The sequence below is a fragment of the Mesocricetus auratus genome, unplaced genomic scaffold (assembly GCF_017639785.1).
Source record: "Mesocricetus auratus isolate SY011 unplaced genomic scaffold, BCM_Maur_2.0 Super-Scaffold_100015, whole genome shotgun sequence".
Taxonomy (NCBI): domain Eukaryota; kingdom Metazoa; phylum Chordata; class Mammalia; order Rodentia; family Cricetidae; genus Mesocricetus; species Mesocricetus auratus.
Genome location: NW_024429198.1, coordinates 45,614,497 through 45,736,392, shown reverse-complemented (window position 1 = coordinate 45,736,392; position 121,896 = coordinate 45,614,497). Strand labels below are relative to the sequence as shown.

Below are 121,896 nucleotides of genomic sequence, written 5' to 3'. Positions count from 1 at the left end.
AGTTTCCCATTAGCACAGTGTCAGGACTAGCTCTACATTAGTTTGTATGAATTATCATGAATTAGTTGTTCATGTGATAGCTTCCTCACTTGACTCATTCTCTATGTGTTAGTATTATACTGCAAACCTACGCTCAGTTACACGACCTGGCTTCTTTAGTGCATGAGCTGACATATATGTTTGGGAAGATGGCTGCTTGAGAGCTTTTTTTTTAAGTCTCTTTTTAGCAGACTCCTGAGATTCCAGTCTCTTTAGCCCCCACTCCTCTGCCAGGCACTGCCCCAGCCGTTCTTGCAGAAGTAATCTTGCATTTTGGATGACCCTTTCTACCAATGCTTTGCAATAGATGTAATACAAAGGAACATAGAAAATATGTTAGTGTCAATCAAACACAGAAAATGCTATGGTTGTTTCTTGCATGGGGCCTTATCCTGCTACTCCAAGTACTAGAAGGCTAATAACCTATGGTCTGTAGAGTCCCTTCTTCTACTGGTAAGCTGTGCTTGAAAGTATCAGAGTCCTCCCTGGAATGCGACTTTTCAGATGTATCTGTTTTTCTTTTCAAAAACTGGAATGTAGAAATTCAGACAGGTGTTGGTTGGTTTGCCTGTAGGATTTCCACACTAGCTATCAGGCAGACACAAGTGGAGCAACAGGACTTTTTCAGATTCAGGTTTCCCCTCTGAAATACTGACCCTAATTACTAAGGTAAATCAGTCGTGGCCATCCATGCCAAGCATTGGACACACGGTGTTAGCAGTGGACAGTCACAGGTTACTGTTTGGCCTTCGGTGTGGTGCCATGAATCCCTCTGTATTACAGTGCTTTCCTTAGCTTAGTGAAAGGCAGCAAGTTAATTCCCAAGAGTAGTTACCATCATTCCGGAGGGAGAAGGTTCCACCCTTTATTCCTAGAATGGCCCAAGTCTTCATCCATTGCTGGTGAGCCATCTTCAAAGCCTAATCTTCACTATTCAGATGTCTCTTGCTCTTTTTCACAATGGAGTTCTCTGAGGAACTATTTTTTTTAATGTACTTAACTTTTATTTTATGTGCATTGGATTGGTATCAGATGCCCTGGAACTGGAGTTACAGACAGTTGTGTACCGGGAATTGAACCCTGGCGCTAAGCCATCTCTCCAGTCCTTCCTGTAGATCTCTTTAAATATAACGGGGTTTCCACCTTCAATCAGAGGAACAGCCCTGTAGTTCTGTCCTTGTTTGCTAATTGTTTTTGTTGTCTTTTCTATAACAGCATACTATCCTTGAGAGATTCCTGTCCACCTGTTCATGTCTACCACCAGCATTTCCAAACAGCAGGGCAGATCCCAAAAATCGCTGGATGAATTAAACTGACCTGCGAAATTTATTTGAAATAACCATTAAAACCGCGTTTTTCCACTTTATTAACAATTTACGCACTATTTTTGGAGCATCACTGATTAGTAACACAGCATATTAACCTTCCTTTTGTGCGATTGGGAAGTCTAAGTTTGCAGAATTAATCCGTAGCAACGCGTTCCTTTATTAATTTGCAGCTGTTGGTTTTATTCCCCTCATACTGACTGGAAGCCTGGCAGCTTGGGCCTAATTAACAAGCACTAAGTATTTAACTGGAAAAGAGGGTGCCTTTTCACAGCTTCCTTTGAAGGGCCCTAAGTCAGATCAAGTGGATCCACAAGTGTGGGAAGGAACTATCCCTAGGTAAGCTGCGGGCCGGGTTCCTTTCAACTGTTCGGCGAGACTTGGCGAGCGTGCGAGCGACTCCGAGGTGCGCACGTGGAGCGCAGGGAGCCATTTAAACCAGCGAATCCGCGTTCTCGGTGCTGACCCGGCAGACGCTCCCGAGACCCGGCGGCCCGGGACACCCAGGACGGACGCTCTTCCCCAGAGGGTCGCGGGCGCAGTTGGGGGCAGTTTGGCGGGCGGGCCCCGCGTTTCCTGTGACAGCGCGGCCGGGCGGCTCCCTCCCGCCGCGGCGGGACCATTTCCTGAGCGTCCGGGCGGAGGCGGCCGGCGCGGCGCTACCATCGGCGCGCGGACGCGGGGGGGAGGCCCGGCAGCGTGCGGGGACAGACAGCCGGGCGGGCGCCGGCGGGGCGCGGGGCTCGAGCCGTACCGGCCTCGAGGAGCTTTCCAGACGCCTTGCCCGGAGCGGCAGCTCCGCGCACAGCCCGACTGTGTCGGCGGTGGGCGCGGGCCCGGAGCTTCCTCCCCCGCCGCGCGCGGTGAGGTGGACCTGCCCGGGAGGCGGGCGTCGGGCCCCCAGCTCCGCGGCCCCCGGAGCGTTCCGGACTCGCCGATCGCGGGCTCGGTGGCAACATGTCTGTGGCGTTCGCAGCCCCGAGGCAGCGGGGCAAGGGGGAGATCACGCCCGCCGCCATCCAGAAGGTGAGCTCGGAGAGGCGCCCGAGCGCGGGCCGAGGCTGGGTGGCGTGGGGCGGGGGAGCGGCCCGGCGGTGGTGGGGGCGGGCGCCGGGCAGCCAGCGGAGCCCTTTGGCGCCTGCTCTGCCCGCACAAAAGCGCCGGCAACCGCCGCCCGATTTCCCCGCGGGCCGGGTGGCCTCGCGCCGCGGGGTGCGTGCGTGCGCTCGGCGGGGCCGGGAGGGGAGCGGCCCGCGAGACTCCCGCGTCGCCCCGCCCCGCCCCGCCCCGCCGGGACCCCACTCGCGGAAGCGGGAGCCCAGAGTGCTGCGCCGCAAACTCCTCGGAGTTGAGGCCCTCCCTGGAGAACTTGGGAACCTTCCGCAGAGGCTCGGGGCGAGCGGGGATGGACCCAGTGGGCACGGGGGTTCGCGGAGCGGCACCGGCGATCCGTCACCCTCTGCCCGGGATAGATGCCTCTGAGCGCGCAGGGCAGGCGCTGGGGTTCCGGAGGGCGAGCCTGCTCCCCGCCGCCCGACCCTAAGGCCGTCTACACCGACGGGCGGGCCGTTCGCATTGAGTCAGGGTAGAAGCGCTGGGAGCTGCGTCCTCAGAGGAGAGTGCCACCCTAGTCGCCGCTCTGGGACTGCCAACTGGGGACACAAAGGTTCTTTATTATCCCCTGAGCCTGTGTCTAAGAGCAAGGCACTGTTCTCGTTCTCGGCGTGGTAGACTTTGAAAAGTCGCTTGTTAAGTTTAACAGTTTGCCTGGAGTATTCCCATCTTGTCCCCTGCCCTAGAGCAAGGTTGAGGAGAGAAAGTCAACTTGTACCAATCAGGACACCCGTGCAGACCCGTGGGTTAATGGCCATCGGGTTCTGTTTACTGTCAGGGTCTTTGTAGTGTGGCGTTTGACATTTGCCCAACTGTTGCTTTATTTTCTTTGAAGAAACCCGCCTGACAGTGCCTGGAAACGCAGTTGCTTTCTCTAGTGGTAGCCTGGTGAACAGCCTCCTTACACACGTGCGGGAAGAATGTTTCTGGAGGGATTGGCGCTTTCTTTTTGAACTCTTGAAAGTCTGTCGTTTTCCTTTTTCTCGGTAGAGTTTTTCCTTGTGTGTCTTATTAGTTATTTATCGAAGATGCTCGCTGGTTATTTTTCATTCTCAGATGAGAAGTGAAAAATGGATTAAAACTTTATATTTTATGTGTTTGTGTGTGTGTGTGCCATGTGCACCAGATTCCCTGGAACCGGAGTCGCATTGTGGGTGCTGGGAACCAAACCTCAGCAAGAGCATTTAGTGCTCTTGTCATCTTTCTGGGCCATCTCTCCAGTCCCTCAAAAGTGGATTCCAGCCTAAGTTTTGTTTGCAGTGTCAGACATGGGTATTAGATGGAGACAGATGGTTGGGGTGGTTTAATGTGTCATGCTTTCCCTTGGTTTGAGTCTTGAGTCTTGAACTGATGACACTCAGGAGGCAGAGGCAGATGGATCTCTGGATTTGAGGTCAGTCTGGCCTAGTTCCAGGACAGCCAGGGCTATACAGAGAAACCCTGTCTCAAAAAGGAAAAAAAAAATATTCTTGGTATCCAGTGATCATATTTAAGAAGCACACCTTAGAGAAGTGTTTGCCCTTAGTAATGGAAGATTATGATAAATGTACAGGAAATACCAGTTAATGGCAGTTGATCTTTGTTTGTAACTGAAAGTTACACTAAATGATGGAGATGGTGGTTTTGGTGTTGTCGCGAAATCATGATAGGTGGGTTCAGGGTCAGCAGTACCCTGATCTTAAAGCTCCTATGAACTTAGGTGGTGTGCTGGGGCAGCATGCTGGCACTAAACTCTTTTCTGTAGGTCTCTTTGTCAGGCACCATTGGCACAGATGAATTATTTAACCCTCAGAGCCAAGGTTGCACGGATTGTTACCATGATAAAATGATAAATTTATGTATCTTATGGTTTTCTTGTTTTGCTTTTCGAGACAGGTTTCTCTGTGTAACAGCTCTAGTTGTCCTGGAACTTGCTCTGTAGACCAGGCTGGCCTGAACTCACAGAGATCTGCCTGCCTCTGCCTCCTGAGCACTGGGATTAAAGGCCTGGTGTAGCTTACATTTTTTTTTTAAACTTTCTGATTTACCTTATTTTTTATTATAAATATAAACTCAGATTCTATAATAAATGTATAGAGAACATTATGTGTTGTTCTAGAGAATCACAAATTATACAGTTAGAAAAGAAGGTAGCCTGTTACTTCAAGTCCCTGGGCAGCAGTATTGATATGTGATTTTAGTCTGGGTAAGGACAGATTTTTTTTTTCTTCATACTACAAAGCATTAGAATGCTCCAAAACCAATTGAGACTCAACTTTCAGCTAGTGGAAACTGTAGTTGCAGATAGCATGGGTAATTAAATGTTTCTGTATTCAAAAACAAAAACATGGGGCCTGGAGGATGGCTCAGTGGGGGTCAAAGAGAGAACCAATGCCACAGCGTTGTCCTCCGATCTCACATGCACCTTGGCACTCAGTGTGAGCACCGGGGTGTGTGTGTGTGTGTGTGTGTGTGTGTGTGTGTGTGTGTGAGCGCATACTCACTAGTGCTAAATAAAATAAGTGAAAAGGGACAGGTTTCCCTTCTGGTTTCAAGAAGAAGAGTAATTGGAATAGGTATTAAACATAATTGATTAAATGTGATACTATTCCAAATATACAAGGTAAAGGTTTTTTTTTGTGTGTCACAAGTTATAATCTGTGTATTAACAGATGACCCCAGTAAGTTCCGTTTCCATGTAGATGTGACATTTCTAGAAAAATCCAAATTACAAAAATCAGTTGTTGTAGAATTATCTATAGGAGTCACATATAGCATATTTTAGAAGTGATTTGTACATTTTAACAGTAATGAAAAACTTTAGCTGAGTTAATTCAATCTCATGAGTTATTGCTATAAACTTTAAAATATTTTGTAGCAGCAGGTAGACAAATAAGCAGGAAGTAATCCTAAGGGGTGTTGTTTTCCATGTCCATTTGGATGATTTGCAATCTGTAATGATGGCTTTGAGGTGCTTCTGTGTGTTCATACATTTCTTAGTTTTTCATCTTACTTCATGCACTAGATTTACAGTAAGCTCTTTCTTGTTTTTATTTCAGATGCTGGATGAAAATAACCATCTTATTCAGTGTATAATGGACTATCAGAACAAGGGAAAGGCGTCCGAGTGCTCCCAGTAAGACCCAAAAGAAGCTCCTTATATCTGCATGTTGTTGTTTTACTTTTCTTTTGAACAGCAGTTTTAAATTTTATTTGTAAGAGTTGTGGTACTGTCACCTCAGTCAGTTTGAGAAAGTTTTCATCTCTCCAAAGAGAAACATGTCTATTGGCCATTATAGAGGATTTTTTTTGAGACAGGGTTTCTTTTTTAGCCCTGGCTGCCTTGGAACTCACTCTGTAGACCAGGCTGGCCTTGAACTCAGAGATCCACCTGCCTCTACCTCCTGAGTGCTGGGATTAAAGAAGTGTGCCACCATTTATTAGTATAGACTCGAACTATTGGGGACCTTTTATACAAATGGATTCCAACAATGTGTGGTCGGTTTTGGCTGACTTCTTTCCCCTGTACTTTTTGAAATAGGGTCTCATGAAGCCTAGCTGTCATCAACCTCCTGGTCCCTGTCTCTGCCTGTCTAGTGCTCTTTAAGGGGTGCCAAGCACCCAGCTGATTGACTTTTCACACAGCACAATGTTCTCAAGGTTGATGGATGCAGGCGCTTGCATTCCGTATAATGCCAGACGATGTTCCATTGTGCTCTGACATTTGGGTTGTTTCCAGTTCTCCGTTCATGATACTGCTTCTGAATGTATATATGGCTTTGTGTTAAATGATTCTTTTACAAAAGAAACGCTCTTTGTGGTGGGAAGTAGGTGTCTTTTTTTCTATTTCTTACCCTATATTTTACAATAATGAGTTTAAACTTGTACAGTGCCTCATCTATAGAATAATAAAATCTTAGGTTGGCAGTGGTGGCACATACCTTTAATCCCAGCACTCAGGAGGCAGAGGTAGGTGGATTTTTGAATTTGAGGCCAGCCTGGTCAACAACAAGTTACAGGACAGCCAGGACTACACAGAGAAACCCTGTTTCAAAACACAAAGAAAAAGATAAGCAAAATATACTTTAGGTAAATGGGCGTTTCTGAAGGCACCTATCAGACTCCATGTTTGGACTGAAATCAAAATCATGAATTGAAAACTTCAAATCAAGGAGCCAGTTGCCTTATATGTAGAACACCACAACCTGGAATGTCTCACTAGGTACCCTGACCTTCTAACAAAGAGGAGGGTCCCTGGTATCTGTCTCCATTGCAAAGCTCTTTTCAGACTTTCCACTCCCCTGCCTCTGGTTTTGCCACCCTGGCTTTTTTTTTTTTAATTTAGAGACAAGCTTGCCTCACATGTCAATCCCAGCTCCCCCTCCCTCCCCTCCTCCTCACTCCTCCAGTCCTCCCCAGCCCCCTACCCAATCCCCACTCCGTTCCCTAGGGAGGGTAAGGCCCTCCATGGGTGATCTCTAGAGTCTGTCATTTTGTTCAGGACAGGGCCTAGGCCCTCCCCCAGGAGTCCAGGCTGAGAGAGCATCCCTCAGTGTGGGATGGGAACCCAAAGTCTATTTGTATGCTAGGGATAAATACTAGTCTACTACCCAAGGCCCCAAAGATTGCCTAGGCCTCCTCACTAACACCCACATTTGGGGGTCTAGATCAGTCCCATGCTGGCCTCTCAGCCATCAGTCTGGGGTCCCCAAACTCCCCCTTGTTCAAGTCAGCTGTTTCTGGAGGTTAAACCAGCCCAGTCTTAACCTCTTTGCTCATCACTCCTCCCTCTGTGACTGGGTTCCTTGAGTTCAGTTCACTGTTTAGCTGTGCGAGTTTGTCTCTGCTTTCATCAGTCACTGGATGAAGGTTCTAGCATGGCATATAAGGAAGTAGTCAAACTCATTATCAGGGAGGGGCATTTAAGGTGGTCTCTCCACTATTGCTTAGTTTGCCAGTTGGTGTCATCCTTGTAGATCTCTGGAAATCTCACTAGTGCCAGATCTCTCCTCAAACCTATAATGACTCCCTCTATTATGGTATCTCTCATCCTGCTCTCCTCTATTCTTCCCCCGACTCAGCCTTCCCGCTCCCCATGTCCTCCTCTCCCCTCCTCCTCTCCCCCTTTCTTTTCCCGGCTCCCTGAAACAGTGCTCATTCTTCCCTTCTGTCACATAGCCTTCACTGTCACCACCTCCCACTTCATTGGAGTTCTTAGTGTTGATTTTTTTTTACAGTTTCTAGAATTCTGGCCCCAATATGCATCTCCCGTCTGAGATACACAGCTAGTGCCTCAGGCCTTCAATACAATCACGAGAGTAGTTCTGAACATACTCGAATAGATGCAAAGGATTTTAGGGATTTCCTCATTCACTTGACCTGCTATTGTCTCCAATTCCCCATAAACTGGAAAGTGATTTCAAAACATCCTATGCAATAATATATTGTGCAATTTGTAAAACATTCCTTGCAAGCTCTTTGGACTGTCTGAGCTTAAAGTTTTGTGTTGCGATTTTATAATTAGTATTTTGATGCTGATGTCCTACAAGGGCACTCCCTACACCTCACAGAAAACTATCACGAAGTATAAAGAAGTGGTATAAGAACGCCTCGGGAGATTCTGGATGCTGCACCTGGTTGCCTTGTCTCCCTTTCCCTTACTCTCCTCTCTCCCGTGGCCCAGCTCAGTCTGGTCATGTCCACTCTGAACTCTCCCAAATATCCTGCCACTACCTATGCTCTCCCTCTTATCTACAGTAAACTTTCTCCCCCACCATAAAAAAAGAAAGAGAAATCTTAATGTATGTACTGCATTTCGTTAATTCTCTAGACACTGATTGAGAGAGCAAAACTTTATGTCCTAGAGAATTGATTGTCACTTAAAAGGACCAAACCTTTATTTTAAAGTGATCCCTCTGAAGTAAATGATAGATCCTAGTAGACTCAGATGTGAATCTGGGCATGGCCAGGAATCCCAGCACCTTCCATGCTAAGGCAGGCAAGTTCTAGATTCCTGAGTCACACCTCAGGACCCTGTCTTAAAACAACAAAACTCCAAAATGGATCAAATGAAGATGTGATGTGGTAGAATTGTCTATTTTGTCAAGCATTCAGAGTGGCAGTGTCCCGCAGATATGTGGGAATACAAGCCGCGTTTTCTAGTAGATGCTGTAACGAAAAAGAAGTGACATGAGTGCTTTACTTCATTAATTGTTTATAAAACACTGTCATCTGGATATATACCTTACAGCAAGGCATCAAGAGAGTTCCATCCTGAGCTGTGTGTCATTTACTATGTCCAGTGACTGCCGCACTGTAGAACATAGTTCTAAGAATGTGTCACTCAGCCATATTTTGAGGCCCATCCTTCCCTTGAGGTCTCTTGAGCCTATTCTTGGGATTTGCTTTTGTCTTTGTTGGACTTGTGCCCTCCACTGATACGCTCTACCCCTGAATTCTAGGTCTCTCTTTCCCTCTGTTCAAATTATCTTAAAAATAAAAACCTCATGTTCAGTATTAGAAAAATTTGGTAGTTATCTTAATTCCCATGATCTTACTCCCTTCTCTTTGTATTTATGTCAGTGCACATATACATCGTGATAGTCTAGTGTTCATAGAGTTATGTTTGTCCCTTGTTGAGCAAGGATCGTTTAGGATCTTGTTTCTGCTTGGCAAGTGCTGTCCCTGCTGAGCGACTGTCTCTAGTCCTAGGCTGCAGTTCTTAAATGCATCACTACACTATGTCATGGACTGTGCCCCATTGACAAACTAACCTGCTGAAATTCTATACATCTGATTGGTAAAAACTACCAGTTTCAAAGCATTTCCTACGTAATGAAAAAGGCTCAATGATAGTAATAGAAATTACTGCATGTCCTTTACTGAGATTCTTCAGACAGTAACAGTGCTCTCTCTTTGTTTCATAGACATTTGAGAGTGAGTGCAGATACTTTTTTTTTTTTGAGACAGGGTTTCTTTTTTTTTTTTTTTTTTTTTTTTTTTTTTGGTTTTTCGAGACAGGGTTTTTCTGTGGCTTTGGAGGCTGTCCTGGAACTAGCTCTTGTAGACCAGGCTGGCCTTGAACTCACAGAGATCCGCCTGCCTCTGCCTCCCAAGTGCTGGGATTAAAGGCTTGCGCCACCAATGCCCGGCTCGATTCTCTTACTTTTAGGAAGCCAGTTTTCCTACATTGCTTGAGTGTAAATTATTGAAGTGACTGGCGCAGTACTGTCCCCTCCAGCATTTTCAGGTTTTGCCAGTTGTCCCATTAGTGTTCTTTTCAGATTCCAAAGTGGGTCATATTTTGTATTTAGTGGGCACATCTTGTGGTACACTTTATCTTTATCTTCAACTACTCCTCAGACTCAGTGTTGACGGTGTTGCTGTTGCAGAATGCAGTTATTGTGTGGGATGCTCCTCACTTAGGACCCATCTATGTTTCTGTGTACTGAAGTTGACACGGTGCCCTATGGCATTGGTTACCAATTGGAAAGTGATGTCCTCCTGACTGCATCCTAGTTGAGCAACAGCAGGTTGGTCAGAGCTGGTGGTAGCTTTGACCTGCTGCTGCTTTAAGCTGGTGCCTGCTGTTTTCTCCACGAGTTAATCTTTCCTCTTTGTCCTTCATATGCATAACACTAGGCAGACACACATGTCCCTGTTCTCATTATACTTCACCGTACCGATTTTAGTGTCCACTAATGCTTTAACTCTCGTGGTTGTCAAATGATGAGCAGATCCACCACTCTTGATTTGGAATTGTGCTGTGAGGAAGTCATCTTTCACCCCTTTCCTGTATTCATTATTCCGGGTCTTTATATTTAGATGGATTTGTACATTCCTACTGTGTTCTCTACCTCATGCGCTGCTCGGATGCTTTTGTTTTCTTTCTTGGGTTGAGCTAGCTTTGACTACTGGGAGTTTTTCTGTCTGGCTTCTTGACATCTTTTCCCTCCCTTCCTTCCCTCCCCTCCTTCCTTTCCTCCCTCCTTCCTTCCAACAGAGTTTCTATGCGTAACCCTGGCTGTCTGGGAACTCACTCTGTAGACCAGGCTGACTTCGAATTCACTGAGATCCTGCTTATCTCTGCCTCCTGAGTGCTGGGATTAAAGGCGTGAGCTACCACCCAGCCTCTAATTTTATTTTTAAAGATTTTATTTATTTATTTCATATACAGTGTTTGTATGCCTGAATACCAGAAGAGGGCATCAGATCCTATTATAGATGGTTGTGAACTACCATGTGGTTGCTGGGACTTGAACTCAGGACCTCTGAAAGAGCAGCCATTGTGCTTAACCTCTGAGTCATCTCTCCAGCCCTTACTCTAATTTTTGAGCATTCTATTTTCCTGTACCTTGAAACGTTTTAGTTTTATCTTGTATTTCTTCTTGTACAAATCTGGAATCATCCATTGCTTTTTTTTTTTTTTTTTTTTTTTTTTTGGTTTTTACGAGACAGGGTTTCTCTGTATTGTTTTGAAGGCTGTCGGACCAGCCCGGCCTCGAACTCACAGAGATCCGCCTGCCTCTGCCTCCGGAATGCTGGGATTAAAGGCGTGCGCCAACAACGCCCGGCCATCCATTTCTTTAACACCAGATTGGCAGTTGTTTTATTTCTTTACATATAGGCTGAAGTGTAGAAACCAAACTTATCAGATTGTCTTCTTTCCTAATGACTTTTGCATTTTGTGTGACCATTTCCATTTATGTATTTTGTTTCTTCAATAGATTTTGCCTATATATATATTTGAAATTTTATTTTTAAAAAATAGTGGATCTATTTCTGTGGTTTTGCTGTGGATAGTCTTCAGTTGTGAGATCACCCCTGAAGCTAGGCATGGAGGCACTACTGGAGTGGGTTTTTTACCTAAGGCTTTTAAGAACATGGTGGAGCTGAAGGATTTTATGGTTTAGGACAGGTTTCCTTTTCGTGTATGGCCAGTGTTGTGGGTAGCGAGATGTTCCCAGCTGAATCCAGCTTTTTCAAGGCTGAGTCAATAGTTGGTACTGTTTTGTCTGTATTCACAGCTTTGTCATGTGTGTTTTGTCATCATGCACCTCTGGCTCTGTGCATGGAGATGGACATTGCAGAACTTTTTCTCCTCCATCTGATGTAACTGGGGCTTAGATTGATTTACGGTAGAAAGCTACATTTTACACTTTCTCATGAATTTTACAACTCCCACCTTTAATTAGAGGGGCTTTGCTATTTCATGTGGGGCTACCCTGAATTCTACGGTTTGGAATTTTATGTTTTTCAAGTTCATGTATTCTCTCACAGTTTCATACCTGTAATAAGTACTCTGGTGATATTCCCCCGTATGCTCTCTTACCTCTGTCTATCAAGCCGTTCTTCCTGGCAAGTCCCCTGCTTTCATGTCTTTGTGTGTGTGTGTGTGTGTGTGTGTGTGTGTGTGTGTGTGCGCGTGTGTGTGCATGTGTGTGCATGTTCCTTCCGTTTCAAACTCAGAGGCGCTTGATCAACAGGTCTGAGCTGCCAGCCCTGCTTTGATGGGTTTACCTTCCTTTTGACTGTTCTTTTGGTGTTCATTCTTTCTCAAGTTGTCAGTGCAGTTTATGAATAAAGAAAAAAATCTGCTCTCAATACTGACAAATGTTCCTGTATCCTCATGGTGGAAGTGAAAAGAAAATGTAGAGAAACATTAGTAAGTGTCAACTCTCTGGGAATTGATAGTCCCACTTTGATTAAATGCTTCCTTTGAAAACAGCTTCTTAGATGAAAAATATCTGTCCTCCACTGTGGGTGAGAGACTCTCTGAGGCCACTCTTTCTAGGACTGTGGCCAGGTGGCTGTGCTGGGAGAACCTCAGCTGGAAGGTGCTGAGTCCTGGTTCTCAGTGGTACAGCATGGGGAAGCTTCCCTCGATGGAGTAAATAACCCCAGCCTGCTCTCACACGCAGTCCTAAGTAATGCAGTGGGTCCCCAACCCCACTGTGAAAAAACCAGGAACTTGAAAAGTCACACACAAAAGAACACAGAAGGCTGAGGCAGGAGAATTGCCATCAGTTCAAGGCCACCCTAGATCATATGAGACTCTGTTAAATAAAAGTAAACCAAGCAAACCCTTACTGTATTCTAACAATTGACAGTGTAAGCCTTGTAAAAATATGAGATAATGAATGTATTTAAAACAAGACAGTGAACCCATCCTTACCAGACAGAATCTCAGTGGTGATTGTTCCCGTATGTGGCTGGCTGTGGCTGTCGCCATCAGAAGATACAAGCTACCTGTGTTGTTCCGTGTTATTCTCTATGTCAGTGGTCTGAAGCCGGTGGGAATAGGCTCATGTTCCTTACATGTGTTATCACATGTTTGAGACTTAGTGCTTCCTTCTATGTGGTGTGCATGCTTTCTAAATTGGTCCAGATCTTACTTTAATCAGCAGCCTCTTTTTGGTATTTTAGCATGGATACAACTATTTCAGGGTTTTTTTTTTTCTTTTTGGTTTTACGAGACAGGGTTTCTCTGTATTGTTTTGGAGACTGTCGGTCCAGCCAGGCCTCAAACTCACAGCAATCCATCTGCCTCTGCCTCCGGAGTGCTGGGATTAAAGGCATGTGCCACTACCGCCCGGCTATTTCAGTTTTATATACTTTAGCGCCAAAAATATTTGTCATCATTTAATGAAATTTTAGTTTAACTTACTGTTTACCAAGGTAGCTTATTCTGTAAACTGTAGCACCATCCAATAAGTATTAAAGCTATTTTTAAATTAAATCTAAGATTTTCAGATTATTATTACTATTTTTTTTTTTCTTTTTGAGGCAGGGTTTCTCTGTGTAGCCTTGGCTGTAGAACAGGCTGGCCTCAAACTCATAGAGGTCCACCTGCCTCTGTCTCCCAAGTTCTGGGATTAAAGGTGTAAGCTACTACTTCCTGGTTCATATTAATTTTTAGTAATAAACTAAGAGTGGCTGTTTTGCCTTGTGCAAGGTAGTGTGTTGTAACTTTTAGTGGAGTCTTTCGAAGCTGAGCTCTTTTAGTATTTGTATGTGTCTGTCAGAACTTGTTAGGACTGAGCAGTCATCAAGTGGAAGATTTTGATGGATCTTGTAACTTTGGCTAGCTCTCACCAGTTACCATTGTCACGTATAAGTTGTTGAATATGGCTGGGCAGTGGTGGCACACTCAGGAGACTCACTCTGTAAGTTTGAGGCCAGCCTGATCTATAGAGCAAGTTCCAGGACAGACTCCAAAGCTGCAGAGAAATCCTGTTTCCAAAAACCCCAAAACAAAACAAAAAGATGCTGAATGTGTTTGGTAATGTCCCATTAGCTTATATATTCAGCTTTCTTGTATTAGCAAGGTATGGTTACATTTAAAGATAGGAACAGCAATAAAAGGCGCTGCTGGCCAGTTTTGTCATCGTGTAAACATCACAGAGCGCGTTGCACAGGCTGAAGTGGCTTGGCAGGGTATTGTGGGAGCACCGGGTGACCTACTCCACTGCTGACTGAGTGTAGACCAGCGCAGACTTACAAGGAATGGTATTTATAGACTAGAAAGTGAAAGGTCTCAGGAAAATGTACTTTCATTCTGTAGTCTGAGCTGACTTCAGATTCTGTGGGGTTTTTTTTGTTGTTGTTGTTTTAATTCCATTTTAGGTCACTTACATATAAACTCAGAAGAGATGTAGAAAAAATATAAGTAAGCAAGTATTTGTTAATCATTTTTTGATACTTGTTTGGTCTTAAAGTAAGCTCTTTGATGAATATTACTTATTTTTCTTACTGCAGTTTTACTCCAGAGTTCCCATTACCCTGGTTGATTGGTATCTGCCAATAGTCTCAACACTCTGGAGATTGTGGCGAGCAGGTTACTAATCCAGACAGACCTCTGTCCCAAAATAGGAAACGATTGCTGAGTTGGAACCTAGTCTGATCTGTGTAGTCAGTCCTGGGACCAGCCTGGTCTATAAAATGGAGACCCTGTCTCCATAAAAGCAAAACAACAGAAAGAACTTGCTTTAGCACCCTCTTCCTATGTTAGGGAAAGGATTTGCAGGCAGTAGGGTGCATTGGAATGGGTGCTGTGATTGATGTTAGTGTCCTTGGGGTGCTACTATGGGCTATCCTGTTTGGGGATATTGATATTGAAGTATCATGTTTGCAGCTGACTGTTAAATGGTTATGGCGAAAAGTATGTGTGCATAGACACGAGACAATGATAGGACAGAGGCTATAAAGTACTGTTTGGAAATCTGGAAGAGAGATGTAAAAAGGTGTGTATGTTTCTGTGTGTGTGTGTGTGTGTGTGTGTGTGTGTCCCGCCCATTCCTGAAACTTCTGAAAATTGAAAATCGTTTCAACTTAATTAAAAATTAGATTTGATGTGGAGAGCAGGTAGATAAATATCTTGAAATTTTAGCTGAGCTGTGTTGTCTGTATAGACACTTAAAGCTACAAGGGGCTTTAAAGGTCTGCTCTAACTCCTATTACACAATCAAATTAATTGTGGGACACTGAGTGTCCTTCCAAGGCTGGCTAGGGATAATCAGCATAATAACCAAGCTTTGTTATGGTCTTGTGTAGGCAAAGTCTTCTTCAGGTTGGGCATTTTTATTTGCAGTGGTATAGTTGGTGTCCTTAGAAAGCTCACAGTTGATGATCATACCAACATACTAAAACTCAGAAAAAAACGGAGGATTTCAAGATGTAGTCTTTGAATTAAAAGTGGCTGCTTGGGCCTGCCAGCTTGCTCAGCAAATGAAGAAAAGTGTTTGCCATCGCCAAGCCTGGCTTTATTTACTCTGACCCCGCCCCCCCCCCCCCCGCCCACATGGTGGAAGGAGAAGCAACTCTGGTTGCAACTCAAGACCCCCATACTGCTCCCACCATCATGAATAAAAATGAAAACACATTTTGTGAGGGCTGGGCATGGTGGTGTACTCTAATCCCAGCACTCAGAAGGTACAGGCAGAATTGAAGCAGATCTCTAAGTTAGGCCAACCTGCTCTGTAGACTACAGAATGGGTTCCAGGACAGCCAGGGCTACACAGAGAAACCCTGTCTCAAAAAAGAAAAGGAGGTTCTTTGATTATTTTTGTCTAGGGTAAGATAGTGTTATGTTCTGTGTAAGATTTGTATAAAATTATGAAACGGTCCCAAGCACTGTTTGCTGTCAGTATTGTTTGAAGAATTTCAAAAACTTAATTAATCGTAATAATTACTTATTGGTCTTTGTTTATCCAGGGACCCTTGTAAAATATGGCTCCTGTCAGTTAGATGTATGTGAGGAATGGAGCTAGTTCAGGCTTCTTAGTAGAGGCTTGTCATTAGGAAGAATCAAGCCTTTCCTCTTATAGGAACGTGAAGATCGGTGGTTTATAACAGGGTTAGGGAGGTATTTCAGTTTGAACCTGAATTAGAACACCTCATTTATTTGAATAAAATTCTTTTGACAAATGCATTTTAAATTTATAGCTAGCATCTATAATAAATGATTTTGGCTTTTGAGACCTGGTCTTGCTCTATTCTAGCCTGTGTTTCCATGCTGGGTCACCGGCCTGTGCCACCATGCCTGGTCTCTGGAAAATGAAATCTTAAAACAGTGGTACATTTTGCTGTAGGTTTTAAATTTGTATGTATGGGGCTTGCTCTATTCATGTACTGAGACCAGACAGTGATTATATTACTGCCAGTTTTTGGTTTAATATGAGTTAACTTTAATTATCAAGTGACTCTAACTAATTATTAAGCAGTATCTCCAAGAGCCATTTTCTAGTTATATTTAACCATATAGCCCAAGTGTTAAAATTTGCGTTATTGTTTTAAAGTGAATTGTCAGTGCTTTTCATGTGCTATCATTTTGTGCACGTCTGCTCTTGGGAGGCAAAGGCAGGTGGATCTGTGTGAGCTTGAGGCCTGTCTGGTCTACATAGTAGTTCCGCCAGCCAGGGCTACATAGTGAGACCTTGTCTCCCAACAACCAACCACAGCAAAAGCAGAAGGAAGGTGGGGTGGGGTGGGGTTGGTAAGCATATTTCATTGAACTTCTTTTAGTTCCTCTAAAATCTAAAATACTGTATGTCTGATGCTGGACGTCAGTTATTCTCTTTAGTCTTGGACTCATGTAACTCAGAAGTCTGTAAGCCATGATTCCTCAGAGGTCAGGATAGAGTAAGAGCTGCTACTTCATAGTACTGGTGTACATATTAAGTGAGATAGGTGTCTGTAGACCATAACTAGATCATCTCTAGCTCATGGCGAGATTACTTTGTGCTCACCATTACCTTAATGTATTATGTGTCATTTGGAATTGTTTTGCAGAGGAAATAGGAAAGGTTGAAGTGCTACTGCTGTTCAGGTAACACATCTTTCATTAAGCTCTAAAAATAATTATAATGCTGCTTGTATTTCACAGATAGGAAGATTTTTTTTCTAATATTGGTATTTGTTTTATTTTAATAGGTATCAGCAGATGTTGCATACGAACCTGGTATACCTTGCTACAATAGCAGATTCTAATCAGAATATGCAGTCCCTCCTGCCAGCAGTAAGTGCCTGAACCCTTCAGTGTGTGAAGTCAATGATGTAATTTGTTTCAGTGATTTTGAATTTTGTCTTGTAAGCCCTGAATACCCTTGAGAACATGAGCCTATTCTATACTCTCTAAATACCTTAATGTTTTCACTCATCTTATTTGAATATTTGAATTAATTCACATAAAACACTCCCTTCCCTGGGAAGTTGTGTCCAGTCACCTGTCCACCTACCTACTTAGTTTTATTTTTAATTACTAAGAAAGTTGCTAATGGAGCTGGGGTATTTCACATCATTTTAGTATTAGGCACCTGTATATGAATCTTTAGCTATCAGGACTGCTATTCTTCACAGCAAAGTAAACTAGTTTCTCAACATCTTAGAATGTCCAATTGCTTTTCAATTTTCATCACTTTACTCAACAAACCTTTATTTGATTACCTCATGTCCAGACAAAATCATAATAGTTTTTAATATCTCCATTTATGTGTTGGGGACACTGAGCTACATGTTATGTTCTGAATTCTGTCTCCCAGTTTTATGACATGTCCCTGTATCTCAGTGGCACAAAGTGATAATTGGATGGCCTCAGAGCTGGGTTTGATGTTACTCTGGGTACTGTGGAGTTCCTCTTGATTGTGTCAGGAAGATATGGTTATCTTTTTTTTTTTTTTTCAAGACAGGGCTCCTCTGTAGCTTTGGAGGCTGTCTTGGAACTCACTTTGTAGACCAGGCTGGCCTCGAACTTACAGAGATCCGCCTGCCTCTGCCTCCCGAGTGCTGGGATTAAAGGCGTGCGCCACCAATGCCCGCCTGATATGGTTATCTTTTATGGCCAAGAAATAGAATTAGTTGTTTTCAAGGCGTTTTCGTTCACTTCCTCTTCATTTATTTGGGGATTAGTACTCAGAGACCAATTTGAATTCTTGGAAAATCCCTTACTACAAGATTTTCATGATTATTGAGCATTTTTAGTAGACAGAACCAGAAAAAATGGTTTTAAGAATTTGAGATATGTGGTATTTCTATTCCCATATATTATTTTAGTTATTTTATTTTATTGTGACAAGGTCTCACTGTGTAGCCCTGACTGGCCCATAATTTGCTATGTAGACAAGGCTGGTCTTAAACTCACAGAGATCCACCTGCCTCTGCTCCCCAAGGTGTGCGCCAACATGCTCACCCTCAGAAACTGTTTTTGCCTAAGTTAGATTTTGTCAATATGTCTTCTTCATGTACGAGTTTGTAGTCAATTGCTTTATAGTGAATTGTGTAAGAACATAAGAGTATCCCGACAGTAAGATCCTTGACCTTAAATTACATCCTGCTGGGGATATTTAGTATGTTTAATTTTGAATGCAAAGCAGTTTGTATGACTGTTTATATTCATTACCCTTGAGTTGATTTCTGCCTTCAGTGGGAGGAATTGGCCTGCTTCTGTTTGCGTCAGAACAGCTAGTTCTTCGTTTTAGCATCTTTGGAAATGATTTTTTTAAAATCTGGTTTCTCTGACCACCTGTATCATTTATCAAGTGTTGGTGTGTGTATGATCTGTGTTGGACCTCTGTTGTATTGGTTTTTCTAAATAAATTCCATGATCTTGTCATAGCTGATAATACAGCTGTTCCTCCTCCTCTCCTCCTCAAGAGTGCCCTGGCTGCAATTAGCCCTTCAGATGTCCTGTTGGGATTTTCATTATTACCTGGACTTTAAGTCACCTTGGGAAGAATTGACACCTTACAGAATTGAGTCTTGCAAATCAAGGTGTTTATACGAATCCCTTTAGTGTCTGAGTTAAGTTTCTGGCTTTCTCTCCTGAAGTACGTAATGCTAGGCACTTCATTCGGGGTGATCGAGTGCGCGCCACAGCACTCATGACGATCAGAGGACAGTTCTTGGTGATGGAGTTGAGGTCCCGGGCTTATGCTGCCGCCTGAGCACCTCTGTCTGTCTGTCCGTCTGCCTTGGTTTCACAGCTTTGCTCTAACTGCATCTGCCATCTGCATGGAGACGCAGTGGATCTTGAATCTTAGCCTCTTGGGCGTTGCCTTTAATTGCTGGTGTTTTGCTTTCTGTATGCACAGTTCTGTCATTTGTGAAAGGGAAGTCTGTCTGTTCCCTGCCAGTCCTGACACAGAAGTCTGTGGGAAAGCAGGGAGGCTGCATCCTTGTTTGGTTCCTGAACTTAGAGGGAGAGTTTAACTGCTTGAGCATTAGGTATGATGTTTGTTCTAGTATTCTGTAGATAGCTTTTATCAAAATAAGTATTTCTGCTTTGGTTTCTGGTGTGTTAATTAAGAGTTCCTATGTAGTGAGGCGAGCTTTAACTTTTCCTTTTAATCTGTCAGTGTGGTAGATTACACTGGGACATTCACCAGTGAATCCTGCTTATAGTTAACTTTCTTGTGTATAACTCACCTGATCATGGCCTTTCGGCTTTTCTGTTTTTTTTGTTTTGTTTTGTTTTTTGTTTTTCAAGACAGGGTTTCTCTGCATAACATCTTCCAGGCAGCCGGGCTGGTCCTAGAGTCCTCTTTGCAACATATGTTGTCTCTCTAGTCAGAGAGGGACTCAGCTTTTATTGCCTACGCTGGCAGGGAGGGGCCTGTGAATGTGCTCAGTTTCAGGGACTTCCTGAGTGTATTTTCAGTTGTTTGGCTCCATTCTTACTAAGAGCTTCCCTGCGGGATGGCATGTTTCAATCTAGGATGAGTGCCAACATACACATGCACACATGCAGGTAAAACACTCAGACACACACTGAATAAGAAAAATAATGTAATCCTTCATGAGAAACTGCTCTGGTAAATTTGAGCACAGAAATTAATTTTGGTGCTGTAAATCTCTAACTTAGAATATCATCTGTTGCTAAATTATAAATGCTTTTCTTTGCATTTGTTTTTAAAATTCACATTTTTCCTTATAGTTCAATTAGTATAGGAAATTTGCCCATATATTATCACATCTAATTTTTTTTCTTTGTTTTTCTTTTTCGTGACAGGGTTTCTCTGTGTTGTTTGGAGCCTGTCCTGGCACTCTCTCTGTAGACCAGGCTGGCCTTAAACTCACAGAGCTCACCTGCCTCTGCCTCCCGAGTGCTGGGATTAAAGGCATGCACCACCAACACAAGGTTAACATCTAATTATTATAGCTAGTAATGCATCTAATGTATTAATTTGCTATTACATGTTTAAAAATAGGAAAAAATCAGATTCATTTACCTGGACTCAACACTCCATATTCTGTTTTACTCTGCTATTTTGTATGTTTCATTATTTCAAAATAGTATTTTGCCTGATATCCATCAAAGATGAAAATAAAGTGGTATGTCCTTCTCTGTAGCCACAAGGGAGCTGGGCTGACGTGAGGTGAGGGAGCTGGGCTCACAAAGGAGGTAGGGTTTTGGGAAGAATAGAAATGAGTGTATCATTAATAGAATCAACAGAGGGGGTAAGCCTGTAAGAAAAAGGACACTTGAGTGTAATTAAAAACCATCCAGACACCTGGCGTGGGTGTGGGAGGCAGAGGCAGCTGGATCTCAGAGTTCAAGGCTGACCTAGTCTACACTGTGAGCTCCAGAACAGCCGGGGTTACATAGAAAGACTTCAAAAAACATAAACAAATGAGATATCACCCAGAAGGTAAACAGTTGCTTTGGATGTGATGTAGGAGGGAGAATGAATTTGGGAAGGCCGTGGTAACAGGACAATAGCTCCTGATACACTGGTACTGTGGTGCCTACCTGTAATCCCAGCACTTGGGAGATGCAGACGGGAGAAGCGATAGTTTAAGGCCAGCCTGCGCTACATGAAGCCCTGTCCGTCTCTGTCTTCGTCTGTCTCTGTTTCTCTCTGTGGTTGTTTCTCTCATTGTGCATTTCTCTGACACACACACACACACACACACACACACACACACACACACACACACAGCGTACGGTTAAATGATTTAAAAATTTTTGAGAGATCAACTTAATTCAACATAAGTTTCAAGTTTTTACTAGTTTTTATGGGGAAAATAGTTTTTGTTGCACTAGTTCATTTTAAATCGATAAAATCAAGAGTTTTAACATTGGAAAAAGCTTTTGGATATCCAATTGTCTAATATTTTCAACTTTGGTCACATCTCAGAATAATGCACAAGAGGAAATTACTTACTACTCCAAGTTACTAAGTTGTCTTTAAAGGCCTGGGGTTATTCTGAGGGCAGTAAGGGTCGAGAACTTTGTATTTCCATTCTGCTTAAGTGATGCATACGATGATATTGTGGTATAAGAAACTTCAGAAAAATGCAGCTCATACTCTGGCCATGTCAACTTCACTTGATGTGGTAAATTATGAATCATCTACATAGTCTGAGAAAGAATACTATGTAATGTTATGATGATGATTAAATATAGACCCCTAGTGTTTAGCATCTAGGAGGACAGTTGGTAGATGTTGATGGAATGTCAGTGATGAAGGTGAAGACAGTGTACAGCCAGAGCCTTCCTGAGACAAGGCATTGGGTCCAGAAGAGTTTGGAGTAGGATGGCCAGGGTGCAGTGACTCAGTGCAGGGTTGGGGAAGAATCTTTGCAACGGATACTCATTTACTAAGACTAGGTACACAAAAACCATTTTTGACCAACAAGACTGTGGGATACTCATTTACTAAGACTAGGTACACAAAAACCCATTTTGACCAAGAAGACTGTCAACTGCTGGCAGTTATTATCTTGCTTTTCATTTGATTCATTTTGGATACTAAGTTTCAAATAGTACAACAAAAAGTTCAGTAGTACTTTAACCAATTATATGTCTTAAATTTTAACTTCATTAAAGGTAGTTGTAACTGTAAATGATTTGTATACAAAGAATGAAAGATTGGTCTATGAATAAAAATTGAGTTAGAGTACATAGTCTTACATTTTAGATAATACCTTCATTTTCTAACCTGTAATTTTTGGGTGATGTTACATTTAAGATCCTGAAAAGCCTGTAGGTTATAATTGCTGGCTTTCCTTTTTTCCGAAAGCTTTAACAAGATTGATTTTTATTTTTTAAGTTCAACGAGTGTTCTGACAGCATCATTTAAAGCTCTCTATTACTAAATTTAACATAACTATTATAAGTACATCAAGTAAAGTGAAAGAACTCAGGGTGTTGCTGGAGAGTATTCTGAAGATTGCAGTGTGTGTATATGTGGGTCTGTGTGTGCGCGTCTGTGTGTGTGTATTTGTGTGTGTGTCTATATGTCTGTATTTGTATGTATGTCTATATGTCTGTGTGTGTATCTGTGTGTGTCTATATGTCTGTGTGTGTATTTGTGTGTCTCTATGTGTGTCTATATGTCTGTGTGTATTTGTGTGTCTGTGTATCTATATGTCTGTGTGTGTGTGTCTGAGTGTATTTGTGTGTGTGTGTGTGTATCACATCTCTTGTTCTGCTCTTTTCCATCTGCATTCTGCTGCTGAGGTGGCACCTCCACTGCCTTCTGCTAGCTTTTGTGCACTGCATGTGGGTACATGCACAGGTGCATATGTGGTGGGCAAGATCACCTTGGGCATCAGTTCCCTCTGGGGACTCTCCTGTCTATTGCCCACCTCCCCATGGGACAGCTGGGATTTTAGATGGCCATGATGCATCCAGATTTCATGCGTGTTCTGGGACTTCGTGCTTGAATGGCAAACACTTTAAAGGTTCTTGGCCTTGCCTTGCTGTTTAATTTGATATTAAAATGAAAGGCTTCCATTTTTCTCTGAAGTTAAGGAACAAAGTCTGAAGTATGAGAGTTAAGTCATGGCGTCTGTTAGACAAAATACTATTTTTCCTGATGTGTTTGTTCTTTGATTCCCTGATTTCTCTTTCTTTTAAAAATATGTGTATGTATGGATTTGTGCATGTGTGAGTCCAGGTGCCCACGGAGTCCACTGAGAGTGTCAGACTGCCTGGACCTAGAGTTGGATCTTTGTACACATTTTTAGCATGAGTGTGCATGTGTGAGTCCAGGTGCCCATGGAGTCCACTGAGAGTGTCAGACTGCCTGGACCTAGAGTGAGAGATCTTTGTACAGATTCCTAACATGAGTGTGAGAACTGAACTTGGGCCCTCTGTGAGAATGGTGCACAGGTTTTTTTTCTTTCTTTGTTTTTTTTGAGACAGGGTTTCTCTGTATTACTTTTGGAGTCTGTCCTGGAACTTGCTCTGTAGACCAGGCTGGCCTCGAACTCACAGAGATCTGCCTGCCTCTGCCTCCTGAGTGCTGGGATTAACGGCGTGTGCCACCAGCGCCCGGCATGGTGCACAGTCTTAGCACTGAGCCATCTCTGCCACTCTCTGTTCTCATCTTCTAACTGCTCGTGCACGTACCTTCCTGAGCATTTTCCAGTGCATGTGGCTCCTCAGGGAGTGTCGCTGCAGGGATAACCGGCACACTTGTTTATTGTAGAATTTACTTACAAGAGAAAATGGGCAACCCAGATGAGTCAAGTAGCTTTCCGCTACCGAACTGGAAGCCGAAAAGAGTGTGCAGCTCTGCTGCAGTCTTTTATAAGAACCTCTGTACATGCTTCTAGCCACGCCCCAAAGTGGGTGTGGTTAGTGGTGTGGTGAACTGCCCTATCATTACCACATCTGTATGCGCCTCTAGTGCGCCACATGGTTAATGGTGGAGCCCTAAGTCTCCTCCTGCAATTCCCCTCTTAGTCTAAAGAAGGTATTTAAACTTAAAACAAAACTAATGTGTCAATGAACAAAATGTCTCAAACATCTATCCCATCTAAACCTAAGCTTCTCTGAAAGAAATACCCAAGTCTGAACACCTCCTTCCAATCCCAACCTTAAAATAATTGAAAACTAACACTAACAGATGTAAACTATCCCACAATATCAATAGTAGGGAGAGGGGTCGTGGAATTCTCAAAACTACTTCCTGCTGAGATGGGACGATGACAGTCTCCTGGGGACCTGTGAGAAGAAAATGTTAGTGTAATAAAATCTTCAGTAGATTAGACAGTCTCTGTTTGGCAGGAGGTGCTTGATTGAAGTTCCTGACTGGAGTTCTAGTGTTGATTGAAGCTCTCGTCTGAAGCTCTGGCCAGATTGTAGAAGGTGTGCTGTATCAGTTCCCTGGTCTGGAGATGTGTCGAGTGATGTAGCTGCAAGCCGGTTTCAGGATGGTGCTTGTCAGGTGGAGTCGATGATGTGTTTTTTTGGCTGTTGGCTGTCTCTGCTCCATTCAGGTTGATTTGGCTGGTTTCTTGGTCCTTCTAGGTTGCTTGTGTTGTCTCAAGGCCTGCATCTTAACAAGTTTCCCTCCAATATGATGGTTTTAACCGGGGGACCTGCTATACAACAGTGAGATAGAAAGAAAAGAAACCTCCACAGCCCATTTTCTATTGCCAGGAAGGACAAGCGTGCTAGACTCCTGCTTTCTTCCTCCCGCAGCCTGATTTCCACGCCTCCTTTAGATGTGCAGTGGGAACATCAGATGGAAGAGACAGGAGCAGCCCTGTAGAGGAGGCATCTTTGAAGGGGCTTTTAGATTCCTTACAAACTAAAGCATCAGTATTTGTCTGCTCTTCTGTTCAAGCATTTCTGTTTTATTTTGTTTTTTTAGCATAAAAAAGAAAACACCATAGAAAGATTGATTTGATTCCTTCAAAACTGTAAACAAAAATTTACATGCCTTAAATGCTTATAACTGAAGATGGTTTCCATGCACATTCTATATAGAAAATTATGTATTATTGTATTAATACTGTGCATATTGAAGTATGTTTCAAACAGTGGATAAGATTACTAGTTCTGTGAGATTTAGGAACCACTTCATAAGGGAGCTGTTTGTGTTTGTGAAGGCAAATGTTCGTGCAAGTATTTTTATGTATTTATATCACATGTTAGTGCCATGTTTTTACCAACAAAAACATGGCATCTGTTGGACTTTGTAAAACTCAGAAACCTATGCAATTGAATCTAGATATGAAAGATTAGTTGTATCTTTCTGTGAATAGGTGTGTGTGTGTGTGTGTGTGTGTGTGTGTGTGAGAGAGAGGGGGGGGAGGAGGAAGTACCTTCCAAAGTATTGTTGGATTTGTGTTTGCGTCTAATTGGAAATAATGTTTCATTCTTCCCTATCTTGCTTCCCTATTGGCCTATTCAACAACCAATAAGATAAGCACATACACAGAAGGACTTCCCCTATTCTCCTGCGCTCCATTCAAGCTGTCAAGTTGGCATTCAGGATTAACTGCCACACATACCGTTTTTTCATTTCCTTAATGTATGGTACAGGTGTAGCTTGTTGGTTGAACATTTAACAGTCTGATATTCACAAGGCCATGAGTTAGACTGTAGCTTTTGCATTTGAAGTCATATACATTCTTAAGTACTTGGACCTGGAGAGGTAGCCCCAATGGGGAAAAAAGCTTGCTGTGCAAGCATGGTGTCTTAGTTACTTTTCTATTGCTGTGATAAAATGCCATGAGCAACACAACTTACAGAAGAGTTTACTGGGGCTTACAGTTGTAGAGGGTTAGAGTCCATGACCATCATGGCCGGGAGATGGGAGCATGGTGCTGGAGTCGTAGCTGAGAGCTTAAAGAAAGAGCTAGCTGGGAATTGCAGGGCTCAAAGGTTCCCGTCCCCTACCCTCTAATAAAGCCACCTAGTCCTTCCCAAACAGTTTACCAGCTGGAACAGATATTCAAATCTGTGACCTTTGGGGGCACAGTTTCATTCAGACCACCACACATGAAGATTTGGCTTTGGATCCCAGCACCCACAGGTAACCCAAGTGCTGTAGGGCAGGAGATGCAGGTGGGTGGCAGCCAGTCTACCTCCAGGTGTAAGTCCTCGAGGCACCGCAGTGACCAGATCTATCTGCTGAGGACCTCCAGCTGCCAGGTGTCACCCACAGACCATGGAAGTGTACTAACAGCTGGACCCAGCCCCTGCCCAAGCTCTGGACTTGAAATCCCACTAAGCCCACCCTGGAAAACTTCATCCTGAAAAGTTCCACCCCATCCCCAAGAAACTCCATATAAACCCTGCCTTCTGTTCAGTTTCCTGCTGCTTCTCAGCCTGAGCAGGGTCAGCCACTCTCCTGGTTTTTCCCCTTGCAGTAAATCTCTTGGGTGCGGTTTGTTGTATGGTGTGACTGTGGTATTCCTTGGCTCTGGACTGCCAGGATACCTTTCCATCCGAGCTGCAGTGATAAGACTATTTAATTTTCTGTGTTCTCAGGGATCAGCCCCAGAGCTTTAAATGTGCTGAGCATGCTTTTCCCATAAGCGTGTTCTCAGCCCTCAGCTCATTGTTTTGACGCATAGTCTAGAAAATATTTCTCCTGGAAAGAGGAATTTTGTTTCCCCTTATTTGCTTTCCTTATGTAAAATTAAGACACGTGATGCCTAATCCCAACACTTGGGAGCCTCACTTGGGACAGTCACAGGGTCCAGGACAATCTGGCCTACAAGAGTAGACTGTTCAGTAATTAGAATGTCGGAGTTGGATACACTTGGCTTGTCAGTGTGAAGTGTATGTAATATTTGGTTTGTTATACAGGAAATACTTGCTCTCATGAATGAGAGAGATTGAGTTGATTGGGAACCTGGTACTGAAACTGGGGAGAATCCAGTTAATAGAGTAAGTGCTCAGCCCCTAGGAAGTCTGGAGGATGGTCGTCGTGCAGATACAGGGGGAGCATTAACTGTGGAAGGCCATCCAGTCAGTTCTTGTAGTTAGTATTGATGTTTTTCGGTTTGTCTGTTTTTTTCCCCTAGCTTTCTAGTTGGGCAGTTAGGATGATTTAGTTATGGAAATTAATTGATGACATCTAACACCTGCAGAAAATTCAGTATTGCTTATGATGGCATCCAGATATTTCTTGTGAGAATGAGTGGATATGAGAGACCTTCCTAAATGTATGTGTATATATTATGTTGGATGAATATATGTACACACACACACATATATTCACTTTTGAGAGACTAAATTCGGACTGAAAAGTAAAGCAAGTATGCCAGTGGTGAGGCTGGCAGGTGGCCTGGCTCAGTGTGTGGCTAGGTTCTTGTTTATGGTCTAGCTTTTACCAGTTTTAGGCAGGTTTATGTGTAGTTTCTGTGTTATGTTAGCGCCCCCTTGTGGGAGCTTTTATTAGTGCCACTTACACTACGGATGAGGAAGCTAAAGATTTTGTTTTGTTGTGGCATATTTATATTTAAAGAGATATTGATGGTAATTTGATACACTGATTTACAGTTTTATGGCAAACAATGAAATTTTGAGCTCATTAATTTATACTATATATTGTTTACGTATGTCAGGCTGTATTAATTAGTACTTTTGAAGTGTCAGTGAACAAACAGCCAGAAACCACCACTGTCTTGGGCAAAGATCGTGTAGTGTTGAACGATGGTAATCTGTGGAGAGGGGAGAAAAGAGCAGGACACATGCGTTGGGGACACTGGCAGCGATTGCTGGAAGGGATGAGCAAGGTGTTAGGAGGCCGCACGTCACTGAGGAGTGGCTGGGAGACAGACAGGCCCTCGGACAATTGCTAGTACGGGAGGAGCACGCCAGCAGAAGATTGCTTCGCGGACCATTCTAAGGACTTGGGTCTCTACTCTGAAAATTAAAGCTCTTAGAGGCTTTGAGAAGTTGTTCTGATTTAAGGAGATCCTGTGCAGACTGGGAAGGATGATGCAGAAGAGGGTGGGTTGAAGGGAATGGGGGGGGCAGCTGTTACAGCAGACATGGTGGCAGCTGCACCAGGGTGATGGCTCGGAAAGCACTAGACGTGGTCACATCCCCGTGCAAAGTGGAGGCCAGAGGATGTAGCATGGATAATAAAAGCCAGAGACAGATACTGAGGTTCAAGCTGAAGATCAGAAAAGCAAAGCAGCCAGTTCTTACTTGTATCTCAAATTGAAAGGACAATCCTGCCTCCAGGAATCCTCAGTCTCCACTGCACTGAGCTGCCTTATATTCCTCTCTAATGCTGGGATTAAAGGGCGTCATTGTAGGAGTTTTTGAAATAAAAACTGAGCCTCAAACCCAAGGCCTTGTACATGATACAGTAAGTTTCTTGTATCTGCCTCTTTCACATACCTTCTACTTTGAGAATTGAATTGGATGAATAGTTCTCTGATGTAAATATTCATTTTCCTTTATCAAGGTTATGAAGATATGCCTATGTTTTCTTAAAGTCTATCCAACAGTTGATTGGATGCATGAGGTCCTAGGTTCAGTTTCTGGTAGGGTTGAGGAAATGTTTATCTATGATCTATTACATGTCACACTCTGTTGATTTGGCACCATTTATTGAAAAGTGTTCCTTGACCACTTAATGTTAGTTGGTTTTTTTCTTACTGTACATGTGAGTTCTCAATTCTCTGTTCTGTTTTCTGTTTATCTGTCCTTGCACCAGCCACATATTTTATTATTGTGCCTTATAGTTAAAGACTTCATATTTGCTAATGACTGTCCTTAAGATTGCCATTTTGATTCTGAACCCTTTGCATGTATGTATATGTTAGAATGAGTTTACGAATTCATGGGAAAAGCAAGCTATAGTTTTGATGGCATCTGTAGGTTAACACTAGGGAAATCCATTATCTTTATGCATTGAATTATCCTCAGTTGCTCTCAACAGCGTTTCTCTACAGAGATGCTGCACATCTCTTCTAGGTTAAACGCTGTCAGTTGATAATTTCACTTTTCAGTTTGTTGGAAACACACAGTAACATAGTTGATGTATGTGTTTACTTATTCTAAATGTGTGCACATGTGTATGTGCAGTCGACAGTGTGGTTTCCTTTCCAGGCTTTTGTTGTTGTTGCTTTTTTCCACTTCTGACATTACTTCGCTTGCTGAATCATCTTACTGAATATCGGTGTTAGTAAGTGTTGTCTTAGTCCCAAACTTCAGGGGCACGAGTGCAGATTTCATTAATAAGTTGATGTTGGCTGTAAACTTTTTGTGAATTATTATTGTTCCTTTTAAAAAGAATGGTTATTTTTGATGCAAATGGGAGGGTTGTGAGCACCATGGTGTGCTGTGGGAATTGGAGGTCAGCCCTGTGGGGTGTTTTCTCCTTCCACCGTGAGTGGGTTCTGAGGGTTGCGCTGTGGTCCTCAGGCTTTCCTTGTGGGGCTCAAGCACCCTGACCCGCTGGGCCACCTGGCCAGGTCCCTGCCTGTGCTTCATTGCGAGGACTTTGTGTGTGGTATTAAGTTCATTAAGTCCTCTCTCTTCATGAGTGTTCTATAGACTCCGCTTTGAGAATTTGGTGCTTTAGGCTATCTCCACGGTTGTACTGACCTGCACTCCCAGAGTGAAGTCCATTGCCTGTGATGTGTGGCGTTGTTGTTCACTGCTCTAGAACTGACTTGCTTGTGTTTTGTCCAGAGGTTTCTAGTGTCTGGAAACGTGTCCTGTGGTTTTTCTTCTGAAATACCTTGTCAGGGAGTGATGGACTCGTAAAGAATTGGAAACTGGTCTTATTTTTATTTCAGAAAGGTTATATATGGATTTCTATTTGGTATTTTTTTATTCCTAAGTAATTTACATATGTAACCACAATAAAAGTCCACAAGAGATTTCTTCAGGAAAGATTTAACAATCTGGATCAAGTTTTTTATAGACAATTTTTCAAATTTACCCCCCTCCCTTTCTTCCTCTCTTGGTGCTAGGAATTGAGTCCAAGGCCTTGCGCGTGCTGGTTGCCCCTCAGACTTGCTGTTTTTGGTGTCACTTTCCTTGAGCTGTGTTCAGATGCTCTGTTCCCGTCACCTGAATGATTTAAAGATGTTCTGAGAGGTCTCCTGCTGTCTCTTACTTAGGTATTGGTTGCTGCTTGTGCCCTTCTTTGCCCTAACTTTATGTATCTTTTTTTCTCGATAATTCCTGCCAAAGGTTGGCAGTTATTGGTACTCTCACAGAGCCAGAGTTTGCCTTTCTTTGAGCTACAAGCTATCATCTCGTGGTACCTCTGTGCCTCATGCTTCCTCGTCCTTCTCTTGTGAGCCAGGGTCTTGCTGCGCGCTCAGGGTCTCCCAGGCTTGCTTCTCCCTCAGCTTAGAATTCCATGTGTGCGCCTGTGCTGGACTACCACAGGGTTTCACGTTGCTTTTTTTTTGTTATCATTCAACTGAAACTTATTTCTGGTTTCACGTGGTTGCTTCCTTGAATAATACGATTTTGTTAGTGATTTGTAGTTAACTCTTCTGGCCTTCTGGTTTCAGCTGTTTTGATTTGCCATTTTGTTTTGTTTTGATTTTGACCTTTTGTAAGTTTCTGAGAGAAGTGTGTTGAGGGTCTGACTCTTCGTGGCTTGTTATTAGTTCTCTCAGGTTGCTTCTCAGATCGTTGAAGCTGTGATAAGAAGTGTACACACACACACACACACACACACACAACACACACACACACCCGCTGGCGTGGAGTGTATGGGTTCACCCTGGAGAGCATCCTCCTCTTCCCTCTGGTTCTGATGACTCTTCCCAGGGTCTTGTGCTCACTGCCGAGCAGCTATTCCCAGCCCTCTCTATGCCATCGTTAATAGTAATTTATGTCAATTGATAGATTTATTGATTCATTCCTCCAAACTCTTCCAAACTGTGCTCTTATATATAGTTATTTGCTTTTAAACAGTTTTAATTTCTTTTCGTATATGAGAGTTTGCCTGCATGTCCATGCACTATATGTCTGTCTGTTGTTCCAGAGGCCACAAAATTTGTAGAATCCCCTGGAGCTGGAGTTTACAGTGTTGGGAACAGAACTCAGGTCTGTACTGTTTAGCCATATCTTCAGACCCTGGTTATTTTCTAGTGAACCTCTTTCTTGTAACACATTATTGCTCACTTTAAGGAATTTTTATTGTACCTCCAGCTAGAGAAAAGGGTATTGTATCTTAGTATAGAGCACAGGCTGGTGTGTTACCTTCTGTGTGTTGTCTTAGTGCTTTAAAGGAGTCAGTTACTAGCTGTGGAAAGCTCATCCGTAGCCAGAATGCTCCTGCTGTGTTTTCTCTGGGTTCTGTAGCTCCAGGTAGATGATATGCTTTCATACTGTATGTTTTCCGTGCTGGGTCTCAGACTCCAGCCTCGTGCCTGCTAGACAAGTCCTCCCCGGCTCTGCCCTGGCCTGTGTGCTCTTTCTTTGGTTTGTTTGTATTTCTCTTCTACACCTCTGCATTTCTGTAAATCACTTCTCAGCTGTGGTTTGTTGTTTCTAACTATTGCTCTCTTAATTTCTGTCATTTTTATTTCTAGTTCAGGGATTTACACCTGACTCCTTTATTAGATTCCCAGGACTTTATAGAAACTCTCCATTTTCCTGGGTTTTATTTTTTACTCCCGTTCTTGCTAATATCAAGCATGGTTATTTTTAAGTTTTCGACAACCCCCAATTTGAATGCTTTGCATGTCTTTGTTATTGATAGGGTTATGGAGGTTGCTCAGCCTGGAGAGGTGCGTGCTGCCAAGCCTGACAGTGTGAAATTAATCCCCAGGACCCACATAATGAAGGGAGAGAGCCAACTCCTTCAAATTACATTCTGACAATGCCCCCCATCCCCGATGCACACATAATAAAAATAAATAAAAATTTAAAACTAATGTTACTAATATTCTCTATTGTTTATCCTTTTGGAGTGAAATAAAATTCATATATAACAGTCACTATGTTAGTCATTGTAAAGCATACAACTCTGACCTTTACCATTGTCATTTCAAAAACAAAACCGAAACCACAAAGCTTCGTATGTGCAGCTGGAGAGCTAGTTCAGTGGTTAAAAGCAGAAGCTGTTTTTGTGGAAGACCTGGGTTCAGTTCTCACAGCATCTGTAACTCCAGTTCCTGTGGATCCAGTGCTTTGTTCTGGTTTCCTTGGGTACCAGGTAGGCACGCGGTACACATATATACATATAGACAAAACACCTATACATTAAGAAAGAGAAATCTTAAAAAAGAAAAAATCCATATCTGATACCCCTAAATCTCAATTCTCCCTTCTACTCCTCACTGGGCAGCAACTAATTTACTCCCTGTCTGCATTTGCCTGTCCTGGGCATTTGTAAAAATGGAGTCTTTTGTATAGCCTCTTTCAGGGAGAGTCTTAAGACACTCTCTGTTGAGCATGCATCACAACTGTGATGTTTGTGTGTGACCAAATATCACTCCACTGTGACGACCCTCCTGTTTTCTTCATGTTTTCAGTGAACTGCTGGCAGAAAGTCCATTCATCTCACTTGGGTTCTTCTGAGGGATGCCTTGAATGTTTTATCTGCAAGTTTTACATAAATGTGTGTTTGCAACTCTAGCATGTGTACAAGAGTTGGAATTGCTAGATTCAGTGCTGACTTGAGAGGTGACATTTGCCATGGTGCCTGCACCTTTTTTTACATCCGCACCAGGGAGAGATTCTGTCCCTCTAGCGCTTGCTCATCTAATTTTTACTTTGATATTGGTACTGGTGTGTTGGATGTTACTCCTGTGTTTTATAATGCCCTGTGATTTTTTATTTATTTGTTTGTTTGTTTTTCGAGACAGGGTTTCTCTGTAATTTTGGAGTCTGTCCTGGAACTCTATAGACCAGGCTGGCCTCAAACTCACAGAGATCACCTGCCTCTACCTCCTAAGTGTTGGGATTAGGCGTCACCATCAACGCCTGGCTCATGCCCTTTGATTTTTAACAGAATGTCAGGATTGTGGCTGAACAGTTACAGCAGTACACACCCATGTTATTTTCTTCCAAAGGGAGTCATTTGCCCTCAATGTTGAAAACCAGGGATAACCTTATGTTTAGCAAGACTAGACTTGTGAAGGCCAGGTTTTGGGTTTGACTTCAGTCTAGAAGAACCTGTGTCCTCTCCAGTCTCCCATGAAGGCCCCTCTGACTTGGTGGCTCACACTCGAGCAGTTGCTGACCTCCAGCATCTGCTCACTCTTGTCACTTCATGTGGGTCTTCTCTTGATGCCTTGCACTTAAACTTTCCTTTTTCTGCTCGTCCTGCGCACAGTGCGCTAGAGGAAAGGGCTGAGGGAGTATGTGGTGTACGTTTGACCATCTTTCTGGAGGGATAGCCTTCAGTTCCTCCTTTTCCAGCTTCCTGTTGTTTCCCAGCACTTTATGACTTATTATCAAGAGTGTTTGTTTGCTATGCCTTGTAATAATAATAGTGAGCCAGGAAGTGTTATAGATTAAATTAAAAGTTAATCCGATTTGGAGGTGATATATATAATTAAGACTAAGCTGTGTGACCTATTTTTTTTTTTTTTTTTTTGGTTTTCGAGACAGGGTTTCTCTGTATTGTTTTGGAGGCTGTCCTGGAACTCGCTCTGTAGACCAGGCTGGCCTCGAACTCACAGAGATTCGCCTGCCTCTGCCTCCTGAGTGCTGGGATTAAAGGCGAACGCCACCAACGCCCGGCTGCTGTGTTGACTTTTTTAACAGAACTAAATTAAGTGTGTAAAGATGTAAGTTAGACAAAAACCTGAAGATGAGATTTTTTAAAAATTCTTACTAAAGATTAGTGATGTGGATTTATTAATACAGAAATTAAAAGTTTTTTTTCCTTTACAAATGGCACTATTAGCAATAACCAACACTGCCAGGAGATGGCGGTGCATCCTTAATCCCAGCATTTGGTGACAGAGGCAAGCGGATCTTTGTGAGTTCCAGGCCAGCCTGGTCTACAAACAAACAAAGAACCAATATTTCTGCAACTGTTAGTTTGCCAAGTGCTGCTGTGTTTAGATCTGGAAGCTACATAGTAATTAATTAGAGGTGACAAATATGAGGAGCTGCTGAAGTGGACAGCAGCAGGGCTGAAGGAGGAGGGAACGAAGGCAGGAGATGTGTGGAGGGTAACAGCTGTGTATACATGTCTTCCTACTCTGCGGACCGAAAAGGAGAGTTTGGAGAAAAACTAATCAACTATTTGTCTTTTCCATCAAAGAAGGGGGACAGGTATTAAAGACCATCTTTGTGTGTGTGTGTGTGTGTGTGTGTGTGTGTGTGTGAGAGAGAGAGAGAGAGAGAGACAGAGAGAGACAGAGAGAGACAGAGAGAGAGAGAGCGAGAGAGAGAGAGCAAGAGAGCGAGAGCGAGAGAGAGAGAGAGAGAGAGAGAGAGAGAGAAAGAGAGAGAGAGAGCGAGCTTTCATCCTTTTGTGAACTCAGATTTAGTGAGTAGTTTTCTTCAAAAGTTGATTAGGAAGTCCTTTAGAGGCCTCTGTCTGTGTGCCCTTCCAGGCCATCGTAGGGTTCCCAACCAGTGAGGACACAGAGATACGCTGAGCTGTTAAGCTCTTCTCCACTGCCGGTACTCACTCTCTAGATGAAAAAGACATCCTTCTTTGGGACTTCTTGCTCCTTTTATGTATTGTGACGCTGTTGTTACCTCCTTTGCAGGTACAAGTCTACCATTAGTAAATAAACATGTTTGTAATGAAAGGACACATTAGAGGTCATCAATAAATGAAAAATCTGTTTGTATAGCCTATTAGAAAATTCCATTTCACTGAGATCATAGGTTAGAACACACTTTAACTGTAGTTACTTTCCAAGGCACTTGAAATTATGAGGGATATTAAATGTGATATTAATAAGTCCATCATTAAATGCATCAGAAGGCATTGAAATGCATTTGCTGTTTTGTTTTTATCCAGTTTAGTAATGTAGACAGCAGCCCTTCCATGGAAATCTTTCATCCACGAGTCTGCTGTTTCTCTTGTTTGACTAAGCTGTCTTCTTTCAGCCGCCCACGCAGAACATGCCTATGGGTCCTGGAGGGATGAGTCAGAGCGGCCCCCCGCCCCCTCCCCGCTCTCACAACATGCCTTCAGATGGAATGGTGGGTGGGGGCCCTCCTGCCCCACACATGCAGAACCAGATGAACGGCCAGATGCCTGGTAAGTTTTCTCCTCCAAGACATTAACACCAGAGTTGCTTAGCAACTGAAACGACATGGGGGCTCAGGGGATACTAGATTGTTGATGACAAAACTGCTTTGAATGCCCCCGAGTCCAAGCTCTCTGCGAGTTTGTTAGCTACAGAGCTACGTGACCTGTATTCAGTGTTTATCAGGCTGCCCTTGGGCTTTGATGTAGCTGACACACAGCATTCCTCTGACGGCCAGAATTGGCTAAATTTAGTCTGTCTGGAACTATGCAGTACAGTTAGCTTTAGGAGCTTTTTGGGGGAAAGGAATTGTACCATAGCTTCAGAATTAAAACCTGTTCGTGAAAAAAGTACCAAGACGTTTACCTAAAAATGTATTGATCTCAGAAACAGGAACACTGCAAAAGAATACCTGGGAACAGGGACAGAATTGTCCCTGAAGTGCACGTATATTTAGTATTTCCTTGCAGTTATTTCTGAAGCTAAATCTAGGTTCTTATTAGTACAAACGTTTATAGGGTATCATCAATATGAAAATTGATGTAGAAGCAGTATTAAAAGCTGAAAATATAAGTGCCCTTACATATTGAGACATTGCCTTTTTCCATTTTAACTTTAGAATCAGTATAATAGTAACCTTTTTAGGCTATTTGGATGTTTATCTACTTAACCTTTTGCCAAAAAGAATCCTTAAACTGTTTTGTTTTTATAACAAATAGTCTATAGCGTAAGTTTTGGTAAAGCATGCTCTCTACCTTTCATACGAGAACATTTTTACGTTCCGAAGATTAAGATTATTTTCATTAGCCAAAAATAAAAGAGCACTGTTCAATTAGCAATAGAGTAAATTAAAATAATGGAACCATTTATATTATTAAGCTGGATGATTAGCGTGCGCAGCACAGTCTCTTTATTTGGCTGGTTGTACTGTTGATTGCACCGGTGCCCAAGGATGATGGCTTTAGTAAAGGAAACAAAGAGGAGAGCTCTGAGCAGAAGACAAGGTAGCCTGGTTTTAGAAGATTGATGCTCGCTGATAATGCAGGAGGTAAATGGTGTTTCTCTGGTTCTCTTCTGTGTCCTGCTAAGGTTCGCAGCATTGATGGCTCTAACAGCATGGAAGGAGGAATATAGGCATACTGTTTAGTTTGCAGTTAGGCTGTAGTTGAGCGAAAGCTGCTTGCCAAGTCCTTGTGTGGCTCTCTAGGGCACATGGCTTTAGAACTTCGGTACAGTGCTAGTCCAGGTTAGCCAGTTGGGAGCTCTGTGAGTTTGTGTTGATAGAAACTTCGGTTAGAACTTGTACTTTGCAGATTACACTGAGGCCCAAGAGCAAGGGAACAGCTGTGACGCGTCCAATCACTGTTAACCTGACATCTTGGTTTATATGTAAAGACGTTCTTTTTCATTCAACACTTGTAGATGCTTGTTATTATGGATGGGTGTGTGTGGAGTCAGAGGAAAGCTGAGGAGTTGGCTCTCCACCTTGCTGAGGCATTGTCTCCTTCCACTACTCACTGTGTACGCAGACTAGCTTCTGTGGATTTTCTTCGGTCTCTCTCCGTGTCCCTGTAGCAGTGCTGGGCTTTCAGCTGTGCGCCACCCTGTCTGGCTGTTTTATTGTGTAGATTCCAAGTGGGGAACTAGGTCAAGAGGCTTGAACAGAAGTTAGCACTTTACCTGCTAATGCATGCCCATAAATAACTTTTTATAAGCTAAGATTATCAACCAATGGTGAGGTTGTTTGGAATACTAAATACCCATTACTGTCTTCAGAGAAAGTTTACTGTTTGGTGTAAGAGAGAGATTGGAAAGCCAATAGCTTATATTGCTTACATTTGTTTTTAATTTCCTAGTGTAAGTTTTTTGCTATTGTTTGTTTGTTTCAAGACAGGGTTTCTCTGTGTCTTGGCTGTCCTGGAACTTGCTCTGTAGACCACGCTGACCTTGAACTCACAGGGATTCACCTACCTCTGTCTCCCAAGTGCTGGAATTAAAGACATATGCCACCACAGCTGGCCCCTAGCATTATATTTCAAGGCCAGTTACATCATCTGATCTTGGCCAAATAATCTCTCAGTCAGAGGTGTATTTTCTTTCTTTCTTTCTTTCTTTCTTTCTTTCTTTCTTTCTTTCTTTCTTTCTTTCTTTCTTCCTTCCTTCCTTCCTTCCTTCCTTCCTTCCTTCCTTCCTTCCTTCCTTCAAATTTTACCAATTTGTTAGTGACAATCTTGTTTTTATTTCTACTAAGCCTAGAAAGTAAAAGTAAGTTGACACACCTATGGAACCAAAATCAAAAGGCACAGATGTTTCTTTACTCTTGCTTTTTCAGATGTTTAGTTCTGGGTCTGGGTCTGGGTAGAAAGGAAAGGGGCTCCTGCAATTTCTGATTTCTTTCCCCTCCTCACTGCCCCCTCCCTCTCCCCAAGAAAACACCCTCTGCATAAGCTTTCAATGCAGTGTACAGACAGCTGTCTCAATGCGGTGCCGTGTCCCATCTTTTTATTTTAAGTGTATAGATGCTTTGCTTGCATTGCTTGTCTGTAACACGTGCATCGGTGGTACCAGATGAAGCCAGTAGAGAGCTTAGGATCTGCTGGGGCTATAGTTGGACAGCTGTAGGCTGTGGTGGGGGCTGGGTATCAAGCTGGGACTATAGTTGGACAGCTGTAGGCTGTGGTGGGGGCTGGGCATCAAGCTGGGGTGCTGTGGAAGAGCAGCCAGTACATTTTAGCTACCGAGCCATCTCTCCAGCCTCCCACCCTTCTTTATGGATGTGTCTAGCCTGCATGGCATTGCCTGGTGGGGGAAATGAAGTTTCTAGTGTTTTGTATGTCTGTGCACATGCATACATTTTTGCATCCATACACATGTGTACTCTGAAACTTTCTATGTGTAAAATTCCCAGAACTTACGTGATTGGATTACAAGCAGATTTTATGATGGGTGTAAAGTACATTTCAACCTGGGTGTAGTGGAGAATGCCTGTAATCCCAACCATCAGAGGCAGAGGCAGGAGGTTCAGCAGTTCTAGGTCATCGTTTACATAGAGGATTTGAGGTCAGTCTGTGCTACACAATATTCCTTGTCATAAAACCGGTCATTGCAAAGTGCCCTGTATGAAAACAGTACTTACCTTAGATTTGCATTCCTTCAGCAGTGTATGAAAGTGTTTCTTCCTAATGTGCTGGGTCAGTGTTTGAGACAGGTCCTAGACCTCACTGACTGGGCTAGGCTAGCTGGCCAGCAGGACCCCGGGGACTACAGGTGGGCCGTCTGTCTCAGGTCCTCATGCCTGCATGGTAAGCACTTTGCCAACTGAGCCAAGTCCCCAGCCTTTTTCTTTTAGTTTTTTTGTTAAGCTCAAATTTTTTTTATTTTATTTATTATGAATACAACATCCTGCCTCCATGTATGTCTGCATGCTAGAAGAGGGCACCAGATCTCATTACAGATGGCTGTGAGCCACCATGTGGTTGCTGGGACTTGAACTCAGGACCTCTGGAAGAGCAGTCAGTGCTCTTAACTGCCGAGCCATCTCTCCAGCCCCAAAATTTTTTTTCAAGGCAGGGTTTCTCTGTGGCTTTGGAGGCTGTCTTGGAACTAGTTCTGTAGACCAGGTTGGTCTTGAACTCACAGAGATCATCCTGCCTCTGCCTCCTGAGTGCTGGGATTAAAGGCATGCGTCAAATTTGTTTATATATAGCTAAATTTATCCATTTATTATGGCTCTGAGCTTTCAAGCATACTTAAGGCTTTACCTTTCCAAGATTATTTTCAAAGTATATGCATTGTTTTCCGCCAATATTTGAATTTTTATACATATAAAATTAGTTTTAGTGGAAGGAATGAGGTACTGATCCAGCCAGATGTTTTTCCAAATGGCCATCCATTTGACCCTGTCCTCTTTGCTGAGCTCTGACTCTGTTGCCATGGATATAAATGTTACCTTTGTTTATCGTTGGCTACATCTCCTGTTGCGATGTTTTCAAGCTCCTGTGCTGCGTTTACCTGTGGTCTGTTTGCTTGTGCCTGCCAGCATGCCAGCACCACACACTTGGTTAGTCCTTGAGTCTTTTTTTTTTTTTTTTTTTTTTTTTTTTTTTTGGTTTTTACGAGACAGGGTTTCTCTGTATTGTTTTGGAGGCTGTCAGTCCAGCCCGGCCTCGAACTCACAGAGATCCGCCTGCCTCTGCCTCCCGAGTGCTGGGATTAAAGGCGTGCGCCACCACCGCCTGGCTTAGTCCTTGAGTCTTACTGTCCTAGTAAGCTAGTGTTCCTTCTGTCCTCCTCCCAGACAGTTCCTGGCTTCATCTCTAAAATAGCATCCCTAAAAATCTGGGAAATTATCACCATGTGCCTTGTTGGAGATACCTGTTTAAACTGCACTTATTTCCTGTTGGCTAGGCTGTTTGTTACTACAGTAATGAAAAGAGACTTGTACTGTGCATCTCTTTAACTCATTTTCCATTCTGACCATTTCTCCTCGAAGGACCTAACCATATGCCAATGCAGGGACCTGGACCCAATCAGCTCAACATGACAAACAGTTCCATGAATATGCCTTCAAGTAGCCATGGCTCCATGGGAGGCTACAACCATTCTGTGCCATCATCCCAGAGCATGCCTGTGCAGAACCAGATGACAATGAGTCAAGGGCAACCAATGGGAAACTACGGTCCCAGACCAAACATGAATATGCAACCGAATCAAGGTAACTGTGCCCGCCACTCATGCCCCTCCCCCAGTTCATGATGTCCTTCTTAATTATTACTGCTGGTATGTGTGTGCGCACGAGTGTACATATATACACACATGCATATACAGCTTGAGTCCTTTTAGCATTGCTTGTGTTTATGGCTAACCAGTTGGGATCAGATAACTTATTTGGGAACTTGTATGCAGAGCAGCCTGATTTCTTCTCAATCTCTCTCTCTCTCTCTCTCTCTCTCTCTCTCTCTCTCTCTCTCTCTCTCTCTCTCTCTCTCTCTCTCTCTCTCTCTCTCTCTCTCTCTCTCTCTCTCCCCCTCCCTCTCCCTCCCTCCCCCTCCCTCTCCCCTCTCCCTTCTCTCTGTCCCCTCTCCTCGTTGACTACTTCTAGCTCTTTGGACTTTGGGATTTCCTCTGTGCGTATTGGCGTGTCTGCTGGTGGCATGCCAGTCTTGTATTACTGAGGTCTCCCATTATGTCTAGTGGACACTGTGTAGCACCAACTACCCTGGGTCTCTGGCTGACTCTTAAGGCATTGTGTTGAGAAGGGCAGGCTTTTTAAAGATAAATTCCCACTGTGCAGTCAGGCTGGCCTTGTTGGCTTGTTTGGGGGATTTAAGACATAAGACAGTCTCTGTCTAAAGTGTGAAGTGAGTCATAGTTGTGCTCATGAGAAAACAACATTGAGTTGAAGTCACCTTGAGTCTTTTTGTGTTTAGAAATTAAATTGCTCAATTTGCCTTTTCAAGATTGTTTGCCCTTTGTAGGATTTATTTGGAATTCTGTGTTGTTGAATTGTTTCATAATACTGGTCACTGGATAAGGCAGCATTTTTTTTTTCACATTAGAACACTGGAGTGTACAGTTTTCCTTCACAAGCACACTATCTTAAAAGTCACCAGCCTAGTCCTATTCACTTGCTGGGGGCACTTCTGGTGACTTTCCTGTTTTTGAGGCAGAGACAGCCCTTCTGAAGGTGTGGGTGCCTCTGTGCCCATAGCTAGCTACTTAGCATATTGGGATGCATGACATTATTATCAGTCTTAGTGACATTGTTTTCCATGTTTCTCTTTTAAATATCTTGTAAATAATCGCTAAACACCAGTAAGTGGCGCTCTGTTCTGCTAATTGCTGTGTTAAAGCATTTGGCACATTGCCACCTTAAAGTCATTTCATATACAAAATGTAGTGAGCCTTGATCTTGATTATAGAAAAAAAATCAAATCACTCAAAGATACTCAGATGAAGGAAGAATTGGTTGTGTTAAAATTATTTGTGATGAAATACTATAATTTCAAAATATAGTCTGGACTTCTATAATTTTGATTAGATGCGATCAAGTTAGTTATCTGGGTCTGTTGGATGAAAAGCTGGTCTGGCAAATGAAAGTTTCATTAAGAAGGCTTTGTTGTTGTTTCATCATAAAACACTGTAGATTTTATAAAAATAAGCTACATATTTTATTTTTTTCTGTTTAGACATAAAAACTTTGTAGATAGTCCTTTTTTAGAAAGCTTGAAAATTTCTAAAAATGGAAAGGAACTTTTTAACATTTTTACCTCTTAAAATTTCTCATAGGACCCAAAGTCCTGGGTCCAGCCCTTGGTACTGTTCTGCTCCCAAGTCAATTTAATATGGGTTGCATTTTCTGTTTTGCTTTTGTTTTGTTAGACAAGCCCTGTAGTTTCACGTGTTTATGTTTGTATCAGGAAGCACCAGAAAAATGTTTAAAGGTACTTGCTGTTGTTTTCCCTCTGGGGGCAGATGTTGCTTTGTTAAGATTTATGTTGTGTGTGTGGTGTCTTTGGGGGTCAGAAGAGGGCACCCTCTGGAGCTGGAGCTAATGGATAGTTGGTGAGCCATCTTGTGAATGCTGGGAACCAAACCCAGCTCCTTTGCAAGAACAAGTGCTCTTAACTACTGAGCCACCTCTCTAGCCCGTTAAGTTGTTTGGAGGTAGGATTTCCATGTGTCACCAGGCTCGCCTTAAACTTAGGCTCCTCAGCCTTCTAAATTCTGGGGTTACAGTCATGTGCTACCAGTTTTTAAATTTTTTTTTGAGTCATGGAAACTAAATATTGCTGAATTCTGAGGTTCAGCTTATGTTTAGGGGCCAGGAATATAACTCATTGGTAGAATAAGTATTTTGTACATGCAACACCCTGGGTTTGAGACCAGGAAAGAAATGAAGTTTTTTTTAAGTAAGTGAGTGAGTGAGTGAGTGTGTGTGTGCGTGTGTGTGTGTGTGTGTGTGTGTGTGTGTGTGAGAGAGAGAGAGAGAGAGAGAGAGAGAGAGAGAGAGAGAGAACACTGAATGGCAGTTAACTAGTGTATTGTATCATTTGCTAATATATTTGTGGTTGATGATGTTTGAACTGACTGATTATTAGATTTTCTTGCTGGGGTTGTACCTGTAGGTGCATACATACTGCATAAGTATCCAATCACCAAGCTACACCTCACTCTGCCCCTCTCATCCCCAGTAACAGTAGTTTATAAATGAGACCTGCAGGACAGAGTCTACATGCATTCATTCTTAGCTGTTACGCTCATGGCCCCCAACTCCCTTTGTAAATTGCTATAAGAATTCTGTTGTGCCTTCCCACATCTCTACTTTGAATGTTAAATTAATGGGGAAAAAATGAACTCCCAAATCTGTTAAATTAAAATTTTACTAGTCCATATGAAATAAATCTACTGTGAGATACTCTGTTCATCTTTATCTTTTAGATTGCTTAAGAAGTAGAGAAATAGTCTGCGAACCACTGATGCTGATATACTGAGGCCTTGCAGGATAGTAAGACAGTGTGGTAGAATTGTGGAATCGCTTTGAACTTTTAGTTCTTTAAAAAAGTATTGAGATTAATTTTATAAACAAGCATGTAAAGTACTGAACTCCATTATGGAATTGTCGTACATGTGTTTCATTATACTTTGTTCTAACTTGTCCACCTGCCACCTGCCCTCCTTGCGGCCAGCCCCGGCTGGCTGCCTTGCTTTCCTGCCATGTAGACTGTAGTCCTGTTTTCCCTGTAGGATCCCTAGCTCCCTCTCACGTGAGGTCCCCTTTCTAGTTGAACCTCATGAGTAAAAACTGGCCTTAGCTTTTTAATAGTTTGTGAAAAAGTTTAAATTGATGCAAAATTTTAAAGTAACAGAACATTAAAAAAAACATTGTTAAAATACATCATTTTAAGCAGGGTGGTGGTGGTACATACCTTTAATCCCAGTACTGGGAGGCAGAGGCAGGTGGATCTCTGAGTTCAAGGCCAGCCTGGTCTGCAAAGCTATACAAGGAAACCCTGTCTCCAAAGACCAAAACAACAACAACAAAAACCCATCATTTTAAAGATCTGCACCAAGCTGGGTGCCCTGACATCTGCCTCAAGTCCAAGTTAGCTGTGGAGGCTCACTAGTACCTAGCTAGTGGTATGAACAAGACTATTAGAAACAGACAAAAAACCAAAGTTCACCCGTTTATTTACTAATTATATTTTTTGCTATATTTGTGGTTATTGAAGTGAATATTAGGAACAATATTGGCTTTAGAAATTTTAAAAACAGCTTATATGTGATAGTCTTGTAATTGGTGTCTTAGTTCAGGTTGAGTTTTTTTGGGTTTCTTTTTGGGGGGGGTGTGGTTTGAGATAGGGTTTCTCTGTGGCTTTGGAGTCTGTCCTGGAACTAGCTCTTGTAGACCAGGCTGGTCTCGAATTCACAGAGGTCCGCCTGCCTCTGCCTCCCGAGTGCTGGGATTAAAGGCGTGTGCCACCAGTGCCCAGCAAGGTTGAGTTTTATATATACAGAAATAGAGAAAAATAAAGTCTTCTTTTTTAACTGATCAGCTAAACTATAGCTACAGAAGAATAGCCTCCTCCGAGCTCTCTTTGAGCAAACTTTAGTGTTGATTTTTCTTAAGCTTCTAGCTTAAGAAACGGTCTTATATATAGCAGGTAGCCCCTTGTCTGCTTCCCCATCTCGTTTCACTCTTGTCGGGATAAGTTCTCCCGCGATCACTTAGATCCTCTACTGTGGGAACTGTTCCGACCGGCTTAGTGCAGGGCGCAGTGCTTAAAGTCATGAGGTCTGTCTTCCATGACTAGGAACTGGAACTAAGTGTCATGTCATAATCTGGGAAGATGTCTAATAGAGCAGCGAATAGCCAGATTAGAACAGAAAAGCCTTTAGGTCCCACTGCACTTCTCTGCCCCAAAGAAACACGTGGATGCTTTATTACTATAAAACTGTTGGCCAATGGCTATGGTTTCTTATAGGCTAGCTCTGACTTAATTATTAACCCATGACTACTAATCTATGTATTTCCTCGTGACCTTTTCTTACTGGAGAAAAAGTCCAGGCCTCTTAACTCCCTTGGAGTCTACATCATGTCTGCTCAGCGTCTCTGTAGAGAAGAGAAAGACTAGAGCTATTTCCTGCTTGTCTTGCTCCTGTTTATATACTGATTCTGTCATGCTATGTCACTTCCTGCCTGGATCACATGGTGACTTCGCTTTACTACATTTCCCAGAACCCTCCTCAATTCCTAGTCCCACCTATCTTGCTTCCCTATTGGCCAATAGTGGTTTATTCATCAGCCAATAAGCAAACATATACACAGAAGACCATTCCCCATGAAGAACTGACTTCCAAAATTGTCCTCTGGAGGGCTGTAAAGATGGTGCCCCCGTTATGAGCCCTGACTGCTCTTGCAGAGGACCTGAGTTCTGTTCTTAGTACCCGCATGATGGTTCACAGCCATCCATAACTCCAGTTCCAGGGAGTCTGGTGCATAGATACATATGTGCAGCAAAATACAAATAAAATAATCTTAAAAAATAGTCTTTGACCCCCCCCCAATTTCTCTCATTACTAATGATGGTGATAAAAGATTAAGTGATTCAGTACGCATTTGCCTAATTTATATGAAACCATTTGGTCAAGTTTTTCAATCTTTTTAGATTATTAATGAACATAAAAACTGACTTTTTTTCAGTTGTCTTGTTGCAGCCATATCCTCTTAATTTATTTCTGGTCACTAAGACTCCTCATTTCTGAGTGGAGAGCAAATCTGAGGGCTTTCCAACCCTGTTGGGTTTCGTGATTTTTTTGGAAGAATTTGGGGAACTCTCCTGAATGCCATTCTGCACTCTGCAGACGCTCATCACCGAGAACAGAAAGTGCATGGGCGGCACCCTGAAGGGCCGCTGGGGACGCCTCTCCTGTCGCCTGTCTGAGTGTCAGCAGGCATCACTCACCTGCAGGGATGTGAGAAAATGCACACAGTGTACCTGTGCCCTTGGCTCTGTTAGGTGAACTTGAGTATAGATTACCCACATGATTAATCTACATCTCTAGTTATGACTCCTGCTCCGTGACTCCAAATCCAAACCAAGTTTAGGAATTGTAGGACTTCTAATTCAGAAATTAAAATAATTGTAGTATATGGGATTATGGGAGACTGTTTTCAGCACTGGCCTCACTGCAGTGGGGGGGCAGATCCCGAGTCATGGTTCACTCACTAAATTTTGAGAATAAAAATTGACAAACAAAAAGAGTTACTTGAAGTATTCCATGGGAATGTGTTTCGAGTGACTGAATCATTTATCTTTGTTCTTCCTCACCACCAAGACTGGTAAGTCTTAAGAATACTGCTGGTACTGGGGTTCCTGAGGTAAAGAGTTTGAGGGCTACTGTAGCCTTTAAATTGTAGTTCAGACCACATATTTTGTTGTATCATTTTCTAGTTATAAAAGTTAGCCTCTGTTAAATATAAAAACCCTGGAAGCAGTGTAAAGCATAGAACAGAAGCTAGGAATCACCTCCAGATTTGATACATGTTTTAAATTATTCTGTATGCATGCCTGTAGGTGCAGTAGCATACTTAGACTGTTCATAGAAATCTCGGTAGTTTTCATTACATAATTGTGTATTTTTTCCATCTGTATTCTTTGTTCAAGACACTAGGAAGCTGTGTTTTGCTTTGATCACACTGTATCATGTGTGACGTGTGTGACGATTAGCTAGTTAGCTATGCATCTTTTTACATAACATTAAAACCCAACATCCTTCTGTGGTATTGTCATCCATCAGCTGTTGTTTTTTTGAAATTGTAAAATAATTACACCATTTTCCCCTTCTCCTCCTTCTAAGCCTCATATATCTCTGTCCTTGCTTGTAGCCCAGGCTGTAGCTCCAGCTTCTTAGATATCTTGCGATGACCCTTAATTCTTTTTTTCCCCTATTTTTTTAAATTAATTTAGTTTTTACATGCCAATCCCTGTTCCCCCTCCCTCCTTTCCTCCTGCTCCCCCTACTCCTCTCCACTTACCATCTGCTCTATGGAGAGGGTAAGGCCTCCCATAGGAAGTCTACTAAGTTTATCCCATCATCTCGTTGAGGCAGGACCAAGGCACCTCTCCACCCCCACACCCTATGTCTAGTCTGGGCAAGGTGTCTCTCCATATAGAATGGGCTCCACTAAGTCAGTTGTGCATTAGAGTTAGTTCTTGGACTGCCAGGGGCCTCATATATTGTCTCAGTCACACCATTGTCACCTATATTAAGGGAGTCTAGTTCAGTCTTACTCAGGTTCCCCATTTGTCAGTCCTGAGTCAGTGATCTCTCACTAGCTCAGGTCAGCTGATTCTGGGAGTTTCCCCATTATGGTCTTGACTATTTTGTTCATGTTATCACTCCTCCCTCACTTTGATTGTACTCTAGGAGCGTGATCCATTGGTTGGTTAGTTTTGGATTTCTGCAACTGCTTCCATCTGTTTCTGGAAGAGGGTTCTAGCTTCTTTGGGGTTGTGGATTGTAGGCTGGATATCTTTTGCTTTATGTCTGGTATCCACTTATGAGTGAGTACATACTGTATTTGTCTTTCTGGGTCTGGGTTACCTCACTCAGGATGATTTTTCCTAGTTCTGTCCATTTGCCTGCAAATTTTAGGATGTCATTGTTTTTTACCACTGAATAGTACTCCATTGTATAAATATACCACATTTTCTTTATTCTTCAGTTGAGGGGCATCTAGGTTGTTTCCAAGATTTGGCTATTACAAATAATGTTGCTATGAACATAGTTGAGCAAATGTCCTTGTGTTGTGAATGTGCCTCCTTAGGGTATATGCCCAACAGTAGTTTTGCAGGGTCTTGAGGTAGGTTGATTCATAATTTTCTGAGAAATCACCATACTGGTTTCCATAGCGGCTGTACAAGTTTGCACTCCCACCAGCAATGGAAGAATGTTCCCCTTTCTTCACATCTTCTCCAGCATAAACTGTCATTGGTATTTTTGATCTTAGCCATTCTGATCAGTGTAAGATGGCATCTCAGAGTGGTTTTGATTTGCATTTCCCTGATGGCTAAGGATGTTGAGTATTTCCTTCAGTGTCTTTCCACCATTTTAGATTGTTCTGTTGAGAATTCTCTGTTTAGGTCTATGTACCCCATTTTAAAATTGGATTATTTGGTAGTTTGATGTCTAGCTTCTTGAATTTTTTGTATATTTTGGAGGTCAGTCCATTGTCAGATGTGGGATTGGTGAAGATCTTTTCCCAGTGTGTAGGGAGCTGTTTTGTTGCTTTACAGAAGCTTCTCAGTTTCAGGAGGTCCCATTTATTAATTGTTGCTCTTAGTGTCTGTGCTACTAGTGTTCTATTTAGGAACTAGTCTCCTGTGCCTATGCATTCAAATGTACTTCCCACTTTCTCCTGTATGAGGTTCATTGTGGTTGGATTTATATTGAGGTCTTTGATCCATTTGGACTTGAGTTTGTAAACGGCAATAGATATGGATCTATTTGCATTCTTCTACATGTTGACAGCCAGTTACACCAGCACCATTTGTTTTCTTTTTCCACTTTAAAGTTTTAGCTTCTTTGTCAAAAATTAGGTGTTCATAGGTGTGTGGGTTGATATCGGTGTCTTCGATTCAATTCCATTGGTCTAGCTGTCTGTTTTTATGCCAACACCAAGCTGTTTTCATTACTATATTTCTAGAGAAGAGCTTGAAGTCAGGGATGGTGATGTCCCCAGATGATCCTTATTGTACAGGATTGTTTTGGCTATCCTGGGTTTTTGTTTTTCCATATGAAGTTGAGTATTGTTCTTTCAAGGTCTGTGAAGAATTTTGCTGGGTATTGCATTGAATCTGTAGATTGCTTTTGGTAAGATTGCCATTTTTACTCTTGTTGATCCGACCTATCCAAGAGAATGGGAAATCCTTCCATTTTCTGACATCGTGTTTAATTTCTTTCTTTAAAGACTTGAAGTTGTTGTCATACAGGTCTTTCACTTAATAGTGGCTTACCCTGATGGTGGTGGCATGGGATGTGATGGCCCCTGCTGATTATAGGGTATCTTTACTGTGTGTATTGCAGCATTGGGAGCTTTGGCTTCCCCTGTCTTCTCACTTGGGAGAAACCTTACATTCCCTCTCCTGGTAGTTTTTAGGGAGGGGAGACAAGGAGAGGAGTGAGAGGGTTTTAGTTGTTTATTAAGAAGCACTGCAGTCCTGGAGGATGGAGAGATGCCTTGGATGTTCTTGGAAAGGACTCTGGTTCAGTTCTCAATATGGCGTCTTTGGGCATGCATACACATGCAGGCATACCACCCATATACACAAAATAATTTTAAAAAAACATTGTAGTCCGTTGATTTCAAGTTTATAAAGCTTGTAAAAGATTTGGGAAGAGGAAAGGTGTTTTTGAAAATTTGTCCTCAAATTGAAGTTTATAAAATTCAAATTATCTGTTTATGAAGTGCTTTTATAGGTTTCTACCTACCACTATTGAATAAATGTCTATTGAAAAGAATGAAAGGGTAGGGTCCGAGAGATGGCTCAGTGGTCAATGCTTGCTGCTCTCACAGAGGACCTAATTTCAGTTCCCAGCATTCATACTGGGCAGCTCACAACCACCTGTAACTCCTGCTCTAGGTGATCTGATGCCTTCTTTAAGCCTCATTTGGCTCCTGATGCCTGTGATGTGCATAAATCATGAAAGCTCACATACACACAAGCAAATAAATCTTTGTCCTCCCCTCTGCAGAAACGAGTGAAATGGAAACCCAGAAGTTTGGTTTCTTTTGTTGGTTTGAACACTGATTTGATATTGAACATTTGTGGAATTTATGTTTCATAGCTTTTCTTACACTGTAGTAAGATATTTTTGTCAAGAGAGTGGTATAGATAATAAGGTATAAAATGCATATGTTCAGGAAGAGGGTATTTATCTCCATTTTGACTTTTATAAAATGACTTCACATGGACCTGAGACTTGCTTGTTTTCCTTACTGGCATATGAATTTGGGCATGTGAGCTTTATGGAAGACTCATTTATACTTGAAATCAGCTTTCCTTGTTTGATTGCACATTTTGTGTATTATATTGTAAGATATTCTTGCATCTATCTTAGGATGTTGAAGTGTACTAGAATACTGTGTGTTAATGTTTTACATGTCCTCAGGTCCCATGATGCATCAGCAACCTCCTTCTCAGCAATACAACATGCCACCTGGAGGTGGGCAGCACTACCAAGGACAGCAGCCCCCCATGGGCATGATGGGCCAAGTTAACCAAGGCAATCACATGATGGGCCAGAGACAGATGCCTCCATATAGACCACCACAGCAGGGTGAGAGGCCATTTGGAATGTTCCTTGCTTAATGTCAATAACAGTCATTGAAAGGCTTTACATTTTAATGAACTTTTTATCTAGGTAAATCAGGGCTATTTTTGGATTCCCCCCACATTCCCTAAGGTATCAGGGTTTAGGGTACAGAAGGTCATGAGGCATAGGCGTTTCCTGGCACACAGCTTCCTTTTGTCTGTTATTTGCTAGGAAAATACCACATCATAGAGTTTTCTATCAAAATTTATTCATTTACAACAGAAAATGCCCCCCCCTTTAAAGAAGCTACTAAATTTATGACCAAGAACATAGTCAGTTTTACTTCCAAGTACTCTAATACTATAAAGTAAAAAGAAAGGAGTTTCCTACCAGCTTCAGCCCCTTCTGAAGAGGTTGGTAGTCTGAGTTGGTATTGTTTGATATTGTTTGTATGGTCTTATAATAACTTTGTAGATGTGACTTGTGGACCTGCTGTGTGTATATGTAAATGTGTGTGGAAATAATTGAAAGCATCAGAAGGGCCAGAGTATTGCAGGGGAGTCTACAGCTGAGAAGTAGTCTCAATAGCATGAGATTAGAAAACGCCTATGATGACATAGAGAACAAATGATTTACGTCTTGACTGGTTGTGGTTTTTCAGGCCCACCACAGCAGTTCTCAGGCCAGGAAGACTATTATGGGGACCAATACAGTCATGGTGGACAAGGTCCTCCAGAAGGCATGAACCAGCAGTATTACCCTGATGGTAATCTCTCCTAATGCTAACCTTCCCGTCTTCTATCCCTGCCCAGTATTGATGTAGACAGCATTTCACAGCCTTTTAATGAAAGGTGAAGAAACTACCACTTGTTTCTTCTTTTAGAGACACTTGGGTATTCTACAGTACCAACAGTAAGCGTATTTGTTTGTAATTAATTCAAGGTATATATATATATAGTTACTGTTAGTACCATCAAGAGTTGCATTCTGTCACTATAATTTTTTTCTCATGTAAAAGGAAGATCCTTTTATATTCAGGATTGTTCATTTGAACCCAGAACAAATGTTACTGATTTTTTTCTTTTTTGTAATATCTTTATAGAGATTTAACTCACATGCTATGAAGTTTCACCCTTTGGCGTAACGAATATGGGTCTCCAGAACTATAGAGAATATAATTCCTGAATATTTTTCATTTAATTGAATGTACACTCTTGTGAATGAACTGTGTTATGTTTTGCCTTGAGAAAAGATGTCCACAACACAGTCATAGACAGGTGCACTGACTAGTACTAAATAAACACGGCGTTTGGAGTTGTAGTTTAGGGACTTCCCCCGGCCCCTTCCAAAGGGAAGATGAATCATGAGAAGTTGTCTCTACCGAGGAAGTACTACACACTAAGGAAGTTCATACAGTGATGACCCAGGTACACAAGCAGATTTTTACTGTGCATTTTACAAATCTTTTATGTTTGAAAATGTTGTATTTTAATGTTAAAAAGATTATCTAAACATACAGAACTGGCTATATTACATAATTATTTTTCTTATAATGAAATGGTTGGCCAAAATGTTGGTCTATATAGTAAATTCCATTGTTATTTTGAATGTAAATTATATGGCAAGGAAACTTGAGGCTAAAATGTTAGGACCCCTCGTCTAGAACCTAATGCAAGGCAGCATGCAGATGGAGTTTGGTTTGTTGAAAAGGCATTTTCATCAGTTTTGAAGCATGAAGGTGTATCTGCATTAGACACTGACAGTCACCACAGAGGTCCCGATGAAGCAGAGAGAGCAGGCAAGCTCTGTTGAACTTCACACACAGTAGGCATTTTTAATAATGATGTATAGCTAGGTAGTTCTGATCAGAGCAGTGTGTTTTTATCTCATTTTCTTACCATGAAATATTCAGAATGTTGTTTTTTTCTTTCCTTATTTCTATGTAGATACATTAAGTCTTTTTAATTAAAAACTTTAATAAGATAATAGTATGTTTACAGAAAAATTTAACAGGTGACATCTACCTGGTAAATATAAGTAATCTGAGAATAAATGAAGTTTTAAAATCAACTTTAAAGTATATCCTAAGCAATTAAGTTGAATTGATGTTTTTTGGTCTTGAATATTTCCTCAAATGGGAAATTTGTCTTGTTTTAAACCTTTCTACTCAAAGTAAACACACTACCTTTACAAATATTAAAACTTAAAAGTTATTATAATTGTGCTAGTATGTTTTTAATTTAAATGGTATCATGTTTTCACAGGTGTGTAAGTATGTTTGTCTTGACATGTACAGGGTACTCCATTTATGTCAACAATTATATTTTATTAGACAAAATTAAGTATCTGTTTTCATGTCAAGATAAAATCTTGTCATAAACACCAGGGTGAGTAACTGGCTGTTTTCCCACGAAGGGCCAGGCAGTGAATGCTGTGGTCTTTGTGAGCCATAAGGTCTTGCTCTCAGATTGCAAACCCTGAGTGCGCTGTATAGTGCTTAAGGGCATGGCCATGCCTGGATCCCAGCGGACTGTAGATCTCTGACAGGCCACTGGTAAGCTGGGTGGTCACATCTGGCCACCCCTTAAAGTGGCTTGGGGCTTTCAAACACTAACACACTGAGGATAACCTTTATTTGTAACTGAAGTCCTTCCTCCTAATTAGGCCCTCCTGGAACATTAGTACCATGTTTTAGCAACTGAAACATTAGTTCCTATGGTTTTAAGAAGTGAAACTTAAGAGACTGAGAAAATGGTCTAGTCTACTGGTGAAAGTTACTGTGTCATAAAACTTAAAGTGTTCTCTAACATATTTTATAGGCTTTTATTTATTCAGGATACTCTAGAACTATTTCTTAAGTTACCTGAAAGGACAGCATTAAGAAGTGTGTTCTTACTTGGGCTGCACAGACAGGGGTGGGGGGATCCCTGTGTATTTGAGGCCAGCCTGGTGTTACCTAGAGTTTGAAGAACCTAGGGTGAGAGACCCTATCTTAATTTTTTTCCTTGCATCTAAAAATACTGTGAAAAACCCTTGTACTTGATGCAATGAAATGTTAAGAGTATTAAAAGAGTCTTTCAGGGGAAAGCCTGAAGGACCTCCTCTAGACTTTGTGCTGTTTTCCAGCACACGCTGTGGAAATGGTGACCAGCAGAACAGGGGATTGATAAAATGATAATCGCATCCTTCGTTCATTCTGATTTAACTTGATTTACCCACATGTAAGAGGCCTAAATGTTCTTATTTTCTTTTAAAAATAGAATATAAGGGTTTTTTTTTTTGCCCTCAGTGAGGATTATCAAAGTTAAGAGAATGAATATAACAGATCTAAATCTACTGCTCTTTGCTTTGAAAAAGTTTGCACGTTATCTCACTGAAAGTATTCACGTTGGTAAATACTTGCTAATGCAATTAAAATTATTTTTATGTATTTCCATTTCTTTTTCTTTCTTTTCTTCAGTTTTATCTTAAAGTGTAATTGTAGGGTTTTCACTCAGTGGCCATTAACGTTTCTTCCTGTCTCTTGTCGAATTGATGTAGGTCATAATGATTACGGTTATCAGCAACCGTCGTACCCTGAGCAAGGCTACGATAGGCCTTATGAGGATTCCTCACAACATTACTACGAAGGAGGTATCTATATACCTTCACACACGCACACATGCACACCCCTTCTGCAGGGATGAAGTTCTTGCATGGGACAGTGTCTTCCCATGCGAAGCTCTTGTAGAATACTAGTTGCTGGCTGTCTGGAAAGTTACAGGGCCCCAAAACAACCTTACAAATATTTAGAATGTAACCACAATGTGTCATTTCTAACAGCAGTAAAAACACTAAAACATTTAAAAATGCTTCTTTTGCTCCGTGGAAATTTCCTCTTTGAACATCCATCCATCGATTCCCCCGGTCCTCCCACCCCCACCCCTCGTGTGTGTTTGTACATATGTATTATTTACATCTCAGCATAGTGCCTTTGGGGAACAGCTTGCTGATCTTGTGTAGCTAGTGTGTGCTCTTGTAGCTGTCTTTAATTTTGTCTTTTTTATTTTATTTAGCATAGTCATGATCTTAGGACTGTGATGCTCCAGTAACTGTAATGCTCGTATGGCAGAGGCGCTGAAAGCTGCAGTTCAACCTTGCACAATTGGCTTTAACTGCAGTTTGTTTGGCCGAAACCCTTCTGTTTGGTTTGAGTTTTTCTTTGTTTTGTTAACTTTTAAAAATCAATATGGCGTTTCAGTTTGTTCTTGTATTGTTGGCTGTGCATCTTAGAGGAAAAAGCAGAACCATCAATTAGGCAGCCTTCTCAGTGCTCTGTTCTCCTCTTCTCCGTTTCTATTGTAGGAAACTCACAGTACAGCCAACAGCAAGATGCTTATCAAGGACCACCTCCACAGCAAGGGTACCCACCCCAGCAGCAGCAGTACCCAGGGCAGCAGGGCTACCCAGGGCAGCAGCAGGGCTATGGTGAGAGCTACTTTCTTCTACTTTCCTACCAATATACAAGTGATGTTTAGCGTCCATTTTATTTTAATTTTTAAGCATTGGTTGTGTGTGTGCGCGCGCGCGCGTGTGTGCGTGCATGCGTGCGTGTGTGCACACATGGAACACAGAACATGTGCAGCAGAAGTAGGATAACCTGTAGAAGTCACTTCTTTCTTTTCACCACATGTGTCCTTGAACTCAGGTTATCAGGTCTGGTGGCAAGTCCCCATACCCAGTGAATAATCTCTCTCTCCAGTCCTTAAAATTCTATAAGCGTTGTTTTAGTTCCGTGAATATTACATGTTTGTTTAGAATGTTTCTTTTAAAGGCATGGGGAAATAACTGAGTTGGTAAAGTACCACACAAGCATGAGGATTTGAGTCGGATCCCCAGCACCCACCTAAGAGTACCCATCCTTCCTGAGGGCACTGGAGAGGCGGGGACAGGAGGGCCCTTGGGCAGCATTGCCACCAGCCAGTTAGGTTTACTCAAGGAATCAGTTAGTGAGCGTCTACCTCAGAATAGAAAGCAGAGATTTATCATGAGCACACACATATGCGAACACACGCTATAAACACAGACACAAACATACAGGTGTTCCCCTTAGGCAAATTAATAATCCATTCAGAAAGCACACAGACTAAAGACAACTTAACGGTAAGGTGACATGAATTTGTGGGTCTGTTGGACATATATGAAAAGAAGTAACTTTGTATGAGCTTAGCTAAATGATAAGTAGGTATACAAGTAACTCTCAGTGGAAAATTACCTTTTTAGTGCAAAGGCAAGGATGACTCAAATCCATAAAGATGTGTCCTTTCAGTGAAAGCACTTTACACACATCTGAGGGAGTGTATTTACCGAATGTGTGCATCATACAGAGTTTAGGGGAAAATACAGCTGTGTTTCCTATGAACTATTCATAGCTTTGTCTGCTCGCTCTGCCCGAGGTGCACAGGCCCTGGATTTAATCTCTTAATACTTCCAACACCAAAGAGTCTATTGGAACGTCCGAGTCTAAGTCACTTTACTGGGCTATGCACTGTCTGTGTGTGTCTTGAATTAGGCTGCTTCCACCCTTTTGCATACAGAGAACGAGGTGGGCATGGCGCAGCAGTTGCTTGGCGGTGGAATGTGACCTCCTTTCCCAGGAGTGACGAATGACTTCAGCCTGTTGGTGGTCGGTTTTCTGACACCATCTTTGCTCATGGTGAGAAGTAGGAGCCCTAGCTGAGGCCACGACTCCCTTGACTACTCACCGTGTGCACAGCACTCTCTGCGGCCTCTGCCTTTTCCCAAGGGAGAGGAGTCTCATCACAGATATATGAGAAGTAGTTCATGGTTCTCTTCTCCTCCCAAAGATCTTTCTTGCCCTTCCTAAATGGCATTTCCTTTTCATGACTTTTGTATTTCAAATAAATTTTATTGCAGTTGAAAGAAAGTTCGATGTTACTAAATGAGCTAAATATACTGACTGGGAGAAGACAAAATTTTTCATTAAATATTGTTTTGTTGAGTACCAGGAACCCTAAAGGAGACCTTCCCATTGTGCTCCTTTATAGGCCTCCCTTGTCAAACTTCCTTCTAATTTAGAGTTTTAATTACTGAAATTGCAGTGATCGAATTATCTGGTAGAATTTATTTGAAGTTGAAAATTGATTATTCTCTCCTGACATTCTCTGCAGTCATTGTTTTTATGGTGGGTTTTAAGTGGCTGTAGGAGAAGACATTGAAGTGTCCAAGCTGTCAGCTTCTGCTTGAGAAAGCATTGTTCCCAGTAGTCACTGGTTGAGTTTCCAAAGCAGAAGCGCCTGCTGAGCAGGTGGGATCAGTCCTCTGCTGCCTCTGTTTGTCGTTGGTTTATGGGTGAAGTTAAGGTGTTAACAGTGATTAGTCTTAAGAGTGTAGTTTTCTTCTAAGATTTATTTAGTTATATTACATGGGGATGAGTGTTTTGCCTGCGTGTATGAATGTGTACCATGTGCATGTCTGGTATTTTCAGGAGGTTAGGAGAGGGCAGGGGATCCCTCGGAACTGAAGTTGGAGATGGTTGTGAGCTGCCACGAGGATGCTGGGAAACAAACCTGTGTCCTCTGCAAGAGCAGCAGTGCCCTAAAGTGTTGAGTCCTGTCTCCAGTCCTCACAGTAACTTACTGTTTTTCACATGCAGCTGTGGCTTTTTGTTTTAAAATACTGTGGAGATAAGTTTATTGATGGTGGTGTAATCCTACTTTTTTGATAATTTCAAATTTAAATTTAGTCAAACAATTAGGAACATCATTGATTTCCCCACCGTTATTCAGAAATTATGTCATTATTTGGACCTGCTTCTTGATTATACTGGCTAACTCACAAATGGATGTAGAAATTACTTTGTTTTATCATGGAGTTGCCCTGGTTTATTGTGTCTTGAGTTGGTCTTACCACCTCCCAGTGTATACATTTAGCACACACATTTCATTGAGGCAGCATTCCAATGTTTTCTCTTTTACTACAACCATTAACATTTACTTCACAGCACACCCTGAGAAAGTCAGGGTGCTAAAGTATCCTGTTTAGTTTTGACACAAGAATATAGTTATATCTCATTTGAAATCCTTGCTGAAATTGTGGAGACTCACTATAGCTTTACCTGAGCATTTGATGGTATGAACTGTCTTGCAGGTCCTTCCCAAGGCGGTCCAGGCCCTCAGTATCCTAATTATCCTCAGGGTCAAGGTCAGCAGTATGGGGGCTACAGAGCCGCACAGCCGGGACCACCCCAGCCACCACAGCAGAGGCCTTACGGGTACGACCAGGTAAGTTAGGAGTCACCACACTGTTCTGCGTCTCCAGGCACGTTGTTTTTGGTTTGTTTTCCTGATTTTTGAGGCAAGATTTCCCTGTGTTGTTCAAACTGGTTTTGAACTCGTGCTCTACGACTTCCAGCTTCCAGGAACTGGATTTCTGGCATGGCCCCCTTCTCTTGTTTGCTAGCCACTGTCCCACTCCAAGTAGCATAAATACTTTAAAATGTTTGAGAATGCCAGGACAGTTCAGTAACCGCTACTTGAACAAGACAGCAGCTCTCTGACCTTGGGGACACGGTCCATCAGTGGTTTCCTGAAGTCCCTCATGTTTGTTGAGAGTCACGGGGCCCATGTGTTTCTCAGCTCCCGGGAGGGGCAGCTCACCTGCATACTTTGCTGTCAGAGCTCTTTGCTTTTGAACTTCTCCGCTTAGTCTGTCACCAAGTGCTTATTCTCTACGCTTAGATTTCAGATGTTTTCTCTACACTTAGATTTCAGATGTTGAAATGAATCTTATCCTAAGATTCCCTGGAACCTAGTAGTATTCATCTAAGTTTTTCTCTTTTTAATCAAACTCCTCAGACTTGTAATATGTGCTGTAGGCTCATATGAATGCCCCTTCTCATGCTCACGTGTTACAGGAATGTTGTGGGTTTGTGAGGTGGATTCTCGGGGAGGACATTGATACGGGGACTTGTGAACATGGAACTGTGTGTGTATAGTTTTAAATGAGGAGCTGAGGCCAGTGTAGAAGGTCTCACTTGAACAGCCCAGACACCACAGTAACTAGCATTAGAGCCATAAGGCGGGCTCCCTTCCTGCCCTGTGGCACGCTCGCCTGCAGCCCGCTGTACTTCACTTCCCTCAGTAAAGACGAGTACAAGAGACTGACCTGGAAGGCTAAAGGTGCGGGCAGAAGCCGTGCCTGCTTCTAAGCTGGGCAGGGCGGGAGAGGGCATACACTAAGGTTTATTTTTTGGCTTATATTGTGTGTACAGGTGTTTTGCCCACGTGTGTGTCTATGCACCATGTGTGTGCAGTGCCTGTGAAGGTCAGAAGAATGCTCTAGGTTCCCTGGGACTGGAGTTGCAGACAGCTGAGACCTGCCATATGATGCTGGGAATTGAACCCAGGTCCTCAGCAGTGCTCTTAACTGCTGAGCCAAAGTGTGGATAGTGAAATCATTCTTGAATATTTGAGTTGACGTAAGATCTGCTGAGGGTACTAGGGAGATGGCTCACTGTTAAAGCCCTTGCTGCAATGGCAGAGGAGCCATGCTCAATTTCCAGCATCACGTCAGTGGCTCAAAGTCACCTGTGGTTCCAGCTCTGCCACATGTGCCCTGAATACATGTGTGTGGGGCCATACACATAAATAGTTAAGGCAGTGTTTTAAAAATGAAAATCTAATTGGATAATTTGATTGATTCCACATTCCCAACATTTTCAAAGGTGAGTCATGAGCTTATGTTTTTGACTGAGGAAAGACGACTTTTTCTAGTCTCCTCCCGTACAGTTCAGCACTGTGGGTTCACACCATGAGTCGCTTCCTCCTTACTGGTCTTTGATCACATTGGCCTCGTGCTTTTCTGGTAGACATTAGGCTACCTCAGAACTGTTTTGTTTGCAGCTCCCTCTACCTAAAACTCCCTCTACCTGCAGTCCCTCCCAATTGCTTTGTCAGATGGCTACAGTAGTGAATGCCTAAGTGGATTACTTGGTCTTCCTTGCTATATTTTGAAATAGGCAGGGGTAGGACCTGACACCTGTAATCTGAGTATGGGGGAGATTGAGACACAGTGGATCATGAGTTCAAGGTCATCCTTGGGTACATAGTGAGTTGGAGGCCTGCTCTATATCTGACTGAATCAAAAACAAACAAAATAGCTTTCTTTGTTTAACAAACCACTAATTACAATTGTATAGTGTAATATATTTTAGCTATATATGCCTATGAAGTCATCATCAAAACAAAAATAATGAAGTATTCAGTATGCCCCAAATTTCCCATGCTACTTTTTAAACCTCCTGCTGTATCCGTCCCCTCCCTAGAGTCCACTGATAGGCTTCCTGTCACTATAGGAGAGAAGGGAAACTTACATGTTATCTGACTTCTTTACCTTTTTACATAGTTTAAATTTATTTATTGTTTTGTGTATGTGTGTGTGCACGCACACACATGCTCCTGCAACAATGTGTGGAGGTCAAGGACAACTTGTGGTAAGGCTCTCCTTCTGTTTATGAGTCCTGGAAGCAGACCAGCTCATCATCACACTCGGCAGCAGGACTTTTCTTATTGGCAGTAATTGTTTTGATATTTGCTCATTTGTGATTATAAGCAATTCTTATAACTAGTATTTTGTGATAAGGCTTTCTACCATTTCAGTTAAGGTACCTGGCAGCCAGGTCTAAGTGTGTGGACACAGGCATTTGTTTTTTTCATCTAAATCCCTGAGTGTGGAAGTCACATGGTGGATGAGTAACGCCAGACTATTGGCTCCTTCAGCACTTCAGCCTGGATCTAGACAGTTAGCAGGTGTCATTACCTCCTAGGTCACAGCAGTCAGTGCGATAGAACAGCCCATGTGACGGCTTTCCAGAGCTTACACTGAGGGAGGGCATTAGAGAGCACTGGGAGCCTGCACTGTTGACAAAGCCAAGCGCTTTCCCAGCCCAGATAGGTTTGCCTCCTGGCCTGTACCCACCAGTCACACAAAACACAAGAAGCACTTGTACTCAGGACCACTGTACGGACAACACAGGACAGCAATCTCAGATGGGAAAAGCCAATTAGACGAGCCTCTGGAAACTGTTAGTGAATGTAGCGGGAATAAATGAATAAGGTCTTCTAGATAGAGAGAAAAGAAACAAAAATCTTGTTACACATTTCCTGGTGTGTGCACTCTCACGGGCAGACTGGCACCGTGGCACACCTGTGGCGATCAGACCATTGTGGGAGTTACTCTCTCCTTCCAACTCAGGATCCCGAACTCAGTCTCAGGCCTCATGGCAAGCCTGCTGAGCCTTCTCACCAGGCTCCTTCCCAACGATTGTGTACAATAAACTTCTACCTTTAGTATCCAACTTCACACATGCACAGGGAATATTCTTCACCAGCGTCGAGACTTATTGTGTTACAATTAATCAGTTAATAAGGTAACTTATTTTGAGACAAGGTTCACCATATTCTTGGTCTCAAACTGCTAGACTGACGCAGCCCTCTGGCCTCCATAGTCGCCTGGACTGCAGACATAAACCATGTCACCCTACTCACTGTGAAAACCCGTTCTCATGTCCTGTCTTGTTAGGGTCATAATAGTACAGCCCTGGATGGAAAGGAAATGGTGATCTTGAGCTATAGCTCATACTTTCTCGGTTCTTGGGTGAGGATACTGAGTCTCCGGGTATTTTAGGCAAGGACAAAGGTAGCAGCAGAGTTGGAACTTGAGTTCAGTGTTGGGCTTAGGTTCTGTAACGTTGAACACTGAACTACAGGACACCGTCAGTTTCCCTTTTAGAATGTTTTGCTGTTTAGTTATGTATATGCCTGTGTTTCACAGAACCCAGAACTCATTTTGACTCCACTGGCCATTAGATCTACCTGCTCGCCCTGCCCTCCCCTTCCCCAGCCCCCCAATCCTAGAGTTACAGGTGTGTGCCACCAGGTCTGGCCTTGAAGTACTAATCCTGTCTGTAATTTAGACTGTAAGGTTCATTTGCAGTTGAACATAATATCAGGAAAGTTAGAGTGATAATACCTAACACATAAACGTTTGGACTTACTGGATGTATAGTTGCTTTCCTGGTATGATAACGTTGTGAATTACATTTGTAATGTTCTGTCTTAAACTAACTTAGAAAAGCTCTTCTCTAATTCTGTTTTTAAATTTATCTTTTAGGGTCAATATGGAAATTACCAGCAGTGAAAATATCCTTACATTCCAATAGCCAGTATCTGTTAGCAGCCATACTGTCACAACTTGTGCCCTGTGGACACCTCCCTGCGAAGACACTTTCCATTTCGCCTACTTTGGGGAAAACCTTTCATAAGTGGCTGTGTTATCAGCAAGCAGCCATTGTGGGTTAGTTTGTAAAGGCTTTAGTAGCTACCAAATACACCTGATTTCACATTTCTACTCTAGATGGCAACATTGGACAGAAAATGCATTGACATAGAGTCATTTGCAGCGATTTCGGAACTGTGTTCCAAGTGGACTGTCACAAACTGAAAGGTGTCAGCAGCTTTGTATGTTTACGGAGGTTGAAGGGGGCTCATACTTTTTCCACAGATTATTTTGTTAGGGGAAGGGGGGGATGTATACTTTTTACAGCAGCAATATTTTGTATATTGTGTTTATTTCATGTGATGAATATGCAAGGCGGTACACTACACACTGGGCAGAATCAGAGATGCTGTAGATGTGGAGTGTGGTGGATGCTCGACCGTTGTGTGCTAAGTGAAGACACAGCTGAGGGAAAAGACAGACGCATACCACATGTACTTAGTTCTTATAGAATTCCACATCTCTTACCCACCAGGTTAGCAAGGGCACTGTGATACAGTTTTTGAGTACAAAGACTTTTTTTTAAGCCTTTCAGTTTTGTGCATTAATCCTTTTTGTAAAGATGATTTCTAATACTGTTTTCAAATGCAAGGCAATAATTATGTTGCATCTGTGAACGTTGGCAGGTTCGTGCAAGTGAAGTGTGAAGCCTCTCAAAATAGCAATAACTGAAAAGGAGTAAGCATTGGTTTTTACCTTGTTTGAGTATCAGGGAGTTTAGTGAGTACTGTCAACACATTCTAACCACACCAAAGAGGACTGACTCAGTGTTGATCTGATGATACGATTTTTTTAAACATTGGTATAATTGGTTCATGGAGCAGAGTAAGAGTAGTCCCAGAGACTTTACATGCTTATATTTGAATTTTCTTAATTGGATATGAGTAAAGGGGGCCTTCATGTTCTTCTCTTCATCTTAGTTGCTGTGACAGGAAAATGCTTCTGATGGGGCATTTCTCATCTCTATGGAAAGCGTTTTACGGTTCCTTGTTTTTAAGTATGACATACACAATCATTATTTGAGATGGATTATTTTAGGTCAATTCAGATATTGCACTGGGCAGGAAAGTGTGCACTGAGAGACTTCTGAACACATCTGTTCAAGCAGACTTTGAAACATCTAGCCCAGAGGTAAGCTGCTGTGTCCTCACAGTTGTCTGTACCCAGGGAATAGGGCATAGTCTTTGTAATTGAATTTGGTTTTGCCCCTTCTAGCTGGAGACAGAACAGAAGGGTACCACAAATTCGAAGAAACAGAGCACACCTTTCTCAGCATACTGTCATCAAAGGAGGGTTCACTCTGTCTGTGTGAGTGAGTGCATGTGTTTTAAGGTCAGAATAACTCGGTCAGTAGGAATAGGCATCAGGCGTGCGCAGATAAGGCATGGGAGGCCTTATTTTGACTGAAATGCTGACAGGTTCTGTGCCAGGTCCTCCACCACTGTGTGCTTTGTTGCTATTTAAAACTGTATCAACTCTAACGAAAGAATAAATTATTTGTGATTTTAATTTTCTCATTTGTTTCTTTAAATTAGATCTCTTTGACTCTACTGTTTTGTCTGGAGACTATACTCTGGGTTTTTATGTAAGTTAGTTCAGTACAAATAGACTATATTTGTATTCTAGGACTTGATCAAAATTCTCTTGCCATGCCCAAGTTAATTAGAATTAACTGTTCAGTAATCAGTGTGTTGTGTAGGCTGTTTGTTGCGAATTCTTTCTCTGAAAATGAAGTCCATGAGGCTATAATCAAGATGACTGAATTAGATAAATGAGTTGAGGAGACAAAATTGTGCTGATCCCAACCTGGTGGAGATACGTTATCTCATTTGAAATGAGCTCAACTGACATTAAGAAATAATTTGTCTTGCCATCCCATCTTCTGTTGTCTTATTCTCCTTTAATGGAAACTAAAATTGCAATTTTAATAAGCAGAATTTCCTCTAGGACTTTCCTCCTGGAGACTGGTGCATTTGCAAGGTTTAATTGTCTTATAACAGTCCTATTTCGTAAAAGTTTTTAATTGGTGGTGACAAAGATTTCCTTACTCCTTTGGTACCTAGTAAGAACAATAACTTTACCAGTAGCTTTTCAACCAAAGTTGACATTTCATACAGAAACAAGGTAAAACTTTCATTTTATTAAATGAATTCTAATGAATAAATATTACAGCATCACACAAAATCTTAACAAGAGTAGCATAGCCGTTGTAAGACTTTTCAGAATAATCAAGTGTGCTAGTCCATGTGTGCAGCTGTTCGCACTGTTCTGTAGCCTGTTTTGCTGGCCACTGTTGGGGCTTTGATGAACTTGCAAGGCAAAGGGCAGAGTCCAGTCATGTGCTCCTTGTGCGGTGACCCAGTTCATCTGCTGTCTGTATGCCTTCTCAGAAGCAGAGGCCAACACTGTCATGTTGTCATAAGTGTGTCAGTAAGGGCCTTCGTGACTCCTCCTTTTCACAGAATACCTTGGATTTGAAGGAATCTTCTCTTCTGAAATTCTTCATTTTCAACAGTAATGTTCTTAGACACCACCGTGGAATCTGTATGTTCAGACTGCTGCCTTTTCTTCCACATTAAATAAAACATTAACAAGTGCCAGACAGGGGTGGCGCATAGGCTTGATCTCAGCTCTCGGGAGCCAGAGACAGGTGAATCTCTGAGTTTGAGGCCAGCCTGGTCTACATAACAGGACAGGCTCCAAAACTACAGAGAAACCCTGTCTCAAAAAACAAAACAACAACAACGACAACAAAAAAAGATAAATCACATAACAGTGGGCATTTTATATAACTTTATCACATAAAAGACAACTTTTAAAAATCTGGTAGGCTTTTCTTGCTTGATTTTTGACATATAATGGACAGATATATTAATATATAGGCTCATTTTCTTTCCAACAAGAGAAGGATCATGCTTTCCTGTTTTGTGATTCCTTTTCTCTTTGTGTTTAAATTTAGGATGCTCCTTTCTGAGCTGCCTTTCATCTTTTTTTACTATTATAGAAACAAATTTCATAAAATACCCAGCAGAGTTTTTTGTATGTGCTTTGGGCTGTTTATGTAAACTTCATTTCTTATGTGCTGGCGTTATGTGTATGTTGGTCTTTTGTCTTTTTGGTGTCTTACACATCTTTTTATCTGTCACTTTAAAAACTTTTAATTCTGATGTCTTTCGCTGTTGAAAGTTGTCTGTACCCCCTCATAGTATCTTGCAGTCTCCTTAGCTTGCAAATTTATTAAGTAGTTCCTATTTGTTTCCATTTTAAAATTTTACTTGCTGTCATTTAGGGCATTAACTTTTTCCCTGTATAGTCAATTGTTTAACCACTTATTAAATATGTCATTTTCTTACAGTGATTTGAGATGCCATTTTACTGCTTTTGTAAAAATTTCATTATATGTAAGGTATATTAAATATTCCATTTTAAAGACTAAATAGATCCACTTAAGTAAAACTACTTAATTGCCACAGAGATAAAGTTCTTTTCCTCTGTATTGTTTTATTGGATGAAAGTTATTCGCAAACTTGCAAACAATGACTGCTTCTTAGTAGTAAGAATCATTCAGATATTTAATATGGACTGTGTAGAACATGTTAAAATTTATCCCTTGTTGAAATTTAGACATGCATTTATTTATTTGTTTGTTTTTTGCTTATTTATTTATTTACTTATTTGTGCCTGATAATTATCTCTGTAGCTGCCTCAAAGTGCCTCTATTGAATTACTAAGGAAAAAATTAAGGGATCAATAGAAAATCCTTTTTATTGTTTATTAGTCCAAGTTTCAGAAAATCTTGTTTTATTGTTTATGTAATTTTCATTACTGCAGTAGAGTCCAGTAAGCAGGGTGAAGGGGGGAATATTTTATGCATATATACATTTGTGCATACACACACATGCACATGTTTAATATATCTATGGGTAAATATGTTTTTAAATTTTAATGCTTAGGGGCTAGAGAGATGGATTAAATGGAGCGCTTGCTGATCTTCTAGAGGACCCAAGTTCTGTTCCCAGTCTCCATGCCATGTGGTTCACAACCAACTGTCTATAACTCGGGCTCTGAGGGATCTGACCTCTGGCCTCAGTGTAGACCAGTATGCACAGGACATTCACTCATACAGACGGGCACGCAGACACATAAAAAAGTAATCATAATAAAATCAGCCTTTGTGATGGCTTTACAGAGCTACAGAGTATTTTTTAAGTGGCTGTAGGTGGGCCCGCCCCAGCTGGTGCTGATGGGTTCTTTAAGAAAGCAGGCTGAGCAAACCAGGGGGGCACAAGCCAGTGAGCAGTATCCCTCTGCATCAGCTCCTCCTCCCTGCAGGTTCCCGCCTTATTAAGTTCTTGTCTGACTTTCTTGGGTGATGGGGAAATAAACCCTTTCCTGGTCAAGTTGCTTTTGCTCATGGTATGTGATTACAGCACTGGAAACCCTGAGACAGAAATACATTCTATTTAAGATAGCATCATTAACTGTGTCCTCATACAACAAGGTATTTATTGGCAGTGCATTTCAAATTCAAATTATTGTTCGAACAGGTGAATAAGACATCTAGAATATTCTGTTATCATTTGTGTTTCCGCTAGAGAATATTGACTATCCCCACTATCGTTTTCTCATCTTTAGCAAATATTACCCCCTGTTCTGTGAGTGTGTGTCTGTCAACCTCAGAAGGGTTAAAGCCCCCTTTTTCGCTCATGGCCACGTGACTTCCAGGCCTGTAGGATGTCAGCTGAGAAGCAGTGCTCCAGCCTCCTTAGCTAGTTCTCTGTGAATGAGCACTGCCAGTCTCTCCGTTCTGGTCTCTCTTGGCTGGAACATGATGCCTGGTTGTGTGGGGTGCCCCTGTAGGTTGGAAACTCATTCTAGAAGAGCGAGGCAACACTGAGAGTCAGAGGTCTCCAGATGGACTCAGTGATGCCTGCTTTTCAGCTTGTACTGTGACAGAAGGGAAACGACACCTGGTTACTAAGCAGTTTGTTAATATACAACCCCCAGTACAGGGCTGTGAAGTATAGTGAGCAGTCATGCTTCCCTATGACATGTTCTTTATAAAATTATTTCTTAAGAATGACAAGTAGAAGCCGGGCATTGGTGACGCACGCCTTTAATCCCAGCACTCGGGAGGCAGAGGCAGGCGGATCTCTGTGAGTTTGAGGCCAGCCTGGTCTACAAGGCGAGTTCCAGGACAGGCTCCAAAGCTACCCAGAGAAACCCTGTCTCAAAAACCAAAAAAAAAAAAAAAAACCATGAAAAAAAAAGTGACAAGTTAACATGTATAGTTTGCTTCCTGGTCATTAAGTTCATGTTCTGGACCAACAAAGTGGTCTTAGTATCTTCTAAGACCATCTTGTGCTCTCTGTCATTTGAGTGCGTAGGATCTTCACTTTATAGATTCACTCAATTTAGAAATACCGATACAAGCCAGGTGGTGGTGGTGCACAGCTTTAATCCCAGCACTCAGGAAGCAGAGGCAGGCGGATCTCCGAGTTTGAAGCCAGCCCGATCTATACAGATTGAGTTCCAGGACAGCCAAGTCTACACAGAGAAACCTGTCTGGAAAACCATCCACACACACAACATATACTTAATAACCAATTACACTAATTTTGGTAACTTTATGTAAACTTGGTTAACAGCTTGTTTTTGTTTGACAGAGATTTGTGTGAGACTTTCAAACCTGGGAAGTTTTTCGTTTTATTTCGACTTCTATTATACTCTTACTTTCTTCCAGATCTTTATTATTTTGTAACTTTTCTGCTTCCCCTATTGATGTGCCTGTTTTAATTGTAGAGCGCACACCAGGTTATTTTTTTTAGGTTAAAAAATATGAACAGATTACTCACATTTAATTTTATAGCTGGGTGGAATGCTTAAAGTCTAAAAAGTTGTAAAGTTGAGGCAGGAGGATCCCAAGTTTGAAGCAAGCCTTGTCTACAAAGACTCAGGTGGGAAACGAACTTAATAGTGGAAAAATACTTTGAAATACTATCGATTTTTCATATACTATTTTATACACATGATTAAGTTTTACAAACTTTTAAGGCAGTGGACTCAAATATTGTCTGTAGCGATCACATGGTTTGCCACCTTTCCTATCCTAGGGAACTGTGTCTGTTAAAGATCAGTACTTAATTTCAGAGCATGGAAGTGTGGTGGCATTCTTTGCAGTCCTAATATCACTCCACTCAACACACATTCCATGTGGTGTTCACTAATTTCAGTCTTTCTCTCCCTCGCAAGATCTCGCTTCACAGCAAGCTTTTCGTACTTCAAGCTCTCCACGTTATCCTCAGTCCTCATTCCAGCGTAAACACAGCCATTTTGAAAACATGAACTGATATTAATTACCCCCTTGGCACCAAGAAGTCAGGATTTCCTGATGCGGCACGCTAATGTAGGATGCATTAGTGCCAACGCTGGCTCCGAGGGGTAATACTCTCTAAATAAACACTCGATGCTTTCCTTTATTCACGACTCTCAGCCTCTTGTCAGAGTCATTCATCCTCTTGACAAACACCACCCCTCAAGAAGCTTCTGGAGTTTCAAGAAGACATAACCGAATTTTCATGAAATGCAGTGACATCCAGGCACCCAATCAGAAGAACTTAACTCTTTGTTTTGATGGAGTAAGCTCTCTCTCAATGTGCTAGTAATTAAATAGCTTTGAACTGAGCGCTGCTGTCATTAGATGGTTCCAGTTTATGTTCAGTTATCAGCACCACCAAAAATGTGTTTTTCACCTTTGACTTAATTTCTAGACAGAACAAGAAGCCTGTAGTCATGTTTCGGCTTGTTTGGGATATGTATATGATATATGTGAATATTTCATGGGGTGGGATGTTGATTGAAGGCATGTCCTTTCATTGGTGTGTGCCTGCTAACACAATGGTGTAATACACTGCTGCTATTTCTTGCTGCTGCTTATGGGGAAAATTAAGAGAGCCAGGAACATCCAGGCTCAAGTAAAGCTCCGACCAAAAGAGGAATCAAAACATAAGCAGAGAGAAAGTTATGCCCCAGACCTGGGATATGAAGCTGGTGGTGGCACTTGGGAAACTGTTCGCTGTAGATGGATAGAGACCAAAATCCTTACTTGGGATCTGATGCCGGGGCCAGATCTGCTACACTTGGGCTGGGGCTGCCCTGTGGCTGTCCAGCTTTAAAAAAGGAATACCTGGGCCCTTGCTTTGCGGAATTGGAGCACAGTGATGGTAGAAGATGGAGATCTAGGATCGAACCAAGCTGTCCTGGAGCTTGTGTGGTGCTGCGAGATATTTTTGAGTTGTGTGACAGTAGTGCAAAGTCATTGAGGAAGTGTTAATATTTGTATTACTGGCATGGGTTGCGGGAAACAAGTTCTCAAAGATTTGATTCTGCACTTGGTTTCAGAGTGGATGGAACAATCGTAAGTATAGAAGGAGACATGGAGAAGTGGAAAAAGAAGTAAAACCCATTACACAAAGGGATCATCTTCAGCTTATGCCGGACTCAGAACATACATTCACACTATGAAAGCAGTGCACATTAAGAAGTCAAACATAGTCCACACAAGTCTTCAAATAGATAGGGAGTTACAAGTCAGAACAAATAAGTTACATAGGAACTCCATTTGGAAATCTTGTAAGTAAAAAATACAGTCATTGCAAAAATGCCCAATTGGTGTAAATCATAGATCAGACGTGGAGAGAAAATTTGGGTGTTAGATGATAGTGTGAGAAATTGTCCTATTCCACAGCACCAGGAAACATTCTTTCACAAAAATATGAAGGAACAATCCAGACCTAGGAAAGCTGAGTGCACAGTGTTGATAACCTCCAGAGGGGTTGGTAAGAAAAGCAAGACATGAAGAAAAGCTGGTGGTTTCCTGCAAACTAGACCAAGTACACATGTAAGCTTGCTGTAGTTCAATCAGATCAAATAACAGTGAAAGTGGTTCACATGCAGACATTATGTTGGTGTTTGAGAGGGAATATCTTTAGCTGAAAGTATATTACTCTTTAAAACTTGGAAGAGAACTGTCAAGAGAAAAGTTCATCAGCTTAGCTGTTAGGACGCTGCAATGAAAACAAAGACCTCTTGGACTTCACAATGACCACACCCTCATCCATACATGGAAGAGGAACTTAAGTTCCATTGAAAATCACCCAGAGGGAAGGTGTAGAATTTTAGAACTAGAGATTAAATGAAATTGGCAAGTCATAATTTTTTATAGGATATTAATTTTGGGTTTTAAGAAATGGTAACGTTAAGTACAATAGACTGATCACCCTAATGGCTTCAAGTTTTCTTCCCTCTGAGGCCACACACCTCTGGCCGGGCCTCTTACAGCCCACTTAATGGAGGGGAATAGAGCTGAGTTTTTCTGCAGCCACATTTGGGTGTAACTTGCTGTGGCCAGGGGGATGCTGCCGTATGCTAGCTGAAGCGTGTGTAGGTCGTTTTCACTTGTCACTGCCTTTGCCATGGCAATCTGCCCAGGCCAGTGTGGGAGGGGAGGGGAACAGATAACACTGGCTGAAGCCAGTGAACACAACTGGACACAGCTAGAAGTCAACTCTCAACCAACAGCTGCCATCACTTAGCCAACTGTACCAGAGATTCACAGGCCAGCCTTCCCAGCCTCGCTGAATTCTGCAGGCTCTTATGCAATGTGTGTTACCCAAGCTGCTGACCAGGAGTGCGTGTCTTTATTTTGCAGCAGTGTTGTAGGGATAAATAGCATTCAAATGGTACAGTGACAAGATGAGACCGTGATCAGTGAGCTGTATGCTGGGGATTTTGTGAGAACAATCACTGAAAACCTTTAGATTGTCTTTTAATTTTCCAGGTAAGATCGTGAGTAATGTTAGAAGTTGAAATGTGAATGCAAGAGTCATTAAAAGGCCAGAAGAGAAGGAAGAAATAAAGAAAATATACTCATCCAATGGAAGCCATGAATGATGGGAAATGGTAGAAGGAGCTTGAAAATACAGGCTGATTGTAGCTCAGTGGGTAGAGTGCCTATCTGGGATACACAAAGCCCTGGGTTTGATTCCCAGCATTGTAAAACAGTCATGATAGTACAGACCCTATCATCCCAGCACTTGGGAGGTAGAGGCAGGAAGATTAGAAGTTCAAGGCCAGCCTTGCGTCATGAGATTGTATCTCAAAATTAAGTAAAAATACAAACAAAAGTAATAGAATTCTATCAGTATATGTTAGTAGGTACAACAGCTGTAGCCAGGTTAAACTCATTCCTTGGAAGGATTTAGAGCATGGAGACTCAGTCTGCTTTGTATGAGAGATTCCTAAAATAATACTGCAAAAAATGCAGAGAATGAAGAGGGCTACCAGTGCTCAAGGACAATGTAGAGCAAAGTTTTTAGAGCAGCGAAGAGGGAACCTAGACAGCATGACACATTGAAGATACAGCTGTGGGCCAAAAGCGTGAGCATGGCATAACAGTGGACCACAGTGGATGGCGAACCCACTCAGATCAAAGGTGGGTAGAGTGCTTGGACAGTTCTAAAAGAATGTCAGCGGGGCCTGGTGCTGTGCTGTAATTGCAGCTGCTCTGGAAGCTGAGGCAGGGGATCACAAGTTTAAGATCTGATCAGCTGAGTGAGGCCCTATCTCAAAATTCTAGAAAAGCATTGTGTGTATATTTGTGCATAGGCATGTGCGCTCAGGTGATGGAGATGACCTATATGCTGTGAATAGGTTTCTCTTATTGGTTGATAAATAAAGCTGTTTCAGCTAATGGACAGGCAAGATGTAGCCAGGCCAGACGTATAGGCAGGACCACCAGGCTGGGAGAATTCTGGAAGAGTGAGTCGCCAGAGAGATGCCATGTAGCTGCTGAGGAAGAAAGGGGCTCAGGCATCACTGGTAAGCCAAGACCAAGTGGAAATACATAGAGTAATAGAACTGGGTTAACAGTGAAGGGAGAGCTACCCAATAAGAAACCCTAGTCATCGGCCAAACAGTTTATGATATAAGCCTCAGAGTGTTTATTTGGAACTAAACTGCTGTGAGACTAGGCGGAACATAGATGTCCATCCACACTCAGGTATACCTGTTGTAGACCACTTGCTGATTATGTGTGAGACCCCAGGTTCGGACCCTGAAAATTGAGGGAAGAAAAACCCCATGATGATGGAATTTCTAGGAACTACATTTAAAATGTAGAAAAAATTATTTTGAAATTGTTTTCTCTAATACAGCCATAGCACTAGTTCACATGTAGGTTTATGAGAGTTTTAAGCCGTTGTATGGTTAAGTCTAAAGTCCCATTAGTATTTTCTCCTGACAGTGTCTGTAGCCGAATCTCAGGTGCTCAGTAGCCACATCTGGCCAGATGATGCTGCACATGGGAGAGTGATGATGCTGGAATCCTAATAGGCCAAGCAGAGAGCTGCACTTCCAGTGCACAGCCTTCTCAAGTGTGTATAGCACAGGCTTTAAACTGACCTCTTGCTGACTTCAAAGCTGCCTGATCACAATTCAAAGGCTCAGTAGGCTATAAGCCGCTTCTCTGATAATAATACATATGCCAGGAATTTTAAAAATGTATTATTCAGCAGCTCGTGCTTAAAGAAAAATCAAGAATTTAGAAAATTAGGAAATGAGCTACAATGGAAGTTCTTGCTCAGAACCTATACTTGTAGGCAGTGATAACGTACTGCACACTTAAAATTTTAGGAGGGAAGGGTGGGTGGAGGAAATGGTTCTGTGAGTAAACTGTTTGCTGTGAGTCGGGGTCTGAAAAGCCAGGTGGGCAGGGCAAGCTGATCGGTGACACTGGTCAGACACACACTCTGGGTCCAGTGAGAAGCGCAGCTTCAGCAAGTGACGAGGACAATACCCAGTGTCAAACTCTGGCCCCTGCAAGCGTTCATACACATGTGAGCACACAGGGGCACGGCCTGCGGGGGAGGGGAGGGGATGATAGTGAACGGGTAACTTTAAACACCGTTATTTAAAACGGAAAAAGGATAGGAGAGATGGCTGTAGTTAGGAGCACCTGGATTTGGTTCCCAGCATCCACATGGTGCTCACAAACATCCATAACTCCAGTTCCAGGGGGTCCAAGGTGTTCATGTGCTGTACACTCATACCTGCAGGCAACACATACACACACACACATACACACACATACACAAACCAAAGGGGCTGAAATTCAGCTTGTGAGTGTACATGAGGAAGTCAGAGCTAAATTCAGATAGTTAGAATATTTGGAGGTGCTTTTGAGGAGATAGTAACGGCAAGAATAATGCAACTTACTAAGTAGAGGATCGTGGGCTTGTACAATGGCTCAGAAGATAAAGGTGGTTACAGCCCTGCCTGTCAACTAGAGTTCGGTTACTGGAACCCACATGGTAGAAGATGAAAACAGATTCGTGCTAGTCCTCTCACCTTCACAATCATGCCATGCATGTGTACCCACATGGCATGCATACACACAGAAATTAACAAACATTAAAAACAAACAAGGACCAGGCAGATGGCTCAGTTAATGAAAGTGCAGGACCTGAGTTTGATCCCCAGGACCCACATTGTGGAAGAAAACAAGTTCACAAAAGTTGTTTTCTGTCCAGAGAACACGTATGCCATGGCATGTAATACTGCATAACATAAACTTGCTCACATACACATAAATAATATTTTTATTACAAAAAATGTCATGTAGAATGTGATGGTGTATACACTCAGGAGGTGAAGGCAGGAAGACAGATGTGAGGGCTAGCCTGGTCTACAGAAAGAGAATGACAAAAGGAACTAAAAGTTGCTTTTGTGTTTTAAACTAAACCAAGACAAAAGCGCTGCAGTGCCAAGGCCTTAGTCTGCTTAGCATCCTATAAAAATACCAGAGACAGGGTGACTTAGAAACACCAGAAATGTATTTCCGATGTTCTGGAAGCCACGAAGTCCCAGGTAACGCATAGGTAGATTAGGTGTCTGCTGTATAAAAGGTGTCTTTTTATGTGTTGTCACATGATGGAAGGGGCAATGGAGCTCTCTGAGCTAGCTTCATTTTAGAAGACCACAATCAAATGCACAAATGACCTAGCCATTGCTCGCAGGCCCTGTGTTCTAGTGGGTCACCTAGGGCTCAGCATATGCCTTGGGGCAGGGCACCGACCTTTAGAGACTGCCCTGTTCAGTGCCACCCAAACATGTCTTCTAACCTGGAATACATCTCAAAAGTCCTCAGAGTCATCCCAGCGTTAGTTCAAACTCGAGTGTCAGCTGAGTACCATCTAAAAGGGATGGTTGTGGGACTCAGGTTACTGTTCATTAGGATGTCAGTGGCTCCCCAGCTGTGAGCCTGTAGATCAAGCAAGTCAGCTTCCTCCAAAATTACAGTGGGACAGGCAGAGAGAACAGAATCTCCCATCACGAAGGTAAAAAAGGGGTAAAAGAAAGCCAAAAGTCCCAAGCAGCTTTAAAACCCCATAGGGCAAACCACATGAAGTCTACATCCCCCAAATAGTCTTTGACTTGCAGTCAGGTCTTTTAGATAATTCTGGGCCCTGGACTTCCTTCTGGGTGGCTGTCTGGCCCTGCTGGCATTCCTGGATGCAGCCCCATCTCTTGCTATAGCTGGGTGTAGTTTGGTACAGTGTCTCCCAAGCACAGAAACTTAAGTGTCAAGATGCTCCTCCAGTCTGTGAGTGCCACCCTATGCCAGAGGTAAAGCGTTAGAATCCCGCCTGTTGAAAGCCTGTGCTAATGAAAGCCTGTGCTAATGAAAGCCTGTGCTAATGTGCTATCGCCTATAGCGCCAAGTGTGTTATCATGTAACGGCCTTGCCACAGCCACTCTTTCCGCTTTCCCTGTCACCCACTTTCACAGTGAGGCTGTGTGACCGTTCCATTTCCCATTCCTTTATAGATTCCTCCCCACACATTGTTAGATTCCAAATGGCTTTCTTTACTGCGTAATACTCACTCAACCATGTTCAATCGAGCTACCTGTTAAACCAGCTCCCTTTTTAAACGTTTTTATGGCTTTTAAGAATTTCCAAGTTCCTGTAGTAGACATTCAGACCGATAGGTTTCTGTCTGGAATGTGTGATTGTTAGCAATAATTTCTCCTCTTCTATGTAGAATAAACAGGAGTTCATTGTTTATGTGAGGGATTTTATTGTCCTCTATGCTAGTGCCTCAGTGAGATTGCCACGGTGTGGGAAAATGAACAAAAATTCAGAATGAGAAAGACTAAGCATGTTATATCAATTCACAGTTGAGACTAAAGATTAGAAGTTTATCTTCAGGGCATGGGAAGGTGGCTCATCTTTATTCTGTGCAAGCATAAAGATCTGAGTTCAGCTCTCCAACACCTACATGAAGGCCGGGTACAATGGCACACGCTTGCACCCACATGAAGGTTAGGTGCATTGACACACACCTGCAGTCCCAGTGCTGGGGAAACGGAGGCAGGTGAATTCCTGAAGGCAGCTGGCAAGCTAATCTTACCAAATCTGTGAGAGAACTGGACTCAAAAATAGGGTGGCTCTTGTTGCCAAGGCTCAGGGAACACAGTGGAAGTAGTGTCAAAGAGACTGTAAGAGGCAGAGGTCAGGGTGGGCCACTGAAACCATTTTTGCAGACACGACATGGTGGCTGCATTCATGAAGTCCCATGAGCCATGACTTCCTGTACTAGAACAAGCCAGTCAGCATTCCAGCATGCAGAGAGGGAGGGCTGATGACTCTCCCCACCACTCCTTGCTGAGGAACCACTGAGTCAGTTTTCTTTGTGGGCGTCACCCCTTGTAGGTTGACCATGCTCCAGTGGGTAGCCGCACACCCATGAGTGTATGGGAAGAATGACTTGGGCTCAGTGGATAATGAAGCTTAAAAAAAAGTTGTAAAGGACATAAAGCCCGGAGAAGGTGGATCTTGGAGGAGTTAGGGGGAAGAGTTGGGGTCGATATGGTCAAAACTGTATGAGTGCTAGAGAGATGTTTCATTGTTTAGAGCACTTGCTACTTTTTCAAAGCACCTGGGTTCAGTCTCTAGCACCCACAAGGCAGCTTACATCCATCTGTAACATCCATTCCAGGGAATCTGATGCCCTCTTCTTTCACCACACACACACACACACAGAACAAATACCTGGATGGTGGTGGTGCACACCTTTAATCTCAGTGCTCAGGAGGCAGAAGCAGGTGAATCTCTATGAGTTCCAGGACAGCCAGGGTTGCACAGAGAAATCCTATCTTGAAAAACAATAAATAAGTAAATAAATAAGATATTAAATAATGCATTATATGTATGTATGAAATTCTCAAAAAAATAATAAAAATGTATTTTTTAAAAATAAAGTGGATAATGATAGAGAAAAATACCAGGTATCAACCTCTGGCCTCTACATATGCATGTGTGCACACACACACACACACACACACACACACACACACCACATGCTGTCTTCAGGAAGACAATAAGATACATGCATTGAAACTACACGTGCTATTATTCTTCTGATATGAGGCTGGTTTTGCTCATACTTGACTGTTTCTGAAATCGGGAGGAGTCTTCCCTTACAACATAAGATACTGAAGTGTCTTAGTCCTGCACTAAGCAGTGCTTTAGACTAGATGAATTACTATCAATGTCATTTAAAAAATACCCTCTTGGCCAGGTGTGGTGTCACATGCCTTTAGTTCCAGCAATTGGAGGCAGATCTCTGTGAGTTTGAAACAGTCAGGTCTACATAGTGAGACTTGCCCTCCAAAAAAATTCTGCTTTCATTTTTGTCTTAAAAATTGTTTCTTTGTTAAAAAATAAAACTTCAATCGAAAACTTTTATGTAAAAAGCATGCTCTATTATTTATTGTGTTAGTCAGACTTTTGGTAGCTGTAAGAAGCTGCCTGTCAGGGTCTCTCAGTAGCTTGGAACTTACTAAGCAGGCTAAGCTGGGTTGTGAGCCCAGGTCCCACCTGTCTATGCTTCCCTACTTGGGGTTACAAGAGTGTGCCACCACACATGGCTCTTTGAAAGTTGACTTAATACAGAAAGTGGGCAGCTGTGTCAGGGTCTAGTCCGTCTTTGGCCGTTCTCTCCCTCGCTGTGAACATGCAAGCATGTACCTCTAGCCTTACTGTGGCAGTGACAGAGACCTTCAGAAGACCTCTTAATCAGTGTACACCACAAAATCCCTTGACTGTGCTTCCTGCAAGAGGCGGCCCAGTGACTGCTCAGACATTGCCTTCTGCTCTGAAACTGTACGTCACACCATGTGGGATGTTTCTGGTTTTCTGGAATGAGACAGACACCTATGTAGTGTTTCTCAGCATTCCAGAAACCTCACCTGATATATTTCTAGGAGTTTTTGGTGACATCCTGGGCTTGTATAAAGAGGAACAACATGAGATGGCCATACACAGCCTTCTGGATTTTCTGGAACTTCTCATTACCACATCACTTTGGCTTTTCCTCTCTTTTTGCTCTTGAGATACGTGTTAGTGTCAGAATCCCAGCCAGCCTTGTACTCATGGACTCCTTATATGTAATACTTGATTTCCTTGGGGCTGCAGAGATGATGGCTCAGCAGTGAGTCCTGACAGATCTTCCAGAGGATCTAGGTTCTGTTCCCAGAAACCATGTGGTGGCTCACAATTATCTAACTAACTATAGTCTGAGGGGATCTAGTGCCCTCTTCTGCCCTCCATGGGCACCAGACACACTTGGTACACAGACACACGTGCAGGCAAAACACACAAGAATGAATACACTTGGTTTCCAAGCCATCCAGTGTGTTAGGCAATTATGCATGGCTGTGATCAAAATACCTGGGATAACAACTTGAAGGAGGATAGGTTTAATCTGCCTGGTTTCAGAGGGCTTGGTCCATGAATGCTTAGCCCTATCTCAGGCAGAGCATCATGGTAGCAGCAGGCAAATGAGGTTCCTCTCCTCATGTAGTATAAAGCAGTGTAGCTTTTTTCCACCAGGCACAACAAGAGCGTCCCATCCCCACTGTGAAATAGAGATTTTCCTGGCCCAGTAGCCACTGATTGAGTAGAACAATGCAGGGGTAGCTAGTTCTATGGCAATGATAATGTAGCTGTTGGCCTTCACTAATGGAAGAAGGGGAAGGAGGGTCACATTACTTTGAACCTTACCTGTATTTATTTCTCCCCCATCCCTTCTTTCTCAGCTGCAAGTGACCTTGGGAGCTCTGGAGTATGTAAGAAATAGTTAAGTGGAAGGGTTTCAGTTTCCACCAGGTTGCCATCTAGGCTAGGGTCACTATACTCCTATAAGAAACTTCTTGTTCTTTAGGTGACTTTCAGTGTGCTTCCATAAGTCTGTTGTAAAACCACCTGAACATTGTCAAGAATAAAGTCAAACGCCATGTTCCAAAAAAAAAAAAAAAAAGAAAGAAATTTCTTGTTCATAATCTGTAAGTAATCCCAATATGCTCACTGGTTGCCAAGTTGGAGTTTGATAGAGTTGTTACTTTGGTGTGTTTGTGGCACATCCATGTGGAAGAGATGTTCATTTACATCTTCCCAGGAAGAATTTATGGTAGACACGAAGCAGAGGATGGAAACCAGGTATAACCTTCACAGGCGTTGCCCACAGTGACCTGGTCCCCCTAAAAACAGCACCACCAGCTGGGGGGGCAGGGCAAGTGCTGATCACACAGAATACTGTTCATTCTCAAACCATGGGAGTACTGAAGTACTCAGCCATTATGGTGAGTGAATGAACAATGGCCTCCTGAAGGAATGGGTAATTTGCTGGTGTCCTTGTCGTCATCACCTCTTGTTATTGTTGATACTGCTTGCTGCCTCCCTCAAGTCCCCTTCTTACCGGCCTCTCTGAGCACCTTCTCTCCTGGTACGGTTCCTACGTCTCCACCTGCAAGTTCTCGTATCATCGTTCTCTTTTTCAACTGTCCGCTTTTCTATCTTGGTGTCCTTCAGGGTTTCACCCTCAGTTACCTTCCATTACCATCATTCTAGTTACGTTCTTCCTGCAGGCACTTCTTCCTTGCTCTCCAGAGCTCCTCACTTCAAAGCATTGGGACAGTGAACCAGCTCATGAAAACCAGTTTCTGCATTTTCAAGAGTCTTGTAAGCTAAGCCTAGACATTGCTAAAATGGTATGAACCTAGGATCTTTTTACAGTAATACATACTTAAAATGTAGCACTTCCTTTTGCTACATTCCTTTCTGTCTATGTTGTTGAGATGATGCGTGTTTGTCATATCTAAATTGTAGAAATTCAATGTAAGAGTTTGCTACTCCCATCTCAACCAAGCGATGCTGTTACTGAAAGCTTAAATACTAGCTGCCACAGTGGGAATATTTATACCAGGGGAATTGGGAAATGCTACAAACCAGCGATTAATTTAGATATTTATTGCCTAAACTTTAGAAAGTGATGTATAAAGTGTTGACAGTGCAAATTAAGCTGAACAGTGTACTATACTGTGGCTAATATGAAAAATTAAGCAATTATTCTAATATTTAAAAAAAATCTACCTGCATGGGTCAGCCAACAACAACAGTGAAAAGTTTGTATCTTCAGTGAACAAGGGACATTCTGGTTACTTCTTCATTATTTTACTCTCATTTATTCATTAATATCAGCCAACTTTGATGTCCTACCAGAGCTATCTCCCAGGAGGCAGCAAGGAAGACAGGCCCATGGTGAAAAACTACAAGCTGTCAGTAAGGCTAGGAATACCAGGGATAAGAAACAAAGAGCTACAGCTGGGTCTGAGATAGCCACGTGGACCTGAAGGGAGACAGGTACAAACCCTAAGGAGTTAGCGTGGTCAGTGTTGGGGGTCAGCTGGACAGCATCCATGAGACCCTTTAGGAAGCACATGCAAGACACTATTGCCCCTTCACATACCCCTGCTTCTAATGCAGCCAATATAACAGGATAAATTGTAAGGAGGGCTTCTGAAAGCTCCACCCCTTTCAGGAAAGAGATCCCAGACCATGGAACAGGCAAGGGACACTGCAGGTGCTTCTTGGAAGCTGTGGGAACTAAGAGAGTTTAATATAATTAGCACTGCTTGAAACACATCAAAATTTCAGGTAGCAACAGGAGACAGTGACTACTCCTAGTTGGGTGGACAGCATGTGCTTAGAACATGAACATCTCCCTGGCTGGACTAGGTGGGCATGCATAGTGCATACGGGCCTTGTAGTGTCTCTCTGAATAGTCCAGAGACTTAATCAGTCTCAGCAATGACCTCAGCCTCTGTCTGGTTTCTTCCATGGCCCTATGAAAATTCTGGACAAAGAATATCCATATCCTTTTCCTCTCTTAGAAGTCCCTCCCAATACAGAGAAACCCTGTCTCGTAAAAAAAAAAAAAAAAAAAAAAAAAAGAAAAGAAAAGAAGCCCCACCCACTCTTGGGAGACTCTCACTTTCTTTAAATCCTCAACATTTACTTTTTTTCTGTAATTTTCCTTAATAAAATTTGTTTCTGCTTTGCATACACCCATGGGAGTCTGTGTCTTGTTTCCTTTACTGGTGTAAGACAATGTACTTGATACCACTGCCCCTGGTTGATCTTTAGCCATGATGACAGTCCAACGCCTTAGCCCTGTGGTCACACACAACTTGCCTTTATCAGACTCAGTCATCAGCTGGAACCACAGGTGTTTTTGTGGACCCAAGAATTTAGCAAAATCCAATGAAAACATACCTTGACTCTATTGGTTGAATGCAATTTGCCATAAAAGTTTTGTATAATTGGTTGCTATAAATTAGATCTTTCACTTAAGTGGTGGTTGCAAAGCTGGATGTACATATGCATGAAAGCATCAACCTTCTAGCAGAGGACCAGGCAAATATTTACCACCCGACCATGACTCGAGACCCTCATTACCAACTCTGAAACAGAAAGTTTGAATTTAAAACGATAGGTGTCTCAGACCTGTCCAAAACAGAATGTATTTTCTCCTACATTTCTTACTCTTCTGGTGTGCTGGATCTTGAAGAGTTGCACTACCTGTGGAGGTGAGCGAGCAGAAACTGTAGCTGCAGACTTCTTTGGCATTAGGGCTTATCTGAGGAGGTTGCAAAGGAGGTAGGTAGAGGATTCAGGATGAGGGGTTGTTTGTTGGGTTAGTTACAAGAAAAGAGTGCCCTGCACAGCCTCATTTGTGACAGAGACCATGAACTTAAAGAGACACTCCAGGGAAGAGGGTGGTCACAGGTCATAGACTCGAAGGCTGGTGAGGTGGGAGACACAGGCCTTGGCTGTGGACGGAGAGGGTCACCTGCTTCCTGACAGGATGGATCTCTGTGTCCCCGTGAAGTGGAAGACTAGCTCAAAGAGGGAGAGTGGAAAGGCATCAAGATCCATAAGAAAGAAGCCCAGGACAGAGTAGGACTAGAAAAGCCAACCACTACCTGCATGTAAAAGACGGCATCATGGCCCATGAAAGGTCACAGGGCCCCAGGCCTCCTTTGGCACCTGGACAGGGCTACGTCTCTGACTATTTCCTAGCTTATCTGTGGCTTCTTTAAGTTACAGTCTCCGTGCCTGCTGCTATCAGTGTGTCTCTATCCAGATTGTTGTTCGGAATCATCAGGACCTGGAAAAGGCACCCTCAGGACTCACCTGTACTGGAATCACAGGATGAGTTCCGTGAGAGCAGAGCCTGGGACAGGTTTTTTTTTTGTTTTGTTTTTTGTTTTTTGTTTTTAAGATGAGATCATTATGAAGGTCAGGTTAAACTTGAACTTGCCATGCATCCCAGGCTGCTCTTGACCTTGTGATCTTTCTGTCTCAACTCCACACAGATGTGGTCACCATTCCTGCCTCTGAGATTTTTGATTGTGGAGAGCATGCTATTGGGAATGAGGACGTAGCTAGAAAGAGAGGAAAGCTGAGCATGATCCCCACTGGGATTCCCTGGAAGGTGATGTTGGATCACAAACCACAACACCAGTGTATCTCCACCCTGAGACAGGCATTTCCAGCTGTGCTAGGTCTCTCATTTGTGGAAGTTGGCCCTCTAAGGGAATCCATACAGACTTCTAGTAGGTGGGCTAGGACTGTGTGGCCAAGGACCAAGCATAGGGAAGACTATGCATTTTAAACTGCCCGTCCTTAGAGACAGAGTGCCTGTCCCTCGATAGGATCAGGGTTGGCAGCTGCAGTATCCATGATAGTGTGGATACTACACAGTTGTACATCCTTGTATCTGTGCTAAAATGCCCTATGGAAACTACTTAGGGAAGGAAGTGTCTATTTTGGCTCACAGTTGAAGGGTATAGGGCATCACAGTGGGGAATCATGGTAGCAGAAGCTTGAGATGATTAGTCATAATTCACCGGCCAATCAGGAAGCAGAGAGAGATGAATGCTGGGACTCAGTTATCTTGCTACCCTTTCCCATTTTATCCAATCCAGGATGGTACTGTTCACATTCAGGCTGAGTCTTCCCTCCTCAGTCATATTACTCCGGAACACTATCACAGACACATGCAGAGGTGTGTCTCCCAGGTGACTTCAAATCCAGCCAAACTGACAGTGATGTTCACTCACCACAAATGGCTTGTGTAATCAGGAGAAGGAATCCAATACAGTTCTAGATGAATGGTCTTTTCCTTCCAAAGAAGAATCCAAATTAACTGCAGAATCTAGGGAGGAACTAAGTGGTGGCTACTGAGTGTGACTAGGGCAAGAAGGCTTGGGTCAGCCTGTTTGTAAGTGGAGAATGGGAAGGAGGCCTTCTGGGACAGTGTTTAGTGTATAGTTGCTATGATTCTGGAATGGCAGAGCTTTGTATTCTTAGTCAAATATCCTTCAGTAATCCCAGTGTGGTAGAGAAATGAAGCTGATTGGCTTGACCCAGTCCTGAAGTTTTGCTCAGTTATAGAGTGTCAGCAGAAAAGGATAGGGTATCTGACGATGATGATACGACAGTGCTGAAAGGTTGTAACTCATTTTGGGAATGCAGGCAGGAGCACAACAAAACACAGGGCAAGACTGTGTCCTTAGTGCAAGAGTAGGTACAGAGCAATGGGAACTTCAGGGAAGACAGCCAAGCCCTTTCTCAGGGGAGAGAAGGGATATTTCTAGGGCTTCATATAGAGTCCAGTCTCTTGAAGAACCAGCCATGGAGAAAGAGGATCTTACTGGAAAATATATAAGAGAGTAGAGAAAATGCATGGACGCAAACCCTACCACAAGACACTAAAGTGAGTAAAATCAGACATAATTGTCAGAATTACCTCTCACCCTCACTCAATACCTATTCCCAAGTGGTGGGAAGCTGAACTTCTATTGGCCTAGAAGGGTTGGCTATGGACTTCAGTGGCAGTCTGGCCTGAGAAGGGGCAGCTATGTCCATCTTGGGATACAGGAAGGCAAAAGCATTTGCTGCATTCCAGCTAACCTGGAGACTGCCCCCATGTCTATGAAATACATGACAATTAAGCAGGAAGTAACTGAGTTTATTGGCACTGCCTTTGAAGTCTCAGCCAGCCAAGGAACCCAGAATTGTCACTGGTGATATTTGAATTGGAGTCTACACACTATTCATAACCAAGCAAACCACAACTAAACCACGTCTGACATCTGCCCCAGAACTATTTTGGCAAGCTCTGTAGAGTCCCTCAAACTTCCTTTGGTTTTTATAATAACACATTTTACTTGACCAAATGTTTGGTTTCTATACATATAGGATTTAGATAAAGAGTAAAATGTTAAAATGATATGACAGAGACAGTAAAAACAACATAAAGGTTAAATTTTATTTGGAAAAAAAATCATTAAAGTTATAAATATTTCTGCATATGTGATGATAGCATAAGGAACCACACTCTTCTTTATGATCATTAAAAACTGTAATATATACATATTATTTCATGTTTTCAGTTAATGGGTCAGAATGTATAATATTTTTAAACAGCAGTTAACTAATTAGTATATTTATAGAGTGTCTTCTAAAATTTTGCATAAATATAGTGGTTAGTGTTAATTGTCAACTCGACAGGATCTAGACTCATCTGGGAGCCGGGCCTTTGGGCATGCCTGAAGGGGGTTATTTTGATTTCATTGATTAATGTTGGAAGATCCAGTCATTCTGGTGGCATTGTTCCCTGGATGAGATCTAGGACTGTGTAAGAAAAAGAATGGAGCCGGGTGTTGGTGGTGCACACCTTTAATCCCAGCACTTGGGAGGCAGAGGCAGGCGGAGCTCTGTGAGTTTGAGACCAGCCTGGTCTAACCAGTGAGTTCCAGGGCAGGCTCCAAGACAATACAGAGAAACCCTGTCTCAAAAAAAAAAACAAAAACCAAAAAACAAAAAAAAAAAGCAAGAAAAAAGAAAGAAAAGAAAAGAATGGAAGCTAAACATAGCATGCATCCACCACTCTCTGCTTCTCGATTGTGGATGCTTTGGAACCTGTTACTTGAAGCTCCTGCTGCTTTGATTCCATGGTAGACCCTTTGGTCTGTAAGCCTGCAAAAGACCTGTCCCCCACAACAAGGTGCTTTTGTCAGTACTTTTTTACAGTAACAAAAGTAAAACAAACACATTTGCTTCCTGTGGACTGGAGATAGACCAGTTGGTAAAGTCCACGCCTTGCTATTTAAGGGCCTGAGTTAAATCTTCCCAAAACACCTATACAACAAGCTGGGCATGGTGGTGTGTGCTTGCAATCCCAGCCCTGGAGAGGTTGAGACAGGTGATCTAGTCTAGCTATTTGGTGAAGTCCAGTCCAGTGAAAGACCTTATCTCTGGGGAAAAGGTGGTGCTTGCGGAATGACACACAAAGTTATCCAGCACAGGGGAATGCTTGTTTTCCAAGCCAGAGGCACCACCAGCCAGTCCCTGGAATTGTTCTAGCAACTGACTGGGGCCTGCCATCTTTCCTCACGACACCTATCTTGCTTCTCGATCTTCTGTCTCTTTCTGTGTCTACCGCTGTCTGTCGTCCTCTCAGCCTCTGGTCCCTGAGGTTTCTGTCCCCTTTGATTCCCATCTTACCAGTGCCGAAGCTACCGTGGCCACTGCTTATTGCTATGCAGTCTCCTCTCTAGCAGCCGCTCGGCTTCTCCACCCCTGGTAAAGATTGCTAGCATAGAGAAATAAAAATAAAAAACTACCGGGAGAACCCTTTTCCTAGGCTGTTATGTTGCACGAATTCTAATCGGTATTAATAATAAAAAACCTGGAGTCAGGTGTTGGGGGAGGGAGGGAGCTGAAAGATCAGAGATGCAAAACAGCCAGCCACTAGTTCTTACTATACTGAATCCTCAGACCAAAGGGGCGATCCTGTCCGTAGGAATCCTCAGACTGAGTGCATCCTCGGACTCACTGCCTAGACTGTTGCCTTAGACTGACCGCCTGGACCGCACCTGTCTCTACGAGTCCTCAGACCGCATCTCTGTCGTCTCCTTCCCCCTTATCTTCCTCTCTGCGCAGCCATGTCACTCCCGTCTCCACCTCCCTGGTGCTGGGATTAAAGGCGTGGGATCCCAAGTTTTGGGATCACCTTTGTGTGAGCTCTGTTTCTCTTTTAGACAGATTCAATCTCATGTAGCCCACGGTGGCCTGGGACTCACAGAGATCCGTCTGCCTCTGTCTCCCTAGTGCTGGATTTAAAGGTGTGTACCACCACTGCCTGGCCTCCATGGCTAGCTCTGCCTTGGGTCATTCAGGAACTGTTGGGTGCAAGTGGACTGCTGTAACGACAGGGTGACCAGTCACCCAAACAGGAGCTGCTCGAGTCAGCTCCACAGTGGTGTCTGGTAGCTACAGTTAAAAAGTCAAACCAGAGCTGTCCTAGTGGCTGCTGATAAGGGCCATGCTTTTTGCTTTACATTTTTAAAGATTTAGTTTATTTTGTGTGTACGAGTGTTTTATGTATATATACTCTGCGTGTGCCTGGTGGCCATGCCATGGAGTTCAGAAGAAGGTGTTGGATCTCCTGAACTGGAGTTGTAGATGTTGGGAGCCACCATTTGGGTGCTGGGACTCCTCTGGGTCCTCTGTGAGAGCAAGTGCTCTTAATCAGTGAGCTATCTAGAGAGTCCCAAGAACACACACTACTCTTGTGGAATTAGATTGCCATCACCCACAACAGGTGCCTGACCCCCATGTGCAACGTCAACTCTGGGCTTTCTGGCACCTTCTTCTGACCTCCATGGGTACCTCCGTTCAAGTCCACGATACCCCAGCCCCTCCCCATACACACTTGAAACTAAAATCTTTTCTTTTTCTTTTTCTGGTTTTACGAGACAGGGTTTCTCTGTATTGTTTTGGAGGCTGTCGGTCCAGCCCGGCCTCGAATTCACAGAGATCCGCCTGCCTCTGCCTCCCGAGTGCTGGGATTAAAGGTGTGTGCCACTACCACCCGGCCAAAAATCTTTTTTAAAAAAGTTAAATTATGGGTCTGACGAGACGGTTCTGCAGATGAAGACACTTGACACTGAGCCTGGTGACGTGGTTCTGTCCTCAGGACTAACACATTGGAAGGAAAAAGTTGGCTCCTCCAAGCTGTCCTCTGGCTTCCACATGGACACACCCACAGAAACACATACTCACTCACATGTGTAATAAAAAAAAGCCGCATCAACTTGGCTCCTTACAGCTTCCCACACTTGAAAGAAGGATAAACACAAAGGCAGGCCTTCAGGAGGATTGCCATTAACAGTCTCAACAGTCTTCAAAAGAATGCCGGGACCCTATGTGGAACAGACTTAGAAGAGTCGCTCTGTCTCCTTTGTAACACAGGATCTGTTAGAAATTTGAGTCTGCGCCGGGCGCTGGTGGCGCCCGCCTTTAATCCCAGCACTCGGGAGGCAGAGGCAGGCGGATCTCTGTGAGTTCGAGGCCAGCCTGGTCTACAGAGCGAGTTCCAGGACAGCCTCCAAAGCCACAGAGAAACCCTGTCTCGAAAAAAGAAAAAAAAAAAAAAGAAATTTGAGTCTGCATCCCAAAGACGTCTTGTTCTCATTCTGTAGCTCAAACATGCCCCGAGCCTTTCTGATCTGTAACATTGAAATAAAACCGTGTTTGGTTCTTGGTTCCGTTCCCCATCTTTTCTTACACCCTCCACTGGATCTTGCTGGTACGAATGCAGCATCTTTCCTGGGTCACACTTCTGGTCTTAGACACATGTCCTGTTAGGACTGCTTAACTAATGGAAGTCTGGTTAGGCCACTGGTCTAAGGAGGACACAGACACAGAGATCAGGGTGTCAACTGATTCATGGGATGATGAAGACAAGAGCTTCTCACTGTGGGACACCCGTTTGCGGTTGGTTATACAGCAGTATTTTGGCAATAGCTAAATTAATATACATTTCCTCCCTTGGGAGTCTTAGTGACTTTCCAAATTTACACTGATCTTTAAGTTCAACACATCTGCGCCTAGTATACTGTCACTCAGTGCTGTGGTCTTTATTTCATGTAAGGATTTCTTTAGTCAAATCACAATCCCTGAAAAAAACACAACAACTTCGTTCTCTCATATGCTAATAAGAATCAGAAAGCATTTGTTTTCCTCAAATTTATATTTAATTATAAATAAACTTTGCCATTTACATTTTGTACTAAGGGTTTGATAATAAGAGGTATATAGTGGAGTTCTTGAAAAGTTTTCTTTGGGGGGAGGGTTGGGGAGGTGGCCCAGTGCATAAGAATATGCTTCCTGTGCTAGCATGGGTACCTGAGTGTGGATCTCTAGCTTACATGACAAAGAAAAAAAGAAAAAGGGAAGCAACCCAGCCAGCCATGGTCGGGGTGCAGGAGGAGGGGTGGGGAGGTGGGAGCATTAGGGATTTAGGGGGATGGGGGGTGTCTACAACTCTAGCACTGTTGGGGGTAGGGGCAGAGACAGGTGAATCATGGGAGCTTCTTGGCCAGCCAGCCTAGCCAAAATATTGAGCTTCAGATTGCTTATTTCCTGCCCCAAGGGTATAAGGTAGGTAGTGAGCAATGGAGAAATACTCCTGAGGTCCTGCTCTGGCTTCTTTGGGAGTCCACATGGATATGTGTGCACCCCCCCCCTGCACACGCGCGCGTGCGCGCACACACACACACACAGCACATTTCCTTTTGCATTCAGTTTTTGGGATTCTTTTCTTGTCACATAGGCTGTTACAGTTCAAAGACCCCCTCCTTGGGCCTTATTCTTCTCTGGAATTACTTTTAAGCCTTCATACCAAAAGGGGGTCATTACCCTTGCCTGATTTAAAAGTCTCCCAGATCCAATGTTCTCCAAAAATCGGTAAGATTTTCTTTCTTGCTAGATAATGCCAGGAGCCACACATGATATTCTCAGGGCTGATTCCACTTGAGTCTGATTTTATTCACACTATTGTAATAATTTATTAACTTGATAAAATCTGCTGACTCCTTGTGGAACATACTTGTTTATATTTTAACATTTCCTGGAGCTTTCTCCCATAGCCTTTATTATTAGCATTTACATGAGAATAGGGCCTTTGTCTTAGAAGTTCATTTCTGCCTGTTTATTGTGTCGTCTGCCCCCCCATCATAGTCCTGTTCCTGACCTAGTCCAGCTTTCCATATTGAAAGCACTCATTGAGCCCTGAGTGACTAATCTTCCCATAGTGTTTATGTTATCTATGTGACTTGAATTGGCCTCATTCTCAAGCAGGGCAACCTCCAGAGATAGCCTTTGAGGATGTACAAACTTGACATTGGATATAGTTAATTCTGCTGGATGTTTTTAAGAAGCATCACTTACCATCATTACTGTGGGTGGCGGTGGTGTGTGTGTGTGTGCCCAGGCACTTCTGTGGAGGTCATTTCAGGAGTCAGTCCTTCTCCCAGGAGTGGGTTCCAGGCATTGAACTTAGGTCATCCGTCTTGCACAGAGATCCCTTTCACCTGTGGAGCCATCCCTCTAGTCCCTACTGACTTATGATAATGTGTACTACAGTATGCTTTCTCCTCAAAGGGAAGGTATCAATGAGAAATAAGGAATACATCACCAGTGAAGAAACTCCACAAAGCCACTGCTTATCTGTCTCTGAGGGCAGGTGGTGCTGGGTATGTCTGTAACATAAGAACACAGTTTCAGGGACTGAGGGGTAGTTTGGACTTGGAGTACTCCTTTTACATTGATTATCCCTGGACCCCAACTCTGGGGTCACTGGCAAACAGACTGCATGACTAAGGACATCCTGTACCTCCACATTAGCCATTAAACTAGAGTGAATTATTCCAGTTCTTTTCATGCTGCGCTCAAAGATTTCAGTATTCCCTTGCTGACGGGTGATCAGAAGCAGCAATGATGATGACCAAGCCAATCTTTAAAACCTATATGGCAGTTTAATATTCAGCGTAGTTTGGCACAGAAGATACACTTGAGGGGCAACAGGATGGGAGTCTTGTGGGTTCTTGTCCTTAGGGTGTCTCCGTAGCCTTCCCGTCCTCCCACCCTGCTTAATAGATTCCTGTTAAAAACCCTTCAAGGGCCTTTTCAGTGATAGAAACTTCTATCTCTTTACCTATCTTTTATTTTTTTTTGAATCCACATTCTATTTTATTTGAAGCTCTCTTGTGTAAGTTATCAGGCTACCGTCTTATCCTTGTGCTAGATTATAAACTTCTTGGGGCAAAGACTGTAATTAATTCATCTTTACAGTCTCTGAGGGCCTAGGAGCCTTCTATTATTTCCATTTAAATAGTGTTCAACTGAATGTTAAAGTGACTAATGGAATATAATACCTAAAATATATGAGTGTATATATGAATGTGTAACCCTTCCCACAACCAGGTTAGACCTGCATGAGGATGCTAGTCTCAGGCTAAATTCCATGAGGACAATCAAATGTCAGCAGAATTGTAGTGTTGGAATCTCTAGGAGGACCCTTTCCAAGTCTAAGCCAGGGTCACACTTTCAGTGAATCTCACGATGTTTGTGACACTACATGATAGACTCCAAACCTCTGAGCTTTGGTTTTCAAAAGCATATGCTTTATTAAGAAGCCAGTGACCTATGAATGGAAGCTCTGCTTTTGGGTCTTGTACACGGGTAAAACTACAGCGAGGTACAAATGGGGAGAGAGCATTCTCCTAAGTCTCAAAGATTAATTGCATTGCTGTTCATCAGCCTTTAGGAATCTGGACATAATATTCCTTCTGGCTATTTGTGTTAGAACAGATGTAAAATGAATCAGTCCAGTGAACGGTACTAGGTCTATATTGGAAAAAACAAGATTTGATGATAGTCTCCCCAATGGGAATCATAAAAGAGCCCTCCAAATCACATGCTCAGTGGGCCCAAATATTATGATTGCATTTCGTGGAACAGTTACATGGAACCCATGGTAACAATATCACTTCCCCTGTGCATCTCCACCTTTTTGAAAGGTAAAATCTTGCTTATAGTGTCAATCCTTCCTGGAAGGTTGACAGAAATGAAGCGACCCAACTGCTAGGTCTCCAGTAGATCTTTGAGTCCTGGCTCCCTCCGTCTCCAGCAAGACCTGGCAGCAGGGGTGGCCCTGATGAATTGCAGACAATAAATCCAAGGTGCACCCTGTTAGCCTGGTGTTAGAAGCAATGCATTCCCCAGTTCTCTGCTGCTTCCCCGTCTTTTGCCACTAATGCAATGATGCAGATAACTTGCTCCAGTGGTACTGTATTTCCACACTGATTTCAAATCCTTTTCCAACATTGTGTCACAAATGGAAGTCACTAAGTAAACTTTTACACGAGAATGACACTTACAGTTTATTAAAATTGATTAAAGAAATTAGCAGGTTTCTACCTTTACAAATGTAAATTCAGTGACACTCCATTGTAGAAAACTGATTTTCTCCTTGCCAGCAGGTCTCAATAGCTTCTTGGTTACTGGTGGAGAAAGAGAGAGAGAGAGAGAGAGAGAGAGAGAGAGAGAGAGAGAGAGAGAGAGAGAGAGAGAGAGAGAGAGAGAAGACATGAAGCTGGGTGGGTAGGGAAGTGGGAAGGTTGGGAGGATCTGGGAGGAGTTAGGGGAGGGGAAACAATCAAAATATATAGTCTGAAAATTTTAAATAAAAAATTAGAAAACTAAAAACAAACAAACAAAACAATGTTTGACTTCTGGGGGAACCTCAACCTGTACCCTAGCATCCTACTCTGTGGCCCATTATGCGGTTATGATTTGTAACATGAATTTTCTCTGGCCCTGCTAGGGTCTGTCTGCCCTTCTCTGCCCCAAAGAAACACGTAGATGCTGTATTAGTTATGCCAGCTGTTGGCTGGCAACTTGGGCTTCTTATTGGCTTGCTCAGCCTTAACTATTCACCCATTTTCTAATAGTCCCTATATTTCCATGTGACCTTATCTTACCGGAGAAAGGTCTGGGCCTCTTATTCTGCTGGGGTCTACATGGCGTCTACTCAGCGTCCCCACAGAGATGAGAGAGAAGCACAATTTCCTGCTTGTCTGTGCTTGTGTACTGATTCTGCCCTGCTACACACTCCCTGCCTCGATCACATGGCCACTTCTCTTTACTGCATTTCCCAGAATCCTCCTCGACTCCTTGTTCCACCTATCTTGCCCAAATGTTGAAGGCAAACTCCATATTGAATTTCTTCGATGCCCATCCTCCCTTCTGAGGAAACTGGTGTGCCAGGAGCAGTTGTGTCTCACTGTCAGGAAAACCCCTAAACCAGCTGGGTGGTGGTGGCACATGCCTTTAATCCCAGCACTCGGGAGGCAGAGGCAGGTGGATCTCTGTGAGTTTAAGGCCGGGCTGGACTGACAGCCTCCAAAACAATACAGAGAAACCCTGTCTCGTAAAGCCAAAAGAAAAAAAAAACCAAAAGAAAAGAAAACCCCTAAACCATTTTAAATGCCATATATTCTGTAGGTCTTTGAAAAGTTTGAAGAATAGCTATCCATCTCAAATACATCTCTGCATATCTAGAAAACCTAATTAACCTGACTATAAGTTCTGACTATTATAGGTGATTATATACAATCTGTATTTAACTATGTATTGCATTTTAAAAGATCAGTATAAACATAATACGTAAACAACAAAATTGATCTTAAATTTGTATCAATAAATGAAAATCCATTCCAATCAAAGTATTCATTTCTATATCATATTCCCCTTTTTTCCATTAAAAGGAGATTGACTGTGATCATTATCATTTACAACCAACCCCATTTAAATGAAAACAAACATTTATAAACAATATTTGAGAATGTGGGCATTGTTCTGTCCAAACTGCTTCCTGCCGTTTGGGGGGGTGCTGTCTTGGGAATCCTAAGACCCAGAAATCCTGGCTGTGGTGGTCTGTAAGGCTGCCTTGCCCCAGCTGTTTGAATGCTGGATCACCTGGACCACGGCTTCAGGGCGTCTTGCTTCATCAAACCATATTAATCTGGAAGGAACCCACAGCTTTGCATTTTCTGTGAAAACAAAAGCAGAAATTCTTTTCCCAAGTAACCTGTCATTATACTTAAATCTAGAAGTCAAAGCAATTTCAAAATATATAAGTTGGATTAGTTCAGCATTTATAATCAAGTGTATTTTAGCAATTGTTGTTCCTTCCTTAGCAGTTGAACAAATTCAAAGACAACACAGTAGCATACAGTGTCCAGACTCTCTGTGTATTTTCTATCTTTACCCATTTTTAAGTGGCTTTCTTTATTACTCTGTTTCTTTTTCCTTTTTTGAGACAGGATTTCTCTGTGTACTTTCACTGACCTTGAACTCACTATGTACACCAGGCTGGCCTTGAAATCACAGAGATCTGCTTGTCTCTGCCTCTTGAGTGCTGGGATTAAAGGAGTGTGCCACCACATTCAGCTACTTTATTTCTTTTTTTAAAGCCTCTTCATTCTGTTTCTTTTCTCTCACAAGCCAGGTATATTTTTAAACACATTGTAAACTTTAGAGATTTTACTTTTTCCCTCTGAATCTGTCTTTACTGTATATCTTTAAAGTCTTTTATCTGCTAAACAACATTGCTAAAATTAAAGCCATGACTGTTTTACTCGCTGTCTTACCAAGATGGTGGGGGGTGGGGGAGTGGGGGTGTACGTTTACCACCAGTACTGAGAGCTGTGCTCACCACCTTGGACTATGCTACCATCAAGCAGCATGCTGCTGCTTGGAGATGTGGTCACTGCCACGGTCAACTGCTCGTACACACCATTCAATTGTTAGCAGGGCCTCTTAAAAGAGTCAATGAGTTTTTCCATTTATGCTGAGTCAGGAAGATTCCCTTAAAGGAGCCTAGTGAGTCTGCTTGTCTCTAGCAAGACAGAGCCAACCTGAGAAAATGCTGCTACCAAGAAGCCATACATGTCTCTGTACTTTTGTTTCTAAAATCCCTTTTAAGCTTGTGTCATTCTAAGTGGAAATCTGTGCCGCATGTTGAAGGCGCTATTGATCTCTCTCCCTAGATAGAAATATTAGGTACAAGACTTAAACTTTCCAGCTTAGGACAGCCCTATAGTAATCTCTACCCTAGGGCTGGATATGTAATTCTTGCCATTTGCTCTGGGTGTTTCAGTGGCTTTAGATCTGGAGGGTATGTGTTCATACTTGTTCTTTTCCTAGCTCATACTTGAATTTTGCCATCTTTGTATATAGTTTTGTATCAAGTCTAAATCTTGCCGGGCGGTGGTGGCACACCCAGCACTCGGGAGGCAGAGGCAGGTGGATCTCTGTGAGTTTGAGACCAGCCTGGTCTACAAGCGCAAGTTCCAGGACAGCCTCCAAAGCCACAGAGAAACCCTGTTTTGGAAAACAAAAGCAAAAACAAAAAAAACACACACACACACAACAAAACAAAAACAAATCTAAATCTTTTCTTTTTACTAAAAGGGTATTATAGGGAAAGATCCTACTAGGTACCTGTGGTACTGACCACGCCCATTTGGGCATGACCACAGGTGTGTATGGGGCATGAGGGACATAGGCCTGAGGAGAGAGAGGTGAGCTCTCTCTTGGGGTTCTGGTCGGGTCTCAGAGAACAGCAGAGACTGGATGCTTGGAGCGCTGACCCCGGGTTATCGCTGCCTCATGTAAGTGATTTCTCCCCAATAAAAACCTACGACATCCCTATCCGGTGTATGGTAATCTTCATCTTATAATGATTAATCATTATTATTACTTTACATATGTGTGCTGTGAATGTTGGTGCTGATGTTCATAATGACATGTGTGTGACGGTCAGAGGACAGCTTTCCAGATTCATTCTGTCCGCTATGGCCTCCAGGGACTGAATTCAAGTCTGAGCCATCTTGCTGGCTCTATATTTTTACTTTTACTGGCCCCTTAACAGGATCTAGAGCCATCCTTGTTTATGCTTCTGGACTTCCAGGCATCTTATTTTTCTGCCTTGTTTCTAGTTCAATCCCCACATTCTCCGGACTTAATTTGGAATCACATCCACGTTATTCAGAATCATTCTTATCCTTTATTTTGCTTTTTTAAAGCTATGCCCTCTGGCCTTGGCACCAAACCTTGGCGACCTATGTCCATGATGGTGTGGCCTAATTTTTGAGAGTATAGGAGCTCTACACAATGTACCAGAGGCAAATTTCCTCATCTGTAAACAAAACCATCTAACGTGGTTTTGTGAGATTAAAGCATTTTGTTGGTTCAAATATACTCATCAAATTTATGGCGGGCTACACGGCACTGGGGTGCATGGACAAATTAGTTTCCTGGTAAAGACAGGGGATGGAAGTTTGTAGCAAAGTTCACAGGAAGTTAGGGCATGCAGGTTTCTTCTATGTGATACTGTTTCATCAGTGTCAGGGAGGGGGGCAGTTCAAACATAAAGGCTTCTGAAGGTAAGGAATCCTTTAACTGAGGTTCGGAACAGTTTGGAGTTGCACAGCTGAGGAGACAAGATAAAAAGACCCAGAAAGGTACCTGTCCCAAAGCAAGGTTTTTATCTCCGTGAGTATTAGTTTTTTGTTTTGTTTTGTTTTCTTTTTTCAAGACAGGGTTTCTCAGTAGCTATGGAGCCATTCCTGGAACTCGCCCTGTAGACCTGGTCTATAGACCAGGCTGGTCTTGAACTTACAGAGATCCTCCTGCTTCTGTCTTCTGAGTGCTAGGATGAAGGGTGTGTGCCACTACTGCCCGGATTCGTGAGCATTAGTTACCAGAACTGTAAACATAAAGGATTAGGGGAAAGTTACCATGTCTTCTTTCTTATTCTAACTGTAAGATGATTTTTGCTTTTGAAAAAACACCCAGCTCTTGTCTATGACAAGCCTCATAGGACTGACTTCACTCTCAGCTGTTTTGAGAGGAAGGGAGATCTTAGACCTGGGCCTGTCAGGGCATTGATTCTCCTAAGACCCGTGTGTACACATGTGCTGACAAGTCTTGAGACTTTTATTCTTCTGGAGAGACTTGACTTAAAATTACAGTCATCAAACCCCATGGAAATGCCTCTGGAAGTTTGGGGCAGTGGAATATACCTAGACCTCAGAAGTAGGAAGAAGAAAAGCAGCTCTTGAGAGCTGTGCAATTACCCCAGGGAGGGCAATTCCCACCCCCCCTCGTGTGTGTGTGTGTGTGTGTGTGTGTGTGTGTGTGTGTGTGTGTGTGTGTGTGTGTAAGCCCAGGGACCTGTTTGTCTCAGAGCACACACCAGCACGGGTGCTGAGGCTCGCACTGGGTCTTGAGGCTTTCATTGCAAAGAACACTTTGCTGACTGAACCATCTTCCCCATCTCCTAAGCTGCTTCTTGTCAGGTGTTTGGTCACACAATGAGAAAAGTGACCAGGTGATAGAGCTGTTCGTCTCTCCTGCGGTCATCCACAGAACCAGTGCTGCTAAGCACACAATGCTCTGAAAAGCAGCGGCTCCACCGAAGGGAATTTGTCACTGTGTCCTCTTGGTTGTGGCTCTCTCTCATCCAGTGTGCTTGGCTTGGGCAGAGTGGAGATGATGGCACTTTGAATAAGACTACAGAAGGAGAGGATGGGGGAGGGGATGGAAGTGGGGAGGGCAGGGGAAGAGGAGGGAGAGGGACCCAGTTACCCTGAAGATAGGATAGCAGCTGTAAATCTGGGTACGATTTAGAAACTCAATTTCCCTTCAATGCCTATGTATAAATTTGCAATTATGCTTCACTAAGTACCGATGAGTTCATTTTGCCTCTGCTCAGAACTAGTTGATGAGAGAAATGTTACAAAGCATCCTTTTGTATTTGCTAAATCTGGACCTAATTCCATTTTTCAAGAAATCATGTTTGCAGAAATAAGGCCACATGGAAATGAACAAATAATGAAAAATTGACTATAACAAACCCCCGAAGTCCTAGAGAATTAAAACTCTGCCAGAATTATTTATAAAATGTGCAGCAGTATCCAAAAAGTATTTACAATTTGCTCCATGGCTTGTAAAGTCTGGTGCAGTCCAAACATACTTGGTGGTTCCATGAGACTCCAAACATGTTTCTGAAATCCCTCGCCCAGCTCCAGTGAAGAGCAAAGAGCCCCATATGGTGGGATCAGACTCTGACAAGCAAAATTCTTCCTACCTTCTGGGCCACTCAGTATAGAGTGAAACCGGGCTATTCTCCAGCAAGACACAGCATCCAGTTTCCTGTGACCCACAGAAGCTGCTGTAAAGTGGAGGCGGATGGGGGGGAAGGGGTGGGCGTCACAGATCAGAGTGTGGTACCAAAAGCAAACGGAGTGGATACGTAGGCTCTAGGAAGACTAGAACGTGTGAAGACACTTGCTGCCCTGCTTTCCTGGGGTCTTGAGTTTGGTCCCCAGCACTTGCTTCAACATGCTCACAGCTACCTGTAACTCCATCTGTATTGAGATCCAACACCCTCTTCTAGTTTCCGAGGGTACCACACACAGGTATCATCCACTCACAGGCCACACATACCCACACATTCAAAAAAAAATGAAAAATAAATGACAGGCCAAGGGGAATCTCAACACTAAACAAGCAAGTGATTTATTTATGCTGGAGTAATGGAGACCCAGATGCAGCTTTCAAAGTTCCCAATACACAGAGATGCTGGGAGCCTCCCTGCAGAGGGGTTCCAGCGTCCCCTTCCACTTCACTGAGCCACATGTCCCTTGCTGTTGCGACCCATTCAGATGGTGGGAAAACAGTGCCATCCATCTGCAGCTCTTTGAAACAAGAACCTATATTCCGGTGTCCCTTTTAAATGGTGAGTACAAGAGCCAACTCTGGCTGCTCGCACAAGGTCTCACAAGGCTGTTAATCACAAGTACTGATAGCTACTGTTCGGCGTTGGATGAATACCAATTAGAGAGACGGGGGCAACCTGAGGAACGGCGAGGAGAGAGCAGTGGGGGACTGGCTTTGTTGTTTTGGGGAGGGGTTGCCAAAAAAATATTACCTGGGGCACCAGTTCTTCTCGCCAACCCTGAGGGGTGGCTGGTGAGACTGATTTACAAAGTATAAAGTGGAGGCCGTGGCAGAAGCTTTACTATTGATAAGCTTCGTTTTCCTGGAGGGGGATGGTCAAAGCTGACTTGCTTTGAGTTTCAGAATCAGGCAGCATTTGTCTACACTTTATAATTCTGTTTGCTTAGTCTCTCACGGTAGTTCCTGTCTAAAGGGGGTGGTGGGGAGCTGCAGGCAAGCTTACAAGGAAAGGTTCTGCAAAACAAACAACAAACAAACAAAAGAGCTTTACCACATGCAAAAGAGAATCTACCAGGGAACAGTTAGGAGAATAGACTGAAGAGAAATCCTAGTTAAAGGCCTCCTGACACTGGACAGGGTCAAAGTTGAAGCACCAGGGCTTTCACCGATATGTAGGTGTGTGTGTGTGTGTGTGTGTGTGTGTGTGTGTGTGCTCATGTATTTGCTTGTGAACATACAAATGCACATGCATGTGATGTATGTGCATGCACGTGCGTTTGAAGGCCAGAGGCTAATGTTGGGTGTCTTGCTTGGTTGTTCTTCATCTATTTTGTTGAGACAAGGACTCTCACTGAATGTGGAACTCACCAATTGGCTAGACTGGCTGGCCCACGAGACCCAGAGATCTGCCGGCTGCTCCTGGCCGGGCTTTGGGCTATGGATGTGTACCACAGTGCTGAGTTTTTCCTGGGAGTTCTGAGGACCCAGCCTCAGGACTGTATGCTTGTGTGGCAAGTGCCTTACCAACTGAGCCATCATCGAGCCCCAACATGCCATTTTCTGTGCTCAGGCAATGCCATCCCAAGTCAGTGCTCAGCACAGAGACTTGCTTTCTTTGGCCCTAGGTGTCTCTCAGTGTCTCTGGTGTCATCTTGAGGACACTGATTCTCAGTAGGATGATCAAGTTTTAGGACTAGCTACTAGAGCAGAAGCAAACTTGTTGAGAGGCAAATACAGACAGGAATAGGAAAGGAGAAAACTCATCCCCCCCAGTTCATTTTCAAACCATCTTCCACTGCCCCACAATGCTGCAAGCTCAGCATGGAGCTGTTCAGAAAACTTGATTAAATCCCACTGGGCCGAGCATGCTGAGTTTCAAGAGGCCAGGAAACGTTCATGGCTTTGGAAGTTGTATGAGAATAGTCAGTGTGGAGGGAGGGCAAAAATTAAACTGAGTTGACTGAGAAACATATTAAACTAAAATGATGTTTGATTTGCCATCAAGAGCTCCACTCTTCCACATGCATAGGAGAGGGCTCCGTGGGGAGATGAAAGCTGTGTCCCAGGCCTCTCCTGAATTGATAGTGTTCCCTGGGCTGCTGTTCACTGTTCGGGGGAGAGGGAGCCACAGGCAACTTTAAACTGGGTGACAAGATCTTGTGATAGATTTTGAGGAGAATAATCTTGGAAAAAGAAAAAAGAAGTAATAGGGAATACTTGAATGTTTTTGTCCCAGCGTGTGGTAGGCACTCGATGCTTTCTTTTTTTCATCCAGGGATGTTTGTTCTACATAATGAAATGATGAGCAACTTGAAAGCAGTGAATCTGGTCAGATGTTTCTAGCCAGAGCTAGTGGATTGTTCCCTGAGATGGATAGATAGGGCCACTATGGGCTCAAGTGACGTCTGATCCCGAGACTGTGGAAGTCACAGCTACACCGAAACTACCTGGTGGGAATAAAAGCCAACCCTGTGTAAAGGAAAAGCCTGTACTGAGTGTAATCTAGGTGATGGCTAACTTGCAAGTCTGTTCAGTGAGGGGAAACAGCAGTTGTTTTATATCTATCTAAACAGTCGGCCTTGTGTTCAAAGCCCACTGTGACCTTTCTGTTCACATGTAGTCACCATAGCTGTCAATGACACATGTGTTGAAGACCTTGTGTAGCTAAGCCTGTGTTTTCATTGTCCTTCATCTTCAAGATCATTGCAGGGTACATGCCTCACACACTTATATGCTTTTTAAACTTTTAACCACATTTTTTATTTTAAAATGTTTATTTTATGTATGTATGTATATATATATATATATATATATATATATATATATATATATATTTGCCACCATGTGTACCATGTGCATCCCTGGTGCCTGAGAAGGTCAGAAGAGAGTGTCAGGTCCCCTGGGACTGGAGTGATAGATGATCGTGAGCTGCTATGTGGGTTCTGGGAATCAATAAATGCTCTTAACTTTGGAGCTAACTCTCCGTCCCCTAATTTATTCATTGTCTTCCTGTGTGTGCTCACACATCTATACATGGCAGATGTCTGGAGGTCAGAGGACAACCTGTTAGAGTTGGTTCTCTTCTTCTACTGTGTGGAACCTGGGGATCTAACTCTGACTGTCAAGCTTGCCAGCAAGCACTTTTACTGATGAGTCATCTTGCCAGCTCTATGCCTTAATATATTGAAATCCTTTGTGATCTTCCAACAGAATCGAAGAATGTGAAACATATTTCCATCACCTTAGTGGAGAAGAATGAAAAAGTGGCAGGCACAGAGGCAGAAAAGTGTGTGGGATTCTTCTAGGGAAGGCACCGTCCTGATGGGCCACATTTATAAGATGGCCACGTTTATAAATTTACAACATTTTATAAATGTTGCTTTACAAGAATTTCCCTTGTGTAAAGACCATCAAAATGGATTAAACTCAGGTCAATGAAGGGGAAAAATAGACTAGTATGTATAGAATGAATGAATGAAAAATAGGAATCTTCATAAACCTGGGCTTTCAGATGACAGCAAACCAAGAGGATGGGAGACAAATGTCAGGTGTGTTGAGGAAAGCTGTCCATTCAACAAGCAAGCGGCCAGTCTGAGCAGTAAGCTGAAAGTGTACAGCGTCACTATCTTGTCAACACTGCTCCAACAGGGTCTGTGAGGCCGCTCTTGGAGAGGAGGGTGGAGACATACAATCCTAGTCCAGAGGGTGTTTGTGGAGAATTCTGGAAAGCTGACAAAACAGTGTGTGATTTTTGAGAGATCAGACATTGTGAAAGTAGGTGAGTCACATGTAGGATTCGAGAGGGGACACAGTACAGATATTGTTGTTCAGTGATTCAGGGTGTTTCAAACTTGTACCAACTTATGTACCTGGAGTAACAGATCTAGAGAGAAAGCCAGGTTCCTCCCCTTTCTTTTCTCCCTTCCCTCTCCTCCCTCTTTTCTTCTTCTTCTCCTCCTCCCTTTTCTTTTGGTTTTTCAAAGTTTCTCTGTATAGCCCTGACTGTCCTGGAACTCCATCTGTAGACCAGGCTGGCCTTGAACTCAGAGATCTGCCTGCCTCTGCCTCCCGAGTGTTGAGATAAAGGCATGGGTCACCACACTCAACTTGTAAAGATATTTTTCAATGAATCCCGTTTTTATGGAATGAAAAATGACTGCAGATTTAGAGGAAATGACTGGGCATTTTCCATCTGCTTTTTGGAAGCCTGGAAAGGGCTATAAAAGCTAAGATGCTTAAAGGAGACAGACACAGGACGAAGACAGATATTCAAGCTTTACCTGCTTCCAGTCACTGTGGGCCCAAGTGAGGGGTCAGTGCTGTGAGCAAGCACTCTGTTAAGTGTGGCGTGGAGGAGCCGGGCGTTGGTGGTGCACACCTTTAATCCCAGCACTCGGGAGGCAGAGGCAGGCGGATCTCTGTGAGTTCGAGGCCAGGCTGGACCGACAGCCTCCAAAACAGAGAAACCCTGTCTCGTAAAACCAAAAACAAAAAAACCCAAACAAACAAACAAACAAACAAAAAAAGTGTGGCGTGGAGGAAAGTGTCTGGGTTAGAGCTCTCCCACTGTAGGACTGAAAAAGGAGATGCTCCCCTTTAGCCTATCATAAAGGGCTATGCCACACACTCTGAACAAATGACAGGGAGCAGGAGGAAAGCATATGACTTGGGACCCTTTAGATTTAATATCCGAAGACCCAGAGTAAACTATCCATCTTTTTGCTTTGTTTCTATCAGGCATGAACAGCCATATAGAAATACGATTGGACAGAAAGTCTTCGATCTAGTAACAAAGGCAGGGGTGGAGCCAGCAATGTCCATCTGTTCAGATTCTTCTCAGGCCCTCAGCATCTCCCTTTCCTGGGAATGGGCAAGTCATTTCCCGAATAAGGACCTTAATTCTTTATGGCTACTGCCACACAGAGGAACACAGCAAGGGAAGAACAGTATTTCAAGGTTGGTGCTGGGCTTTGGGGACAGGTGTTCTCATTTCAATGCTGTGCCTTGAGGAAGAGGAGTCCCAGATTCTTTGGCTTGCTTCAGTGGAGAACAGGACTTGGAGGTATATGGAATATTCCTTTACACTGTGATTATAGACTCTGGGATTGCTTTAATAAAGAAGCTGACCGGTCAATAGCTGAATTGGATAAAGTTAGGCAGGAGAACCAAACTGAGGGTGATGGAAAGAAGGGTGGGGTTGCAGGAGATGCCAGGTAGACACGGAGGAAGCAGAACATGTACGAAATGAGGTAACAAGCCATGAGCCATGTGGTAGAACTTAGATAAGAAATACAGTCAATTTAAGTTGTAAGAGCTAGTTAGCAATAAGCCTGAGCTACTGACTGAGAATTTATACTTAGTACTAAGACTCTGTGTTGCTTATTTGGGAGCTGGTGGGTGGGAAAGGAAAGTCTGCCTACAGAGGCAGGGAGAGAGAGGCCAGAGACTTTCCTTCTAAGGATGACTTGGTTAGATCATTTTTTCCTTCCATCAACAAAACTTAAAATATGTGTAAGAATCCTTTCAGGGTCTCCTGAAAATGTGCATTGTAAATCAGTAAATTTGGATGGGTTCTAAGGTCAGCATTTCCAACAAAATCCAGGGTAATGCCCCTGAGATTGTTTCAAAGGCTGAATTTAAAGACATTCTTAGATGAGCCTATATTGATCGTATTTGATAGTGGATCTCACTGTGACCCTTTCATAATATACATAGTGTATTTCCACCTGATTCATCTGCTCATCGCGTTACTCTCTTACTGAGTTGTTTTACTTTCTGTCTTTCATTGTGTGTTATCTTATGAATTCAATTAGGGCTGCTTACAGGAGCAGGGGTAAGTGTTGTTCACAGGAGCATGGCGACATTATCAGTGACTACATCACTGAGGAAAACTAAGAAGTGAATTTCAAATAGTGACTGCCAGGCAGTCATTATGTTTTAATATGGACCATTTAAATGGTCCTTGAAGAGATGGCGCTGCATGGTGACATGCTGAAGGTTGTGTTTTTGTTAGCATTCTTAGCTAATGGGTTGTGCCATGCTAAATTGCCTCTGGGTAACAGCTACGACCTCACTGCTTTATTCAGGTGACTGACAGTTGGTGTTCTAGGTTGCTGTAATTTGATCACTATACAAGGAAACTGCAAGGAATGACATTACCTTTATCCAATTTTAATTGCAACAAGATGTACTAGGATGTTCCTTTCATTCTTTTTCTTTTTCCTTCTTCTTTTAAGCTGCTACTGAGTCAATGGAACCCAGCCAAACCCCTGGAAGCTGTCCAGACCTGCGCATTTCTCTTGCCCATTACAGCTGAAACAGTACTAGCAAGGCAGAAACAGCTCTATTTATACAAACATTTCCCCCTACAATTTAAGATTACAACTGGCATGCCAAATCAATATTAGGGACATGTTTAATACACTTATGTATTTGGGGGTGGGGAATAGAAATAACACCTTTTATTTTCAGGATCAATTTGAAGGGGGGCGACTTCATGCTCAGAATAGAGATCTCAGCCCATAATCTTGGGTTCCTGAGCACACAGCACCAGTTTAGCTTCTAATTTACTCTCGGGTGACTTAGTGGTATTGCTTAATTATAGCAGTTGCAAATTCCATCCTCCCAAATACATCATAGGCAGCCAAACATCTGCAGGGTTCTTCGGGAGGGAGGACGCCAAAATGAAATGCTCATCTTTGTATTATTTTGCTTTTATTAGTTTTTAATACATATATGTAATAAACAAGACGAGCACGACAACACTTAAATATGCACCAATGGTAATCAAATGTAAGATATTAAGTTGCAAAAATGCCCATTCCATGAAAGGGATATGATCCCTTAGAGATGGGAGGCTTCGGCGGGGTGTGTGTTAAAATACATCGACTTTCCAGTGATCGAGAAGAAGGAATAAGACTTCTCAAAAAAGTGTAGATCAGAGCTGGAGGCAGTCCTGCAGAGAACTCGGATGCCAACAGAAATGTCCGTGTCCTGGGAAGTGGAGGGCTACCTATTGACAGGCAAACACCTGGATCCCCAATGCTGGGGCTTCCAGTATGGCTGGCAAAGGCAGAATACTGTCAGGGAACTCAAAGTTCAACGCCGCGTTAGCCCTCATTATCTCAAACTAGTGACTGGCAGATCACAGCAAAATGATGGTTATTTTCAGTAAAAGATGTTTTGCAGAAAAATCTAAAATACAATCATTTTCAGAAATTAATTTTATCCATTATGTGACAAACTAAAAGATACAAGGCTGGACATCATAGAGAATGCCTTTCATACCAGCGCTTAGGAGGCAGAGGCAGGAATATTACTGTGAATTTGAAGCTAGCCTGGTCTACGTAATAACTCCCAGGCCAGTCAGGGTGATGTAGTTTTATATAAAAAAAAGTGATATAACTTCTCATGTTTAAGTGTGTGAAAACTCTTTGGGGACTGTGTTTTCTTTGTTACAAAACGATATTTCCTGTCACTAAAGGAGATGCACTTATCCCCAGGACCCATGTGAAAAAGCCAGGGTGACCACATATGCCTGTACTTTCCAGAACTGGGGAGGTGGAGACCAAGTTCCAAGTCCCTGACTCAAAAATCAACGTGGATAGCACCTGGAGAATCATATCCAGGGTTGAAAACTGGCTTTCACAAGCAGATATGCGCAGGTGTACCCAACACACACACACACACACACACACACACACACACACACACACACACACACACGAAGGCAGGAAGGACTAGTCTTAACTCTGATCCTTTAAAAACGTAATGAACACTGCAAACTTCGCAGATTCATTCTTCTTGTGCGATAGTATTTGTATAAACTCAAAAAGAGAAGGGGAAAAGAAAAAAGATACAAAAATGTAAAAAAAATTGGCTAATTAAAAAAATTGCTTCTCATACACTCAGCAGGGATCTGGTAAGAATTAAGCTGAGGCTAATGGAGCCCTCAGCCCCCATATAATGCCACCGAGGGAGGAAGACTGGATATTGCCTTCTAGAAGGCAAACAGCTTAAGAAGCTCAGTGAATGTCTTAGTGAAGCCTACTGAGCAAAAGCGCCTGTCCCCAGCTGGTATGAAGATCATCTCCAATCGGGTGATATTGTTGTCACTGTGGATCTAGGTGTGGCCCTGGTGAGTGCTTACAGCCTCCATCTCAATGAGGTGTTAACTGGAAGCTGAGGGAGACTGGTAAGGGCCTTTTATTAGACCAGTAAGAGTCCAGGGTCTTGTGGATGCCCACGAGGGTGCTAGGCATATATATATATATATGGTTTATTAGGAAGATTCATCCATTCCCTTGGCTAAATCTCTCTCTCTCTCTCTCTCTCTCTCTCTCTCTCTCTCTCTCTCTCTCTCTCTCTCTCTCTCTCTCTCTCTCTCTCTCTCTCTCTCTCTCTCTCTCTCTCTCTCTCTCTCTCTCTCTTTCTCTGTGTTCTCTAAAGCCTGGCAGTTTGCAAGCAATCCTGTCTTAGGTTATCTTCTTAGGTTATCTTGCTTCATCAGCGGGTGACTCAAGGCTACAGTCAGGCTTTTCCTGGAGAGTTCCCAGTCTCCCATGGAAGGAGCTCCCAAGAGCTGGTCTGAGTATGATACGCTGGCAAAACCTCATGGGTTTGCTCTTCATGTCCTCTGCACAATGCTTGCTGATTTTACTAGCCACTCTAAGTGCCTCCAGCATCACAGCGTCCAAGAGCTCTTTAGGGACTTTGGGGACTGGGCTTCCATGTGCTAAGTGACTGCACTGGAGTAGCTTTCACATAAGAGCTGGAGATGAGTCCGATGTACCCTCAAGTTTGTAGAACTCACCTTGGAGGTTTGAACGGCTTAATGAATTGGCCTATGTACCCCGTGATCTCAGACTTAAGGAGGTCTTTCCTTATGCTGCGTCTGTCCAGGTGACAGACTTCCACTGTTCTGTTCCCCACTTTCCTCCTGAATGTTTAATTGCAGCTCTTCTTCCTTGAAGTCATGCTTCCTCGTGTGTTGTTTTCATGATAAAATCCATTCTAGTAAGGATTTTAACTCTAGTGCCCCCCCAACCAAATATCACTAAAGGCCATGTGGATTACATGGAGTAAAAACTTACTCATATATTTTATTTTAAACTGTTTTCTGAACTGTAAGCTGGAGGTGGAAGGCTGCTTGACCTGAAATGCTGAAATGTTCCAGTGTGCAAATTCTGCAAGGGCATTCTCCTACCCAGTCACAGCACAACCATCAAAAGCAGAACAGTAACCGCGTGAGCCACTATTATCTACTCCACCATATTCAGATTTTGCTAATTTCCCCAATACTGTCTTTAAAAACAAGAGAGAATTATAGGTGGCGCGCTGTGGTCAACTGCCGAGCTGACGTGTTCTCTCAACAACCCTTCCGCTCTTTCCAGTCTCCTTCGCCACAACCCTGGTAGTCTCCGAGGAGCATGAATTAGCTATTTTGTAAAATGCTCCTCAGTTTGGGTTCACTCATGTGTTATTTTAAAATAAAATATTCACTGGGACGGAGTTAGAAAATTCTTCTTGCTTTAATAACTCATAATTTCTTTTCTTTTCTTTTTTTTTTTTTTTTGGTTTTTTTATGAGACAGGGTTTCTCTGTATTGTTTTGGAGGCTGTCGGTCCAGCCTGGCCTCGAACTCACAGAGATCCGCCTGCCTCTGCCTCCCGAGTGCTGGGATTAAAGGTGTGCGCCACCACCACCCGGCTAACAACTCATAATTTCAGATTTTGTTGTTATGTTGCGCTCAAATACGAGACACATTTGCTCAAATACAGAATACACTTGTATCCCGAGCCATTCATTTGAATGTGTGCATTCTTCAGAACCTGTACATTTCATCTTGAAGTTAAATTAATAAGTGGCCATAGTCATGATTTGAAAAATTTATGTCTTATTTTAAGGGGCAAGTTCCATGTTCTGGATAATAGTAAGAATTGCTAATAGACTTTTTTCCTGTTTAGTCAATTTTTCCTACTTTGTTTTAAGTCATTGAACAGAGCAAAAAGTCACTATGGAAAGGGTCAAGAGAGGTTTACTAGGCAGTTAAGCTAATTCACTGGAGAAGGGCACAGGAACTGTCTGTCAGACTGAAGCTTTTCTGAGAGGGGATTCCTTGCCTTCTTATACCACGATATAACTTCTTTTCCTCAGTCAGCTCCTCCGCGTCTGGGCAAGGCTATACCACTCAGGCCTTGTAGAGATCCATAGCTTTGTGCATCCTATGTATTTGGTCTTCTAAAAACAAAGGATGGCATGAAGCTTTATGTCTTCTCTCTGCTCTGCTGCAGCGATAAGCTGAACCAGCTGTTTCTGGACCATGGAATACAAGTTCACTTCAAGGCTAAGGAAGGTCTGCTTGGCACACTGCTATTACGGCAGCATGTAAGCTTGGAGCTTTTTATTCTGCTAGATGAGAATCTGTACTCCTAGGACCTTGTCAGCCTCTCCCTTCTCTTCCCTCCCTCCCTCCCTCCCCCCCCTCCCTCCCTCCCTCCCTCCCTCCGTCCCTCCCCTTCCTCTCCCCCTCCCTCCCTCCTTTTGTCTCTTTCTTCCTGGGAATGATGTGATAAATAGCACACACACACACACACACACACACACACACACACACACACAACACACGAGTCACATGCCTTTCGTGCCTGTTCAGGCCTTGTGTCTTGTGTCTCTACCACAACTAATTCCTTCTCCCTGAAAGCCTTGCCTTGTAACTGCAAGCGTTAGCAGAAGGGTTAAACACCTGGCTTGGTCACTCGTGCTCTTCCTCTGATTAAAAAAGCAGCAGTGCTGTATTGGCATGCCTCCCTTTGGATGTATGATCCTTCACAAGCATGGTGAGTAATATTAGAATTATTTTAATTGGGCCCAATATTGCAGTACTGCTTTCCAGAAAAATCAATGTGAAAAATGCCTTTGTTTTCTTGTTAGTGGCGGTTACCTGCCTTTCAGAGCTAGCTGCGTAAGGTTATTGTGTGGTGATATTTCGGGTGGCCACAGCTGTCACCTGTTTTTGATAACACACACCCAGTGTGCCCCGTGTTACCTCTCGGCATCGGAAGCCGTCCAGAATGCTCTTGCTGAATGAACTTTTTTGGCTCTCAACTTTCTTTTCAGTCCTCTCACCTCTGTGAACGAGCCGCAGGCCTGGGGATTCAGCTTTGTCGTCCGGGCGGGCGCACACTTCAAAGGCGTTTCAGCGTTCGCACTTCAAAATTAAAATATACATTTTCTTTCCAGCGACTGAGCATTGGAGCAGAGTCACACGGGACACGGAAGTGGTAGAGTAGAACAGAAAAACTCCAACACAGAAACAAGCACTTCCCAGGGAATTAACTTTCTCAAACGTGTGTTTCCCAGAGCTCCGGAAACACTAATTCTATGTTGTTGGGATTGTTTCTTTGTTCTACTCTGCCACTTCCTCATCCCACAAGATTCCATTTCACACCTCAGTCACCAAGTAAGAAAAATGTATATTTTAGGCTAGGTTTTTTAACTTTAAGCAGTTTTGAGGAGCCCCCAGTATGGAAAATGCTGACTCCCAGGGTCTTTGCTGAATGGTGTGGTCCCAGGGACTCCTCTCCACAGGGACAACTGTGTCATCTGGAGACAGGCAGCATCTCCTCCTCAAGCCATACATCATTTAACTACGGTCCTGTGGGGACCAATGGAATCTTGGCACTCGAGCTGCCTGGTGTGTGACATGGAAGGGTCCATATTTCAGAGTAATCACCCAATTACAGGTTGTTACAATGGGAGCGAAGTGTCCCTCCGCGGGCCTGATGGATGGCCCATTGAAAAAACGATCCCGTGGAGGGCTTTCCGTTCCCGCTGTCCCCCCTGGGGGAGGTATTGTTTGCTGTGCATTCTGAGGGGCGCTCACTAGTGTCTGGGTGACCACAGAAGGACTTATGAGGACATGGGTAGAAAGAGCAGCGTTCCTTATGCGAATCCCTCCAACCTAGAACACGGTCAGTGTGTCCTCACACGCGAGGGACATGGGGGGCGCAGACCACGGGCTCTGCCTCTTTTTATCTCAGTTGTTTCCAGCAGGCCCACTTTCTCTTCTGTCTCCCTTCCCAGCGAGAAGGAATCTTTTCCTTTTTTCTAGGAAAACAAAGAACACATTTTCCCATTTCCCTCCTGGATTTAAGTGCATCCAGCCACTCCTCTAATAGTTAAATACGTGTACAAATGTGTTTTTTTCTGGTTCCTAGTGAGAGAGTTTTAGGTTTTTCTGTTTTGAAGAATAAACAGAATAATTCATTGGCTCTGGGTAAGTGGGGACAACATTTCAACAAGCTTACAACCTCACTTAAAATCTAGGTCGTCCCTGTCCTGACCCATCGCCAGTACAGGTTTTGAACCGGGAAAGATTAATAGCTTGTTTTTTTTTTTTTAAAAAGATTTGATTTTTTTATTTTAAAGTATGTCTCCCTGAGCGTTTATGCATGTGCATACAGTACCAGCAGAAGCCAGAAGAGGGCATCTGACCTCCCTGCTGGAGAGCCAGGCTGTTGTGAGCCACCAGATACTGAATTTGGGTCCTCTGCAGGAGCAGTACAGGATCTGCTGAACCATCCCCCTAGGCGTGGCATCTCTTGATCTAAGTCAGCACGGAAGTAGGTGGGCTTTTCAAAGTCATCTGGCTGCCAGACACTTGGCTTACACCATGTTTGCAGTTGTAAACCAGGCTTACACTCTATTCAGAAACTCTAAATACCCTAGAAATGAGAAAGCCCTTGGCTAGGGTTGCGGATCATGAGGAGCAATCAGATCCTACCTCGGGGACTTCAGAGCTGTGCATAAAACCTAAGCGCACACCGGGATCCTGGAAACAGTGCGATCTGCACAAAACAGAGAAGTTACATAGATCTCGGGTGAACAGTGTCTATGAAGAGAGGGATTGGGGGATATTTTCCCAGAAGTAATGGTGCCTGATTTCTGATGAATGTACAAGAGAGATGCAGATTCATCTAAGTGGAAGAAATACTGGCAAATGGGTGAGAGACACACCATCAGCCCCAGTCTGTCACTTGGCATTATGGGAATATGACGGGTGCGTTGGGGAAGCCTATTCAGTGCCTCCCATGACTTTGAGGCAAGTTCGGTAGGGGTGTTCAGAGATGGGGGGGGGGGGGGGAGTGGCGCTGAAGGAAGATGGCTTTCTCCACGGCCCTCTGTAGTACTGTTAAGGGACTCTGTGTCTTACCTTTCTCAAGTCGGCTGTAAGTGTCAACTGAGGTTTGATCTTGAAGGCTCTCTTTCAGAGTTGTAGGACACATAGGTGTGCATTGCTTTGAAGTAACAGCTTGGCTGGAATGGAAAGAGAGTGCAGGATAGCCATATTTCCAGCAAGTTCAAAAACAGGACATTTATTTTTTTCTCGAAATAGGTGTCTGTCACCCGATTAGGTAGTTCAATGTGGATTGTAGTTTGGCTCTATGCTTTGGTATTTTCTGAGCATTGATTTAAGGTATATATCACATTTATCTGCTCTCAAATATTGTCTTCTCAGAGTGATTAGTGTCCCATTCATAGAGATCATGCAATGGCATCTCCTAAGAATTTAAAAAGTGAACCCATTAACTAGGGTGGTTTGAAAGTTTCCTCAGATACAAGAAAGTACAGACGGAAATGCTGATTGATTCTCATTGTAAGTAACTTTTGTCTTTTATTAGAAGATATTTACAACTCACTTTTGGAAATAGAAAATTTGAGCCTGGAGACCAGTTGGTGCTCTTACAGAGGACCTGGGTTTAGTTCTTAGCACCTTCACAGTGTCTTAGAATTGTTTGTAACTACAGTTCTAGAGAGTCCAACATTTTCTTCTGGCTTCTACAGGAACAGCTCATATATGGTGCACATACATAGATGTACATAAAATACTCAGGTGTGTAAAATAAAAACAAATCTTTTTAAAAATAGAAAGCCACACAAAAATAAATGTCAAAAATTTAGAAACGTGGCAACGGCATAGAAAACAATCATAGGCAATGAAACCATAACATTTTATTAACTAGTAGTGTGTTATTCTGCAGAGAAATATGTGTGTGGAGACCTTTTTGCCTTGAGCATTAGTTAGGGCTCTGGTTGTAGCTGCTATTCACTTGGCAGGGTCTTGTGTTTGACAAGAAATGGTCTCATTCCTACTGGAATGCTAGTGTAGGTAGTTCCTCTGTTAAATCCCCATAGATTGACCCTCTCATCTCTAGACTCATCACCCTAAGCATGTCTTAGCATTTGTGTATATGTATGTGGGTTACCATAACTGTCATTAGTTATGTATTTCACAGAACACAGAAATTTAAAGCTGGAAGGAATGCAATCACCCAAATCCCATCTAGCTGAAGCAACTGATGGGCATTTTGAAACCACGAAGAGATTATAACATAAGTTGGCACACTGTAGGTTATTACATGGGCTCAGTGGGACTCCCTTTGAAATGTGTAGGCATGGCCTGAGGGATGCTGTGTGGGCTTTCATTGTGTGGGCATGGTTTGAGGGATTCTGGGTGGGCTTGCATTGTTCTTCTTGAAATGGCAAACAGAAACTTGGTATTGGGACTTTCTTTTGGAAAATAAATTTCCATCTAGTTACTTATTTTTGGTTTGTATTTATATATGTCTGTCTTCTTTGCTGGAAGGGTTGGTCCCCCAGGGCAATGCCTTAGTCATATTTCTATACTTGGAAGACCACAGTCACAAGCTGGCTGAGAGAATGAATGAAGAAAAGAAGGAAGGAAGGAAGAAAGGAAGGAAGGAAGAAAGGAAGGAAGGAAGGAAGAAAGAAAGGAAGGAAAGACCTCTTTGCTAGGGCTGTGCATTAGCTGGGAGGCTCCAATACTGTTACTTCATTGCTGTCTTGTAGGGTGCCCTGTTCACAGAGGACACAGGGATGGTGACTGTATGATGGATACAGCCAAGACAGTGAGCAAAATGGCAACTTCTAAGGTTGGAAGAACCCAAGTGTGCCATAAGGGAAGAATCAAAGAGACTTGGTGAGGAGTTTGCTCTCTGTTGATAGATCAAAGGAACCAAGGAAGGTGCCAACATTCTACATCGGCATCTGGAGGGCCTGGATGCTAGGAGGGAGAGAGATTGGGGAAGGGGGGCATCAAATAATGCAGGCAACTATGCAATAGTCTGGACCACAGTTTCCTTCTTTGTCTGTGTGACCCAACATGGCTGCAGAAGCTCAGGCTCTCACTGCTCAGTCAGCTGCCAGGAAGGAGGAAGAAAAGGGAGGCAATATAATATTTCTTCCTTCCTTCCTTCCTTCCTTCCTTCCTTCTTTCCTTCCTTCCTTCTATCCAAGATTTGTTTTATTTTTTATTATGTGTGTGTGTCTCTCTGTGTGTATGTGTGTCTCTGTGTGTGTCTCTGTGTGTGTGTCTCTGTGTGTGTTTGTGTGTATGTGCGTCTCTGTGTGTGTGTCTCTGTGTGTGTTTGTGTGTATGTGTATATGTGTGTGTCTCTGTGTGTGTATGTGTATATGTGTGTGTCTCTGTGTGTGTATGTGTGAGTTAGTGTGTGTCTCTGTGTGTGTTTGTGTGTATGTGTATATGTGTGTGTCTCTGTGTGTGTGCACATGTGAATGTACATTCTCATGAGGACAGAAGAGGGTATTAGATCCCCTGGAGCTGGAGTTACAGGTGGTTTTGAGCTGCCTTCCCTGGGTTCTGGGAACTGAACCTGGGTTCTCTGCAAGAGCAGCCAGTGCTCACACCAGCTGAGCGTCCTGCCGACCCCATCCTTCCTGTTTCTTGTGCTTACCTCTTGTTGACCACAGCTCTGTCACATGACTCTGCCATGCTGCAAGGTTTTCGGAAATACAGTGTTTTAGTTAGGTGTATGTGCTAAATGAAACCTGGAGGCTTTATTTACTTATTTATTTTTGTACAACAGAGAAGGAGAAGCTGGATATTGTGGTGTCACGGTTAGTCTTTGTCTTTGTCTCATAAAGCTGTTTCCCAGCTGAAGATCTGAGCTCATCTGTAGAGGCAGAATGGGAGAATGAGGAATGCCCCAGGCTCAGGGACCAATGTCAGGCTTGGCACTCAAACATTTATCTTGGATGTATTACCAAATTTCTCTAGTTCACGTATAAATCTGTTAAATGGTTTGTTGGATAGAATGATCTCTGAACTGTTTCCTTTGGGTGTGTGCATGTGATTGTGTGTGGGTGTGAGTGCATGCATGCTATGCATGTGGCCAGAAGACAACATAGAGTGTTGCTCGTCATCTTATTTGAGACAGGACATCTTGTACATGCCAGACTAGCTGGCCCACAAGCTCACTGGGACTCTCCCGTCTCTGTCTAGAATCTCACTGTAGGAACACTGGGTTTAGTCACTGGTTCTCAAACTTCCCAATGCTGTGACTGTTTAATATAGTTTCTCATGTTGTGGCAACCCCAACCATAAAATTATTTTCATTGCTATTTCATAACTGTAATTTTGCTTCTGTTATGAATTGTGATGTAAATATTTTTGGAGACAGAGGCTTCCCAAGGGGTCATGACCCACAGATTGAGAGCTGCTGGTTTAGATGCTCGCAACAGAGTAGAACCTTATGTGGATTCCCTGGGTCCTCACATTTTCACAGAGTTCTTTACCCACAACGCCATTGCTTTAGTCCAGATCCCCAAATATCTATCAGGTAGAATATCTTATGATAAGAAAAAAAAACCCCGCTGGGCAGTGGTGGCGCATGCCTTTAATCCCAGCACTCGGGAGGCAGAGGCAGGTGGATCTCTGTGAGTTTGAGGCCAGGCTGGACCGACAACCTCCAAAACAATACAGAGAAACCTTGTCTCGTGAAACCAAAAAAAAAAAAAAAAAAAAGAAGAACCAATTATGGTAATAACTGAAGTTGAGCAAGTCACAGGACTCTGTGTAGGTCTGTCATGGATGGACGGGTGTCTTTGAGATCCATCTTAAGGCTCTATGGTTGTGCTAGCTTCAAACCACCTCTTTCACTCAATTTAGCGCTTTGGTCAAGTGAAGACTGGAGCGGCTGTCTGCTCAGTAGCATCTCTTCTGCCCTTCGCTGCTCTGATTTGATCTGAGTGTCAGTCAGCAGTCTCATGACCACTTTTCCTCAAGGCTGGCTGCTCTGGATCCCTCCCTGCTCCGCACATATGTACCACTTCCTCCTGGGGAAAGGGAGCCTCTAGAATCCGGGAAGGACTGGTTAGTTCCTTGGAATATGGAGAAGAAACAGGGCATTTTAGAGAGGACTTCATATGTGATATGATCTTCATTCCTATTCTTCAATGACTTATCTTAGTGAATCATCCTCCTCAATGCCTTGACACTGGTGTAGACTAACTGTAGTGGTTGAGTCAGAAAGACCCCCCCCCCATGGGTTAATGTTTGAATGCCCAGTGCCTAGTTAGTGAAATTGTTTGGGAAGGATCAGGAGGTAATGGCCTTGATGGAGTAGGTGTGGCTTTGTTGGAAGAGGTATGCTACTGGGGCTTAGAAATTTCAAAATCCCACACCAGGCTCAGTTTCTCTCTTGGCTAGCAACTTGTAGGTCAGATATGAGCTCTCAGCTGCTGCCCCAGCACCATTCCTGCCTATCTGCTGACATGCTCCTCCCCATGATGGTCATGGACTAACCCTCTGAAATTGCAAGCAAGCCCCCATTAAATGATTTCCATCTGTAAGTTGTCTTGATCATGGTGTCTCTTCATAGCAATAGAACAGCAGCTGAGACATTAACTCACTGCAGCTCTAGGTGTAAAGGAGTATAACTCACATAGCTATACAAGCTATGGAGCTGGAGAGATGGCTAGGTGGTTAAGAGTATCTGGGTTAGCTTCCCAGCACCACATGTAGCTCACAGCCACCTGTAACTCCGGTTCCAGGGATCTGATGACCTCTTCTGGCCTCCAAGGACACAGGCACACCAATGGCTTACATACATACACAGACAAACAGTCATACACATACATATTTGATCATGATAGTAAACAGTGATGTTTTTGGTCTATGTGTCTTCATCATTGTTTAGAGAAGATGGCTATTTTTGTAACTGAGGAGGAGTTGGCCAGAGGAAAAGACAGAGCATGTAGTTTTAGAATGGAAAAGAGTTAAGTTGAAAGGTAGCTGATGAGGAGAGAGAGGAACCTTCTACCTAGTCCAGGATCTTAGTTCCATTAACTGTTGTCCCTTTACACTCTTAAGTCTCCAATGTTTAGGCTATCCTCTCTATTAATCCTGACAACACCACTCAATTTTCAGTCCTCAATCTTAAAGACACTTTCTTCTCAATACTCCTGATGTCTACTCCCAAGACCTTTTGCCTTCACATAGATGAATCCTGACACTCGTGTTCACCAGATCCTCTGCATTCCTCTCCCAAACTCTCTAAGACCTCTCATACACAAGAGGGTCTGATGTGGCCTATCCTTCTATATGCTGTGAATATGCACTGATAAATAAAGCTGATTTGGCCAATGGCCAAGCAGAATAGAACCAGGCAGGAAATCTAAACAAAGATATGGAGATAAAGAAGGTGGGGTCAGGGAGATGCCAAGTAGCCACTGGGGAAGTTAGATGTGAGGTAACTAGCCATGAGACTTGTGGTAAGATATAATATAATAGAAATGGGCTAATTTAATTGTGAGAGCTAATCAGTAATATGCCTGAGCCATTGACCAAACAATTACATTTAATCATAAGCCTCAAAATGATTATTTAATAAGTGGCTGTGGGGACTAGTGGGCAGGAGAGAAACCTCCAGCTACAAGGGTCCTCTAGCTACTTCTGTCTACACATTTTATACGGATGACAGCTCCTTTCTTTCAGACGGTCACATGAGATTGACCCCTCCTTTATCAGTAAAGACAGTAATCGTGCTAACACGTCAGCCCATCAAGCTGCCTTTTCTTCCTTCAGGACTCATCCCATTTCCCTCCAAGCTACCCTACTACATAACCCAGACAACAACATCCCTAATCCTCCTTCAACACAGGACACTCTTCTAACCCCATTACCTCACCCTCTGGTTCCTGATCCCTCAAGACAACCTGCTCTCCATAAACCTCAACTCTCTTCTCACACTCCTCTGCCCAAATGATTGCCAAACATACACCTCTAAATTCATTAACTATCCAGACATCCTCAGATGTCAAACACTCTGAATAAGTCCATATTCTCAATTAAAAGACACAACTAAAGCCGTCTCCTCTCCATCCCCCACATACTTTCATGGCCAAAGCCTCACTTGGATCAAGATCATCCAAAAATCTCTTTCTCTCCCCTGAACTTCACTGATGCCTTCTTCAATGCCTCCTGCTACTTTCTTTGCTCAGCTCTCTTCAGTGCCCTCTGTTAGCCTCAGTCCATCTTGCAGTCAATACCCAGCCCCACTACTGACCACTTGTCCTCTTGACCATCCAAGTCCCTCTTTGGGAACCAAAACCGAATTCTTTCAACCTTTCCACATCATATCCCAAAAACCTGTTACAGACTGTCCCCCCACTGTTTGCCAAAAACCTCCTCAATGGTCCATATTTCTAAAATATTTCAGTGTCAGAACCCACTTGAACACCTTGAAAGACGACTGTGATACAATGGAATCCTCTCAAACTCTGTTCTCCCCAACACAAGACCCTGCTTTCAGGTGACGGTTGTTCTGGATAACCTGATAGAGCCCTTCAAACTGTCCTGACTCCTCTCAAGAACTCTCCAACACATTCCAGGTAAGTTTTCCTGCCTCTTCCCTTCCCCTGGTCCTGGGAGTCCTCCTCCCGATTATCCGGAGTTTCAAATGCATATCCAAGACAAGACAATCTTTTCTAAACTCTTTAGCATTGTGTCTAGTCTACCTGTCCCGGCAGATTCCTAACCAGCTATGGAGAGAATGACACCTACTTGCCCAACACCCAACAAACCCAGTAATAAAGCAAAAAATGGAGGGGGGGATGGAGGAACTCTAGCCAGCTCAGGCATGGCAAATATGGCTCTTGCAGGCCCTTTCCTTCTCTCCCATTCTCTCTGCCTTGCTAAAAATAGTTAGATTACATTCCTAAAGCTAGACACCAAAGTCTCTTCTTTTATTTGGCTACTTCTTCCTCCTGAGGTTGACCACTATGGTCCAGCTATCTAAATATTAAAGTCCAGCAACCAAAAGCCCACCTTGGCTCATCTAATTAACATGCCCAATTAAAGTTAAACACTTCATCCTAACACAGGGTTTTCCCTTTGCCCTTTATAAACTACCATTTGCCTATTGTCCACATCTGTCCTTTGTCTCCAGGACAAATATCCCTCCCCCACCTCCCCCTTCCTCTATCTTCTGTCTCTTATTCCCTGCCTTTTGTCCCTCTGGGGCAAATAAATCTCCTTTGTGCTGAGAACTTGGTCTTGGGGTGCCTCTAGGTTCACTACATAGACACCTGCTGACTCCGGGAGTCTGTTTCTGCCAGGCTCCAGCATGAGGATTACAAATGCCTATACCTGCGTCTGCCTTTTTTATGTATGGAGACCAAACACCGTCCCTCATGCTTGTAGGGCTCTTGCTGACCTGTAGTTACTTTCTGATGCCTGAGTATTGACAACATTGGCTATCCATGGGTTTCTAAGAAATGTCCCTGTCATTAAGCAGAGTGACTGTTAAAGCTCATTGCTGACCCTTGTCCTTTGGAGCACCAAGCTTCCCTACAGGACGTTTGAACCACGCTGCTAAAGACAGGGGCCAAGAGGAAGGGCTGGTGGTGTGAGAGGATAACAGGAAGCTAACCTACATCAGTTCCCATCTCTTAGAAGAAGATTTTTAAATTACCCAAATGCTGCATTGCTGCTGTTGGAGGGGGCAAAATACAGACAGACCTCTAACTGAATCATCAACTAGTAAACAGCCTAGACTCTGGATAGAAAACAAATGTGGGTCCATGTATAATATGTCTATACTATGTCTAAATATCTGTGGGGTCGAGGTAAAAATAAGGGTGAACAAAACTGACAACTAGGAAGCTTATTTCTTCTGACTGCAAGCAAGAAATTTCACATTCCATTTTATTACAGAATTGACTTAGAAGACTTAGGATTGTAAAGCCTTTCACAGCTCGTTGAAATGTATTCAAATCTGTGTTTAGTTAGTTTTCCTTTGTTGTTGGTTTTTGTTTTTGGAGACAGGGTCTGCTTCTGATATACAGATATACAATTGGCTGGTTGTCAAAGTCAAGGATGACCTTAAACTCTCCCTCCCCTCCCCTCATCTCTCTGTCTGTCTGTCTGTCTCTCTCTTTCTGCTTAAAAATTTGTTTATTTTATATGTGTTTTGCCTACATGTATGTATGTGCACTGCATGTGCACAGTGCCCACAGAAATCAGAAGAGGGGAGCAGAAGCCCTGGAACTGGAGTTATACATGGTTATGACCACATTGTGGGTTCTGGGAACTGAACTGTCTTCTGCAAGAGCAGCTACTGCTTTTAACCACTGAGCTATCTCTTTAGCCCCAGCCTTAATCTCCTGATCTTCCTGCCTCCACATCCCGAGTGCTGGAGTAGCAGCAGTGCATCTCCACCTCACCCTCATAATGACTCTAGAACATCTCCCTCAAAGGTTTCCTTGAGTGGGACAGTGAGATGACCCAGTGGACAAAACTCTCGCCACCAAGCTACAGACTTGAATTCAATCTCTGAAATCCACATGCTGTAAGGAGAGAATTTACTCTGACCTACCTCTGACCTCAACATATGCACCCCAACACACACACACACACACACACACACACACACACACACACACACACATGCACTCACACATTCAATCAATAAAAATCAACTTGCATGCTGCTGAGGGTCAGCACCCCCTTATTTTTTAGATTCTAGGAGTAGTTAGATTGTTTTGGGGGCAGTTTGGCTGTGGTTTCAAACTTTCTTTCTGTAATAAAGATAGAAGTTTATTAGTCCTTTGTATAAGAACAGTTAAACAGCTACCCTAATTACAAGGTTAATTTAGAATGAACTCTGTATAACAGATTATATTGTCAAATCTTTATATCATTATGTATTTACTTCTTGGTGTGTGTGTGTGTGTGTGTGTATGTGTGTGTGTGTGTGTGTGTGTTCGGTTCTTGCATGCCATGTGTGTTTGTGAAGAACAGAGGACATCATTATGCATTTACTGTGTGTGTGTGTGTGTGTGTGTGTGTGTGTGTGTGTGTTTGGTTCTTGCATGCTGTGTGTATGTGAAGAACAGAGGACATCTCACTGGAGTCAGCTCTCTCTTTTCACCACGTGGGTCTTGAGGATTGAGCTTAGGCCACTGGATGTGCTGGTTGATTTTGTTTGTTTGTTTTGTTTTGTTTATTACGTGACACAAGTCTAGACTTCTGGGGCAAGGGAATTTCTACTGAGAAATTGCCTCCATCACATTAGCCGGTAGGCAAGTCTCTGTGGGCATTTTCTTGATTGATGAATGATGTGGAAAGACCCAGCTCATTGTGGGTGGGGCCATCTACGGGCAGATGCTCTTGTGCTACATAAGAATGCAAGCTGAGCAAGCCCTGGGAAGCAAACCAGTAAGCAGTGTTCCTGCGTCCAGATTGTGCCTTGAATTCCTGCCTTGGCTTCCCATCACGATGGGCTATAGACTGTAAGTGGAAATAAACCCTTTCCTCTCCAAATTGATTTTGATCATGGTGTTTATCACAGCAATAGAACCCTAACTAAAGCATCAGGCTCGACAGCAAGAACCCTTACCTTCTAAGCCAATTCTCTGGCCCCTGATGCTACTAAATCGTATTTGAGGACTAATTGTTAGTTTTCTTGAGAAATGAATACGAAAAGATGTGTTTGTTTGGCTTTGTTTAGGGTCAGATTTCTGTTGTTGGGGCTTCTCAGTGGGTTGTCTGCAATATGTACCCTGTATTGACTTGTCACACTTACTTGTATAGTAATAAAACTCTTGCCCCTACCTTTGTATCTAGTGCTCCTAGACTGGAGACAATTTTGCTTTAATTTGTATTTCCCCATCGTATCTTTTACTTTGACAAAGACCATTTCTAATGAACTGGAAGATGAGGCTTAAGTAAAGGATTATGAAATGTTCAGGGTTCTCTGTCAGAATGGCATGGCGATGGGAGCTAGCCCTGGCTCACCACAGCCTCTCCACTCTAAGGGCTGTGCGCATGTGTGTACACGTGTGTATAAAAACCAAGCCAGTGCATTCTCCTGTGCCCAAATCTTCCCCTCACCATCAACACTGCTCATGCCTTTGATGGGTGTGGCAGAGTCACTGGAGACGGCGCAGGCTGCCCTTGAGAATGGTCTTGGGAATGATCTGTACACAGGTTTCAGTCTCCCAGAAGGGCCGTTCTAGGTATTGGAAAGGTTGCCTATTCTTGTAGGCAAGGTTCTGGGCATACTTTTGCCCTTGGCCTTGGAATGTCAAAGCCTTGCAGAAAGTATGGCGAAGGAGGGTCAGAATGATGCTACAGCAGGGTCTCAAGTCTTAGCCAGGCCTAGGGACAGGACACTGGTCCCCTCACCCGGTCTCAGGGAGGGTAGTGAATACAGGTGGTCAGAGTCAGGCCTTATGCTTTTAGCATCAATAGTTTAGTGTGTCTCTTTCCTCAGTGACGAACTTCATGTGTCAACTTGGCTGGTTCTTAGTGTCCAAAGATGTATTTAAACATTATTCTGGATTTTTCTGTGAAGGTGTTTTGGAGTGGAGTTGAGATTTATATTGAAGAGTTTTGAGTAAAGCTTATTACTCTCTATAATACAGAGAGCCTCTTATAATTAAAGTCATATCCTATCATAAAACATCTGAGGCCCCCTCCCCTCCTCCTTTCTGGTTCAGTAAACGGAGCCTGGACCAGAACTGCAGCTCTCCCCAAGGCTACTGATGCTCCCCTCCAGTGGAGTTCAGGGTTTATAATCGCACAGTCCTTCATGGTTGCACAAACCATTCCTTGGAGCTACCCTTGTCTCCTTCTTCTCTTCCCCCTCTCCCCCTTCCCCTCACCTCTTCCCCCCACTCTCTCCATCATTCCTTTTAGATTTCTAATATATATGGGGAATGCTATTCGTATATAAGCATGTGGCTATATACACCCTGGTGTTTGTTTCTCCGGAGAGCTCTAACGCACCTTAGCATCCCTTTCTTCCGAGTATCTTCAAACGCGTGCGCTCAGACACGAACACTTCAGATCCGATTGCCCTGAGACTTGCTTCATTCGCTTGACATCTTCTTTCTGTGACAGCATCTGCTCTTTAACTGCAAGAATGCAATAAAGCGTTCAACACCGCTCCTGGCGGTGTCAGAGCTTGATAAATGTTAATGCATCATTACCTGAGCATGCGAGGGGATCGTCGTGTGGAACTGTCTATTATCTTCTGGCCCTGAACACTGTGTTCCGGGCGGGGGGTTGGGGCTTCTCCCCTGCTTCCGGATGCAAGCCCCGTGAGTCCTGCAACTCTTCAGAGTGTCCTTAAACAGTCGCAAGAAGTCACTTTCGGTTGTGACACAGTGTTGCGGTTTGAATCTGAAACACCCTCCACGGGCTCATATCTTGGATGCTTGGCTCCCAGCTGATGATGTTGTTTGGGGGAGTTTTGGGGCCTCGGTGACAGAAGTGTGTCACAGGAGGCCAAGGAGGTGGCTCAGTGGGTAGGGTGCTTGCAGTGCAAGTGTGGGGGGCCCAAGTTCAGAAGCCCAGAGATACACATGAGTGCACATGGTGGTGGCCCAGCCTCAGAAGAGGAAGCCAGCAACCCCCCAGAGCAAACTGCCTACAGGAGACCCTGCCTCAATGAATATGGCGGGTGAGCAATAGCAGATGATTCTCACTGTCAGCCTACACACACACACACACACACACACACACACACACACACACACACACACACCATCGTGAGAAGTGGAATAAAGGAAGAGTGAAGCAGATCATAAGGCGTGGATTCTGGGGTTATAATATTCCCCTCCTGTCTCCGTCTGCTTCCTGACTGTTGTGATACGCACATCTGTCCTCAGCTCAAGTGCATACGGCCAAGAAATCGCGGGCTGAGCCCCACGAGCCAACATAAATCTTTTCTTCCTTAAGTTGTTCCCGTCAGGGACATGGTCACAGTGATGACAAAAGTAATGACTACATAGGCTGTAATTCAGGAGCCAGAAACATTTGGAACCGTGTAAGAAACAGACCTTTAGGTTTGATTTCTAGCTAAGCTTTGCATCTTTCCCTCACTCAGCAAGCGTCTGCTGTGGTCAGGAAGCTTACCTTTGGATTGTGTTCAAGTTCTCCACACCCCATATTCTTTGTCCGCCTTCCCCCTTGCCTCTTTTCTGGCATCTTCTATGGTTTCTTATGCTTTCAGGCCTGCGGCAGGGAGGGGTGACGGCAGACAACAGGGATGCTTTTCATAATTGAATGGTTTTGTATTGTCTGAATCTGGCCAATTTTAACAAGCGCTCTTTCTTTCCTGCATGTTTGCAAGGGCTCTTCGGGATGTCTTCCAAGCACCAGTACCTTCCCACCTGTACTTCCCTTGACAAGAATGATGAACTCCCTTCCAGCTGGCTGCTTTCCTGTCAGGCAGCCACTGGGAGCCTCCTTCTCTCACCTGGGTCCCTGACCCCTTCCCAGTTGGCTCTGTTGGACAAGTCCCAAGAAGACAGGCTGGTTGTCGCTTTCCTATGGCCCACATCTGGCCCGCTCAGGTCTTCTTGCCTCCAAAAACTCGGGGAGTTCCAGCCACCCTCAATGCAGCTGCCTCTCCTTTATCTCATCCATCAGTAGCCAGACAGCCTTCACCTCCTTTTAGATGTCCTGGGTGGAATCAGGTGCAGTTCACTGGGTCCCCTTGCTTTTCATAGCCATCGAGGTCGATGAATCCTTACTTAATTTTCCGAGTGTCTCGTAGGAACATCTCTTTTCTTAATTTGAAGTTTACGTGAGTACTCAAAACTCTTCGCCTTGCTGGTCCTTTCACATAAACAGTTCTCAACCAAGAGGCAACTGTCAAATCCTTTTAACTTGCTATGCATTGACCCATTGTGAATCTTCAAATAGGACAAAATGTTTAGAGTTTGGTAACTTTTCTGCTTTCATTGAAAGCTAGATTGGTCCTGACATCTTCTGTGTGCCATATCCCTGCATATTTGGTATGTTATTTATGTTATTTGTTATCTTATTATATTAACTACTGCTTTCATCACTGTTGATGATTTTTTCTTTTTCTTATCCTTCCTTCCTTCTTTCCGCCTTCTTTTCTTCCTCCCTCCTTCCCTCTCTGCCTTCTTTCCTGTTTTTCTTTTTTGGACAGGGTCTCACTATGTATCACTGGCTGGCCTCGAGTTCCCTGTGTAGATCAGGCTGGCCTCAAACTTACATAAATCCCGTACCCCTTGAGCTCTGGGATTAAAGGCATCAACTACCATGACCCAGCTTTTCGTAAAAAAAAAGATTTATTTTTGTTTTGTGTGTGTGTTTTGCCTGCACGTATGCATGCATGTATGTGTACTACATATGTGTAGTACCTAGTGAGACCAAAGAGGGTGTCAGGTCCCCTGGAACTAGAGTTACAGTTATTGAGCTGTCATGGAGGTGTTCAGAACCCATCTGGGGCCCCTGGAAGAGCAAGAGCCCTTAAGGGCTGAGTCATCTCTCCAGCCTCATTATTGTTTTTGTTACTACCATTTAAGACTTAATTCACACTGCTGCACAACAAGAATGTTATACCTTACTTACATCTTCCACTGTGAGTCAGTGAGGCTGCTTCTAACTTTTCTTTATTAAAAAACAACACACAAAGCTTTGTTTGAAGATGCTTATCTTTGGGCATACCTTTGGACTTTCTGTAGAGCAGATTCTTA

At 43.1% G+C, this 121,896-nt stretch overlaps 1 protein-coding gene across 5 annotated transcripts; it reads left to right on the top strand.

The window, feature by feature from the left end:
• The first annotated feature begins 1,603 nt into the window (after nucleotides 1-1,603).
• Nucleotides 1,604-62,006, top strand: Ss18 (SS18 subunit of BAF chromatin remodeling complex). 5 transcript variants are annotated; one of them, XM_021234980.2, is made up of 11 exons: nucleotides 1,604-1,703; nucleotides 5,516-5,592; nucleotides 16,887-16,971; nucleotides 34,699-34,852; nucleotides 39,334-39,555; nucleotides 49,017-49,184; nucleotides 49,822-49,926; nucleotides 52,701-52,793; nucleotides 53,505-53,627; nucleotides 56,310-56,443; nucleotides 60,333-62,006. In XM_021234980.2, the coding sequence occupies exons 2-11, from the start codon at nucleotides 5,516-5,518 to the stop codon at nucleotides 60,357-60,359; spliced, it is 1,188 nt and encodes a 395-aa protein (XP_021090639.1). In that variant the 5' UTR covers nucleotides 1,604-1,703; the 3' UTR covers nucleotides 60,360-62,006. The 5 variants fall into 5 exon arrangements, with proteins under 5 accessions (XP_021090639.1, XP_005065419.1, XP_021090651.1 ...); XM_005065362.4 differs by lacking the exon at nucleotides 1,604-1,703 and adding an exon at nucleotides 2,237-2,390; XM_013124823.3 differs by lacking the exon at nucleotides 1,604-1,703 and adding an exon at nucleotides 2,719-3,030.
• The last annotated feature ends 59,890 nt before the right edge of the window (nucleotides 62,007-121,896 follow it).

Bases quoted from the DNA above. Each gene is read 5' to 3' on its own strand.
- Ss18 (XM_005065362.4), top strand. From the start codon at position 2,322: ATGTCTGTGGCGTTCGCAGCCCCGAGGCAGCGGGGCAAGGGGGAGATC. The intron at 16,972-34,698 runs GTAAGTGCCTGA...GTCTTCTTTCAG, and splicing joins TGCAGTCCCTCCTGCCAGCA to CCGCCCACGCAGAACATGCC. The intron at 56,444-60,332 runs GTAAGTTAGGAG...TTTATCTTTTAG, and splicing joins GGCCTTACGGGTACGACCAG to GGTCAATATGGAAATTACCA.